General features: G+C 46.0%; 1 protein-coding gene and 1 long non-coding RNA gene across 2 annotated transcripts; one reads left to right on the forward strand and one right to left on the reverse strand.

Annotated features, from left to right (window-relative positions):
- Positions 1-14,440: 14,440 nt before the first annotated feature.
- On the forward strand, positions 14,441-17,544 carry LOC119384830 (uncharacterized). Its single transcript, XR_005181929.2, has 3 exons — positions 14,441-14,723; positions 14,803-14,950; positions 16,630-17,544. It is a non-coding gene; the product is annotated as an uncharacterized LOC119384830 (long non-coding RNA).
- A 61,796-nt stretch (positions 17,545-79,340) lies between these two features.
- LOC119384781 (uncharacterized) lies at positions 79,341-112,703 on the reverse strand. Its single transcript, XM_049413123.1, has 5 exons — positions 112,615-112,703; positions 109,464-109,551; positions 84,660-84,722; positions 82,799-83,792; positions 79,341-79,462 (listed from the first exon to the last, which is right to left on the reverse strand). Exons 1-5 carry the CDS (start codon positions 112,701-112,703, stop codon positions 79,341-79,343), a joined length of 1,356 nt encoding a protein of 451 aa, XP_049269080.1.
- Positions 112,704-144,179: the final 31,476 nt, after the last annotated feature.

A 144,179-nucleotide genomic window follows, 5' to 3' on the forward strand; every position in this document is an offset into this window, starting at 1 on the left:
CGTTCCGTTGACGATCGCACGCACTAACGGGGCCAGGAAGTGCACACGGGCTGGCTACCTTCGATGAACATCTCCGCGGGAGTCATATAGCGCTTATCATGATCACAACAATAAAATCAGCAGTTTTTTCCATCGCTGCAGCGATAAGCCTCGCGCCCGCTTCGAGCAAGCGCCATGTTTGCTGTGAAGGCGACCACCAGGCCGCCTTCGAGCAGCCAATGAGAGGCGAGCCTGGCAAGCCGGCAGGGCGGCTGCAAAAGTTGAGAACCACTATTCGTGACGTCATAGGAGCGGCCGCTCGCGGCCGTTCGTGCGGGGCGGGTGTGCGGTGCGGGTGTGCGGATAGCGCGTGTATAGTCCCTTAAGGAATCAGTGTAAATTACTACGTGGTGTAAGCTTATTTTTTAATGTGTTTAACAGCCGCCAGTATCGCATAAGCCTCTGCTGTGAAAATGCTTGTGTTGGGGTGAAGGACACCGGCATTCAAAAAGTATGGACCGACCGCTGCGTAGGACACACCCGCGTGAGACTTTGAAGCGTCGGTATAAAATTCAGGAAAAGTGTACTTGTACTGCAGTTCGAGGAAATACGTACGGATATGTGCAATAGGCGCGTGCTTCGTAACTTCCTCGAATGACACATCACAGTGTATCAGCTGCCATTGCCACGGCGGCAGTTGCAGTGCGGGTGCCATCACACTGTGTTCAGAGAGTGGCACTCCGATTTCTTCGGCAAGACCTCGTACACGTAATGAATGAGGCGCTCTCAATGCAGGGCGATTATGAAAGAGACGGGAATTAAATAAATCATTTGCAACACTGTATGTGGGATGTTCACTGTTTGCATTGACCTTTAGAAAATATACGAAGGAAATGTAGCATCTCTGCAAATGAAGAGACCACTCATTTGACTCCACGTAAAGACTTTCTACGGGGCTCGTCCGAAAAGCAACCGTAGAAAGGCGAATGCCCAGATGGTGGACGGGATCCAGCGTCTTCAATGCGCTCGGTGTGGCAGAGTGGTAGACTGTATCCCCGTAGTCTAGACGTGTGAGTATGAGACTTTTGTACTGGTTCATGAGGCATTTTCTGTCACTGCCCCACGATGTACGCGACAAAACCTTCATAATATTCATAGTTTTCATACACTTGTCTTTCAGGTCTTTTATGTGTGGTACAAAGGATAGTATTGTGTATAGTATAACACCTAGCAACATATGCTCTGCTCTTACAGGCAGCGAATGGCCCTGCAGATATATATCTGGATCGAGGTGCAGGCCTCTCTTCCTAGAAAAAAGAACGCAGGTGCTCTTTTGTGGGTTAAGGGTGAAACCATTTTCCTCGGCCCATTTCGACACTTTATTAGGAGCAAGCTGAACCTGTCGCTCGTATATTGCTAAACCGCAGGATTTAAATTCGATCAGTACATCATCAACATAGGTTGAATAGAAGATATTGCGTGGGATACATGGACGTAAGGAATTCATTTTTATAATAAAAAGTGTACATCTGTGCACACTATCCTGTGGTACCATGTCTCCTGGACAAATGGACGCGACAAAACGTCCCCGACACGAACACGGAATGGTCGGTTGGACAGGTAGCTCTCTATTATGTTTAACATTTTCCCTCGTATGCCCATTTCTGAGAGGTCCTTCAGTATACCAAACCGCCATGTTGTATCATACGCTTTTTCCATGTCAAGAAAGACAGAAAGGAAAAACTGCTTGAGCATGAACGCGTCGCGAATGTTAGTTTCAATGCGGATGAGATGGTCATTTGTGGATCGACCCTCTCGAAAACCGCACTGATGTGGGTCAAGCAATCTTTTCGATTCCAGAAGATGTGTTAGCCGACGGTTGACCATCTTTTCAAAAAGCTTGCACATGCAGCTGGTTACGGCTATGGGCCTGTAACTCGAAACCGAAGATGGATCCTTTCCCTGTTTCAGGATAGGAATCACGATCGCCTCTTTCCAAGAAGTAGGAAGGTGACCTGAAAACCATATGGTGCTGTGCAGGGAAAGAAGGGTTTTTTGTGTTTCGGGAGATAGGATCTTCAACATTTCATGTACCACACCGTCGGAGCCTGGGGCAGATTTATTGCAGCAGTTTAGAGCTGCATGCAATTCAGCTATTTGGAAAGGTTTATTGTAGGCCTCGTATACTGCACATTTCCGTTCTAGTTTCTCTGTCTCTATTCTTGCTTTATAACGTTGGAAACGTTCGGAGTAATGTAACGAGCTGGACACACGTTGAAAGTGTGCTCCCAGGAAGTTCGCCTGGTCTTCCAGGGTATCGCCCTCTCTGTTTACTAAAGAGAGTGAATACGCTTCTCGCCCTCTTACTTTATTAAACCGTTTCCAGACTTTTCGTTCGTCCGTGTACGAGTTTGTACTAGACAAAAGCCTCTGCGAACTCTCTTTTCGAGCCTGTCGGCGTGTCCTCCTGCCTTGGGACACGGGCCTCACACATTTTCGCCTTCATCGAAAGTGCAGCCGCCGCGGCCGGGATTCGATCCCACGACCTTCGGGTCAGTAGTTGAGTGCCATAACCACTAGACCACCGTGGCGGGGCAACTATCCTTACAAGCAAGTCACGCCTGCTGGATGTACGCGCCGCGTGCACGTAAGGGTCTTTTGCCTTACGAGCCTGCGCACTCAAAGACTGTCAAACGCGCCATTCCTTTCATGTGTCGGGAATCTTCTTTGATGAAATCGTGCCATCACGCTGTGAACGAGAGCTTCAGCGCGCAGTTAAAGAGGTTGCAGGCTGCGCGACCCAAGTGCGATAGTGATGTCAATCGCTGAGGTTTTCCTCCAGAAGCTGGGAGACAAGCGTGAGAGAAGTAACAGTCACATACGCAAGAAGAGGCCTGTGTGTGGGCCTCACTGCCGCAGAGTGGCTCACATTCTTGAAACTCTGGCCACTACATACCACATCGCAATAGTGTTTTCTGCAACCCAAAAATTGCCAATATTGTAATGTTGTAAACTGTCAAAGTGAAGTAATACATCATGACCGCGGCTTCCGCGATTAACATCTGGAACGCGTCGTTGCTACGCGTCCATCCCATTCGGCGCGTTTCAAATAGGAGAAGTGCAATTAGTGCAATTATGTCAATGCCTCAACACACCGCGGGGTGGCCACTTCAGCCCAAGCCTCGGCCTCGCTCATAGCTTTCACCCATCTTAAAAATAGCCTTGCGACCGATAGATAGATAAAAATCTTTATTTCGGCCCTGAAGGAATCCACCCCAGTTTTATAGGGGGATTATCACGTAGGGACGGGGAGGTCGAGCCTAAAGAAAATGCTGGGGTGGAAACTCTCGCGTGTCGCAACGCATAGTCGGCAAAGGAGAAGCCACGGTTTGCCCCTGGTGTACGTCGCAACACGCTCTTTTTAGATGGTGCCCGTCTAGAGGTAAAGTGGCTTTGCCTGTTAGTATAAACACCAAGCGAATGACAAAGTCAGAGATCGTTTTTCACGACGAAAGTAAACTATCGAGAGGAGTATTGATGAGCTGATCACTATTTAAAATTTGCCTAGATGCATATTGAGGAAACACGAAGGCACACATCGAGCACTATCTGTCCCAAAAGATTACGTGTCAAATAATGGTAGCGCGTGTGGTGAAAGCGCCGTTTTTTCCTCGCTACCCGCTAACCTTGTAGCTTCCCACTGGTAAGAGGGCGGGGCTTCACTTTCGAGGCATAACTTCTACTGCAGCATTTGTTTTAATCCTCCTTGCCTGCAACGCGCGCCTGCCTCGCCTAGCTGTAACACTGCGTTCCCCGCTTGCGCTCGCCCCGAGAAAAATTCCGGCCGGGCTTCAAAGGAGACACGGCGCGCGTTGCGTTTTTCACTAGTCAAGCCGTTACCACAAAGCTACCACAAAGGTTTCTTTTACTTTCATGTTTTACTTTCGTGTTATACCGATCATAGCATTTCCTACATTGTTTACTTGAGGGAACTCTGGCGCTAGTGTCTATGGGAGCTGCAATGCATGACGCTTCAGCCAGCATGGGGATGATGGGATTTGTCTAAACTTCATTCTTTCGGCTCCGTTTAGCTCCCTGTCGCCTGCTGCCGCTTTGTCCCAAGACGAAGATCAGCGAATGTTGAGCAGTTCCACTTTAACCTTGTAGGCTCACCGATTCACATCGGGTCACGAAGTTCACAATGATTCATTCTTTTGTCAGTAACAAAACCAAAACACAACAATGAACAAAGCCACAAGTGCGGTCGAAGCCCGCAAGTGCGAAGACTAGGCAAATCCGTGTACTGCCCATCATTCCCATTGTGGCTGAACGATCGCAGCGCCAGAGTTCCCTCTAGTAAATATTGGAAAACTCTGTGATACCGATTCCTATGACGGATGGATCAAGCATGTTTTTTTTTCATACAGTCATTGGGATTTCATTGCATTAGTGTTCCTTCTTTAATCATGTGCAACACTAAATTTTCTTTCTTGGATTTGGCGTCATGGGTGTGCTCCGTCGATCAAGTTTGGTCGTGGTCGCTACGCGTGATTTTCCGCTACAATTTCTGTATAGAGTGGAGTGGCGCAATCAATGACGTGAGTGGAGAGCAGCGCTTTGCCCTGCCTTCCATCTTGTCGCTTTGCACTAAAGAGCACTACGATCCCTGATGTCGGCGAGACCGTCATTGACAAAATTTTGTCAGACCATTTAGGGTCTCTCAAGGTTTGTGCAAGGTGCGTCCCCAGAATGTTTACGCAAGACCACGAAACGCAACGCGTGCGAGCGGCCCATGAATTTCTTCAGGCCTACAAAACCGATGACGAGGAATTTTTTGGACTCTGTTGTCACTGGCGATGAGACACCGCAAATGAAATAACAGTACCGTAAGTTCAAACATGCAGAGTTGCCGAAGGTGCGAATGTTCAAACGAACAGTGCCTGCCGACAAGGTGATGGCGAGTGTCTCTTGAGGCTGGAAGGGGTGGTTGTTGTGCGAGTTCATGCCTGCCGGTACAACAATCAGTGCGGACCGCTACTGCAAGACGTGAAGAACGTTGTTTGCCGCGCGAGTAAAAAATAGAGGAAATGCATACTCACGAAGAGAGCTCGTTTTCGTCAAGACGGCGCTCGTCAAGCATCGCTTATATAACGAACGAACTCGTCACCACATATGGATGGAATGCTGTCCCACACCCACACTACAGCCCAGACATAGCCCCAAGTGACAACCGTCTCTTCGCTGAATTGAAGACAGACCTAGGTGGGACACATTTCAAAGCAGGAGGGGAGCTGAAAGGAAAGAACGCGGCAGACATTTACGATCCGGGCATAAACACCAAATATGTCGAAATTAAGGGAACGTCTAAGCTTTCTAAAAATCTTTTCATCATCAACCTGACTGCGCCCACTGCAGGGCCAAAGTCACTCACGTATTTCGGCAGTCAACCCTCTCCAGCGCTTCCCATAGGCGTGTTCTTCATTGTCAAAAATTATTAGGAAGCTTGTTTTACGGACAAACGTCGTGTAAGCATCACATAACAATGTATAACAATGTACAAAACAGCAAGATAGAGGGATTACACATATTAATAGTGTAAAACTAGCGCAGTGTCGGTTGACTTGGCATATCTCTCTGCATTTGGCGACAGCCTAACGAGCCTGCCGCTGACAATGGCCTACATGGAGAGTACCGAGCTGCTGGACGTACGGTTGGTGCGCCTCCTGGTGCCAGTCTTTTGCTGTGTGCGCAAGGATGCCAGCGGAGCAGTGCGGATGTCGCTCGCGCTCAGCGTCGCGCAGGCGCAGCACGCCCGACTCACCGTCCCCCAGTGCATTTTCCTTGTGTGAGTAACACCTCTCAAGTGTCGTGGTGTACGTAGCCATCACAGGTAGTCAGGGTTGCCGTAGGGCAGATTTGAAAAGGAACACACTACTCTTTAACAATGCCACTTAACCTGAGCTTCGAATTTATATCCAAATAGAACATGTGCATAAGAATTGTGTTTGTTATTGAGTGGGAAATTATGTCATTTTAAATAAGCAGGATTATAATAAAAAAGCACAGTTTTATTCTTTTTTGCGTAGTCTTCAAGCCACGAGTAAGTTCCAGCTGCAAATAAATAAATCTAAAGCGCCTGTACACAACTTATCTGGACAAGTTGTTACAAGGGTAATTTCGGAGCGTCAGCAACTCAATATAAACATTAAGCATTGACGTTTTCTGTGAAGTAATAGGCCGCTGATTAGTAGTGTTACTGTGGCATACCGGTGGCAGCCCAGCTGCGGTCATGAAAGAAAGGAAACGTCGACGATAGCCGAGGACACCCAAAACACGTTTCTTGCACACATATATGTAAGTAGCGTGGTAAGAGGAAGGAACGTGATAGTAAAAAAAAGATATGGCGCGCATGCGCATTGACAGCGCGCACCAGTCGCAGCGGTTCCATATCATGTTTACATTTGTTCCCACTTAAAAACTCTGCACTGGCTTGCGTGATCTTTTTCAGCATGAAAAAGCTGGTGTGGCTAATTGTTCTGGTCCAGATGCCAACGGTTGGTGGAACAGCAGCGGGCGCATGGCGGTCCGTGTATGGAATTGCTTATTCGGGAGAAGCTTCTGCGTTTTCGTCGGGGCTCACGGATGTCAGCGGGCAAGGTGCACTCTGTGTAGTGCCTTCGCTGACCGTGTCGGAAGTCGAGTACTCTGATTGGCCATTGCTTGAGGAGTCTCCGCTGTGACTATGTCACTGTTATCCATCCTGGTGTCAGTTTACCATTGACCCGTAGTTTCGGTCATGCACACCACAGTCCACTGGAGGCTGGCAACCACTCGTAGTTTTCCTTTTTGCCTTTAGCCATAGTCGCCGAAGGGAGGTAGGTGTGCAGGCGTGATCGTATCTGGTACTTCAGCGGTATTCCTGATGCAGTCGTTCCGGTTTTCTGGGGAGTCCTCCTGTAGTATAGCAGCAAACGCTTAAGGTTAAGGTCTGCCTTTCCACCTCTCAGCTTCCTAAGACCGTGTCTTGATTCTCCTGACTGCCCAGAGAAAAACCACAGAGCGAGACAGAAAAAAAGTCAAAAAAGAAAACAGAGAGAAAGAACCAGAGAGAGAGAGACAGAAAGAGATAGAAAGAAAGATAGACAGAGAAAATGTATAGAGAAGCAGACACGAAAAAAGAGATCGAAAAAAAGAGAGAGCAAGACAGAAGAGAGACAAATAAAAAGAAAAGCAGAGAGAGAGACAGAGGGAGATAAAGAAAGAAACAAAAACACAGATTGAGACAGGAAGACTAAGAAAGAGATATACAAAAAGAACGAAAGAGAGAGAAAGGAAGACAAGAGAGAGGGAGAAATAGAGAGAGCAACAAAGAAGTTGAAAGAAACACATAGCAAAAAGTGATGCAAGAAATCGAGAGAAAAAGAAAGAAAGAAACCAATAGAGAGAAACAAAGAAGGCCACCTAGCTACGCTCTTCTTTCAGGCTTGGCACCGCTAGTGCGAAGCTACCGTAATTTTTTTTCAACTCGCTTTGAAGATAGCAATCTTTCAATACCTTGGTACCACCTGTAAGGTATTCATTCCCAAAACCTCTCCAGAATCGAAGCACGTTTCCAGCGCTGTTACGCTTGAAGACAACACAAGCTTTTGCACAAACATACCCGACATCACTGCTCCAGGCTTCACCTAACTTTTAACACATCTGTTTTCGTGCCATAAAACAAGAAACAGCAACATAATTCATATAGTAACCATTGCTAATCTCCGTACCACACTAAGACACCACAAAAGCATTCTCACGCTCGCATACCAAACAGCTATTCACCACTCTGGCCACGGCGTCCGCTGCCCCAGTCCCAGCTCAAGGTGGATGCCCTCCACACAAAGGCATTGTGCGCAGACCTCGGGTACAAGGACCATGATGCGCAGAGTTGGTCCTACCCCTGCAGAGTGTTGTGTACATTGGAAGGAAATCAGCAACAGCAATACAACCAGCTACGCGCAGTACTTGATGATGCAGCGCACAAAAAGACAAAATCACGCACACATAAAATGACACAAACGCAAGCGCTTGCGTCATTTTATGTGTGAGTGAATTTTTCCTTTAGTGCGCTGCTTCATCAAATATCATGGCTCACCAACTAGCCCGTCAGTACATATTAAGCACGCAATACAACCGGAACTCTGTGGTGCAACGCCCTTATTTCTCTCCAGGTGATTTCAAAGCGCTTCATCTTTCATTTCATACGTGGCAGTAACTGCATGTCTGCATATCACTGCTCGTGAATTTGGGGTGAAATCACTACGCGTGGTTTTTCTCCACGCATTACTTTACGGCCAGTCGTTGCTTCCGAAAAAATGAACTGTGTTTCATCAGGTTACTTCATCGCATCTCTGTTGTAGCACCACCGTAGTGTCGCGCCACGAATGACCTCAAACGACCAATCAAATCAGGCAACATGATGACCTTTGACAATAAGGCGCAATTTCACAGTGCCCAGGATGGCACACTGGGCCCATGGTTCTAGATTTCTAGATGTTTCCAGATCTTGCGCTGGAGTCTCTGCGGGCGCCTTCTTCAGAGGGAGGTGAGGGGGCACGTTCTGCAAATGCGAACGTCGCGGCGTGGGCTCTGTTGACGCTGGGATTTGACGCGGCTTTCGAAGGCGGCTCGAGCGCTCCTTTGTATCCCCGGCCAAGTTGGCTGTTGTATTCATTTCGTCGTATTTTTGAGGCCACGTATACGGCCAATACAGCCACTTCTGCAAGGCGTACCGATGATATTGTCACGTGGTCGTGACGTCGACGAAGACAGCAGTCGGAGTTTTCAAGATGAAACTGTTTACTTGGCCGAACTTGTGGCTGGCAAACGGAAAGCTAATTTACAGCAATACACACGGTATGCACTGATAGCGGCGAACAGAGCGTCTACCGTCGATCAACTGACAAGCGGTGAAGCGCATTGGTCATTTATACATGTGCCGTCGAATATTCTAGCATTATCGCTGCTTGTCGTGCAATCTCTAGAATAAACTCGAGTGTTCGCGTCTCGCGCGCAATCTTAACAAAACGATCTACAATATTCGTGAAGCTTCTCGAACAATGAGGCGCGGTTTGCGCTTAGCGTTGCTGACAGTCTTTGTGGGCGAAAACCGGATACAGCAAAGGTGCAAAGGTGATAATAAGCAACGCACGTTGCAATGTCCCCATCTGAAAAAACATCGTCCCGATGCTTAAAACAGAACATGGGTGGCCAATGCATGCAACAATCAATAACAACAATAAAGAAAGAAAGTACAATAAACAATAAGCACAAGCAGGATAATGCAATAAACAATAAGCGCAAGCAAGAAAGTGCAATAATAAAGCAAAAGTAGAGTCCTCAGATTCACTAACGCGCGTAATATGGCTTGAGGCGCACGACATGGACGACTTCAGGTCGCGCACGGCGCCGTTGAGAGCTTGTAATGCCGTCAGTGACAACCTCGTAGTCGAGTGCGCCGAGGCATCGAAGTACTCTGTACGGTCCGAAGTATCGTTGAAGAAGCTTCTCGCTCAGTCCGCGTCGTCGTATTGGCGTCCAGACCCAGACACGGTCGCCCGGCTGGTACTCCACGAAGCGTCGTCGAAGATTGTAGCGACGGCTGTCGGTGTGCAGCTGGGTCTTGATCCGTAGGCGGGCGAGCTGTCGAGCTTCTTCGGCACGTTGTAACTAAGCGGCGGCGTCGAGATTTTCTTCGTCGGTGACGCTGGGTAGCATGGCGTCGAGCGTCGTCGCCGGGCTTCTTCCGTAGACCAAATTCTACGGCGTCATCTGCGTCGTTTCTTGGACGGCCGTGTTGTAAGCGAAGGTCACATACGGAAGGATAGCATCCCACGTCTTGTGCTCAACGTCGACGTACATGGCCAGCATGTCGGCGATTGTCTTATTTAGACGCTCGGTGAGGCCATTGGTCTGCGGGTGGTAGGCGGTGGTGCGGCGGTGGCTCGTCTCGCTGTATTTGAAGATCGCCTCAGTAAGGTCCGCAGTAAAGGCGGTACCTCTGTCTGTGATGAGGACCTCTGGGGCGCCATGACGCAAGACGATGTTCTCCACGGAGAACTTGGCTACCTCGGCCGCACTGCCTTTGGGCAAGGCCTTTGTCTCGGCGTAGTGGGTGATATTGTCAGTTGCTACGACGATCCACTTGTTGCCGGAAGTCGACGTCGGGAACGGCCCTAGTAGGTCCTTGCCGACTTGCTGGAACAGCGGTGGTTCGATTGGCTGCAGAAGTCCCACTGGCCTAGTTGGCGGTGGCTTCCGTCGCTGGCAATCTCGGCAAGTCTTACCGTAGTGGGCGACGTCGGCAGCAAGGCGTGGCCAGTAGTATCTTTCCTGTATTCTGGTGAGCGTGCGCGAAACACCGAGGTATCCAGCCGTCGAGTCGTCGTGTAGGGCCTGAAAGACTTCTGGTCGCAAGGATGAGGGCACGACAAGAAAGTAGTCGGTTCGCAGGGGCGAGAAGTTCTTCTTCAGGAGAACGCCGTTCCGTAAGAAAAACGACGGCAGCTCTTGAATATCTTCGGAAAAACGGTGGCCTTGCACTCCAGGTACTCCATAAGGCCCCCCAGTTTCGTGTCAGCTCGTTGCCGTCGTTGCCAGCGACGGAAGTCGTCGGCACTTATAGTTCCGTGGAAGCAGTCATCGTCGTGGTCTTGCAGCGGCGCGTCGACGGGGGCACGAGACAGGCAGTCGGCTCAGAGTGTTTTCGTCCGGACTTGTACACGACGGTAATGTCGAATTCTTGAAGCCTCAGACTCCATCGTGCGAGACGACCTGAAGGGTCCTTCAAGTTGGCTAGCCAACATAAGGCGTGATGGTCACTGACAACTCTGAAGGGCCTGCCATAGAGGTACGGGCGAAACTTTGACGTAGCCCAGAGGATGGCAAGGCATTCCTTTTCTGTTGTGGAATAGTTTGCTTCTGCCTTGGATAGTGACCGGCTAGCATAACTGATAACCCTTTCAAGCCCGTCAGTCTTTTGCACAAGGACGGCACCGAGTGCTACGCTGCTTGCGTCAGTGTGTATTTCCGTATCGGCGCAATCATCGAAATGCGAAAGTATGGGTGGCCTCTGCAGGCGTCGTTTAAGTTCTTGAAATGCTTGCACTTCCGCCGTTTCCCACCTGAATTCCACGTGTCTTCGTGAGAAGCGTCAGTGGTTCGGCGATGCGTGAAAAGTTTGCGACGAAGCGTCTGTAATAGGCGCATAAGCCGAGAAATCGGCGCACGGCCTTCTTGTCGGTGGGTGGCGCGAAGTCGGCGATAGCAGCTGTTTTCCGCGGGTCTGGGCACACTCCAGACTTGCTGATCACATGACCCAGAAACAAGAGCTCGTCGGACGCGAATCGGCACTTTTCTGGCTTCAGGGTCACTCCAGAGGTCTTGATTGCTTGAAGTACTGCCTCAAGCCGCCGGATATGCTCGTCGAAGGTCGAGGAAAACACGACGACGTCGTCCTAATACACGAGGCACGTCCGCCACTTCAATCCGGCCAGTACGGTGTCCATGACGCGCTGGAACGTCGCAGGTGCCGAGCCTTGAACCTGGTGCCGAACCTTGAACTCAAAGATGCCGTCGGGTGTTATAAAAGCGATCTTTTCTCGGTCTCTTTCGTCTACTTCGATCTGCCAATAGCCGGTCTTGAGGTCCATCGACGAAAAGTACGTCGCGTTGTGAAGTCGATCCAGGGTGTCGTCTATCCGTGTGATGGGGTACACGTCCTCCTTCGTGATTTGGTTCAGGCGCCGATAATGAACGCAGAAGCGCAGTGTCCCGTCCTTCTTTTTCACTAACACCACGGGTGACGCCCACGGGCTCTTGGACGGCTGGATGATGTTGTCGCGTAGCATCTCGTCGACTAGTTTCTTTATCGCGTCGCGCTCTCTAGTCGAAACTCAGTAGGGGCTCTGACGGAGTGTTCGAGAATTTTCTTCTGTGATAATGCGGGGCTTAGCAAGGGGCGTTTGTCGGACCCGCGATGACGACGAGAAACAGTCCTTGTATTGCAGGAGCAGGGTTTTCAGCTGGTCGGGGTTGACCTTCGGAAGGCTCGGGTTGACGTCAATATGCGGTTCGGGACCTGTATTCGTCGACGCAGGTTCGGCAGCATCGAAGAGAGCGAAAGCATCGCTGGCGCCTACACATTCTTCGATGTAGGTATCCGTCGTACCAATGTTGAGGTGCCTATATTCGTGGTTCAAGTTTGTCAGCACTACCTTTGCTTTACAGTCACGCAGATCTGCTATACCTCGTGCGACGAAAATGTGACGGTTCAGGAGTAGATGCTGATCGCCCTCGATGACGCCTTCAAGGTTCGCAGGTTTTTCGGTGCCGACGGAAATAATGACGCTGGAGCGCGGCGGAATGGTAACCTGCCCTCTATCACATTCAATGCATGGTTCCCTGGCGCCGCGTGGGGCGGGAGCACTTTGTCTGAAGTTAGTGTTATCGACTCAGACCTCAGGTCGATGACGGCGCCGTGGTCACTTAGGAAGCCCATTCCAAGTATCACATCCCTGGAGCAGTTTTGTAGGATTACAAAGCTCGCATGATCAGTCCGGTTATTGATGCTGACTCTCGCCGTGCAGACACCAATCGGCGTTATCAGATGGGCTCCAGTGGTCCGGATATTCGGGCCTTCCCAAGCAGTCTTAACTTTCTTCAACTTTGTTGCAAACGGCTCACTGATGACGGAATAGTCGGCTCCAGTATCGACGAGAGCGGTGACGTTGTGGCCGTCGATCAGAACGTCGAGGTCGCTGGTCCGCCGTCTTGCGTTGCGGTTACGTCGCGGCGTCGGGTCACGGCTACGTCGGTTTGCACCGCTGCTTTTGCGTTGCGTCGCCAGGTCTGCTTCCCGTCCCAAAGTTTCGTCTTCAGGACGTCGTTCGGCGAGCGGCGGGGGCTCGGAACTTCGTCGCGGCGTCGTCGTCGACGGCGGAGGACGGCGGCCGGGCGACGGTGAGCGGGAAGGCTGTTCTTGCCACTGCGTTGCGGTGAAGTAGTCCTCAATGTCGCGTGGCCGTTCGCCTGGCTGCGGGCGTGGCGCATTGACGGCGAAACCGCGTAGCCCCATCTGTCGGTACTGGCAACGGCGGTACGTGTGGCCGGCCTCCCCACAGTGGTAGCAGAGCGGGTGGTTGTGTGAGGGGCACGCCAAATGTCGGTCTTCCTTGGCGCGTAGCGCGGGGCATAGCGCTGGGCGACAGGAGGACGGTAGGGCGTCGGTGGTGGTGGCGGCCGAACTGCTGCGGCGGCGCGGCGTCTTGACGTGGGCAATGAGGGGGAGCCCCAGTAAACCACGAATGTCCATGGTACGTAGCGGTATAATCCAAACATCTAGGACGAAAGAAGACGTAAGGTGGCAAATTGGGCTAGTTGGAACATACTCGCCATGTTCAGCGCAAAAAAAGGAACACGAAAACACAACACAACTGTGTCGTGTACTTCCTTGTGTTTTCGTGTTCCTTTTTTTTGCGCTGAACATGGCGAGAAAGAAGACGTCTTATTTGCGTCTGAAAGATGTCCAATTTTCGCTTTGCGCAATGTGGACGTCTAAAAGATATACAAAGGCTTATTGTAACGGACGTACAATGCACATGTACGCTGTGTGAACGATGGACGCATTTTGGACGTCAGTGACAGACGGTGCACATTTGTGCTTATTTTTCACAAAACACCGACCTTCAAGGGATTAGAAATAATCGACGAATGTTTCAACGACACTAGATCGGCGCATCCACTGAAGTCTGGCATTAATTCCTCGCGTTAGCTCGCAGAAAAGGATGCAACAAAAGAGAAAGAAAAAGAACGGAATAAATTGGGCGTTTGCTGATGAAAACACCGCTGTCGTCTGCTCCTCAACGCTGCCAAAGGCGCGCGCTGCGTGTTCCCCCACCTCTGGGCGGCTCGCGGTTTTTTTTTTTTCCGTCCCTTTTTGGTTTTCCTTTCTGCGTGGCCTCCGACATTAACCGGCGGTGCACGCGCCTGCCAATCTCGGAGGCCATGCTCCCTGCACCATGGTTGCGGCTCTGCGCCGCAAGGTGCCTTGTCTGTCGGTGCGGTATGAGTTGTGCACACTGTACCATCGGTGCATTTCATTTGTGTTATTTTTGTGATGTTATCTGGCCATCCACGGACGCCCGTTCCAACGGGAGAGTGATATTTGTTGATCCCGGCCCACATCTTGAAGCCTACATTTTAAGTCTCAGAGGCTATGCTTACTTCCGTTTGCAACGCAAAATACGTCATGGCCGCCATGGTTTGTACAAAAAGCATTACTTTTGTAAAAACTTAGTACAGTTACTTTGAAATTAAAATTAGCGGCAATACAAAGCATGAATTTGTACGTAATCTTTCCCTAAGTTGTGACCATTGTTGTGACCACTGAGGTTGTGACACGCGTCGACATCGTCCCCATCACCGCCATCGCCATCACGTTTTCTTTCGCACATGTACGCACATTGCGCATTGCGCACATGTTTGGACCAGTCGTGGTTTGATATTGAGGTTTGGTCCTGCCAGGGCCAACGCTGCCAGCAGCGACGTTTGTCCGCCGCTTTTTATCTGACGTATGTGTACTTACGTTGACCGCTGTTGGGTGTTGTGTGGTGGATGTTCTCTGGCTGTGTCGCGTACAATAAGAACGGTAGAAGAGTTTCTGAACTCCGGTCGCCTCGGCAGTGCGCCATTGGCCAGCAAAGGTACGTTCTCTTATGGTTTCCTTTAGTGAATAAGGCCGTTGTGTAATGCGTGAATGAAGGTTTTTGTTTCTTTTCGCAGTCGCGCTTTCCTAAACCCATAGTTCATACCGTGTCGTCTGGCATGGACGTAGACCACTGTTGGGTGCTGTGTCGCGTACATACAACAAGAACCGTGGAAGAATTTCTGAACCCTGTCCGCCCCGCCAGTAGGCCATTGGCCAGCAAAGGTACGTTCTCTTATGGTTTCCTTTAGTGAATAAGGCCGTTGTGTATTGCGTGAATAAATGTTTTTGTTTATTTTCGCAGTCGCGTTTTCCTAAACGCACAGTTCTGTATCGCCGTGCATGTCTCGGTGATATCGACATCATTACTTCTGCTTCGTTTCCTTGATGTAATGGTTTGTAGCTGCCAGAGTAGCCATGATAAGCCTAGTTTAGCGTGTCCTTTTGTAGTACTGTGCATTTGTTAGCGTTGTTTTTCGTGGTATGTCGCAACTGTAGTTCTGTTTTCATTTGTTTAGCTGTGTGCGCTTGCTTGTTGTCTCTTTCCCTAGCATGCCAAAGCTTAGTTGGAATAAGCGCCGTGCTCAAATCAGCCAATGGTGGAACTGTGCACAAACACGCTATGATTTGTGGACTAACACATCATTTGTCGAGAGAAGAGGGAGCAATGTTTAGGTGACTTTGAGAATTTATTGTACAATCCAGGGCTCGTGCTGCGCTATAATATTTGGCTTGTGTGTTCTCGGGAGCCTCGACTACCTATTTGCAGTGCTTTCTGATCATGCTCAAAAAGTGTTGCAGGGCCCCCGTAAGGTAGTGATACCGGCTAGGTGAACTGATTAGCTCCTATATTGAGAATTAGAAAAGGGAAAAGTACAGTTTGCCTTCATGGAATGGGGAAATTCTCTTGCAGTTCATTGCAGTCAGCGATCCAGTTCCTTAATTCGCTCCTGAATACTGCTTGATCGCATGCTTATTCAAAGGCTGTTACCCAAACAATCTACACGGACCTCATCGAGGTTGTGTGCAAGCTAGTATTTGGAAATCTGATATATATATATATATATATATATATATATATATATATATATATATATATATATATGTGTATATTGTCTCGCAGGGAAAACGAGCCCTAAAAGTAATCGTCTGTCCTATATATATATATATATATATATATATATATATATATATATATATATATATATATATATATATATATATATATATATATATATATATATAATCCAGCGTTTGCAGCCGTATTTACTGCATAACACACCTTTCCTTTCATGTTAGCAGTTTTAATAAAAGCAGCGCTTCATTGTTTGCACCTGATTGGGAACTAATGCATCACACACAAGGCTTAGTCGTGTCCAGTATGAATGTTCTCAAGCTTGCAAGAAATGTTCTCAGTCACCATTTAATGATGATGACACCATACTTGACACCCTTGATGGAAGGCCGTTTGTAGCAGGTTTCAGCTTTGTACATGACTCTTCAGTGCAGTTAATGCCCTGACTCATTTTATCCTGGAGAAAAGACATATTACATTGGATAATATTTAACTTTCACCTCCTCCAGTTAATTACTTAGCTGTCATGTTTTTCAAATAATTTAACCTACTTTTCTTGAAGCAGTGCGCCTTCATGTCAGATTTTTTGGGGGAAAGACCGACAGTCTCTGCGTATCTTAATACTTTTTCAATTTACGATAGTTTTGGGTGCCCCCTCAAAGTCATAGAATTGGGGCTCCATTGATGTGTTTTGCAAGAGAGCCACTTTATGCATAAAATGGAAAGAGCAATGCGACAAGTTTCTCTGGTTCAAGCAGTTTCATGAACTCTCGAGTCCTTTACTGTACCGGCTTTATTTTTTTTAACCTTCCTTTCTACTTGAATCCAGGCACACAGCGATCGGACTGAGCATATCAAGTAGCCCCTCCTGTGACCCACAAGACCACACTAATTTGGCCAAGGAGCCTGTCTGGACTTATGTTGGGACTGCTGGCAGACAGTGTGTTTTTTCTGGACTTATGTTGGGACTGCTGGTGGACAGTTTCTGTTTTTTATGGATTTATGCTGGGACTGCTGGCAGACAGTTTCGGTTTCAGTCTTCAGCTGGTGCACAGTTCACTTTTATCATACTGCCTCATTTGTTTTTAGTGTATCTGCGTTCTCTAGACATTTAGCCTGTGTTCTTACACGTTGAGAGTACTCTTATGGTTTACAGCATTGCTTTGCTTATAAACTTATGTGATACTGCCTTGTTGCTTTTGACTCACTTCATTCTCTTGTCATTTCGCCAGTATTGAAACACTCTTATGATTGTATGTGCAGTAATCTTTCAGGGCATTGCATTGTACTCATTGTGTGTAACAAAACATTGCAATAGCCTGGCAAGAGTATTGCACATTTGATGTGTTATCAGATGTGTTATGTGCTATATACCTAAAAGGAACAATGTGAGGTATGCAGCGTGCTCTCCATAGAAGGCAGTACAATACAACTGCTCTTTTATGCCGAGACACCTGCACCTACTTCCAAAATCATAAATACTAAAATTTACATAATAGTGATTCGCAACAGTTACTTTCAGGTTACAACAGTACATATAACTAGCACTCAAGTGAGCGAAAAGTATTGTGGCCTACAGTCTGTCGAGCGTTCGTTTTTGAGAGCCATAATTAGTGCACCTCACAAGCCGCTAGACGTCATGCGGATGCGTGTTTAAGGAATGAACATCTTTTAATATGTACTGATGGGCTAGTTGGTGAGCCATGATTTTCGAATAGGCAGCGCACAAAAGGGCAACAAATACGCACACACAAGACGCAAACACAAGCGCTCACAGCGCTTGTGTTTGAGTCTTATGTGTGCGTATTTGTTGCCCTTTTGTGCGCTGCCTATTCGAAAAACATCTTTTAAATGTACGGAACATCCAGCCTTAATATCCATACAACGTACTGAGAGCGTGATCCGGGTGCATTTTAGATGATCTATAGTACATCCGTGAAATGTCATGTGGAGAAATGTAGATATCCAGAAGATGTACTGAATATCCCGAGACTAGCATTCTATGGATATCTAATGGACATTCATGGTTTACTGGGGCGTTGCGTCGGGCTGCAGTAGCGTAGCTCATGGCTTGCGGCTGAGGCAGTGGCAGTTCAAGGTTGCCCAGCGACTGCTGGATTTCTTATCGAACGAGCTCTGCGATCGAGTCCGCCTGAGGCTGTGGTGAGGGTAACAGCTTGCGCAGTTCCTCCCGAACGATCGCTCGGATCGTTTCGCGCAGGTCGTCGGAGGCGAGGGCATGAACATCTGGGCTGTCTTCAATCGAACGGCAATTATACTGGCGGGTTCGCATTTACAGCGTCTTCTCAATCACCGTCGCTTCTGAGACGAACTCTTGGACTGTCGAAGGGGGGTTCCGCGTCAGACCAGCGAAGAGCTCTTGCTTTAGCCATCGCATTAGGAAGCGGACTTTCTTCTCTTCATGCATGGTAGGGTCAGCGTGGCGAAAAAGCCGGGTCATTTCCTCTGCAAAAATGGCCACGCTTTTCATTTGGAAGTCGCGCCCGTGTCTCCAGCAAGGCTGCGGCCCTTTCCTCTCGGACGACGCTTGTGAACGTCTCCAGGAAAGTGGTGCGAAAGACGTCCCAGGTTCGGAGAGTGGGCTCCCGATTCTCGAACAAGGTCCTTGTTGCGCCTTCAAGGTAAAAGTAGACGTGGCGCAGCTTGTCCTCGGAGTCCCAGTTGTTGAAGTTTGAGAACCTTTCGAACGTCTGGAGCCAGGTTTCGGGGTTGTCACTTGGTGATCCATGGAAGGTCGGCGGCTCTCTGGGCGGCTGCATCACGACAGCTGCAGCAGACGCTACGGCTGTCATCGTGCCCGTTGTGTTCGTCGCCGTGGCTCTAGGCTTGTCCGGTAGGGGTCCGTATTGGGGGGGGGGGGGGGGGGGGGGCTTTAGCTTCTACGAAAAAAGCTAAAATGCAATTTCAATTTACCTTATTATTACTATTCTGCCGTTAAATACAACTATTAATGACCCCAATGTTTTCCGTGGCCGCGTTTTTCGTTGGATTCACTTGGTTGTGTCAAACAGAAGAAAGGAGCCTCTCAGAAAAATTGCCCTTCTTTCGTTTGGCCTCAAAGACGTGCGACAGCGAATGCTACTGCAAGAGGTCATAAAATACGAGTTCGTGGTTCGTAATTCCAATAGCTCTCGCTCTAAGTAAAGTCTTGTCACGTGGTCATGACTTCGACGAAGGCAGCAGTCAGCACGTCAGAGATGAAACTCTTTATTTGGCCGAACTTGCGGCCGGGAAACTAAAAGTCATAGTACAGCAATACACTGATAGCGGCGAACAGCGTCGGCCGCCGATCAACTTAGAAGCGGTCAAGCGCGTCGGCTTTTATACAGCCGCTATCGAACTTTCCAGCGATATTGCTGTGGCGGCGTTATCTCTCGACAAAGCTGGAACATTCGCGTGCGGCGCGCGATCTTAACCGGACGTTCTAAAACAATCGCGAAGCTTCTTACACATCGCGGCCCAGCCTGCGCAGCGCGTTGCCCACAGGCTATGTTGGTGAAGCTTCAACTCATGAAAAATAAGACACGCGGCAGTATAAGAACAGGCCTTTCTGTGGCACTGTGTTTCATTTTTTTATAATACAAAAACTGCAAATGAGATGAGAATTCGTGAACACGGCGGTCGCTGGAGCCGGCCTTTCGACAAGCGCACTTCGCTTCGCCAAGACTGCAACCAGGGTTGCATTGTCAAGTTGCAGCCTTGAGAAAGAGAAGTCCGCTTGTGGAAACGTCAACAGCGACAACCTGCGCTCGTGAATTCTCATCTCCTCGAGCTTGCATCTTCCCTTGAACATATGCGTTTTTTAAGACTACAATGAGACATCAAAGCAATAATCGGGAATCTTTCTTGTTCGTTCATTGCCGGAAATCGCACACTACTTCATGACCTATCTGGTTCATTTGCATTAGTCACATTATGTGACGTTGAGCTGGTGCTGGCCTCAACGCTTCTAATAGAGTTGACCACCCTATGTGGCGGCGTTCATCTGATGACGCCGCGAAACGTAAAGCGAGAAAACTCCGACAAAAGCGTTGCGTGTGGTTCGGCATTAGCGCAACACCACAATGCAGATGCACCGTCGGCGAGCGCCTCTACCACCAGGTAGTACGAGAGGGAAACCCTGTTTCTATACTCCATCTCACCACTACCGGTCAGCGCTACCAAGGCTACGGGGTGTAAGCAAGCCACCCACTTGCGCAGCAAAACATAACTGTCTTATAATTGGCAGGGCTGAGACATTTGCGCTTGTTTGGCACGTGTTACGTCACCACGATGCGTGATATGTTTACTCGTCTTCGCATTGATTTCCCATTGAGTGGAGGGGCTAATCGCCCTTCCTGTTGGCTAAGGGGCCTTGTAGCATTCACAGTGCTGAAGGAAACTTCTGAGATGGAGTATACGCACCCGTTCGCTTGCGCGGCGCCCAAACTTAGAGTGAAACGTCGTAGCGATTTCGCACTAATGTATATGTTCCTTTGCGTCAACAGATTGACCGCAAGCCTGGCGGGAATTATGGCTTACGGCACGAATATACAAGAAGCGCAGTTGATTTCCCACGTGGTCCTCAACAGCCTTCCCATCATGGAGCCCAATGGTGTTCCGTTCGAGATCGCTGCCATTGTCCTGTGAGTGTAGAGCTAACAGCAGCGCCTAGACTTTGCAAACCTTCGGACATTGCAAAAACAGCATTTAGTACGCAATAAGAGAAGACGCGTCACGTCAGATTTGTGTTTATCTTGCATTTAGCAGCGTCTAATTTACGGCACTGTTGAAGCTCGGCATTAATTCTGGTACTCAGTACACGCAATAGCAGTTCATCTTATTTATTTATTTATTTATTTATTTATTTATTTATTTATTTATTTATTTATTTATTTATTTCATATACACTGCCGGCCTCTCATATGAGGCCTTAGGCAGGGGTGGGTGATGCATAAAGGCCCGATTTTTAGGCATTCAAAAAGCTCGTTTTATGCGCCAAAAATAAGCAGGCAAAACAACTTTTTACGCTTCCAAAATCGTAAATATAGGCATAATAAACTTTCACATAAATGCAAATAATTTCAATCGAACACGTTCACGACCTCTATCTACGACAGGAAAAAATGTTATTGCTTAAGATGTCACAAAAGCGCCAACAGTTGAACATAGCCGTGCAATAGAGCTTCGTCCCGCATGGTTTCTACTTCCATGTTCTGCAGGGTGAGTCAAGTGTCCACTGACGAATCAACACACCCCTTGGTATCTTTTCGGCATGACTGAGAAGGGCAGAACAGGAGTAGATAGCGAGATGGCTAAAAGACCAGAAGAGAGGGATTCCCCCTACTGGCCGGGTCGAATCGCGTAGAGCCAATTGCTCCCCTTGCAGTGAACCACTGGCGTAACCAGAGGGGGGAGGGGTGTTCAGGGAGTTCAACCACCCCAACAACTTTTCAGTTTTGCATGTGTATATATACAGGCACACATACAAACGCACGCACGAACATACATAAGTATGGTTGAACCCCTCTCCTCCCTGAAAAAATTTGTGGCTACGCTACTGCAGTGAACACCTTACAAAGTATATTACAAACAAAAGAAAACCCACGTGCACATCACATTTTTCTTTCTTTTTTTTGCTCTTCACTTTCCTTTCCTCTGACAGCCCTCCGCGATCTCGCATTCGCCAACCACTCACGCCATGTCAGTGCGGCGGCGAATGATTGCCGGCGTGTCCCACTTCACTGCTGCTGGCGGTTGTCTCCGCGTGTTGGTTGAAGTAGAAGACTAGGTTGAACGCCATAGTTCCGAACATTTAATGTTGCGCGGTAACATGAATAACGGTCTCAAACTGCACCCGGGAGCGAAACTTGAGGCTTAGTAGTGTTCATATGAGTGCCAATTTCAAAAATAGGCATTTTTAGGCATTTGTAAGCATTTAGGCAAAAACACCAAAAATAGGCATTTATAGGCACTATAAAAACACTATAAAAGCCCTCCTAAACCTCTAATTTATGTTCATATATCCAAGTGGCGCGCTAGGAACGCAAGGAACGAAACAGGCATTTGCCAAAAATCCGGACTCTAGTGATGAAGAATGGAAACAGATATAGAAATACAACAACAAAAAAACAGATGTCACGCAAAACTTCGATCACCATGGAGAACTAGTGTATGATACTAAAATGCTAGCACCCGTAGAGTTTATAAGTTTTTCGCGCACACGCACAGAAATAAAAGAAGAAAACAGCATAAAAACATGGTTGATCCCTGCGTCATAGGAATCGGTATAACACAAAAGTAAAACGTCTCCTTGCAGAAGTAATTCAATGTGCACTGCACATTGATATGATGACTTGCACAATATATGTTCGTGTTTGGTAGCTACAGCACGGTTTGACGTGGATGCACCCACGTTGACGCTTGGTGGCACATCTCCAACCCGACGACTAACGTCCATGATGAATGATTAAACAAATCATTGTGGTAGCTGTAGTAGTTAACGGTGAAAGCGTAATCAGAGAAAAAGGTGTGGCAGCCAGAATAGCGTTGCTGATTGGACGCAGAAGAGCGAACTTGGACATGTTGGTGTAGCAACGTGAAACACACAGCGGAAAATTACGACGGGGACACAGGAAGGAATCGCACACAGCGTGATGTCTTTCCTTCCTGTGTCCCCGTCGTAATTTTGCGCTGTGTGTTTCATGATGGACGCAGAACTTGGGCTAAGGTCGCCATCGCTATTGAACACCACGACCGGACTAGAGGGAAACGTAACGCGCGTCGTGTCCCCGCTGTAGCACGGCCTCGATTTTTCTCGGGGCGAGCGTAACGCGGTGTTACAGCCAGGCGACGCAGGCCAAGGTAGGCGCGTGTCGCAGACTTAATATGGATGGATGCTATGAGCGATGAATGGATGGTTGGATGGATGGATGCTATGAGCGTCCCCTTTATAACGGGGCGGTGACAAGCGTGCTATACTCGGTGACAACTTATCTTGGCATTGGAGCGAAGGCTACGGAGGCGGGGCATCCGCACATTTGTGTTACTACGCAAGTAGTTCGGCATCTTCAGCCGATTTCAGTTCCAGTTTCGGTTTCGCTTGCCCGCATCGCTACAGCGTTTAGCAGCACGTTTGGCAACAGAAAGCACAGGACCGGGTTGATTGGCGGAACATGGGAGAGGCCTTTGCCCTGCAGTGGGCGTAGACAGGCTGATGATGATACATGCAGAATGGGAATAGTGAAATTGTGATCAGTGCGCGTACATGCATTTACCTACTGTACTGTGTATTGTCACGGGGTTACGTTGACGAAGGCAGCAGTAAGCGTGTCGAAGGTGAAACTCTTTATTTGGCCGAACTTTTGGGCGGGAAACGAGTCAGTCAGAGCATCGTCCGTCAATAATTCTGACAAGTGGTAAAGCGTGTCGGCTTTTATACATGTTCTGTCGAATGTTCCGGCGTTATCGCTGGTAGCCACGTAATCTCTAGACTATTCGCGTGCCGCGCGCAATCTTAACGGGAAGATCTAAAACAACCATGACGCTTCTGGAACATCGCATCGCGGTCTGCGCGGAGCAGTCCGAACACTCTTTGCGGGTGAAGCCCGAAGGCAACAAAATAAGACACATGGCAATATGATGAACGCTGCCAAGTGCACACCGCAGCCTGAATACGGTATTTGCTCGATTGTAACGCGATCACGATTGTAAAGCGAGGGGCTACTTTAGTAGCAAAAATATGGTTGATTCCTCTGTCATAGGAATCGGTATAACACGAAAGTAAAACGCGTCGTCACAGAAGTAGTTGAGTGCTTTAGTGCATTGGTATATCAGAAGCTTGTACAATGTCTATTGTTGTTTGGCAGATGTAGCACTGCCTCATGTGGACGCACTCACGTTGACGCCTAGTGGTACATCTCCGTACCGACGACTAACGCCCATGATCATGATTTAACCATTGTGACAGGGGCGTAGCCAGAAATATTCTTCAGGGGGGGGGGGAGGAGCAACCATACTTTATGTATGTTAATGCGTGCGTTTGTATGTGTGCGTGTATATATACGCAAGCAAAATTGGAAATTCTCGGGGGGGGGGGGGGGGGCTACGCCCCTGCCTTGTGGTAGCTGAAGTTCTTAACATATACGTGGACACCGCATATGGTGAATCCCGCGCAAACATGGCATCAACAAGCACTATAATAAACACTTGAAATGCACTCCTCAAAGCGTCCTGAGACGAGAAGAGAAACGCTACGCGCGCCCTGTCTTCCCTCTAGCCTGGCCGTTCCTTTTCGATATTGATGGATGCTATGAGCGATCGAGGCTTGATCTAAAGGCACCACCTCGCGTTGTTTAAAGTATTGATGAAATAACACTTTTATTACAAACGCTCCGAATGGGACGGTCGTAGCAACGGCGTGTTCTTTTTTTTTCGAGCCTAGTGGCACACATGTCACCATCCCGTTATAAAGGGGACGCTTATAGCATCCATCCATCCATCCATCCATCCATCCATGCAAGAGCACTGTGAGAGGAAAGTGTGAAAGATAAAAGGCGCGTTCATGTAGCTTCCGTAAATGTGTTTGGCGGTAGCTCCGTGGGCTAAACGCCCGCCAGCAATCGTCGTGGACCGATAGTTCATGGGTTCCACTCGTGTCAACCGTACTTTTTCTTATAGTTTTTTCTTTGCTACTTGATGGCATTCATTTTGCTGATGTATTTCCGTGACGGGAATACGTCATGAAAATCTTGGTGGACCCCGGCATAAAACACGTTCGTGTTAAATTTTGGAGAAAAAGCTCGCATTGCATTCGAATAAATACGGAATGCAAGTACCATGATGCCGCTGAATTGGGTTTAGATTTAAACAGAGCACAAGCTTAATAAAAAAGAGACTGACGCACATTATTTTATCAAGCTTCGCTGGTCCCACACCTTCACAGAGCGTAACGGCCACCGAAGTTTTTCTATCTCTACATGCAGTATGTAACAGGTATTGTCCATAATACCGATTGTCATTGGTAGAAAAAAATAAACCATAAAATACCGTTCATATCATTTATTGCATTGCATCCAGGCGTGATTTGAAAGAGCACGAAAGCAAAAGGCATGTAATTACATTTTACAGCAAAAGAACGCACAATGCAAACAAAAAGACCAAAAGTTGTTGTTCCTCTAAATCAGGATTTTCCAGACACTTCGGTAACAAATCAGTCTTGTCCAATTCACAAATCACTTTACATTTTTTCAAGTTAATCATTATGTCCGACAACAAAAGCATGTCCACGTAGGCTTTCAAGCGCAAATAAGAAAGCTTTTCTGCAGTGGGGAATACAATATTTTTGGGCACTCCGTGTCAACATATTGTTTTGCGCTTATGGCACAAAGCGTGATAACCATAACTTTTTGCTGACACTCATAACATTAATGCACTTGTGACATACAACATGATAACCATTACAACCTTTTGCTAGCACCCGATGTCAACATGACATTTTACACGTGCGAGTCATGACACAGAAATAACCATAAAAGCGTTGAGCTGGAAATCTATGGCAACTCAGATTTCGCACTTGTGACCATAGGTCGGAAAACAAAAGAAGTGGAGCTCACTTACTCAAGAAAAATATTTTGCTCGAGTGCTCACTGTGACTCAGACTCACGAAACTTCCCTCATCCGGACTACCTAAACAGTTTCTCGACCAGACTCACTCGAGCTCAAGCTTTTTTTTTATTAAATAGAAAAAAAAATAACATGAGAAGGTATGCAACATTAGAGCTGGCTATCTCACCAACTAGAAGAAAGAGGCCATAACAAGAAAAATGGAAACCAACAAAAAAAATTCACAGCATATCCACGGGTGAATGATGAGCTTGGGCGAAGCTCCTGAAGCAATGATGATTACACCGTGAAATCTTCAGTGGTTTCGCCCAGCAGTAATCAAAGCGATAGCCCAGTACATCATCAAAGATGTGACAAACACTGTATATATTTATACAAGAAATTTTATTATACGTAAGTAGTAGCTAGACGTGGCTTCCGTTCCCCCTTCATTATAACGGCTTCATGGTCGGTGAAGTGATGGATCGGTGATGGGTCTTAGTTGGATGTTTGTTGGATGTTTGAGTTGGATGAAAGACGAAGTAGTGGGCATTTTGCAAAGGTGGCTTCCATTCCCCCTTCATTATAACGGCTTTATGGTCGGTGAACTAATGGATCGGTGATGGATCATAGTGGCATCTTTGCAAAGACGAAGTAGTGAGCAGTTTGCAAAGGATCGGTGATGGGCCGGTTACGCCTTACTCCGGACGCCGGACTCGTGACATGGTTAGACTAAGAGGAGCTTCGCCCCTAAAATGGAAAAAGAAAAACATTCAGCTGAACTATGCACATACGCAACATGCGTCGTACAACTTAGCACTTGCAGAGTAAAAGGGCAGAGTCTAGCACATAGAGGGTTGTATCGCATAACACCTCGGATGCAGTCCACACATGGAGTCTCCCATACAAGGACATATGACATGACTAGAAAGTATTCTCAATAATACAATGCTATGAAAATAAAGAACCATGACAATCGTAAGCACTCCATTAAGCCTGTATCAATTAAAAAAACCAAAGAGCACTCATCGCCCGTCTTTGATTGTCAGGATTTGGCTATGGTCCAAACCTTGCAAATTGAGAGTGGTCGCTTGTTAAGTCTCTTGACTCGATCACTAAGTCGAACACGCTGTTCTTCATATTTCGGGCATTCTATAAGGAGATGCTCCTAATGCATCATAATTATCACAACGGTCGCTGGTATTGCTCGGCAGAATAACCATTCAAATAAACAAATCTAAGCGCACAAGAGTAGGAACATATTGATAACAAGGAAAGCCATGGTAGAAAAACTCAATAAATGAGTTAAACACAGAAATGACAAGTGGTATCACAATTTCAGGTCACATTGCGACAGAAATGAAACAAGGCAGCAAGCACCATTGGCATGAGATCAAATAGAAAGGGAACCTTATTTTGAACATTTAATGTCTCAACTAAGCAATGTGGTTCTCGCTGATGCAGCATATGATGCTGACATTCACGACCAAGATAATAACGTCCCAGCCACCGTGACGATACAGTGCTTACAGTACCTGGCTGCTGATACAAAAAGCTCATGTTTGAGCGTGTCGCATTTCACTGAACGGGAAATGCTAGATGCCCGTGTACATATATTTGGGTGCACAATAAACAACCCCCAGAGGTCAAAATCTGTAGAACCTCAAGCACAGCATGCCTCATAATCGCAACGTTGATTTGGCACACAAAATCCCAGCAGTCATTATCACATCACGATAACGTAACCAGAACATGCACGAAATGCAACAAAAGAGATCAGCAGAAAAAACCGCAGTGAAGTGAATAAGCGATAAAAAAAAATCACAGCATATCCACGGAGTGAATGATGATGAGTGGGCGAAGCTGCGGAGGTTCATCGGTAAACCGTGAATCTTCCATGAATTCTGCCCAGTACATCATCACCGACGTGAGATCGGGCGCGTTTATACTAAAGGTTCGATGAGTTATGACGACTTGCAGCGCACTTTAATTTTACATGTACGCTGTGAATTTTCATTGTTTAGAAAACCATTGCTTAGAAAACATCTGGCGTCTTTCGTTAAGCAGCTGGCGTCTTTTAGTTTTGCTTTAGAAACATCTGGTGTTCTTTCGTTTTGCTTTTACAAAACATCCGGCGTCTTTTGTTGGTTTATTTCATCAATCAACGGCGTTTTGAACAAAATTTTTATTGTTTAATCACGCACAGGAGAAATCTCACCATGCACTACCTTGGAGGTAAAGAATGGCTGCTAATGGGAATGAGAGACAGAAGAAGTCGGCTTTTAGCTAACGCTGCGAATTTTTTATTGTTCAACAACGCACAGGAAAAATCTCCCACCGGCACCACCTTGCAGGTCAAAGCGTAAGACTGGTTACATACTACGCTACGAGGGACGAACGGGTGCCGCTATAAGGAGCTTCGCCCCTAAAATGTAAAGAAACAGCAGTGACCTATAGTCCTCAAAAGCAATATCACAGTTTCTGGTTAGGTACATGTGCAATCATTTGCTCAACGCATTCACAAGGCCCACATGGAGATGTCACGCAGTTCATCAATTCCACTAATGTCGGAGCTGCTCGACTCATCTGAAGAACTTAAGTCGGTGCACAAAGAAATTATTAGACTTTCTGTTTGGCTCTCTATAATGCCATCACGCTCCCATGCCTCATCCTCAAGCCTCATCACGTGAGTGCAGTCATGGAGCCAGTTCTGTTGGGTCACACTTGTGATTCCTTCCTGCAGCAGCTTCTCGACAGATTCAACCTTGAAGTCTGTTCCTTGAAGCAACATAGCTTTTGACTTTTCTTTATACAAGTTCTATAGGATTTAGCTCGCAGTGGTAAGGAGGCAAGCGCACAACCTCATGCCCGGCAGCACTGGCAAGTTTGTTAACCTGGTAAGCAAGGAAAAGATGCTTATTCTGCATAACGAGCTGTAGCAGTTCACTTTTCAGTTGGTCATCCGAAAAAGGAATATTTTTATATCAACTAGGACTGTATTTCCGCTTTTCTGGTTCATGAGCTTTGTAGCATCTCAACCTGAGCACTGTGATACGACGCATTATCCATCACCATCACACTGCGTCGATTGATGTTCGGTAGCAGCTCTTCAACGAACCATTTCTGGAAACGCGAAGCATCCATTTTTTGTGGTAATCACCAGCGCCCTTCTTGGCACGGAAAACTAGGTCGGCTCCATCAGCAAAATCTTCTGCACTTCCAGCATGCAAAACTATTACGCGTCCTCCTTTACCGCTTGGTGCACGGAGGCCAGTTGAGAGCCCTTGACGAAATGCGCCTTGCCGAGTCATCGCGCTGGTGTCTGTCCAAAGTTTCCCCTTTGTATGGTCGGCGTTCACCCAGGTTTCATCAAGGTAGTAGATGGTCCTGTAAAAGAGAAAGCAGTCTTATTGTTAACAGCCCACTTTCACTTGCAAGAGCTCATTAACAAAGCCGACAGCCTTCATCCGTGGTTATGCCTCTGTTTAAGGGCATGTAAAGTGAACTGACAAAGCCTATGTGAATACATATAACATAGATAAGCTGGCAAAACACTCTCTGTGAAAGACTGAAACCAATGTGTAGGAAACTTGTTTCAGGCTGCCAAAGCGTAGCCGGAGGGCGGCACTCCGGGCCTGTGCCTTAGCCCCACCCCCCCCCCCCCCCCCCGATTTTTTTTCTTCCATGGAATACAGAGCACAAAATGACACTCGACCACAGAGTCCGACCCGGCCCCCGCTCAGACAAAAGTGGTGCCCCCCTCCCCCCCCCCCCCCCCCCCCGTGAAACATTTCTGCCTACGCCTCTGCAGGCTGTGTATCAAAGCTCATGCGACCACGTCCCCAATCCCCATTTTCGTGTTCAGCGTGTTCGCTTAATAAAATCTACAATTCAGAGGACCATCACTAGCTATTCCTTTCTCCAAGCCATTGAGATTCCTTGCTCCTACGCGGGAAAACGGCAGTAAGTCTTCCTAAACGATGCTACGGGAAGTGCTGTAATACGCAACGCTGACTTATAGCTGCACCACTTGCAACGGAATCCTCGGCGAGTACTATTATTTACCGTACAAGCGCAAGCATGAACAGCCACCATATCTTAATGGGGAATATCGCTGCGACTTAAGTCAGGATTATGTAAGGCTTTTGATCACTCACGTCATTAGCACATCGTAAAATAATTGACAGCGCAACGGGTTACAAATGGACAGAAAGAAGAGAAGGACACAGCATGTACTCACAACTAAATATATTTTTGAAAAAGAAAGAACATATAAACGGAACAATGAGTCATCAAGACCGAGCACATGCGTAACAATAGAACAGTTAATCATCTTTTGTCTAACAGATACTTGTATTCTTCATCTAGAAGAATGGCTGACGGATGATTTATGCACTTGTTGTTGCATCCATTAAGAAAGGTTTCAGCTACTTCATGCGTGCGTTGATCGACACGTCTATATTTGATAGTATGTATGTATGTGGGGCATACATCCACATGATCTACAATGGCATGCCAAATGCGACATGACAGCGGCACCTGAAAGCGTCAACTCATGCTCACGTACGCGTACGTTCAGGCAACGCCCCGTTTCTCCCACGTATTCACAGCCACAAGAGAGAGGAACGGCGTAAATTACGCCAGTAGTACGAGGCACATATTTGTGCACATGATTAGTGACATATTTGTTCCCTTTTCCTGGCCTCTGACACCAACGCTCTATCTACCCAAGCGCACACATCACCTACTTTATTACGCGCTGAAAACAACACGTTTACGCCATACCGCGCACCAACGTTTTTCAGACCATGCGCGGTTCCGTGTAGGTAAGGAACGGCAGCATGCCTCTTGCTAACTTCCGGGGCACTGGAATCACGATGATGAGGCTTGTTCAACTTAGTTATCAGTTTTTCCGAGGCGGAACAAATCACGTCACTCGGAAAGCCAGAGTTTGTAAGAAGAGCGACCTGGATATCAAACGCGCGCGCCATAGGAAACCAGCGCTGGAGTTCCCGCGATGTGGGCAGTGCCGCCCTGGCGGTCAACGCGCGCATACTCCAGCCGCTCCCGTGGACGAGTGTGGCGACTGGTTGAGGCGATGCGGGCGCGTATCGCCGAAAGAAAACTTGAGGATGCTGGCGGTACTTTTGCGCATTCAAGTGCCACAATACGTAGAAATGAGGGAGGACGTGTTTTTCTGTGATTTTCCTTCGAAAACATATGAATAGGAACGGATGCGGCGTTGCATCCCGGCAGTCAGGCGAGCACAGTATTTTCTGCTCTTGCTCTCCTGTCTAGTGGCGTCGGGCTGGTTTTTAAATCGAATCACTTGTGTCTGCTAGATTTATTCGATAGTGAGGGCCACCACTGGAAACCGGGGCCAATGAGCAGAATTTAATCGGTGTTTTGTCGTAAATAAAAGGTACATAATATGCAGCATGCCGCATATGTAACAATTTTTAGGGGCAAACCTCCTTATGCCGTGGGTCTGTCCATCTTCCGCTTGTTTGTAGCGTTATAGTAGCCACCTCTAGCTCGTGAGAAGCGAGTGTTCTGGTATGCAGTAGAAGAAGACGACGTTGACGAGTGAGACTCTCGTGCGTGTTCGCCTTTGTGGCATTTTTTCTTCTTTACTGCGCGCGTTCTGGTATGCAGTAGAAGAAGAAGACGACATTGACGAGTGACACTCTCGTGCGTGTTCGCCTGTGTGGCGTTCTTTCTTCTTTACTACGTCTCGTGTTTTCAACGACACCCGAAGACAACATTTCAGAAGTAACGCACCATGAGGCTCCATCTTGGCACGCTTTCTCTTTAGCTCGGAGTCGCCAGATGGAAAAAAGGCTGCGGAACGGAGGGCACGGAAGGCGGCGCCAGCGCGCGCTCGCAGACAGAATCCTGAGGCGAGAGCCCGCGAGGCCGAAGCTACACGTCGACGCCGCGAAGCAGATTCCGCCGTTCGAGCCCGCGAAGCCGAAGCTGCTCGACAAGCTGCACGGCTGCGGCGAGAAGACCCCGCCGTTCGAACCCGCGAGGCCGAAGCTGCTCAACCAGCTGCAGGGCTGCGGCGAGAAGACCCCGCCGTTCGAGCCCGCGAGGCCGAAGCTGCTCGACAAGGTGCACGGCTGCGGCGCGAGGACTCCGCCGTTCGAGCCCGCGAGGCCGAAGCTGCTCGACAAGCTGCACGGCTGCGGCGCGAAGACCCCGCCGTTCGAGCCCGCGAGGCCGAAGATTCACGGCTGCGGCGCGGACCGGATCTTCAAAATGTGAAGGACCGTGAAGCGGCGAGAAAGCGCACGTACCGGCAGGCAGAGCCCAAGGCTGTGCAAGGAAGTGAAGTGGCTGCAAAACGCATCAGGCGGACTCTGCCCGAAGGCGCCGACGCGCGCTTCCAGCGGGACTTCCTTGATCACAGTTGTGCAACAGATTGTGGTTCTCAAACAATCTAGTCACAATATCTTCCATCAAGAAGGACCACGCTCGCGCCAATGCCATCGCCGTGCTGCAGCGCGAGTTCGCTTCGCCCCACTCATCATCATTCACCACGTGGATATGCTGTGATTTTTTTTCATCTGACCACCACCAAGCTGCTTTTGATGCCACCGCGTGCAGCGATATAATAGGCAGGTACCCTACATTATTTGCAAACAGTTACGCAGAAGGAAAGCTGTCTGTCTACGAGATGCGTACGGGGGCATGTTCGCCGTAGCCGCTGAGCTGTTATGAGAAATACGCACGCGACGGATGCCTCCATTGAACTTCACTTATGCTGCAGACAGAGTTCTTGTCACGAACAAAGGAGCGGACTACTCGAAGCTTACCTTTCTGGAGTCGGCCGATGCGGTAAAGCTTCTTTGTGCATTGGCTTCCGCGGCGAAGTGACATCAGAATTTATGCCTCGCTTGAAAAGGCTCAAATATCTTGGATTTTTATTTGCCGTTTCATTCGCCTAATGTACTGTGTTAGTTTTGTACTGTGTTAGTTGTGTCTGCTTGAATAAATGTGTTTGATCGAAAAGTGCTGGCGTTTTACGTGCCAAACAAGGTACGAATATGAGGCACGCCATAGTGTGGGAATCAGGATTAATTTTGACCGCTTGGGTTTCTTTAATGCGCACATAAATACCAGTACGCGGGTGTTCTTTGTATTTCAACCCCATCAAAATGCGGCCACCGTGGCCGGGAATCTATCCCGCACCCTCGAACATAACAGGGCGACACCATACATGCTATGCTAGCACGGTGGTTTGCTTGATCAACGTCCGCGTGCATGCATACCACGGGCTGGCATACATACCACGGCAGAAAAACATTGACGCAGCTACACGTTGCCTCTTACATTTTTTTTTACTGCAGTAGTGGGCAGCTGGCATCGACGCAGCACGTACTTGTCAATGAAGGCTTGTGAGCCTGCACTAACTTGACACAAGTCCCAGCACGCAAGCAGAAAATGGTGACGACGGAGTCGCCACCACGGCACAGCACTGTCTCTTCGACGCCGTATGCACAGACGTAGTCTGCTCTGCAGGGCTTCTCTCTGTTTTCCAGTGGTTTTCTGAGAAAGTAGCCTTCAGACAAAGTTATTTTTTTCTAAACCATAGAGCAGCATTACTGGCGCAATGGCTGCTCGAGCTGTTCGCTCCAAAATCAAGCACGGGATCGGCGCACGCACGTGCGCTCACCGCGGTACAGTGCGGCCGGTCGTCTGGGCGCGAGCAGCTGAGTAATGTCGCGACTCCCCGCCAGGCGCCCTTTTTCGGCATGCCACCTATCCAGCGCTGGTCTCCCATTAGGTGCTTGCATGACTTCTGAAGAGCGGCACCCAGCACAGTTTGTAGATCACGGGGATCATGTGGATGTGTGCACAACATGCAAAAAACCACTATCAAATATAGACATGTCGATGAACGTACGCGTGAAATAGCCGAAGCCTTTTTTATTAGATGCAACAACAAGTGCATAAGTCATCCCTCAGTCATTCTTCTAGATGAAGAATACAAGCATCTGTTAGACAAGGCATGATTAACAGTTGTGTTACGCATGTGCTCGGTCTTGATGACTCATTGTTCTGTTTATATGTGCCTTCTTTTTGAAAAATAAATTTAGTTGTGAGTTCAGCGCTGTGTCATTTTCTTCTTTCTGTCCGTGTTTAACCTGTTGCGCTGTCAATTATTTTACGATGAACATCCGCCAACTAGCCCAATTCGCGATTGTGCTTCAGCATGTCAATAGCACACGTTTGGCGATCTCAAATGCACAGCACACCAATCGTTTTCGCTAACCAGTAGGTACACACACACACGCTCACCATTCGCGTCAACTTTTTTATCAACAATCACGCGTAGTGAGCGAAAAATTTGCAGAAATAAAAAGAACGTAAGAACTTACCGCCGCTGCTTTCGCATTTCTCGGGTGGTCCGGAGGTAGTTTCGACGCCAAGCAACGATGTTGTCTCTCTCGTGCAACGCGGAGTTCCTTGTTCTTTTTCGGTAGGCGGACCCCATGTCGTTCAGCATTCTTTGGATCGTACGAGTGGTCGACATGTCCATGTCAGGGTCACTGATCACGTCGTTGCGTAGCTTCTCGGCCGTAGGTATTTCATTGCGCATGAAGTAGCTGTGCACTTTGCGACTCATTATTGCCAACGCAAACATGTCATAGCGCAGCAGCCGCGTCTTGCCGGTGATGCGCTTCTGAGCTTGGCTCTAGAAATTAAGTTTCTTGCGCTTTGGGGATGCAAGTGGGGCCCGCAGAGCTTCAACCTTGATTCGCTTATCTGTTAACTCGCTCAATGTGGTGAGCTCAGCGACAGTCCGGCACACTGCATTTGTAGACAAGTCAGGCTGAGGGCACCTCACTCCAGGGTACGCATTGCAGATAACTTGCTTGGCCTGTTTTGATAGCCACTTTCTCTCACATTTAGTGTACAGCTTCTTCGGAGAACGAAATGGTGCGTTTGCGGCAGCACACGGTTCGGGCGGCATCGCGGACGCCATGTTTACAGAGAGAGCAGGCGTGAGGAAAACATGGTGCTGTCCAGAAATAAAAAAGACAGAAACAAAATTGAAGTTTACAATAACTTTTTTCACGAACGGCTTCCCATACTCGTTCTCTTTTTATAATGAACAAATCTTTATTTATTCGTGCTAGGTAACTTTTCTAATTGTAAAATAAATATAGGTACTATTTCCTGGCGCGCGCGCATGCAGGCATTTTAGGCTATAGCTGCAGAGCCTAAAGGCTCTGTAGCTTTCGCAGTGGTGTCAAGGAAAGTTGTCGCCGAGTGTACCAGGCTCGACAAATAAACAAACGATTTCCTATTTTTTTCATGATAGCCTAATGCCTCTACTTCCATCAAATCTATCTTACTACAGAAAGAACAAACGTAAATTCTAAGCCCAGTTCTCTGCCCTTTGCGGCAGAATGTCCTTATCTCCCCCACTACTTATTTTCCTCCTTTCTCTCTAATTTTCTGCCAGCAATACTCTAACCGTCTCTTACTTATCTCTATGGCGGACGTGTTCACCTATCCATTGTCCCCCCTAAAACCTGAGGCTTCATGTAGGCTCGTGTCCAAACGTACACCTAGGTGGACATCTCCACATTCAATCCCAACATGCTCCGCCATTTCCTTATCTTCGCCCCAACATGTGCATTTTTCTTCTTTACTGAATCTGGCTTTATAACTACGCGTTCTAAGGCAACCCGATCTCGGTTCAAGCAGTAAGGCGCTTCCCCTTCAATTATCGTAAAATGCCCTCCTCCTTATTTCATTTTTGCCCTTTCGGTAGTTACTCAGAGCCAGTTATTTCTCCATAGCTGCCGTCCAATAAATCCTCTCCGCCTCTCTGACTTTTCGCTTAACGCTCTTTGTTGACATATTCCTTACACTACCAGCCGTATATTTACTAGTGAACCTCCTAGTTCTTTTTCTCTACAGTGTGTCCACGCTTTTTTATACAAATAACGGAACACCTTCTCTGCCCATCTACTCTTTTTCATATTCCTTAACCTCTCTTCGCACCCTATTTTGCCCTGAGCTTCCCTCGCCTCAAAAGCTGCCCATTCCGTATCGCCCTCTACAGCCTCATTTGTCATCTTCCCGTGAGCACCCAACGCGAGGCGTCCCACAGTCCTTTGATTTATACCCATGCCTGATTGCACCTCTACGCTCATGCACACCACTCAGTTCCCAAAATCAAGCCCCGGAACCATTACACCTTTCCACAGACCTCGACGCACCTGGTACCTATTGTATCCCCACAATGCTCTTTGCTTCATTATTGCAGCATTCCTCTTTCCTTTTGCCGCCGAGGCTTTTTCCTGTACCTCCTTGTATCTATCACTCTCATTTACCCATACTCCGAGGTACTTGTATTCGCTTACCCTAGGTATTTTTGGCCTTGTATCGACACCACCTGATCGCAGGGATCATTGAATACCATCAATCCACACTTAGTTACACTAAATCCTTGTCCAAGCGCTTCACGTTGCCTTCCGCATATATCTGCTAGCCACCGTATATCATCTCGACTCTCCGCAAATAAGACAATATCGTCCCCATAAAATAAACCTGGACGTTTCCGCTCAATATTCACGCCGCCCTGCTTGTGTGACAGATTAAAACAAATGTTGCTAAGTCAGTCATAACGTAGTTCAGCGCAAAAAACAGGCAACAGACGAGCGAGAGGACAAGGACACAGCGCATTCTTCCAACTAAAGTTTATTGGATTGCGACGCATGTATATATACACACAGGGAAAGCAAGAAAAGATAAAAGAAAAAAAACAGGAAGTAAAAACCGAAAGGTGAAAAGAAGAAAAGTGCCGATAAGTCACACACGTGTGCCAACACCGCCCCCCTTCCCATTACTCGCCAAAAACAAAAGCTCTTTGTCAGAAAGATGCAAGGAAGGCATGCTTACGCATGCGTCCCCAGACCGTTTAATTTCCTCAGCCTCGCTGTGTCCTTGTCCTCTCGCTCGTCTGTTGCCTGTTTTTTGCGCTGAACTACGTTATGACTGACTCGTTCCAACTCGCCCAACAAGCAACGTTGCTCAAATGTTGCTAACTTCTAGCGCTTTTTCCATACTCACCATGTACAGCATGAATAACAGCAGGGACAAAGAACATCCCTGTCTCAGCCCCTTGCTAATATCAACGTTCTCTTTGCTACATATTCCTTCACATTCTATTCAAGCTGTATTTTCTCTGTATATCTCCCTCAAAAGCTGCATAGAGTTGTCGCCTATGTCAATTCCTTTGAATATATCGCACAAAATTTCCTGATTAACGTTGTCGTACACCCCAATGATGTCTAGAAAAGCCACGTACAAGGGCCTATTTTTCTTTTAGATATTTCTGTACACTGAGTAAGAACAAAGGTACTGTTCCCGTGAGTGGGCACGGGAACAGTACCTTTGGCATGGCTCTCAACCGCTATGTTTTCACTTCACAGGCGCTACTTATTTCCTGGCTTGCCTGGCTATCTACCGAACCTTTTGGCGTCATCAACTCCGACTACCAGCGTTTCGAACTCGTGCTGCCCGATGACACCTTGCTCGCCGCGCCCTTCTTCATGTCTGCTCCTGCGCAAGCCGCCCCCTGCTCCCCCTTACGGTCACCAGTGACATCGCCTATCATCGACTGTATAAGACGCCCGCCGCTCCAGTTCGTCTTCAGTGGGCACGGGAACAGTACCTTTGGCATGGCTCTCAACCGCTATGTTTTCGCTTCACAGGCGCTACTTATTTCCTGGCTTGCCTGGCTATCTACCGAACCTTATGGCGTCATCAACTCCGACTACCAGCGTTTCGAACTCGTGCTGCCCGATGACACCTTGCTCGCCGCGCCCTTCTTCATGTCTGCTCCTGCGCAAGCCGCCCCCTGCTCCCCCTTATGGTCACCAGTGACATCGCCTATCATCGACTGTATAAGACGCCCGCCGGTCCAGTTCGTCTTCAGTGGGCACGGGAACAGTACCTTTGGCATGGCTCTCAACCGCTATGTTTTCACTTCACAGGTTGGTGCTACTTTTCCCCTGTACGCTAGGAGAAGCGACAATCCGTGTTTGCTTTTGTTCCCGTGCCCAAGAGTGTTATGTGAAACCGCTTGCGAGTGTTTTTCGGTGGCATTTCTTTTGCTGTGCTCGGGGGACGTTGAATCAAACCCTGGCCCTAACACCCGCTCTGAATCTCTGTTGGACATTGAATCCTTGCCAGCTGATCCCGCTGAGCAGACGAGCCTTATTCTCAGGCTGCTAAAAGACATGCACACGCGTTCTCTGCAAACGTCAAAATTCCAAACTGAGATCACTGCTGATGTTAAGGCCATAAGATCCGGACAAAAGTCGCTTGAATCGAAAATCTCTGGTATTATGAAAAGACTGGACGTATTAGAGGAAAAGTCGCTAAATGTGGATGAGGTCACCCTGAAAGTCTCTAGCATGGCAAAAACTATTGAAGAAGTAAACGGTCGGAACAGCCTTCTGGAAGCTCGTCTAAATGAGCTGGAAGACCGGTCGCGCCGTGACAACCTAATTTTCCACGGCCTCCCTGATAGCAGTGAGACGTGGCAAGAAACTGAAGCGCACATAGCAAGAATAATCAAGAGCATTACCGACGCAGTTCCGTCAGACGCCATACAACGTGCGCACCGCCTTGGCTCATTCACACCTAATAAATGCCGTCCTGTTATCGCAAAGTTCACCAGCTTTAAAACAAGAGAAAAACTTCTGTCTCTGCGCAGTCAATTTAAGCAAAGAAACATTAGTATAAGCAAGGACTTCTCGCTCGCTACCCGAACCGCACGAAGAAAACTGACAGCTTTCGGTAAGAGCCAGGCAACTTCCCAGCCCTTCAAGCTGCGTTACGACAAATTAATCCTTAACGGAAAATGGTACGTGTACAGCGCCAGTACTGATCAAATTCGAGAAATTCAGAAGCCTAGTGATAATCTAGAGCATTCATTCCCTGTTCCATCTCGTCCTTCTAACTAGCGACGCGAGAGGGGCAGTGGCTCATTTTCTTTTCCCCAAGTTTCAGTTTTTTATACTAACGTGAGAAGTGCCTCTAACAAACATGATGCTTTATCGGCCGCAATTGACACATGTTCTGCGAAAATCATTGCACTTACTGAAACATGGTTACCTGCGCATGTCACAGACCCTGAAGTGTTCAACAGTGCCGTGCAATTTAGTGTTTATCGCTGTGACCGTACTTTACGTAGAGGAGGTGGCGTCCTTTTGGCTATTTCAAAAGACATTCCATCTTCTATTATCTGTACCAACGACGAAATCGAGATAGTATGGGCTTCAATAACACTTGACCACAAAAAATTTGTCCTAGGCGTATGCTATCGCTCACCTTCTGCATCATCTACATTTTTTACGGAGCTGCATGATAGTATTAACCTTGTGCGTACGCGTTTTCCTTCATCACCAATTCTACTTATGGGCGATTTTAATCTTCCAAACATAACATGGGACAATCATACTCCTTTGCACGCTCCTTTTTCATCAACAGCTGGTGACTTTTTAGATTTGTGCTCCGTTTTTTCCTTGTCGCAGCTCGTATCTAAACCGACACGTGAATCATCTAACACTGCAAACACCCTTTACCTGATCTTGACATCCCACCCTGACATTATCTCTGAGATCACGTATCTACCTGGCGTAAGCGATCATTGCATCCTAGCATTTTCCATTAACGTTTCCACACCAAGACCGAAGAAACTCAAGAAAATTATACATGTTTACAAAAAAGCAAACTTCACTGCAATAAACGACGAATTAACTGCATTTCTTGACACTTTCCTACTAAATTTTGAAAATCGATCGGTTCAGCACAACTGGGACATGTTTGCCGCTAAAGTTCAGGAATTGACTGAAAAATACATTCCAACTCGCACCATCACCTCCCATTTTAATGCTCCATGGTACAATGCTCATTTAAAGCGCTTATCTAACCGCAAAAAACGCCTATATCGCTCCGCAAAACTCATGCCTACTAATGCACGCTGGTCTGCGTATAAAGCTGCGTTCGATACCTACATAACAGCTCTAAAATATGCTAAATCTAACTTTCTATCCAATGTACTTCCTTCTATGCTAAAGAACAACGTCAAAAAGTTTTGGAGTGTAATAAATCCCTCACGCTATGAACTTATAACTCTGGAAGACTCATCAGGCACTCGTGTACCAATTGATCAATGCGCTGCAGCTCTTAACAACTCATTTGCAAAAAACTTTTCTGCCTCTAGCAATGATCGCCTACCGCCTACCCACCAATGCGATTATGTTGTTATGCCCCCAGTGACTGTTGACATGGACGGTGTTGGGAAGCTAATTGATTCTTTGCACCATCACTCATCGCCTGTGTACGATTCTGTTAACTCAAAATTTCTAAAAAATACCAAAGATGTTAGTTCTATTATCCTAACTAAACTCTTTCAGCAATCACTGGATACATCTACTCTGCCCACACAATGGAAAATCGGGAAGGTTGTTCCACTTCATAAGCCAGGCAATAAAAATTTAGCTGCTAATTATCGTCCCATCTCACTCTTAAGCACTAGCTGCAAACTTCTCGAACATATCATTTTCAAACAACTTGTTAACTTTCTCGACTCCAATGCATTTTTCACACCAGCCCAGCATGGATTTAGGAAAACTTTCTCATGTGAATCTCAGCTCGCTCTCTTCACTCATAAACTGCATCGCATTCTTGATCGTTCATCATTTGCCGATTGCATTTTTTTAGACTTCGCCAAAGCATTTGATAAGGTCGCTCATAAACATTTAATCTACAAATTAAGTCTGCTAAACCTGGATACTAACATTCTTAGATGGATTGAATGCTTCCTATCTAACCGTACCCAATTTGTAACCGCTAACGGCCACAATTCAACACTTCAAAATGTAACTTCCGGTGTGCCCCAAGGTTCAGTACTCGGACCTCTTTTGTTCCTTATTTATATTAACGACCTATCTGCCTCGCTATCATCTAACATTCATTTATTTGCTGACGACTGTGTTATATTTCGTGAAATAACCAGTATTGACGATCATACCTATCTTCAGTCTGATCTAACTGCCGTAACTAACTGGTGTGAAAATTGGTTAATGGAACTAAACATCACTAAATGTAAAGTCATGCGTGTGTCCCGTTCAACTAACAGCATGCACACTTATTACCTTCATAACGTTCCCCTTGAATTTGTTGACTCTTATAAATATCTAGGTGTACATATAACTACTAACTTATCTTGAAACACTCATATCGACTACGTAATTCTGAATGCTAACCGAACCCTAGGCTATTTACGCCGTAACTTTTCAACTGCACCTTCATCTCTAAAAAAGCTTCTTTATACTACCCTTGTACGACCTAAATTAGAATATGCATGCGCTATTTGGGATACTACTACTGACAAATTGATATCTTCATTAGAACTCGTGCAAAATAATTCAGCTCGCTTCATCTTATGTAACTACAATCGAACTGCAAGTGTATCTGCTATGAAAAACAATCTTTCACTCACATCACTATCTTCCCGTCGTAAAGTCACGCGTCTGGTTCTTTTTCACAAACTATTCCACCATCCAACTCTCCGTAACGAACTCATTTCACAGCCGCAATACCTATCGCCTCGAATCGACCATCGTCACAAGGTTGGCCTTGAAACGTGTCACACAAAAAGCTTCTTTCAGTCATTTATTATTCGATCATCCATTGAATGGAACCACCTTCCCGATGCCATCATATCAATTCATGATAATCACTTGTTTAAAGCCGCTTTAACTAATATTGTATAAACTAATTCTCCTCATTTTTATCTTGTGTGCTTTTGCAACATGAGTGCTTGTTAGCCACCCAGGACTTGATTTCTTTTTTTTCTAGATGTTTTGCAACCTTAGTGCACTATTTATTATTGTTTATCATTTGTCTGTGAAAACGTTAGCTGTCTTTGTTAATTTAGCTAAAACTGTATAGCTAAAACTGTATAACTACATGCCTTTTACTGTAATGTTCTAGCTGCTTTTTGTTCTTCTGTCGTTTGTTTTCTTATTTGTAACCACTCCCCTCTTGAATGCCTTTGGCCCTGAGGATTTCAATAAATAAAATAAATAAATAAATAGATTATCGTCTAACCGCCTGTCGACTCGAAATCCATTCTGAAGTTCTTCCAAAATATCGTTATCTTCTGCCCATGTTTATATGTTCATTTTCACTGCTTGCATCGCCAAACTGTATATTTCCAATGTAATGGTCAGTGGTCTATTCGAGCGAACCTTATCCATGCCTCCGTTGCCTTTATAGATTAAGTTCATTCTAGTTTTTCGCCAATCGTCCGGTATTTGCCTGTCCTTTAAGCATTTTTCTACGGCTTTCAGCAGTGCTTCTTTAGTGTTATCTCATAGTTCGTTAATGAGGCTAATGGGAACCCCAGCTAAACCCGTGGTAGTGCGCTTTGGAAATTCTCCTTCGGCTTTTTTCCAGTTGAGATTCTAAAGTACAAGCTCTTCCTCGGTGGCTCTCTCCGCCACACTTTTGCTCTTCGGGGAAATCCCCTGGACACATTTTTTAATCAAATCGGCTATTACCTTTCGGATGTAACCTACCGCTTCCTACCCTTCCAATCAATTTCCTGCGTCATATACAATATGTTGTGGCACTGTGACAGACTTCCTGCCTAGGGCCTTTATGTGGCTCCAAAATATCCTAGTTGCGGCCTCCTTTTTTTTTAGTGAAACTCTGTCACCCGGCGTTCACTTAGACCGCTAATTTTTGCCTCGACCAATTTCTGTACATGGATCTTTAGGGGCGAAGCTCCTCTCAGTCTAACTATGTCACGTCTCCGTTGTCCGGCGTAACCACCTTTGCAAACTGCCCACTACTTCATCTTTGCAAACATCCCACTACGATCCATCACCGATCTATTACTTCACCGACCATAAAGCCGTTATAATGAAGGGGGAACGGAAGCCACGTCTAGCTACCACTTACGATTAATAAAATTTCTTGTATAAATATATACACTGTTTGTCACGTCTTTGATGATGTACTGGGCTATCGCTTTGATTACTGCTGGGCGAAACCACGGAAGATTTCACGGTGTAACCATGATTGCTTCAGGAGCTCCGCCCAAGCTCTTCTTCATTCACCCGTGGTTATGCTGTGAATTTTTTTTCTCTAAATATATTTCCCATATTTTGTTGACTTCATTCTGCGGCCGCTTCTACTTTTTTCCCTTCTATGCTCCCGTGATGCTTCACTTCGCTTCTATAAGTACAAGCCACAAAGTATGGCTGTTTCTTGCGCGAGGAAATAACGAGGGAAGGGGTCCAGGGGAGCGCAAACTTTCGACTGTTTATTCAAGAGACAGTGCAACAAAATATATGGGCACAGACATGCGCAGCAAACTACGCACACAGCCAGCGCATACCACCCTAATCACAACCTGTGATCTATGAACTTGCGCTCTGCCTGCAAAAGAGACAATGAAGTGTCACTGATACACATGGAACCTCGTGCTTTGATATGATATGCCTCCAACAACTCTCGAGCCGTGGTGTCCCCGCTTCTATCCAGAATCTGAATCTTATTCAAGCACGGCTCACACTTATGTGAACTGCAGTGGGTCGGCAAATGTGCCCCATCTTTACCTTTTAGTGAAAGCTCGTGTTCCCGTGCACGCTCATTCACGCACCTTGCCGTCTGGCCGACGGTATTCCAGAATTTCCTTGTTCCACCAACTTTCTGGCTTCCTCTTCCCTTTCCAGCAAAGTTTTCTCGACGGTGGCTAAGCGGGCTTGTTGGTACGTACACTTATTTATTCCAAAAGAGCGCACAAACGGGACAAGAAAGATACCACACTTCTCTTTTCCTATCTCTTTCGTCATTAGATAGAAGAGCTCACTATACTCCCAGTCCTTGCCTGGTATTTTGCCTAATTCTACCTCAACTCTTGCGGCTATATTTTTTATTCGTTTGTCATTTAAATACGAACTGCTAGACGTTTATTCCATGGTATTTCCAGTTTCATATCCCATTTGTAATACGACTTAGAAGAGTTCGGATGCGAGCTCGTTCGTTCGGATCCATCATAAAAACACAGCACTAATTTAAGCATGGACAGAGAAACGGCAAATGAGCATTGTAAAGTTATTCGTTTATGATCTTTACCCAAGCTGTTAATTGCTTCCTCGTCTATTCTCATTTCTCTGTGTTTGTGATAAATTCCTGCAGTTATGAGTAGAGACCGGAACTTCAGGCAAAATGCCTATTTTTTCCCGGAGTCCGTTTCGAGCCTATTTAACATATAAGCACGAACTAAGGGAAGGGAAACGTTTTAATCAAACATTTATTGTGCCTATAAGTGCCTATTTCGAGCTTCGTGCCTATATCAGCTTTTCAGCGCCTAAAAATGCCTTTTCGCGTTCGTCGAGTACACGTTTTGCTTAAATGAGCTCTTCATACGGAGGAAAACAAGAAGCATTTAGTGTGCTAGTTATGTTTGTTTTTTTTTTTTCGTTTACGTTTTTAGCTCCTGTTAAGGCGCGATTACAGTGCGGCTTAGCGTAGACGTGCGCATGCGCTTCGTCACGCCGGTGAAAACAGACCTAGTTCGACGCATTGCCACAGCCAACGTATAACTGGACTGGGCCGATGTGCTCCGACGCATGTGACGCTCGCCAACGCACCGATAACGTCGGTCTATCAACGCGCCTTTACGTGAGCGGGGCTAGAGTGTATCCCAGCGAGGTAAACCGAGGCTAGCCTAGCGCTAGTGGGCCCCCTTAAAAGATCTCCGTCGCTTGGTTCGAGAAGCACGGCGGTTGCGTGAGCGAGGCTAGAGTGTACTCTAGCGAGGGGAAGCGAGGCTATGCTAGCGCTAGCGTTCCCTCCCTCTCCCCCTTGAAGATCTCCGTCGCTTGGTTCGAGAGTAGTGCACCTCGGCGGTTGCGTGAGGGAGGCTAGAGTCTACTCTAGCAAGCCAAAGCTAAGCTACGCTTGCGCTGCAGCCTACAGCCTACGCGTCAGTTTCGTTGGCATTTGTGTTCATAACTGCAGCTGTCGGTAGTCTGCCGAGCAATGCCCAAGAAAAAGACGCCGAAAAGTGTCCTTGTCAGGCAATGGACCAGTGGATCGCAGTGCTACTCCGTCGATGGAGAAACGGTATTTTGCCATCCATGTGGAAAGCAGGTGAGAAGACATTGCAAAGATCAATATGTTGCGTTTGATGTCCACTCTGAAACACGCATTGGCATAAAGCTCCCAACATTGCTTACGCAACTGCCAATTCGAATAACCCCTGAACCTGCGCAAATAAGATGCATTTTTTGGTGACTTCACGTGCACTCAGATTCATTGTTTTGTTATTTTTATATCCGCATCTGTCAACTCGCATGCAACAGGAAATGTGCGGAGCATTCTCGGTCGGATACAGGTATAAGCATTTCGATTTTAAAATGCACGCTCGGGCTCGTGTTATCTAACTTCGCCATTTCCACAGAGTTTTTCGACAGCCGCAAGGAAAAGTACAAGCGCAAGTGCACTAAAGAAGTTCCACGTATCCAACGCACCTTCCTAGTGCAATTCGCTCTTTTATTCTCGCAGGTACGATGTGAAAAAAAGTGTCATCAGAGTCCACTCTTCGCAAGCAGTACCTGAGGCCAATGTACGAGGACACGTTAGCAAAAATCAGACGAGAACTCGGTGAATCATACATATGGATTTCAGTGGACGAGACAACAGATGCGACCGGACGATTACTTGGACATTTTGTAGTTGGAAAGCTGGATGCAAAAGAGAAAACAACACCTTTCTTGGTATGCTCGAAACAACTGGAAAAAACGAGCGGTGATACCATCGCCTACTTTGTGAACTCGTCCTTGAGGGTACTGTACTCCTCCGGATCCCACGACGACAGAGTACTGCTGCTCTACACAGATGCAGCAGCTTATATGCACAAGGCTGCTGCACTTCTCAAGGTCTTTTATCTAGAATTATTGCATGTCACTTGTCTTGCCCATGGGCTTCATCGGGTCTGTGAAGAGCTGAGAAAGTCGTTCAGTTCTGTTAACGAACTAATAGCCGCAGGCAAGGCAGTGTTCCTTAAGGCGCCTTCGCGCGTTCGTGCCTTTAAAGAGCAGTTGTCGGATGTGCCTCTTCCACCGGAGCCCGTTGTTACTCGCTGGGGAACTTGGCTGAAGGCAGTGGACTACTACAACAAACACTTCGCTGGTGTTAAGGCTGTTATTAACAGCTTTGCAGCGGACGAGAGCATCGCCGTGAGAAGAGCCCAGACTGTTCTACACCATGATACACTTGAATCTGACTTGGCTTATCTGTGTGCTCATTTTACTTTCCTTGCAGAAAGCATACAGAAACTTGAAAGTTCGGGCGCCGCTCTGACTCAGAGTGTTGAGCTAATTTTGGACGCGCAGGAAAAGTTTGCCACCGTCCCCAATGGACCTGTCGCTGACAGGGCCACCTCGAAGCTTAAATCTGTCTTGGACAAGAATCCCGGATTTTATGTGCTAAAACAAGTCTCTAATGTTCTGAGCGGTGCTGATTCGAAGATTCCAGATGAAATCAGAGCATCGAAAGTGCCGGACTACAAGTACGCTCCACTAACTTCAGTGGACGTGGAGCGTTCTTTTTCCACATAAAAACAAATACTGACTGAAAGAAGGCACAACTTCAAGCCCGAAAACCTTGAGATGGTGCTGGTTTGCCACTGCTTTCGTAGCCTTTCTCACAGTGTCCTGTCACCGTAGCTTTTACCTTAATCTGTTCAAATGGTTATTCTTCTCCTAATTCTTTTCATGAAAAAAATAAAATTAACTTTCCCAAAGCACAGGATTTGCCTGCTCTGTTTGTTAGAAGGAAGATTTGTCCTGAAACACGCTGCTGAAGTAATTATGAATTCTGCCTATATATGCCTAAACGATAGCTTTTAACGCCTATATATGCCTAAATGACAGTATTTAGGGCCTATTATAGGCGCCTAAAACCTTGTTTTTTCGTGCCTGAACTTCCGGTCTCTAGTTATGAGACAATAATCAATACTTGATTGCTTGTTTCCGACTTCACACGTGATCTGGCCGTCACAGGTAGGCCCTGTGTTAACTAACTCCGGGCTACGTTGCACGCAGAGATCTAGTAATAACTTCCTATTGGTGTCTGAATATCCGTCAAGGTCATGTATGTGGGCATTCATGTCTCTATGAGGATGATTTTGTCCCCATTACCAAATTCCTTAATATCCGCACTCTTGCAATCTACTATCTTCTGATTCTTTTCTCTGCAGTTATTCCCCGTCCACAAGTAGGCTACCCCTAGCTAAGTTTGCTTTCCAACTACTGTGCCCAAAACCCAGAGGTGCTGTGATCACGTCTGTTTCATTCTAACCAGTTTGGCTCCGTGGTGGATTAGCATTCCTATACCCCCACATTTTCTTTCTGATATGATCCTGTTGCACTCTTCCCAAGCATAATTGTCAACGTGGCGGCTCTTCCAAGTATCTAAGTTGTCTTTCTGTTACCGCATAAACGCCTGTCTGTTCTTCGTTTAACTACTCCTCAATCTCTCATGATTTTGCCTTTTTTCTGCCACTCTGCATGTTTATGTAACTAATTGTAACACGCGTCTTCTCCCTTTTTCTTTTTTTTTCTAATTTTTCGCAGTACGACCTGTCAAAGATTCCTCCTGGTTGTTTTCCCTGCTACTAGCTACCCCGGACCCTGAAGGGCCCGCGTGCCCCCCCCCCCTCCCCCCCAGAAAAGCTGCTGCGCGTCCTGCCAGTACCCAGCCCACCTCATGACCAAGCGTCTTATCGAAGTCAATTCTGTCTCTTTGAAAACCACCCCACCTCTGCACCTCCCTGTTTTTATCCACTACCTCGAAACCCTTCTCTCGACTAAATTTGCCTTACCTCTTTGTTTGCGTCGACAACCGTTCTTTGCAAGTTGCCGTTGCGCACTGGTACTTCCGGTACTGTGCATACTACAATTTGCACCTGGGAGACACGGCGCGCATGTCTTCGACCCCTTTCACCAAGGTCGTCGCTAGTCTTGACGGTTCATTGTTCCAGATGTCACTTAGCCCTCCTGCAATTACCACAAGGTTACGTCTGTGAACTTTAGCTGCGAGTTTTTCACTCCCTTGCCTCATGACTGACCCCAGCGTATGTCCTGGGAACGTACCTATCGAAACTCTCTTATCACCTTTCACCCTCTCCTTCATTGCCTCTGCGTATCGGACTAACTTTGAGTCACCGGCGATAATGACCTGCTCAGAACCGGCGATAATACCTGCTCAGACATTCCTTGTGAAACCTGCACCTGGCTGCTGACTAGGTGACTAGAGTGAGTCTCGGCTGCCGCTTTGTGCCCTCTCTCCCTCAAAACTACTTCCCGGAAGCTGGTCCCTGTTACCAGTGCATCTGCCTTTGTCATGCCTGATGTTCCCTTCGCCTCTCCGCCACAGGGAGTCGTCGCGCTAGTGTCTTCTACGGTCACCTGCGTCATTGTTCACTTTGACGACCTTCGATAGGTCCTCCTGGGCTGACCTGAGCCTTTCTTCCATGGCCTTCGTTTTCTCTCGCTCCGTCGCCAACGCATTCTCCAGCTCTGCGATTCTCGTCATGAGCCCAATTTGGACAGCCATTGTGTTTCCCATTTTCTCCTCGAACTTGCATTGTCTACACTTGGCGTCAGCTTCGTCTGCCTTCTCATCCGCACAAACTTCCATCTTCCAACCTAACCCACACCCTGAACATTTCATGGTCTTTTTGACCATGGCTAGATCCGTTCACCGATGCCCACATGTTAGAAAACTCTCACAACAAATAATCACGGCGTACTAAATACACTTCCCTAAGCCAAAAGGAACCATAAAAATCAATGAATACGCTACACTTCAAAGCACCTGGCATGTTCATATTGAAACTGCGCAAAAGATGTAGAACACAGAAAGACTTAAAACACAAGCGCTGAACGCAACCAATATGAACGCAAACCAACTAGCCCAACTGTCCCTTTTGCTGCAGTTAATTACTTGTTCATCGGGCTCTTTAATGTGTGTTAACCTTGACTTCACTAATATATCAGCGCTTGTGTTCTCAAGTCTTTCTGTGGCCTACGTCTTTTGCGCTGTTTCAATATGAACGCAAACCAACTAGCCCAACTCTGCCTTTTGCGGCACCTGTGCATGCACGTGGTCCCTACGCGCAGACATCAGCCACGAGGTGGCATAAAAAAACACAGTACAATGTAATACACGCATAAAAGTACACAGTAATGAACCCAATCAAGCTTTACGGTAGCAGCCATATATACTGATAAACCTGCAGACAGAGGCAAGCTCAAATCATGCAAATGCACTTATCTGTGGCTGTTGTTCCGGAGCTCTCGAAAAACGCGTCCTTCCTGCCTTGCTCCATCCCTCCATCCCGAGGCGGAGGGTAAGGTCGCCACCTCGCGGTGTGTTAAGACGTTCAGAATAGTGCGCTTCTCATATTGAAAACGCGCCGAAGCGGATGGATGCCTAGCAACGATGCCTAGCCTAGCCTAGTTAATCGCGGAGGCCACGGTCATGATGCATGTTTCACTCAAGGAAGTTTTTAAAAAATTGCTGGAGTGGCGATTATTGCGCCATAGTGAAGCCGTGCCCACCAAAAGATGGCGGCTTCGCCCGCCATCTTAGTAGGGGCATGATAAATCATCGGCGTTTGGCGAAGGAAAGCGATCGTTTTCCACGCACGCCAGATCAGTTCAACATGGCAACTTTTACGCGTCAGATACTGCTCCAAGTGTGTCTTTGTGTCACCAGTTTTCATTGGTAAGCCTCAAGGTCATGGCAATTTTTTTGGAGATCAATCGCCAATACTCCTTTCGATGTGTTAATTTTGTCGGTAACAGCGATCTTTACTTTTATAATTAACGTATTATTTACACAAACACATTAAAGCGACTTGATCTCTAACCCTTTCAGTCACGGTGTGTACAATTGTACACATCAACTTCGAAGTCGCATCACGCACCGCGTGTTTCTTCAAATGACCTGAAACTTAGGCTGAACACTCGTGCAGCCTTCCTTGGTGGACAACTAGTGCTTATTTAACTCCATTATGCTGTATATTGCTGCAGATGATCACTTTGCTAGAGACACTACCATGTTCGACGATCGTTCGACGTGCGACAATCCAGGAGCAACGTCAACAGTATTTTTTAGGGGCGAAGCTCCTTAAGGCGGCACCCGTTCGTCCCTCGTAATCATCGTCGTCGTAGTAGTAGTAGTAGTAGTAGTAGTCGTAGTCCGTAACAAGTCTTACGCTTTGACCTCCAAGGTGGTGCCGGTGGGAGATTTTTCCTGTGCGTTGTTGAACAATAAAAAATTCGCAGCGTGCGCGTTAACTAAAAGCCGAATTCTTCTGTCTCTCATTCCCCATTAGCAGCCATTGGCATGTTCCAGTAGGAAACGTTAGTAGAAGTAGAAGTGTAAGTGTTAGCTAAAAGCCGACTTCTGTCTCTCATTCCCATTAGCAGCCATTGTTTACCTCCAAGGTAGTGCCTGGTGAGATTTCTCCTGTGCGTGATTAAGCAATAAAAATTTTGTTCAAAACGCCGTTGATTCATGAAATAAACCAACGAAAGACGCCAGATGTTTTGTAAAAGCAAAACGAAAGAACGCCAGATGTTTCTAAAGCAAAACGAAAAGACGCCAGCTGCTCAACGAAAGACGCCAGATTTTTCTAAAGCAATGGTTTTCTAAACAATGAAAATTCACAGCGTACATGTAAAATTAAAGTGAGCTGCAAGTCGTCATAACTCATCGAACCTTTAGTATAAACGCGCCCGATCTCACGTCGGTGATGATGTACTGGGCAGAATTCACGGAAGATTCAAGGTTTACCCATGAACCTCCGCAGCTTCGCCCACTCATCATCATTCACTCCGTGGATATGCTGTGATTTTTTTTCTTCGCTCGAGCAGCATGCAACCAAAAAACAAACTGTGCATGCATTTTGGGCCTAATAGCTGATTCTTTTTATGCAACGATTGAAGCTGACTGATTGCAGAATAATGAAATATTTAATTACACGCTAATTAGCATTAATTACTGGAACTCACACAAAACAACACATTCCATCATTTTAGTTCTTGGAATGTAATAGTGAGTTAGTGAGTGCCTTGAAATCATGCCATAGACATTTGATGCATTTCCAGACAGTGCATCATAATTCGTGACTGAAAGGGCTAAGTAGGCACAACCAGAAAATAGCACGTTTTCGAGCTCTTTGGTGGGCAAAAGCTGGCTTCACTTTTGCTTGCAAGGAATTGCGAGAGCTTCCACTCCAGAATTTTTTTTAACCTCCTTGGTTTCACTTTACCGCTCCCAGGCACCGCCACCACCCCGCCAGTAGGCATTACTAGAACCGTTTTGAGCGGGCCGAACAACCGGTTCCGCGCCTGCTTGGGGGTGAGGCGCGGAATGTGGAAAATACTGTGGTGGCGCTATGGTGGAAGGGTTGCGTTGTGCGGGCTGTGAGGCACGTGCTTCTCGCCGAGCGTTCTTGTGGGATGCGGACCACGCATGGCAGGGACACCGATGAGCATCACTTGCGGCGCGCTCGCGGGTACCGTGGAGCTCCGCGTTCCTCGATATGTGAGGTCCGGTGCATGTGGAGCCGGCATATCCCCTTAAAGTCCGTGAAAAAAAATTACACCATCTTAATTCCACCAAATGCAACCATGTGGGAATGCAAAGCAGCGCATGGGTCAACCTAAAGTTCCGGAATAACACGTTTCGAGCTAGTTGGTTGTTCATACCGAGGCGAAAACAGCGCGTACAGACGAGTACGAACAGACACAAGAAAAGGCACAGACACAGCGCCTGTGTCTGTGCCTTTTCTTGTGTCTGTTCGTACTCGTCTGTACGCGCTGTTTTCGCCTAAAGTTCCGTTCATCACAGGCACCTTGAGCACACCATGCATCACTGTAGTTCCTGTTGCTGTTACTCGTCCCGAAACTCTTGTTAGAGCACGCCACGCCGGTTCATCGCGCGTCTGCAGAATCTCGTTCCCCGACGCCATCACGCGATTGCTGAGAGTGTAAGGGGGAGAGGCCACAGCATCCTACCCAGCCCTTTAGACAGGCCCGAACGCACTAGCACGTGCCAGCACACATGGTTCCCTTTAGTGGGAGATGAGCGGACGGTCGTCAATAGAAGGACGGACACAGCCCTGAGCAAAAGCTGCTACGCATATAAAAAATTTGCAGTGGCTTAGCTCGGCTATGCCAGGATATACGTAGCGTTAGAAAAGGTTCAGCTGATTGTTCTTAGCTTTCCAGATTGCCTAGGATTATTATCCTTACTCTGTTCATTCTTCGTACGCTGAACCGCTAATTGCCAGGCAACTACTTCGGGATCCGATGAGATAAGCTTATCGGCTCTTCTGCGCCGTTCAGCAGCATTTGCGCTCTCTTTCTCCATGGCGTTACCCACCTGCAAACGCCAGTCAGCGGCGCTATCATACGGCTACTGCACAGCGAAGGTGAAGAGCTGCACGCGCCAGCGCCAGTGTGTCTGCCATGGCTACGACGTCTCCTCTCGAATGCGCAGACCAGCAGCGGCGAGTCGCGCGCGGCGGTGGCGGAGTCTGCACGCGCGCCGGCGCCAGTTTGTCTGTCGCGGCTACCACGCCACTCCCCCCGAACGCGCAGACCAGCAGCGGCAAGTGGCGCGCGGCGGTGGCGGAAAGCGCGTGAGATGCCGGCTCCGGTGAGCCAGCTGTGTGACGTCACTGATCCTCGCGCATGCGCATCACGGCTCATGAGAATCCACGCGAAATGGTCTCCGGCTAGGCAAGTGTAGCTAACGCTACAAAACTAAAGTAGCGCCAACCCCACACTTTCGCACAACAGCGGCTCTAGAGTGTCCACGAGGAAACTACGAATGCGAAAGCACGCGGGCGCACTGGATGTGCCAGACGCTTGGGCAGCTCGGGCATTGCTGCGCCGTGTTTTATTGCGATAGCAATAATATGGACGATCTCGGATGATTTTTGCCGCCGCCGTCATGCACCGTATGTATATATATATATATATATATATATATATATATATATATATATATATATATATATATATATATATATATATATATATATATATATATATATATATATGAGGAAGGAAGCGTCCTTGGATCCAGTCGAATCAATGCTTTGCGAAGTAGAGGACGTGCAACACGAAAACTTTTTATTAATCCGACGTTTCAGCCGGGGACCGGCCTTCATCAGGGAACACACAATACAGAAATGCGCTCTTTTTAAATAGACACGAGGTATAAGGGGCCCCTAACATGTGATCTATCACTATCACCCAGTAATCGCTGCAGTAAGGCGAGTTATGCACGGTTACAACAACAGGTCATTGCAAAGGCGTGTAAACGTATCTGAAGAATAGGTGCTTCCATGAAACAGATGCGTGACTAATAATTTGAAAGCCGTAACAAGATCTACAAACAAAAATGCAATTCTGTCAACGCATATAGGAAAAAAAGAAAGTGAGAAAAGCGCTTGAACATGACAAGATGCGTCACTAAACAAGTGAAGGGGTGCGAACATCGGCAACAAAAAGCAAAGAAAAGGGATGCTACGAAAGCGTGCAGCAAAAATCTGCGTGTACAGTGATTATTATTAGATTGTGATGATACTAGAACCTAGTTCCGCGCCGAAAGAAACGTCAGCTTGCCTGGATTTTCATTTATGCCAGATGAGACAGCGTTGAACTTGTGGATGAGGAATGACTCAAGCCCCGTTGCAAGGTATGCAGCCACATGAGTAACACAAGTTACGTTAAGAGCACAGCTTCAAACTTTCATCTGAAGATAAAAGGGGATTTTGACTGTGGCACAAGCAACGTTGTGTACATGCTTGAATGCTCTGTGTGCAAACTTCAGTATATCGGGCAAACTGAAACCGCTTTTAGACTGCGTTTCAATAACCATAAGTCACATGCGATAAGCCTACCTAATCTACCTCTGTCCAAGCACGTTAATATTCCTGGCCATTCTTTCGATAAACTCACAGCAACTATACTGGAATCCGGTTTCCCTTCGCACCATGATAGAGAAATTCGCGAGTCATTCCTCATCCACAAGTTCAACGCTGTCTCATCTGGCATAAATGAAAATCCAGGCAAGCTGACGTTTCTTTCGGCGCGGAACTAGGTTCTAGTATCATCACAATCTAATAATAATCACTGTACACGCAGATTTTTGCTGCACGCTTTCGTAGCATCCCTTTTCTTTGCTTTTTGTTGCCGATGTTCGCACCCCTTCACTTGTTTAGTGACGCATCTTGTCATGTTCAAGCGCTTTTCTCACTTTCTTTTTTTCCTATATGCGTTGACAGAATTGCATTTTTGTTTGTAGATCTTGTTACGGCTTTCAAATTATTAGTCACGCATCTGTTTCATGGAAGCACCTATTCTTCAGATACGTTTACACGCCTTTGCAATGACCTGTTGTTGTAACCGTGCATAACTCGCCTTACTGCAGCGATTACTGGGTGATAGTGATAGATCACATGTTAGGGGCCCCTTATACCTCGTGTCTATTTAAAAAGAGCGCATTTCTGTATTGTGTGTTCCCTGATGGAGGCCGGTCCCCGGCTGAAACGTCGGATTAATAAAAAGTTTTCGTGTTGCACGTCCTCTACTTCGCAAAGTATATATATATATATATATATATATATATATATATATATATATATATATATATATATATATATATATATATATATATATATATATATTCATATATATGGTCTCCGGCTAGGAGAGCATAAATGCTTCCGCTTCGGAAGCATTTTTCTGAATTATTTTTCTTTGGGACTTCTATATATATATATATATATAAATATATATATATATATATATATATATATATAGAAGTCCCAAAGAAAAGTAATTCAGAAAAATTCTTTCGAAGCGCGGAATCGAACCAGCGACCTCTCGCCCCGCAGCGCGTCGCGCTAACCACTATGCCACAAAGCGCAGAGCCTTCATGTAGCTAGCGACACACCCTTTACCGCTGGCAGGACTCGGAGACTACAGACGCTTAGAAGCGTTTCTTCATTACCGGCGAGATGGTGCGAGGAGCGCAACGGGCGCACTTAAAATTCGTCGGCCAGCTCGCTCGCTTCTAATATTTGCGCAGGGACAACCTTGCCCTTCCGCTGTCTGTTCGCGCGGTAGTTGCTGCCTGGGGCCAGATATTTCTGCAGCGTAGCAGCGCGTCCATCACGGGCCGCTTTTGTCGCTACCGCATTCATTGCTTCGCCATTGCGGTGAAACTGACTTTTAGGGGCGAAGCTCCTTAAGGCGGCACCCGTTCGTCCCTCGTAGTCGTAGTCGTAGTAGTAGTGCGTAACAAGTCTTACGCTTTGACCTCCAAGGTGGTGCCGGTGGTAGATTTTTCCTGTGCGTTGTTGAACAATAAAAAATTTGCAGCGTGCGCGTTAACTAAAAGCCGAATTCTTCTGTCTCTCATTCCCCATTAGCAGCCATTGGCATGTTCCAGTAGGAAACGTTAGTAGAAGTAGAAGTGTAAGTGTTAGCTAAAAGCCGACTTCTTCTGTCTCTCATTCCCATTAGCAGCCATTGTTTACCTCCAAGGTAGTGCCTGGTGAGATTTCTCCTGTGCGTGATTAAACAATAAAAATTTTGTTCAAAACGCCGTTGATTGATGAAATAAACCCACGAAAGACGCCAGATGTTTTGTAAAAGCAAAACGAAAGAACGCCAGATGTTTCTAAAGCAAAGCGAAAAGACGCCAGATGCTTAACGAAAGACGCCACATGTTTTCTAAAGCAATGGTTTTCTAAACAATGAAAATTCACAGCGTACATGTAAAATTAAAGTGAGCTGCAAGTCGTCATAACTCATCGAACCTTTAGTATAAACGCGCCCGATCTCACGTCGGTGATGATGTACTGGGCAGAATTCACGGAAGATTCACGGTTTACCGATGAACCTCCGCAGCTTCGCCCACTCATCATCATTCACTCCGTGGATATGCTGTGATTTTTCAACGAGCGGCCTTGCCTCGCGTATGCTGAAAGGGTACGCCGGTGGCGTCTGTTCGTGAAGCGCGCGCTCGCTTCACGTAAGCAAAGTCTACAACGGTCATCGTTCACGGATTCGTCATCGCTGCCCCAGCGTGTGTGCGGCGTTGCCAGTATTTCGTATTCGGTACACTTGCTTTGCATTTCATTCGTCGCTAAACAGTTCTTTGTATCGTTAGAGTGCGGTGGCATTACTCCTTCGTTCGTTGATCGATTCGAAGGAATAGAAAACTCGCTACCCGTAGCAAAACAGGCAATGGGTGGTTTTAGGTTTTCAAAACAAGCGTTTTGTGCAAGGAAGCCAACCTCTCTACTGTAGAAAAAACTATGAAAGAAACTGTGACTTTGGCACGCTCTCCTTGGACCGTCGGAGCCGAAAGCTTTAAGAGGTCGCCGCAGCGATATTTAATACAGCGCCGTGCGCAGCCGAAACAAAGAGGCAGATATACGTTGTCGGCGCGGGCCACATCAGTTCGAGTTCACCGTCAATTGCATGAAGCGATTGCGTGGGCGAGTTAGTCCATGTGATACTACTGGCAAGTGCAAACAAAATCAGGTCACATGGTCATGCCGATTCTTTCTTCGGTCTGTAATTCATTCTACAGTAACTTAAAGAACTACTTCACACCATGCGCGTACACCGATGGACGTGGCTTGTGTTACAATTCGCATAGATGGTGTAAAACAGGGGAGTTCGCTCATATTGAAAAAAAAAAGAAACCGCAACTGAGGAGGCGATAGAGCGCACAGAAGTATTACGTAGGACAGGCGGTAAACAAATGAACTACTATCTGGAGAATACAAAAAAAGTTAGCGTTCGCGCATGTATACTGCTTTTCAGCGTATCTCTCTAGCAGCTGAATGCGCAACCCAACAAATAAAACAGATATGTGAAGATTTAACTTGGTCATTTTTCCCTGCATTTCTGTTCTATCTGCCAACGTGTTTGAGAGTTTAACCTCCTTGACAGGACCTAAAAATCGGCACACAAGGGGTGCATGCAGCCCGATCATACTAACCTTGGCGATTGCTGTAAAACATCATAGACTTTCAGTTGTTAGGCCAGCATGTGTCCAGTGAAATTTTCTACCCATGTTCTCGTCCATGCCTTTATTATTTCAATTGGTATGTTGAAACACAATCAATGGAAATGAGTAAGCATAGCCGGCTCCATAAAGAATAACGCATCTCAATCTATTTGGTTATTATCATAACGTAAGAACAGCTCGCATTCCACAAGGACAGAGGTTGGGGGAGTGCGATAATGTGCACAATGTTTCTCCTCGGTGTACTGGTGAGGTCCGTATCGTTTGTATCCCGTGATCCATGAAGTCCCTTCTTTATAGATATGATTGCCCACATTGTTTAAGCCCGATACATCTCTCTTAGAATAATGTTTTACACTTGCATACCGGCTCTAGGGCACTCAATATCTATCACACCTCGGTCTTCGCTGGCATGAGTACGTATGAATGACTGCGTCTGGGAAGGCAGCATTGAATAGACACGTATACTTGGGATGTTCATGCCATATGTGTATGCATATGCCATCATAATAGCATGTATGTCGAGCGAACCAGAGGGTCTGGTATTCATTAGGAAGCGCCATTCCATAATCTCGCTTTATTGCTAAATACCAAAACTGCACATACAGTTGATTCTATACAAAAATGCATGAACGGTACAAAACATGACATTTATTCAACATTTCATGAAAATGCAGGACTGTCTCAATCATACATGAACATTATGCAGTGTACACAATGAATAAAATGAAATATGTGCTAACAACAGTGACTTGTTGCTATATGTGCACATCACAATGAAAAGAGTAAAGAAAAGCGATGGCATTCGTGGTGCACTCACAACTAGCGACAAGTGGACGCAATTTGTGCCAAACACCTTTATCAGGATTAACACAACACATGTGGAATTTGGCGAATAAAATGAACTACACATAACGTACAACTTTTGAAAGCATATGAATAGGAAGTAGACATGAAAAACCCCTACTGGGGATATGAAAAACATATTATGCAGATATGTAGGCATAAAACAGGACATACGCGTAAAATACATAATAAAACAGATGTAATAGGCACTGCAAAATCATGGACCTAATGATAGACTAGTGAGGATACACCAACCTGAACAGAAGAGCAATATAGGTTGCTAAAATAAAGGTAGTTGGACTAAAAACACCCGAACTTAGAACTGCCTTCAACAACAAGTGCAAAGCTCTAAAATTATAGGACGACAACAGCTTCAACCTCAAGACAGGAGAAAAATTAGTCATAGGCCAACCTAGCAGAAGTCAAAACAAAAATACACGAGCTTAGAATTGCCCTTGACAAGAAATGCAAAGCAAAGAGAAGAAAAAGAAAACACACACAGAGGCAATGAACAAAACCATTGCTACATTGATATCAGAAGCAGAAATTGAAGGAGGTAAACTACCAAGGCAGAAAGTAAGCAAAATTTCCCGAGTGGCGAGAGACATAATGAAAAGCAGGAACAGTTGACACACAATATTAAAAATAGGTTTAGCTAAGTTAAAGCTTTTCATCAAGAACTCAGTCACACATAACTAAAACGGACATGAGATCGAGACACCACCCAAACTACTCAAAAGAAACTGCTTATAAAGGACCTAAATTTACACACTGAAACAAACAGGGCAAGCGTGTTAGCAATTTAAATGACATAATGACGGCAACTCAAAACATCTGCTCTGAACTGTACGGATCAAAGATAAGTAATTACTGTTGAAATGAAATCACAGTAGGACTAAACACTGCAGTTCCTCATTCAAACGCAACATCAAATTTTTGCGGGATAATTAGTATGCACAGTTGCTTGAAATGACGACGTCATGCCGTGATAAATATATACTCTAAGAATACTTTTGGCTTTGATATACACGTTCTAGTCGAAATTACGCCAATATGACCCGAAGTTAAGACAGTGTAAAAAAAGTATTTGCGCTACTGAGACCTTATTTCCTGCGTTTCTGTCCGTGAGTACTGTAGCTACAGACTAGGGTGAGAGACCATACCACATATGCATCACAGCAAAACAGAAGGAAAACACGAAAGAAAGGAGACATACACACCATTTTACATTGGTTGCAGCAGCCTGCTTTCCAATGCTACGACTACCAGTTTTTGCATCTTTAGCTTCATCACTGCCAAACTCATATTCTCTTTGCGCCGAAGAATGTGAATTCTGGTTTTAAAAAATGCTCTCAGCAACCTCTCCTGAATGTTGTGGCAAGGTGAAACAATTGACAGCTTACACACTGTTATTAGTGGTGGCCACAACTTGACCAATCGTAACTTGATTGCACAGAAGCGTGTTGCTATTCACTCTAAACATATGCTCAGCTGTTTCGAGCAAATGAAGTACGGCTGGTGCTGGTGATACTAGCTTGCTGTCATCAGTGTAGGATTTTATCTTTGTGAGCACACTAGCTTGGTTCGACACTGTGGCAGTTTTGCACTACTCACAAATCCGTGTGTGCTTTGCAACACTCTTTACCACAAACCCATCAAGGTAAATAAAAGACTCATACTCCATCATGCTTATGTCCAGGAGATCAATGGGATATTCAACAGGTTCTGTATCATTGCTGATAGGAGCATCTGCGTGGCAATTTTCGATGCCAACTTAGGAAGAAGTATTGTCGATTGCATAGCTTCCACTTCTATCGAAATAACTGTGCCAAAGTAGCAGCTCGAATAGCACTACGAAATTACAGATCCTTTCGCATTGCATTCTTCATCCTCAGCGTGAAGAACAAATTCTTAAGAGCATCTTGGCCAAATCGCCTGAGTAAAACAAAAAGGAAGCGCTTCTCCGTAAGGTAGTAATGTTGCAGTTCCAATGCAGCCTTACACACCAAAATGATGCCCGTCCGCACAGGCACGTGTTTGGATGTGCACGTGTGTTTGTGCACGTGTGTTTGTTCACGTGCTTGGATGAAGAGCCTACCTTTAGGTCTATAAAGAGAGTCACCATATCCTTTAAAAGAACCAGTGAGTCCTCATACTTTTGGTCACTCAACTTGCTGATGGAAAGCTTCGTTGTACCTTATGTCAATACTTTGAACCACCCATAAATGGTTTCTATGAGCCATGCTGTTGCCAACGCTTCTTGGGGCAAATTTCCCCTAGGACCAGGACACGTAGTGCTGCTGCAGTATTGTGATTTAGCAACAAAAATGCAGGCCCCACTTTCATTTTCTCATAGTTTTCTGGGTCCAAGAAGGATGGTTTCAAGAGCAGTGCTATGTTTAATGGCAGTTCAGAGTCGATTTCTACCAGCTTCTGAATCGGCTCAAGGTTAATCTCATTCGAAGACAGCTTGTGCTTTTCGACCACATTATCGGGAAGGAAAATCGATTGGCCACGTGTGAGGTGGTTTCTGAAGTTTTTTAGCAAATGTGCAGTGTCTGCCATAAAATAAAGCTTGCGATTTTGGTCCACAGGATCACAAAATGAAACTTTTGGCACAGAATGCTTTCCCACAACTATGCCAAAATCTCTTCAGAGCGCCATATTCCCACCACCCATGTCTCTAACTACTGCATCTATACGAACTCCGATTATTTCACATTCCTGAATAAATTGAATAAAGTGTTCTCGGACTGCAGCCCTGGTGAACGAGTTTCCAGTAAGATTATAAGGAACTGTCTGCTTCCATCTTTGTGTAACCCAACCCAGCATGAAAACAAGTTCATGCGTTGCCACTGCAGCATGTGGTAGAGAACCATCGGCCAAAGGTAAAGTTGGCCTCCAATAACAGTGCCAGTCGTTTGGTCAAACGCAAGCTCTGAGATCAACTAAATTTCATGGAGCATCGAAACTGCATGCCTCCAAGCTCCTTCATGGTGGTTATCTGAAATATTTTTATTTTATTTTTATTTTATTTACAGAATACTGTCAACCCTCCTTGAGGGTTATTACAGGAGTAGAAAAGATACAAACATTTCAAGGAAGGTAATGCCATGGCAATACAAATATGCAACATGCATTAGGCAATAAAGGGATTATTAAAGACATTTAAAATATAATGCTTTTCAAGAATAAATAGGCAGTGCACAGTGCAAGCTGTATTTCGATTTTTGCATGCAAGAAGATTATCAGCTTTTGAAATTTATGTGGAATTGTGCCTAGGTAGTGGACCTGAAGTGATAAGGGAGGGAAAGATCAGAATATGGTGTGGAAACTTTATGAATGACCACTCAAACCTGCACGACAAAGAGCGCAGTGGCAGGCCCAATTTCTTTTGTCAGCCGCATTACAATATGCACAACTGTAACTGTAAACCTCAGATATCGCAAAGTCTGTGCATGGATGGTAAAAAAAATATGCTTACCGACCAACTGAATTTCCGAAGAATTCCCAAGCTGCGACTTCCATGCAGAGGGACAAAAGAAACCTGTGCATTGGTAGGTAAACTCCTTAGAAGTTAACGGTGAATATCTAGAAGAGTGAGGTAGGTTTTTAGAAAAGTAAACCTACGAAGGAAAAGTTTACTAACAAATGTTTATTTTTTGGTACCGAACAGCCCTTACTCTTTGAATAACTCGTAACATCTAAATGAAAAACTAAGTGAAGCAGCGTTTCAGAACATGCAGAAGAATGAGCCGTAAAAAAGGCATGTGAACACTGGCACTGACAACACATGAAATCTTTAATAATTATTAGGGTTTACGTGCGAAAATCATGATACGATCATGAGACAAGCCATCGTGCAAGGCTCTGGAAAAGGTTTCATCTTTTGCCCAAGGTGTACTGCTGAAAGTGATGCTCACGAGAAAAAATGTAACAAATATATTTAGCTACACCATCCTTTCACCTCGAAAGCAAGGGACTGCAGAACCTCGTGTGGAATTCCAGGTGGGACCTTGTAATTTTGAACACGACATTCTAAAGTTCTTTCACTCGGAAGGGGTACAGCAAGCCCCCTGACCACATGTAGCCTCTGGATCCACAGTCCAAACGAAGCTTGAGGCTTTTCTGTATACTCCTTGTAGACCATTGGTTCTCTCGCATACTGGAAATCCGCATGCCTTGCAGTAGATCTGGTGACAGGTACTTTTTGATGTTTCGCGTGAGTTCATGATTTCTACTGTTTGCTATGCTTTTCTGTTGTTGCAGAGTAGCAACTTTTTGCTTCACGTTGCTCAAGCCCTCTTCCAATGTAGCTATTCTTTTGTGAAGGGCAGCTACTACTGCTTGATCAGCATCCCATCTACTTGAACTGGTGCTTGCAATACACGGATTGAACAGGAAGTGACAAGAGTATGAAAATTTCACTATTTAACCCAGACTAGCATGCGAGGGAGAACCATAAGAATTTAAAGAAACGAAAAAAAAATGTCTGTGCCTCTCCATAATATTCAGCAAAAAATGTAGGCGTAACTTTTCGAGAACACAACAGTGGTTTTAAGAAAGAGCAAATGCTGACACTGTTGCTCAATGAAGAGGGACAAATGGAGCTGCGCAGAACCTGCAATGCGTGCAGCAGAAATATTTTTTTGGTGGGGGTGTGTCCTGGATCCGAAATAGGGGCAGGACAGTCAAGTGTGGTCACGTCTCACTTTGCACTCTGTGTGTGAAGGCAGAAAGACATTTTGGGAGCAGCAAGTGTCCGGCGTACCACCTCCTAGCTGTGCCAATAGGTCGTAATGAGTAAAGAGATGAATAAATGGCACGGACTCTCGGTTATGACGTAGGGTTATCAATGGCGGTGTCTACTGCAAAGTGGGCAGAGTGCCATGGTTCCACTGTTGCAGCTTTTTCTTACAGTTGCTACAAGACAGTAGCTGATTGCGTGTCACAAGTGATAGAGTGATTATGTTACGCAGTGTGTGGCAATGCGCTATGCATTCCTGCACACAAAACACAGCTTACATGTTCCGCCAATAACTTATGTTGTGTGCGACTACTCTTTCTCTACAAGAATGACCATACAGCAAATGAGAAACAAAACAGGGCGCCATTACTTAGAGCGCATCCCCACTATTAAATGCATCAATATATCAACCTGTTAAGAGTGTCCACGTTATTTCCTGTAAGCGGCAATGCGTCACACTGAGGTGTGTATTGCATAGTGTGTGAAGACAGTAGCGCTCAACACTTACCGGTGACATCACCTGTGCCCTCAGCAGACAGAAATCCTCCACAGGCCGCCGAAAAGTTCTGCTGAGCTGTATATGACGGATAATTTTATTAGTACTACTGAAGATCGGTACAGTCCCCAGAACTTCAAATACGCACAGTTGCAGCACAGGCGACGAGGGATGGTCAGTGACCAAAATTTAAAATTGGATATGATATTGGACAGAAATTTCACTCACACTCAACAGGCCCCGTCAAAGCTTGAAATGGCTGGCAGCTCGATACATGGGTGGTTTACACACCTGCGCACATATGACAGTTAGAACCAACAAAAAAATCTGGTAGATACATGCAAAGTAGCATTCACCTGGTGAACAAGCTGTTGAACAAGTTGTCAGTGCGTCACATTCAGAACTTGAAGGTGCATCTGGAACATGAGATCAACGATAACTTATGTGAAATTTCAAAGCAACATGTCACTGCCATTACCTTCTGGACAATACGATGGTGCTGAATCAGTGCCAGTGTGCCCTAAAAAAGATCAAGACAAATTGAACAAGACCATCATCCCTGTTAGATCGCAATTCGGCAAACAAGCATCAACACTACTTGAAGCATTTACAATATGCACAGAAGCATTGCAATTTTTCAGTAATAAGAATGCATGCCAAAACACAAGCGACAATGCTTTCAATCCTTGCAATGTGCTGAACACCATACTGCGGAGCAAGATGTTGTGGATCTGCAGCACACCCCTACAGACATGACTGTAAATTTTATAAGCCAATGGATATAAGTTACAAGCCGTTACAATGCTTTCATTACACGCAGCATGTGTGTTAGCTATGTTACCTTGTGAAGAACCTAACCTTGCTTGAGTGTCATCAGTGTTGGCTCCATAACCTGCAAATTCTAAAACATCAATGAAGGCATAAAGCACGTTTGTAACTACGGTAAGTAATAAATGCAGTAAGAAGTCACCATCAACAGCAGCTGGTGTCAGAAGCATATTAGGAGCAGATGGGTAATGTGTATCTTTGGCTTCTGCATAACCCAAACATGCAGTAATGATAAAAAAGCGGGAAAAGGCGTGAGATGTGCTTAACCGTCAACTCACCATCAACAACAGCAGCTGCATTTAGTAGCAGATTAAGATGAGCGCGCTAAATCATTGCATTCTTGAGAATGAAAAAAATGCATTAATTATAAAAAACAAGGTATACACAAACAGTGCTCGACACCTATGTGCAAGACGACATGTTTCAGCTTACTGGAAGGCTGAGAAGTAATTATGGGTGATTGTCAAAACAATGAAGACAGAGTAAACATTTTTTAACGCGATTGGCTTACCTGACGTTTGCAAATGCTGTTGACTGAATATCGTACGCGTCGCGACCTTCTTCAACTTTTTAGTACCAAACTTGCGCAGCAGTATCGACTTGAATTGGTCCGCAGAGAAGGGGTCCTTCGTAAGAAAATATTCGCGGCTACTGTTACACATGAATGTAACAGCACGATCTCAAAGAAAAAAATTAAAAACCTTTAGTGTCAACTCGTACATCCGCCCACAAAATTTACGGAACGTGGGCTCCACTAAAAATGCGAATTTTCGCTCTGTTAATGCATGGTGCTTCTAACCTAGCGGCTAGCTGCAAAGGTCACAAGGGGCAGTACAGGCTGGAACACGTACTTGGAGGCTATGTCCTCCGACAAAGCGGTAACATAGCTTTCTTGGAAATTTCGCGTTGCCCCAACTTCTGAGGGCGGGAGTACGGCTACGCACGGTTTGCCACATTCTCTTCCCACCCCAGTCGAAAAAAACACCAGGCCGTGTCTGGCGTATTTTTCCCGTTTCCACCAGAGCGGGAATTCAGACATGGTTTCTGGCGGGTCTGGCGTATACGACCAGTTTTCCGATGTGAACCGGGCTGGTGTGTTTTCGGAAGAACCGCGCTGGCGTGTTTTGGTGAGACCCGCAATGGCGTGTTTTGGCAAGAACCGGCTGGTGTGTTTTGGCACGACGGGTCCAGGTGCAATCACCTTTTTAAGTCCTTAAGTGCATTGTGAATGAAAACATGCACGTTTACATGGCCACGGGCAAAAACACAAGCCTTACACAGTAGTTTGGAAATGAAAATGACTTCTCTGTTTGTTTTTCCTGCCCTCGCCTCAACTTCGATGTCTTCTGGGACAGCCAAAAGCCTGGTGTTCTGGGCGGCCTGTTTCGCTTCCTCTTCCGAAAGGCTTTGGGCAGCACTGTAGTGCCTGGAAGGGACTGCAAGAACAATTCATTACAGGATTTCCCTAAATTGATGATTTAAGTTCACTATCGTTGTTACAGATTTGTGCTTTGCCTTTTTAGTCAAAGAAAAATGACGGAACACAGATACATTTTCGTTCATTTAGAAATGCCTTTCAATGAACTACGGTTGCTGATTAAGACCCACTAAGGTAACACAAGCAGAAAATATACGTTTGCTACCTGCTCTTCATTCGTCTGCTACGCGCTCTTCAGTAAATAACCTGCTACGTGCTCGTCATACAGCCTAACATACGAACTGAGGTGCTAATTTTTAAATGTAGGACTACCACTGCAACAAATTTTTACCGTGACTCGTTACAAAGCTGGAATGCTCAGGTTTAATTCTTTTATTCAACTTCGGGAAGGCTCGCACGTCACAAATGTCGGTACCATTACGCATAATACCACAGTTCAGGTTTTCCTTCCTCAAAAAACTCCGGACGAAGAAGAACATGCAACAGATGCCACCAAGATTTGAGCTATATCAAGTTATTTTAATATGCAGATACTTGCAAAAGCAAGTAGACAACCCTCAAGGATTCGCACAAGCACACGGAGACAAGGAAGAGATACAGAACGACGAGCGCAGTCTAACAACTGGTTTATTTTTTCGAATACCTTCACTTGACACCCCTCCGATCTGCGCGATCTGGCCTAAAAAACTCGTCAGAAGCGCACATGGCACAGATCGTGATCACATGCCTTCACATACAGATGACAACAGCAAGATTTCTTTCTCAAACAAAGCAACAAAAAGGTGGCTACCACGTTTTCCTTTTTGCTTGTCAATCTAAAAGGCCTCCATTATCTTCCTCGAAGTTTGATTGCGATGCTTGTATTCAATAGTGGTACTACTGAAACGAGGCGTGCATGCGCACTCATTGCAATGCAACGCTAAATGTATGTTAGGGCAACCTTTCAGACTCGACATATGTTTCATTAGCCTCGTGTTTATACATCTGCCAGTCTGCCTTACGTACACATGAACACACGTCAAAGGAATATTGTACACTACATTGTTTGCACATTTAACAAACTGATGCTTGTGTTTAACACCACAGTAGTCTTCCTGTACACTTTTCAGTATCTCACATTTCTGCTCAACCAAAGCACACACCTCCGATTTTGTTCTTGGCCAAAAAAATCACAGCATATCCACGGAGTGAATGATGATGAGTGGGCGAAGCTGCGGAGGTTCATCGGTAAACCGTGAATCTTTCGTGAATTCTGCCCAGTACATCATCACCGACGTGTGATCGGGCGCATTTATACTAAAGGTTCGATGAGAGTTATACGACTTGCAGCTCACTTTAATTTTACATTTACGCAGTGAATTTTCATTGTTTAATCACGCACAGGAGAAATCGCACACACGCACTACCTTGGAGGTCAAAATCCAGTGCCTATATATACGGGGTGGTCAGTGAACGGTTGTGCAGCGCGAGCGGTCGGTGAAACATCTGGCGTCTTTCGTTAAGCAGCTGGCGTCTTTTCGTTTTGCTTTAGAAACATCTGGCGTATTTTCGTTTTGCTTTTAGAAAACATCTGGCGTCTTTCGTTGGTTTATTTCATCAATCAACGGCGTTTTGAACAAAATTTTTATTGTTTTTTCACACACAGGAGAAATCTCACCAGGCACTACCTTGGAGGTAAACAATGGCTGCTAATGGGAGTGAGAGACAGAAGAAGTCGGCTTTTAGCTAACACTTACACTTCTACTTCTACTAAAGTTTCCTACTGGAACATGCCAATCGCTGCTAATGGGGAATGAGAGACAGAAGAATTCGGCTTTTAGTTAACGCGCACGTTGCGAATTTTTTATTGTTCAACAACGCACAGGAGAAATCTCCCACCGACACCACCTTGGAGGTCAAGATCTGGTACTAGCATTAAGACTGGTTACGCACTACGACGGGGACGAACGGGTGCCGCTTTCAGGAGCTTCGTCCCTAAAACACCACCTTAACTTTGTAATTTCCAGCTACCTTTTTTATTCTGGGACATAGTCCATGTACGTAAGAAATCACTACTAGTTTGTTAAATGTGTACCAAGAAGCACCAGTTTGTTAAATGTGTAAACAATGTAGTGTACAATATTCCGTTGATTTGTGGTCATGTGTACGTAGGGCAGACTGGCAGATGTATAAACACGAGGCTAAGGGAACAAATGTCGAGTCTGAAAGGCCGCCGTACCACATATTTAGCGCTCCATTGCAATGAGTGCGCATGCACGCTTTGTTTTAGGAGCATCATCATTGAATACAGGCATCGCAATCAAACTTCGAGGGAGACATTGGAGGCCTTTTACATTGACAAGCAAAAATAAAACTCTGTATTAGCCACCCCTCTGTTGCCTTGCTTGAGAAAGACATTTTGCTGTCGTCATATGTTTATTGTTTTTTGATTGTTTATTTATTTCACAAAATAAAAAATACAAGAACGTACACATTCGGAGGTCCCGAAGTAAAAACTGTCGGGGGGACCACCTAACAAAAACTAAATGGGGGTTACAAGAATATCGGCAAACAGTGAGTCACATATTTTATATAATTTCTAGTGCGTCCGTAATTGATGGGAGCACTATTCATAAATAAAAGAAATATTATTATAATCACAAATGATAAAATGAAATATTTAAAAAGTCAAATAGAAAAATTACAAATTCACATAAATTTAAACAAGCATAAATGTCACGTGCAACCGGCAGTGCAAACAAGCATCAAATAAAGGCAAAATTCAAACACTTAACAAATAGGCAATATTACATTTTCAAAGTGTGCTGTAGAAAAAAAAAACGAAATGAATTTCATGTGTGTGACAAAATGCTAATGAAATGCTCCTTAGTTCTATGTTTGAATGATAATAATGAAGATGACTTGATATCTGATGGTAATGAATTCCAAAGTGAAATGCCTGAAAATGCAATGGTAAATTTCCCATGATTTGTTCTAACTTTAGGAAGAAGTAGATTAAGTTGTTTTGAAAATCTTGTAGTGTTGTTATTAATGAGGCTGGAGTAAGAAAAACCCGGAATATTAAGTTCGGTATTTATGAGACGAAGCATTAGTTGTAACACCTTATGACTGAACAACATGCGCAAAAGTAAAACATGTAGGGAACTGAATATGGGAGCAGAGGGAGATGTATGCGGCTGAAATGTAATTAATCGTAATGCCTGCTTTTGCAAAATTTCAAGCTGATGATGTGTGTCATATGTATTACCCCAAGCTGAAAGGCAATATGAAATGTGACTATGTATGTACGCGTAATATAAAGACATAAGGATGTTTCGTTGAAAGTAAGAGTGAGTTTTTATGATGATGTGAATAGCAAATGAGATTTTTTTAATAAGCGATGGAGTATGGCAGTGGAACTTTAATTTCTCATCTAGAACAACACCAAGAAAGTTAGTACACGGGGATCTGGCAATTACATCATTATTTAGGAAACTGCAATAGAATGAATGAGCAATTTTTTGAGGAATGGAATATCGTAAACGTTGTCTTAGATGGATTGATTGTTAGCCTATTCTTTACGCACTAGGAATGAACATTTGCTAAGTCTGCGTTAACTTTATCCTGCAATTCACCAGAACTTTTATCGGATGTGAAAATGGTGGTGCCTCAGCATAAAGAAGACAATGCGCATGTGTTAATATTTGCGGCAAATCATTGATGAATATGAGAAATAAAAGCGGCCCAAGTATTGATCCTTGAGGAACACCTATATTTATAATTGTTGATGATGAAAGAACACCATCAACTTGGACTCTATATGATCTGTCTGGTAAATAGTTACGAATTAATTCTAAAGGTGGCCCAGAAATACCGTAAGATTCAAGTTTGCTTAAAAGAATGCGATAGTCCATGGAGTCATATGCCTTGGTGAAATCAATAAAAAGAGCACCGACTAAAAGGCCTCAGTCGATGGCTAATTTAACCCTTTCAGCAAAAGTAATAAGCGTTAGTTCAGTAGACAGATTCACGCGAAAACCAAATTGATCAGGAGTTAAAAGATTAAATTTGGACAGGTATTTACTTGGAAGCAGATTAGGTTCTCGACCACTTTACTAGAGAAAGACAAAATGCAGATAGGACGATAATTACTCATGCACTTATGGTCACCTTTTCTTATTTTGAGGCTATTAGGAAAGATCCCACCTTTAAATAATTTGTTTATTACATGTGCTAATGTGGGTGAGATTTCTTTACAAACAATCTTAATGCTTGCTGGGTGTATAAGGTCAAGACCTGGACCAGTTGTTTTAAGATATTTTATGATATTGGATACTTCTTGCGGCGTTGTTGGGAATAAGTAAAAGGAATGAAAACATCGCGGTAGACTAACTAACGTCGAATTAGGCTGATCGGTGGCTGCAATACTGAAATGATCACTGAAAGCATTAGCAATATGTTGAGAGTCAGTAGTATTACCAGTATTGTGGTTTACACACAATATGCTATTTTTAGTTGTACTGATGCTCAGGAATTCCTTAATTACCTGCCAGTTCCGTCTAGTGTCACTTCCGTTTTTCGTTATTTTATTTTATTTATTTATTTATTTTATTTTATTGATACTGTAAGCCTTAACAGGCTCTTACAGGAGTGGGAAAAATGATACAGATTGACTTCTTCACATTAGACCACAGAACAAATAATAGTAAGCAAAATAAAAAAGGAAAAAAATAAAAAATAGAACAGTACAGACTACTCTAAACAATTACAGATTTCAACTATACATCTGGTCGAAGAACCAAGAAATAAAAGAGAATAAAAACACCATAGGCTAACAGGGAAGAGTACATATTAGACACAGGTCTGAGAATTGAAACATCGAGTGGCATACGAATCAAAAACGTACATTCCATGAAAACTTGCCCCATTATTATACAACGCTGCAACTTACTGATCCAAAAACTTTTCGAGATTGGTAGTGAATGATTCGAGAGATTCTGAGGACACTATATCACGTGGCAGGTTATTCCATATTTCTATGACTGACGGAAAGTAGGAATACGTAAATGAATTGCAACGGGAGATGAAAGGCCTGATACTCTTGTCGTGGTTTGTTCTGGCGGAGCGCTGATATGGTTGTTTCAAGTAGTCGTGTTTGTTGATGTTAAAGTTGTCATGGTAAAGCGGATAAAGAAATTTTAATGCAGCTACGCGTCGCCGGATCGCCAGTGTTTGAATGGTTGCCCTATTGCGTAGCGCGGTTATGCTGACATCTCGAGAATACTGAGAATACACAAATCGGAGCGCTTTATTTTGAATTCCCTCCAGTTGGTTAAGAAGGTAAGTTTGGTGCGGATTCCAGATTACACTGCCGTATTCGAGGATTGGTCGTACAAGGCATTTATAACTTGTTAGTCTAACTTTGGAAGGGGCTAGAGCGAGTTTCCTGCGAAGATATCCCAGCTGTCTGTACGCTTTTGTGCACGTCTGGTTAATGTGAACATCCCATTTTAATGTGTTTGTGATGGTAACGCCCAAATATTTCACCAAAGCGGCCTCTGCTACGTGTAGTCCCATTAAATGATACGCAAATTTTAAGGGTGCTCTCTTTCGGGTTATATGCATATAAGAGGTTTTTCCTACGTTTATTTCCATTCCCCATTCTTCACACCACCTTGAAATGTTAGTTAGGGAGGTATTAAGCCGTAACTGATCGTCGATCGTTCGCACTGTGGTATAAATGACACAGTCGTCAGCAAACAGTCTAACTGTTACGTCAGGTTCGACATGACAATGAATGTCATTAACAAAAATTAGAAAAAGAATCGGTCCTAGCACAGACCCTTGTGGGACACCTGAGTAAACGTCTAACTCTTCAGATTCGGCGTCGTTTACTTTAACGTGCTGACTGCGGTTTGAGAGGTAGGCGGCTATCCAGTGTACTATATTGGCTTCAATCCCGATAATCTTCAGCTTGTCAATCAGTTTTTGATGGGGCACCTTATCAAATGCTTTGGAGAAATCTATGAATATTGCGTCACATTGAAGTCTTGAGTTAATTACGGTAGCAAAGTCATGTGTTATTTCGAGAAGTTGAGTTATGGTAGAGAGCCCTTTCCGAAAACCGTGTTGTTTGGAGTAAAGTAGGTTGTTATCTTCTAAGTAGGTGGTGATTGCCTTGTTGATTATATGCTCCATTAGTTTGCAGCAAGAACTAGTCAGTGAAATCGGCCTGTAATTGGTCACAAGTAACTTGTCACCCCCTTTATGAATAGGAAGGACCCTGGCACGAAGCCAGTCCGTCGGCAGAGTGGCTGTTTGGAGCGATGATACGAAAATTGCATGTAGAAAGGGAGTTACTTGCTCTGCGTAGCGCCGTAGAAAGGCATTTGAAAGGTTGTCAGGGCCTGAAGATTTTTTAACGTCAATCCGTAGCAACAAGTTAAGTATTCCATCATGAGTTATGACTAGTTCCGACATTGATGACGCAGAATCTAGCACAGTTTTGCTTTGTTCAGACGCAGAAGGGCGTGTAAAGACCGACTGAAAGTACCTGGTAAATGTGTTGACAATAGTGAGAGCTTCATCCGTAATAGTCCCGTTAGCATCGATTTGAGTAACGTGGTCCGCGGGCTTGGATAGATAGCGCCAGAACTTTTGTGGATGCTGTGTCATGAAATTTGTTAATGTCGTTGAAAAGAAAACGTCCCTTGCGTTCCTAATAGATGCCTTTAGCTCATCAGAAAGTCGGCGGATATCGTCAGGATTACGTTTCTTCTTTCGCATTCTTTGCAGCCTTCTTTTCAGGTGGATGACACCACGCGTAATCCACGGGTTTCTGCGTTTTGTACGTTTGAGTCGCGTGGGAACAAATGTTTCCTCACAATATTTTATTATATCTTTTAGTTTAAGCCACAGATTATTCACTGTATGGTGATTTTCAATGGAAAAGGTTTCTAACGCTACTTCGAGGTAGTCAATAATGCTGACATCATCAGCTCTATTGTAGTTTTTAACAGCTACACGCGATTTAGGAACTGGTACGCTGTGGCCGATAGTGATTGTTAGAAGAACAAGTTTATGATCAGATATGCCCTCTTCTAGTGTGACGTCAGCTGTTAGATGGTTAGAGATAAATGCAAGGTCTAGTATTGAAAGCGTACGCCCCTGAATGCGCGTTGGTTCTGTGACAAGCTGGGATAATGAAAAACTGAACGCTACATTTAAAAGCAGCTCAGAACTAGAAACATCTCTACTACCAGTTGTGAGCGTATTCCAGTCAATAGTAGGAAAATTAAAATCCCCGGCAAGAATTAACTTAGTACGGTCTTTCAACTTGCCGTAAAGGTAGTCGTGAATTTTTATGATGCATTCGTCAGACGCGTTCGGCTTCCTATAAATACCACCAATCAGCACGGGGGATTCATGGGCATATACAGTGCACCACAAACTTTCATGATCTGGAATGCCTTGCTCTTTACGAAACGATAAACCCTTACGAACTGCGATAGCGACTCCGCCGCCGCGACTATCGCGGTCGGTGCGTATAAGAGAATAGGAGGGAGGAACTATTTCGGAATCATGAATATCGCCGTGTAGCCATGTTTCGGTTATGCACACAATGTCAGGAGAGTGAATGAGCAATATATCTTCTAGTTTTGCAACTTTATTCACAATACTCCTTGCATTAAAGCTTATTAAGGAAAGCGAATTCACAACCCGTACTCGTCATGCGTTGTGGTCCTTGGACTTCCCGGCGCCGTCGTGACGCACGCCGTTCAAGGGCAGTCTGCATTTTTGTTCATCATTCCATAGGTACAGTCGGTCGTTCACTTAGAGCTTATCGTAAAGTAGTGTTACCTTATCGCCCGCATCGCGCTCTGCTTTAGAAGACTGCCAAAGTTTACTGCGCACGTCCCGTACTAAGGCCGAGAAGTCTTCCGATATAGACATCGAGCTATTTTTAAGCTTCTTGCAGTTACGAAGTATGGTCATCTTTTCTGTGAAGTTGTAAAACCTTATAATCACTGGCCTTGTGCTGTTTGGCCTTTTCTTTCCAATGCGATGTACACGCTCGACTGATCTTGTTTCTACCCCGAGTTTGTCTTTGAACACTCCTTTGACTACCGCTTGTTCTAAATTGCTACTATTTTCATCCAGTCTTTCTTCCAACCCGTAAATAATAACGTTATTCCTGCGGCTCCTGTTTTCCATGTCGTCTATTTTCGAAGTATTTACGCTTGGCATCTTTTAAAGTGGCTGTTAGAACATTCGAATACATGTTGAAGCGCGACCGCAAGGTATTATTAAACGGCTGGACTTTATGTTTCTTACGAAGATTATCTCCTCTTTTGATAGACCGCAATAAAGAATCGCTAATCCAAGGCTTTCTTGGTGAACTAAACCATCGCGTCATAGTTGTGATACTTGTGCATGAATTAGAACATTCTGATATTCTTGCACAGAAACATTCAAAAGCCTTATTACCGCATTCTTCTTCAAGCACGTCAGCCCAGTCAATTGCACGAACGATATCAATGAATTTCTTAGAATTGAAGAAAGTCCTGACATATTTTCCTGGTTGAGGACGTGTTAAAGGACCTATACAAAAAAGAGTAGGGTAATGATCTGTTGCGGTGTATTCCACAATTCCAGCAGTGCTAGGATCTGTGGGTAGGCTAGAAAGTAGATGGTCAATCAAAGTATTGGGCCCACCAAGTTTACACCTTGTAGGGACAGAAATTAGCGATGAGAGACCGCAGCTGAGATAAGTGCGTAAACACTCGGAGCAAGACTGGCTATTAGGGTCGATAATGTTGGTGTTAATATCACCACATATAACAATATCCTTGTTTTCATCAATCAGTATGTTTAGCAACTGCTCAAGTTCTCTACAAAACGCGATGTAAGAGGATGAGGGTGAACGATAAATGCACGCAATTATGATGTTACGTTTGGAGGGCAGCTGCATATTAGTACTCTCGATTTCTCACCATACTGATTCACACAGACAATGACGAAAAAAAGGTCATGACGACGTTATATCACAATGCTGATTTCACTAAATGGCCGAACCGCCACTACGATAACCTTCGCGATGGCAATATTCAGACGTGTAACCTGAAAGACCGTACAAATTCCCGTCATGGGATGATAACCACGCTTCAGAAAGGCATATAAAAGAAAAAGCATGATCCAAAATACAAAGGAGAGCGATGAGATTATCATGATGCTTACGAATACTGCGTATGTTTAAATGCATTAAGGATAATGTGGGTTGTTTTTTCTTCAGCATAGTTTTGGCTTCATCGAGGGAAAAAACCAATTCATCCATGATGATTGAGACAATAATACAAGCACGAAAACGTTATGTACGTAAGACATGTGATCAGGAGCGGTGCCATGTGCGCTTCTGACGAGTTTTTTTTTTTCGCAGATCGCACCGATCGGAGGGTTGATAAGTGAAGGTTTGCGCAAAAATAAACCAGATGTTAGATTGCGCTCGTGGCTGTGTATCTCTTCTTTGTCTACGTGTGCTTGTGCGAATCCGTGAAGATGAATACGTTCCAACTGGGCCGACTTGCAGTATAGCTTGAAGTAAACAAGCATTTCAGCATTTCAACCATTAGGCATGTACATTCTGTGACTGGAAATAGAACTTGCAGCTGTGCTCAGAAATAGGGCACTGAAGTCGCCGAAATGGTACCAGGTTATATAACGACATGCATGCATGACAAAACATGCACGCTACTGTAATGCGCAAGCTTTCTCGCTGACCTCTCTATGCTTCCACATTGTTTGGGGACAATGGCTGATATGCAGGCTTCTGGCCGCCTGCTGCTGCAAAACGGTTCGTTCCCGTGAAGCTCGTATGCGCGTGGGCATCTGTCCACCATATTGCGATGGTGGACCGCTGAACCAAATCGAAGTCCTTTTTCGAGGTGGCCCTTGAGAGCATCCCACCGTTACGCAGGTCAACCTGCACAGATACAAACAAAAAATTATTTCTTTAGCAAACAGCACTGTTCAATTCATCCCAACGACAACAACAACGAGCTCAATTTCAAGTCTGAACTACACATTGAACTGAAACACATACAGACAACCCTGCTGATACAATTTTGAAAGGGCTGTACTAAGGAACAAACTTAACAGCTGGGAAATGAGAGCTGAAAATAGGAAAATTTTTAAAAAATAATTAGTTGTGAACTGCACAGAATTTAACTTGAATTCTTATGCTTGAAAAAAAACTGCGTTTCTGGAGGATTTACTCATTGCAGGTAAGCATGAAAAGCTTTTCGAGCACCTTCAGTATCATATCTAAAAAAATTAAGTGCCACCATGGCCTAAGCCTCACAAGCGATCATTTTTTCCAATCCCTTCATGAGATTGTCCCCAGATCTGTCACTGTCTCTGCGCGATAACATAGCATTATTGGCACAGTGTTGGACTGCCATGGCTCGTAGTGAATGACTGAAGAGCTCGCTAAAGTGAATGTATACCCGAAAGCGGTCATCCAAGAAAAGGATCCCTGCTAGACCAACTTCTAAACGTCGCCACTGGCGCTTGCATTGGCATACTCAGCCTTGATCTAGTCGATGGATAGAACCGTAGACGTGAGAATGGCATCATCCACAGAAATGTCATCAGTATATGCATTCTGCTGGCACCAACAGTTGCAGGCGTGAAAAAACTAAGCAAATGCAGCACACTCGCACCATGCTTGCACGACCACTACGATGAGTCAGCTACCCCAAAGAAAAACAAAGCCAGAGCAAAAAGACAGCGGACTCCTTCGACAAATAACGATGAGTCCACATGCGACAGTGGCGACAAATGCCAACCTCTAAGGCAGGGGTCTCAAACACGTGGCCCGCGAACCTTTTGCTAGCGGCCCGTGAATTCACAAAGAATTACATGCTATTCGAATTATTTTCTCGCCTATAGCGATTAACAATTCTTTGTTCGGTGGGGCTAAAGAGACGCGATTTATCTCAAAGATCTTTTTGCTGGCCACCCCATATTTGGACATGAACCGACTAGCCCAGCAACGTGTACTTCTAGACACCATACGGTCACTATGTTGAAACAACACCATTGAGCAAAATCTCTTTCAGAATTTTAGTCATTCTGCAGATCGGTATCGCTATCTTTCTTGCAACCAACGTCAAATCCCCTGTCGATATGACGCGTACATGAGCTATGGGAAAGCCATTCTTCCAAATGGCAACGTTGTGTGACATTTCATTCAAATCTCTGCCCGCTCCGACTTTCTTCACTATCCCGGCCCTTGTTGCACTAAATTTCGGGGCTGCGACACGCTAGCTGAGATGAGGTTGAGACCCCTGCTCTGAAGCCTCACTTTAGCGAGCACCAAAAACAAGCTTACAACCAATTATATCATAGACGTCATCTTTGCAGTACGAATCTCAGACTGTTTTGGTCGAGAGAACCAGAAGTGCTTTATGGGTGTCCCTTCAACAAATCATGCTGCTAGCTAATCTTACGGTCAAGCCAAGCCAAGCCGGCCGGAAATTTAACATGGCCGCTCTCTTCCAGCCAGCTCTGAGCGTACTTCGCAATGTAATGGGATTCCCAATATATTGGACCCTATGGAGGCTATGCTGGGACCAGCGGAAAACGATGTACCAGGCAGGAAAACGCAGCGAGGAACATAACAGCAGGGCTCCACTGTGCCAAGTGCAAGCTTGAAAATATTATTGAAACTGCCTCTATGTCAACATGGAAGTAGTAAATGATAACAGTGCAGCATTAGCCACATTATTATTATTATTTAGAATAACAGAGAGCTAAGTTAGTCGCTACGTTTTCATTCTAAACAGACAGAACAGTTCCAATGCCTTAACAGTTACTTCCACGTAGACCCCCACGCGTGCCGGATTGATAGGTTCGCCTATTGCATGAGCATGCGCAGATAAGTTTTCGTGCCTTCTTCCTTTTCCGCCGTTGTGCGTCCCTTCAGTTGTTAGTCGGCGTTTGTGGTGTCCTGACTTCTTTCTTGTGTCCGTGTTTGCACGCCCTGTCTTTTTAGAATGAAGTATTATTTGTTCTCCTATATCGTATAATTTTCTTAGTTTCACTTCCATTAGCCACATAGTTATTTGCTCCCCTAAATCGTATAATTTCTTGAGTTTCACTTGCATATTTGCGCAGATTTCAGCTCTTTCTTATAATTCACCAGTTAACAATGCCTTGCGAGGTACACCTTATAGTTTATCACACTGCACGTTTCAGTGTTTGGTTAATACTGAATGCAAGATACATATTAGTCAACAGTCAAAATAAGCAGTCCCATTACGTATATATATTCTCTGATTTTTGTGGTTCAAGTGCTGTGAGAAAATTATTATCAAAATGGCTTGTGCAATTAAAAGGTGTCAAATAGTACATAAATTATAAAAACTGCAAAGTGATGCACTCAGTATCGCTAAAGGCCTCTCTATTTCTTAGCCACCTTTTAAACAGGAAAAAATGCTTTTCTTTTGCTAAGAAGTGAGAATGGGCTCTCAGAATTGCTATCTATAAAAGCAATTGGGAAAGAGTCAAAGTTTGACAAACACAAGTACAGCTTTCATAATTGGCAAAATACACGAAAGAACACATGATGGGATCTGTTCAATGGTCCAGCAAGGAATATACAGGGGTTCCTTGGAGGTTCGAAGGCCACCACCAGAAAATTTTTGATGCCTCTTGTATGTACTGACTACGCGTCTTCAAAATTGAGCGATGACCGTCTACAGTTGCGTAAATAGTATCATCTCTTGTGGCAAACAGTAGCTTTATTCTTATTCGGTACCCATTGTCGGCATGCATTCACAAAGAGTAGTCACCATAATGAGTGCATCAATAGAAACAACGCGGGTTGACTGCATCGGTTGCGGTGAGCAGTAATTTCACTTCGACTCCTTGTAACGTTCACGCTTGTCACAAGCGTGGCAGAAGCTGCTGTGGATTAAGAAGTGTTTCTGGGTGCCGTGCTGCAGCTGCACTTTGAATGTGCCCTCACACACACAATGCCCTTATTCCAGCAAGTGCTGATCAGTTACCGAATGAGTATCGAACCTCTGTACAGATTTTAAGCTGCAATTCAGCATTGTATCGCTTTACGACTACCGTGAATGATGACCACAGTGGCAGCACAATCTAGCTTGTGTTGACCCAGATCGCCGCACGCACTGTGAATGCAGTAGCTCACATGATGTTCCTTTTGAATAATAAGATAAGCCATTCTCGAAAAGTAAGTTCAGCTTCTGAAAGCTTAAGTATACCTTTGGGTAAAGGCTGGGCACAGATTATCAGCATAACTAACGCAACTCTAGCGAGCGATGGTAACTACCAGCACCTCGTACAATTTTTTGCGTTGTTGTCGCTCTTCTACAACAGCAATAATTTTTAGGGTTTTGTCGGGACAACGTGATTATCAGGCCACATGCAGACTGACTGTGCAAGAACTGGCAATTAACATACTCTGCACCCACACATTCATCGCTGCTTGGTTAGGTAAGCCGAAACTCGGCACAAGACTAGTTATTGCAAAAGAAACAAGACGCAAACACCTCCTATGTCTTCGCGCGCAGCTATTTACCGACTAGCTCAAGTCCCCACCTTGTACTACCTCACAGAAAACAAGCAACAGCGCGAACCACATGAGAAAAACGTAGATATGGACTTAGCACTCTCATACTTGCACCGTAAAGGTAGGCCCAATAGAACAGCGCTTAGTCCATCTCTGTCCTGTCATCCTGTAGTTCATGCTGTTTCTCTTTTCTTATGGACATGTACTGTGGGTACTGGGCTTGCTGCGTCCCCTCCGTAGTTAAAGCAAGGGAGACGGAGGCTTCAACTCGTAACAACCAACAACAACAATTTATTTAAGTCTACGCTGCATACGGCGGGGTCGGTCCAGGCCCACGAGACGACGAGGCGACGATCATGATCGGCGGCAGCAGCAATCGGCCAGCGCGGGTGGCAGCATCCGTCCTTCCTGGCGTCCCAGGCACGTCTCTCCTGGGCGGCGCGCAGGCTGCCCCTTTTAAGCCGCGCAGATGGGCCACGCGCACCGCGTCTGCGCAGCACGTGGCGCTATCTCGCGATAGCCGGTGGGCGTGGTTCCCACACATCCCCCCCCCCTCAAAATGACGTGGTGGGGACCGGAGGATGGTCCGGAAAGGCCGGCTGCAGGGACCCTAAAGTATAGCGAGGACAATGAAAACCAGTAAACATTTCCTTCTCGCCACGAAGGAAGTTATGTGCATTCAACGCATAACAAGGCGAACGGGACATTAGAGTACTTTGGGAAGGCCTATGAATGCTTCCTCCTCCCTCCAAAATTCATGGAAAAACGGAACTGGAAAAAAGTACAAGTAAAGGGAATGAGTCATTTTCGCAAACCCCTCTTGCCTGTCACCGGGGACGCAGGTTGTACCACTTGCTTGGTGGTGTGGGTGACTGGGTGGCCAAGCCCTGGTGAGGCATATCTGGATCATCAGCTGCTGAGTCTTGCCGTGCATAAAATGGTTTCAGATCTGAGACATGAATAGGGCCACACGCTTGATTAGTTAAGCAATCTTTCAGCATGTACGAGAGCCTGGATTTCTGGGTGATTCTATACGGTCCGTCCCACCTCTTAGCTAAGGAAGCGGCAAAACCTTTCGAGGCGTCGCTGAGCGGGTGTGTCCGCTTCAACACCAAGTCCCCAACCTCAAAGCTAACGTTTTGTCGACGCTTGTCATACTGTCCTGCCTGTTCCATTCGGGACACATCGAGGTGCTGTCTGGCTTGTTGTACCGCGTCGGTCAGCCTCTGTCTCAGGTCCCCTGCAAACTTTGAATAAGGCCTTGAAGAAGCGGTTGCACATGTCAAAGCACTGTCCTGCGGAAAGCTCAATTCTTTGCCCAGGTTAAGTTGAGCAGGAGTGAAACCTGTTGAGCGATTAACTGTCGTCCTAGTTGCGAACGCTATTTCTGCCAGTTTCAGATCCGAATCTTTATGACGCTCAGTATGCGCGACAAGCATAGATTTCAGATTTCGGTTTACCCGTTCCGTGATGTTGGCTTGCGGGTGATACACAGACGTGCGCTTGTGACGAATTCCCAAGGCGTCACAGGAATCCGTGAACACCTTGCTGGTGAAGTATGTCGCGTTGTCCGTGATCAGCTGGGCAGGGAATCCGAACCTCGTGAAGGTTTCGAGAAGGCAGTCCCATACTTTCTGCGAAGTGAGCTTGCGCAAAGGAAGCAATTCAACCCATTTCGTGAAATGGTCAGTCACAACAAGCAGATACTGGTTTCGCCGCGGACTCATGGGAAACGGGCCCATCACGTCACATGCAACAATCTGCCATGGCGATGTACTCTCAACTGACTGCATTGTTCCTAACGGTAAACCCCCACGTGGTTTCGCCTTTTGACAAACTGAACAGGAACGCGCGTAGCGTAATACATCCTGTTTCAACCCTGGTCACGTTACAGTACGACACAGCTTCTCGTAAGTCTTCTGCCCTGAAGAGTGACCAGCTAAAGCACTGTCATGGTAGTACTTTATGAACAATTTGCGAAGTTTGCGAGGAATGACAACTCGAAACGGTGACTCCACACTACCATCGTCAACCTGAGGAAAGTACCGGAACAAGAGGCCTCCTTCTCCGAGCATGTAGCAGTCTGTCTCCTCGTCGCATCCGGTGTCAGTTGGATCACGAGCCGCTAACTTTTCTGACACCTTACGACAAAGGCCATCACCTTGCTGTGCTGCAAGAAGCTCCTGTTTAGTGACCAAAGTACCCCAACGTGACTGTATTGTCACAGCTGGTTTCGCAACCGCACACACTGTTTCCGGCTCGACCTGGGGTTCAATAGACAAAGGTGCACGTGAAAGTGCGTCAGCAACTGTGTTAGTGCTACCCTTCTTGTACTCAATGACATAGTCGTAGCGCTGCAAGGTAAGCGCCCATCGGGCCAATCGTCCCGAGGGATTAGGCAATCGTTTCAGCCAAGAGAGCGCTTGGTGATCAGTCTGAATGACAAACTGAGCCCCGTCCAAAAACATATCAAACTTCTTTAATGCGAAAATGATAGCCAGGCACTCTTTTTCTGTTACCGAGTAGTTGCGTTCCGCACCGGTCAGAGTGTGGCTTGCGAAAGCAACAGGCCTCAAAGCACCTGCGCATTCCTGTAAAAGTACTGCGCCAAGTCCGTAATCGCTGGCGTCTGTCTAACACAAAAGGTTTGTTAAGATCTGGCAGCTGAAGGGAGGCGTTACTGGTGATTGCTTTCAGAAGCGTGTCGAAAGCTGCTTGTTGCTCACCGCTCCAGAGCCATTTCGCGCCTTTCTTCAGCAACTGAGTTAGTGGTCGGGAGATGTCTGCGCACTGCGAAATGAAGTCACGATAAAAAGCAATCATTCCGAGAAACCTTTGCAAGCACTTAGTATTTCGGGGTGGGGGGTAATCCGCAATTGCGTTCAGTTTATCTGGGTTTGGCTTTAGTACGCCGTTGTCGACAACAAACCCCAGAAGGTTGATTTTGTTAGTAGCGAGCTGCAGTTTTCCGGGATGAACAGTTAGACCGGCTGCTGACATGCGCTGTAGCACCGTATGCAAATGTTCAAGATGCTCTTCAAACGTGCGCGAAAACACCGTCACATCATCAAGATACCAAAGTGCATAATTAAACTTTGCATCACCCAAAACCATATCCATCATGCGCTGATAGGAACTCGGACTATTGGACAGGCCAAAAGGCATGCGCCCAAACTCAAACAAGCCTCTGTGACATGCGAATGCAGTTTTCGGGATATCGTCTGGGTGAACCTCGATTTGCAGATACCCACGAGAACAGTCGATAGTGGTGAAGAACTTTGCGTTTCTCAGCGCGTAAGTTATGCTGGATATTGCTGGCAAAGGGTAGGAATCTCTCACCGTGACTGCGTTGAGCCTACGGTAGTCCACACAAAGACGTGCCGTACCATCTTTCTTTGGGGCCAATACCACAGGGAAGGCCCACGGACTGTCCGAGGGTCGTACGGCTCCTGTGTCGATCATTTCGTCCAGGGCTTTATCGAGAACGGCTCGCTTGTGCTGGCTCAACGGTCTCGGGTTGCAACGCCATGGCCGGGCATCGCCGGTATTGATGCGATGCACTAGGACGTCAGTCTTCCCAGGACGTTCCGTAAACATTCCCGAGAACGGTGTTAACACGGCCTCTAGCTGCTTCCGTTGGTGGTTCGTTCCCGTGAAGTTGCTGAGGGACTGCATGACTGCTGACGGCAGGGTGGTGTGCATGGCTGCCACGCCTTCCGCGTGTCTTGGTACAGGCACGAAGTCTATCTTCTCCGTAAAGGGTGTTGTCTCGGACTGTCCGTGAAGGCGGTAGCCTCTTGCAGGAAAGTCGAGTGTGAGCCCCTCGTCTGCATGAAAATCTCGACCGAGAAGCATTGACACTGATAGACCAGGCAAACAAACAAATCGCTGGCGCTTCGTTTTTCCATTAAAGCTTATCCGTAAGCGAACACAACCTTCAGCGTTTGATACGTGGCTTGATGTCATCCGCAACTGAACATTTGAGTTACGAAACTTGATCTTTTTAGCTTTACACTTCTCAAGCAACACGTCACCGATTAACGAGATTCCTGAACCGGTATCGAGAAGAGCAGGTACGGTAATGCCCAGCGCTTTAACTTTCATCGTTGGTTCTGGAGACTGCGCCTGCGTTACGCGGCAAACAGAGGGGACGATGACTGACTCACCAGCTTGATGTTCGTCCGTTACACGCTCCGGACAGCTTTGCACGCTCCTGGCATTTACGGCCGTGGGCTGCGACACACCGCCAGTGGTTAGTGTCGCCGGCCGAAGCAGTTTCCCGAACCTGCATTCGCGCTACGGCGCGCAAAGCATTGCCGCCTCACATGACCAGTTTGACCGCACTGGTAGCATACGACATGCGTATGTCTGCGTTGGCCAGTTAACCTATCCCTCAAATCACGCCTTTCGGCGGAGTGGCTCCCGGAGTACCCATAACAGGAGCGCCTGTCGCAGTCGGCTCGCGCAGGACTTGTGAACCCGGCGTATCGGGACTGGGGGTCCGACCGACTACGCTCTTGTATGGCTCGAGTAAGGAGCGAGCGCTCTGCACTATGACGCTGCTCCGCGGACACTTGCTCCCAGGGACAGCTTACCCCTGATACGGTATTCAAAGGGGCCCCGCGCAGCCCTTGCTCATGTGCGAAGGGGTCCAGGGCGCGGGAGGAGATAGCCGTGAATGCGCCTGGGCTCGTCAGGTCGCATGAGGGACTGGCTACGGGGGCGCGCCAAGCCAGTGACGGCTCAAGAGCAGATTGCGGCGCTGGCGGTGGCACGTAAGTGCTCTCAGCTAAAAGGGCGTCTTGTACACCGCGGGCCTCCCGTGCGAGGTGCTCAAGGGTTTCGAATGTGCGCCCATAAAGAAATGGCCTGAATCTGGGATGACTCTGTCGCATGACCCGAGCTACTTGGTCCCTTTCCGAGGCAGTCGGTGCTGCTCGGCGATGCAATTCCTGCATCGTCCGGACGTACTCGAGCAAACTTTCGTCCGGATGCTGGGTTCTTAGTTCGAGCTCACGCTGGACTCGCAGCTCGTACCCAGGGGGCAGAAATTCCTCTCGGAAGCGCTGTTCAAATTCTGCCCAAGTGGTGAAAGGCGTTTGTAGCCTCCACCACCGTCCTGCGGGATCCCGTAAAGCCAACGGCAGGATTCGAGCCATCACGTGCGCTTCCGAGGCACCGGTCGCTCTGACATACCTGTCCATTTCCTCTAGGAAGTCAGCCACCGATTTCGGGTCGTCGTAACCCGTGTACGTGGGTAGCGTGGCCGGAGGTAGGAGCTATGGTTCGCCGGCCCGAGTGCCGATGCGGTCCATGACCGTGTTGCACATCTCAGCGACACGCTGAAATGTGTTCAGCTGCTGTGCCAGCAGCTGGTCAGTCTGCTCGTGCGAAGAATCCTGCTTGCCGCCGGTCGGCATGATCGTCCCGGACCGGAGATGCTTTCCGTCTACCTGCGCCCTGAAGAGAAAAAAAAACCGCGCCACAAAACAACACGCACGAGAGTGCGCTACCCGGAGACTCAACGAACAAGACGAGGGGCTGGACCTACGTCCACCGTGCTATTCCTACGGGCGGGAGCAAAAACCACGTTGGGCGCCAACTGTGGGTACTGGGCTTGCTGCGTCCCGTCCGTAGTTAAAGCAAGGGAGACGGAGGCTTCAACTCGTAACAACCAACAACAACAATTTAAGTCTACGCTGCATACGGCGGGGTCGGTCCAGGCCCACGAGACGACGAGGCGACGACCATGATCGGCGGCAGCGGCAATCGGCCAGCGCGGGTGGCAGCATCCGTCCTTCCTGGCGTCCCAGGCACGTCTCTCCTGGGCGGCGCGCAGGCTGCCCTTTTAAGCCGCGCAGATGGGCCACGCGCACCGCGTCTGCGCAGCACGTGGCGCTATCTCGCGATAGCCGGTGGGCGTTGTTCCCACAGTACACACTGGCCCAAATAAGCACTGTTACTAGTTATTGTCATGATAGGCTATGCACTTTTAATACTCCTTGTGGATTCTTGATTATCTTAGCTGTTCATCCTTGCTGAACGAGCACTGAGACATGTCAGCATCAGAGGCAGAAAGCAGTGTGACTGATAAGGCTGCAGGACCAGAAGAGGCAGCAGATTTAGTTGGTGTGGCTGCAGGATACGAGGTGGCAGCGGACCCAGAGCAGGCGCAGTTGTTGCTGCTGTAGCAACACTTTGTGCTGAACCTGTTCATGGACAAAATCAACAAATGATAAACTGTTAGAATTCAGGCTCCACCGTTTAGTAAGCTAGAAAAGTTATTATTGTACCTGTAAATGTAAGAGCGCAAAGAAAACATTTTGCAACGTCAGCAACTGTTTAGAAAAGAATGATGCCAATGTTTGCTCAATGTTGTCCCTATGTTCCAAACATTTGTTTAGATTCTTTAGGTGCCATGGATACACGTGCTTTTGCGAAACTGAGGCAAGTGAGATCAAAGAAAAAGCACGACAGCGAGCTTTGAATGATTTCAACCACTTCTACATCAAATTTATATTCAATAACTTTGCACTGTGCCGCATACTGTTAAAGATGATCACTTTGGCAGAGACATTACAGCATAGACCGCTTGTGACATAAAAGGTCGGAGCAGCGAATATGCACACCATTTGTGGTACAGAACTGTAACCAAAACTAAATTTTGCTACAGCTGCACACACGCACTACTTCAAGACCAAGCTGCTGCATTACTATGAAATCATGCAACAGGATAGGATTTCTGCACCCACTTATATGTTACTGTTCGAGGACCCGTGGAATCTACAAATGAACACAGAAAAAGTGCTGTTATAATACAGGAAGGCCACAGAATGAATTTTCGACAGCTGCTCAGTAGACCTTTTCAAGCAATCCCAGAATGCCTATCAGGCACTATGGGAAAAGTGGGTAAGCGTCGGGCAAGTCGGCTGCTTGATCGCCCGCTGCTCATTGGCGCCGTGGGAGCATGACTCGAAAAGAACGTACAACCACTTTCTTAAATCATAAATACTGCATATATCCAAACAACCCTGCATGTATCTCTACGCATGAAATGTGGAAGGAGTAATACACTAGCGTAGGTATTACCATGTGGATGCATATCAGATGTAGCAGTTTAGCGGCATAGTACGAGCGTACGGCACGACGCTATCGGCATGCATTATTGTGTTGTATACGACATACTATCATGAGCAGCATGTGCCGGAACGCTGAATTCACAGTTATTCAACGATTACTTTATATGCTGATATGAACGTTATGTATTGAATTGCAAGAAATATACTGAAGTAAGACCGAAAGTCGAGCTAGTTGGTATATTCATCTTGAGAACCTTTTAGCGCAAACTAAGACACGGACACAGAGGGAGGGAACAACATCAGCGCTACTATCAACTGAAGGCTTTATTAGGCCACAAGAAAACATATATACCCGGACTACGTCACTCGCCGCACATGCGCACGATCAACGGTCCAAAACAAGGCACTATCTCTCCATATCTATTGTTGACCCCTTTCCTTTATGAGCGAAACTTCTTTGTTGGAAATCGTTAATGACGGGTGACTGACGCAAGATGATCCCCTAATGTGTATGTGAAAAGCCTCTGCCAGTTCACGCGTAGTGCGATCACGGTGCGTAAATAAGGTGACCGTGTCAGGGAAGCGTGATTCGCATCCACACTGCGCAGAATGCATTGCTAAGTGCGTGGGGGGCTTTCCTTTTAACAACGAGAGGTGCTCCCTTAAACGTATGTTAAGGCAGCGACCCGTCTGCCCCACATGCGTCCGTCCACAACTTAATGGAAGGCAGTATACAAGGTTTTAGGCGCATGTAACAAAACTAACTTTGTGCTTGACGTTGCAAGTACGAGAGGCCCCTCTGTATCCAGCGTGCAGCTTATTTCCAATCATAGAGCACATCTTGCCGAGTTTATTCTTGGCTGAGATGACCACATTCAGCCCATACCTATGGGCGGTCTTTTTTATACGGTGCGAAAGAGCATGCACGTAAAGAATTACCGCCCATCTGGATCGTTCCCATTCTTGCTCACGTGGAAGGCCCCTTTTATATGCTGATCAGGCGCCTACAAACAGCCTGTAGCACAGACTCGTGGAAGCCGGCTTGTTTCAGCCGCAGTACCTGCTCTTTGAAGCTCTCTCGTACCAAAGGATGGCACGATCTGGTAACAGCAGATTTCATGCATGAGAGGGCTATCCCGTTCTTTATAACCTTCGAATGAAAGGGTTGAAAGCCTAACAGGGGCTTGCTAGACCGAGGGGCGTACTTATAACGTGTATGGTCAGCTGAAAAAAAGCAGTCTAAGATCCAGAAACTGCAGAGTGTTTTAACTGGATTTTCGCAGGTGATGCTCAACCCCCCGCCTTTTGCTTTGAATGCTCCTAAAGTAACCCGTGTGAAGGTTTCCATATGCACATTGTTCCCCAGTACCAAAAAATCGTCTACATAGCGGAAAACCCTAGTGGCAACTCCCTGCAAAACTGGCAACAAGTCACGGTCCATTCTGCTCAAAAATATATCGCTGAGGACGGGTGACACCTTGGACACGATACAAACCCCCGATTTTTGAACATACAGCTTGTCTTGAAATGCCACGAAAATATGGTTCAGGTAAAACCCGAGTAATTCCAGGAACGCCTCTACAGTAATCCCACAGTCATTTTTAAAAACAACCTCATCGTTATGACTTGCGACGCAGTCTTTTACCCTCTTAATCAAACGATCACGCGGAAGAGAGTAAAACAAGTCTTCTATGTTAATGCTTATACCGGAGCAGTTACTGCAGTCAACGGCAGATAGGAAGTCAGTGATTTCAGCAGGTTTCAGCAGATTTCATACTGCAGCGGTGGCTCCATGGTTGAGCGTCTGCTTCCAATTCGGGAGGTACCGGGTTCGATTCCCAGTGCTGACCGGGAACCCACCGGTTTTTCCAAGGGGTAGAGGAGTACACCTACCTGGCGCTCGGTTGTTAATGGGTACTCATCTCGAAAGGTCGCCCCAAAAGGTTCTGTAAAGGCCCCTGGGCGCACCTTAACCCACCAAAGCCTTGGTGAAATAGTTGAGCATCCGCCACTGCTGTGGGAGGCAGGGAATTGCTGCCGCCGGGTACCTACCGGTAAAATAGGTACAAGCGCACTTCCGGCCTGGTGCTCGGCAGAACGAAGTTCATAGGCGCTTGGGAGGGCACCCACCTTCGCAGCATGGGACCGCCAGACCTGAAAAATAAGGTCATCTTTTTTTACATCCGGTGCGTACAGACATGTGTAGTATTTACGATTTATATTTAGTAAACCAGCGGCGCCGCGTTTTTTTTTCGTTTGGTGCTCCCACGGCGCCAACGAGCAGCGAGCGATGGAACAGCCGGTGCGCTCGCGGTACACACTTTGCCCATAGTGCTTCGCGCGCCCGCGGAGGGTTACGGGATTGCTTGAAAAAGGTCTATTGCAGAGTTCCGTCTCATATTGCTCATGACTATATATATCATATATACAAGACTATACAACGAGCGCTTGTGCACGCGTTGGTGGTGCACGCGTTGGTGGTGCCCGTGTGTTTGAAAAAGGTCTATTACACATACTTACCCATGGCACTACTCCACAGACCCTACTGAATAAAAAGACGAGGACGTCCACCACGACATGGCAAACTATGTATTGACATTTCAGCACCCACAACGGAAGGCCTATTCACAATGAGATGATAAAATATGCGCTGATGTTTCAGCACTCAGAACGGGAGCCTTGTTCACAATGGAGATTGTGAACAAGGCTCCCATTTTGGGAGCCAATACATAGCTTATCATCTTGTGGTTGGCGTCCTCGTCTTTTTATTCGATGATTTTTTCCGACCAGACAGGTGTCTCTTGAAGCCTTTGTCATCCAGAGACCCTATATGCAGCCTGCCCTTTGTAACTTTAGCCAAGACTTTAAAAATGAGAGGCACGTCGCAAATAAATTGAACGCAGTATTCACACTAGCCTTATTTAGTAACTCAGACGATTTTTATTGTGATACCAGTTATATGGACAGTCTCGGCTGATTTTTGCCGTCACCATCGCTGTCGCCGCCGTCATGCAGCGTACATGTATATATATATATATATATGTATATATATATATATATATATATATATATATATATATATATATATATATATATATATATATACGGTAGAAAAACAGGTCGACAAACGTGCGAAACACAGATTTTACTAACGTTTCGGCAGGAGGGCCTGCCTTCGTCAGAGTGAATGGTTACAGATGCCACGCAGGGCACATTTATAAGCCGCTTCTTTGCGTATCACACGGCTAAGTCGTTATCAGTCGTTTTAGTTTAAGAAACAAGATTATACATCACCAAAGGCACGTGGCTGTAGAGTACATACAACTGAACACGCGTATCATTATACAGTAGTGAATTGGCACGTATTAGATACCTTAGAACTTGTGTGCAATGAACTAGGTCTACAAGATAAACTGCGCACGCAGTCGCTCACTTGGCCATAAATGCAACGGGATAATCGCAGTCGAAAGACCTTTAGAAGCAGGCCTTTAAAAAAAAGTTAGAGAGATAAAAAGAAAATAAAAAAGCACGCAAAGCGAAATGGATGCGAGTAAAATCATGAAGCGATAAAGGCCACGGACATTATGTACGTAATAACTGACAATAGGTCAAGATCATGCAAAAAATAGACACCAGCCAGTAACACAAAACGGCGATTTGCTAAGGCAACATGGAAGTAAGCGTACCCGGGCTCTCGTTCATGCCGTCAGAAAGTGTTTTGAATTTATGAATTAGGAATGACTCTTTCACTTCACGTTCATGGTGGGATTTAAAACTCGATTCCAGTATTGTAGCCATAATGTTACTGAAAGAATGACCTGCCTCAGTGACATGCCTTGAAATTGGTAAGTTAGGAAGGGCATGCACATGAGCTTTATGATTATTGAAACGATATCGAAAAGCAGTTTCGGTTTGACCTATGTATTGTACATGACAGATTGAGCATTCTAGTAAATATACGACATTTGCAGTATCACAAGTAAAATTGCCCTTAATCTTGAATTTGAAGTTAGTCGCAGTACTTACTGCCAGTGTTGTCGTGGTCATGTGCGCACACACTTTACAGCGGGGTTTTTTACAAGGATGGCAACCAACCGTCTGGATGTTATTGTTCTGTTTGGTTTTGGAGGAAGTTAACAGATCCCGCAAATTTTTGCCTCGTCTGTAGACAACACGCGGTGGTTCTGGAAACGCTTTTGTAAGGCGTTCGCTCTGCATAAGTATGTTGTGGTGTTTACGTAGAATAAATGCCACGTTAGGCGCCGATGCGTTGTGGGTTAAAACCAAGTTAACCTGTGAATGACTTTTTGGATTTTCTTTGGTGACGCAGAGTGCAGCACGGTCTTGTGCGTCGGCGCGCCTCACTGCGTCATCGACTAACTTGGCCGGATATTTCTGTTTAAGAAGTGCAGTGCGTAGTTGGTTACAGTTGCTATCGAAGTCGGATTGCTCAGAGCAAATTCGCTTAAAGCGTAAGGCCTGGCTGTAAGGTATGCTGGATTTGCAATGTTTTTTGTGGCTACTTTGAAAATGTAAATAGCTCTGTCTGTCAGTCGGCTTGCGGTACAGCTTAGTGGTTAATTTCGCATCCTTCAGACATACTGTGACATCGAGAAAGTTAATGGTCTCTGGTGAATATGTGTGCGAAAAGGAAATGGAAGGGTGAGCATTATTAAAGTCCGAAATAAAAGACAACAGTTCCGCCTCTCCATGTGACCATATCATGAATATGTCATCAATAAATCTTTTATAGTAAAAAGGTTTTAGCGAACGACCCGACAAGAACTTGTTCTCAAGAGATCCCATAAATATATTCGCGTAGCTTGGCCCGATCATGGTACCCATAGACGTACCGCTTACTTGAACATAATGCACTCCATTGAATTCAAAGTTGTTGTACTGAAGAATCATTTCAAGTAATATAGCTATAGTCGAGCTATCAATGGACTTGTTGAGAGCGAAGTGATCGTAAGCCTCAACCACGGACTTTATACCATCCAAGTGTGGTATGTTTGTGTAGAGAGACGTAACATCGAGAGTGACAAGGAGAGAGTTGTTAGGTACACTAAGGTTGGTAATATCGGAAAAGAAGTCGTTAGTATCTCGCAGAAATTACTGGAACGTAGGGGGTATCTGGTTTATTAGGCTATCTACGTAACGCGACAAGTTTTCTGTCACGGTACCTATGCCGGAAACAATTGGGCGACCAGGGTTATTGCGTTTATGAATTTTCGGCAACAAATAGAACCTACCAGCTGCCGAACTAAGAGGGATCAGAGAAGCTGCCTTGTCATTTAATTTTTTCTCCTTTATCAGTTTTCTTATTGTGCTGTCTAACGTTGCTTTATAATTCTCTGTCGGGTCGGCATCGAGTCGTTTGTAAAACGACCTATCATCAAGCTGACTGTTCGCTTCAGCGATATATTTGGTCGTGTCCATGACAACAATGGCACCCCCTTTGTCGGCAGGTTTGATTGTGATGTCAGTGCGTTCGCCAAGATTTGCTATGGCTTTTATTTCTAGGGTCGATAGATTTCGACGAAAAGACTGGGGTTCGTTATAAGCTTGAATGATATCTCGCTGTACTGCTTTAATAAACATGTCCAAGAGTTTGTCACGTTGTGAAGCCGGTGTCTAACGTTTAGCCGATGGTAAAGCGGTCGGATCATCGGCCGAAGCCGGCTGATCGAAGAAATATTCGCGCAGTCTCATATTTCGTGCGAAGTTGTCTAAATCCTTGTATAGCTGAAATTCATTATAGCTGCCGCTTGCTGGACAGAAGCTTAAACCACGGGATAAAAGGCTGAGCTCTTCTTTAGATAAGATAGCGCTTGAAATATTAATAATGTTGTCGGGTGCAGGTTTAGATGCTCTTTCCATGGCCGAAGACGGAGGCAACTGGCTTGTTGCGCCCTTTCTTCTTTGGTCTCTACCCTTATAAGGACAGAGGCCATAAGAACAATATTTCTTAATTTTTAGTGGGTTTACTTAAGCTGGTTTTTGGCTTTCCATTTCAAATTTACTTTTCATTTCCAATGTTCCTATGCGAGTACAGCATAATTTCAAAATTTTGTAGCAGTTATAATCAAGTTCTTTTATGGCAAAACGTTCTAGGATTGCTGAAATTTTTAAACGTATAGCCCTGTTACTTTGATTATTTTGCATTCTTTTTTATTGGACATTGACGTACAGCCTCCAGCATTTTTAATAATATCGCGCGAGCGTCGACCGCACGCAGTATCAGCGCCTTACAACGGCGATAATCTGCGAGACCGGCAACAGTACGCGCAGGCGCACAAAGTAGCGCTAGCGCAAGCGTCTTCTGCCACGCTGTTCCTTTCAGGACGATGCACGCCCTACCACAAGGACTGTATTAGTCTCCTTAGATAAAAAAAGAAAAACAAAAGCGGTTGAACGTAAACGTGGCAATAAAAATAAAAAGCAAAACGTTCGTGACGTTTCTATCTGCGATTGTGCGCACTCCGGGCGCCTTTAACAAAGAAAGGGAGTGTTTCATCCTGAAAGGAACAGCCTGGCAGACGACGCTTGCGCTAGCGCTGCTTCGTGCGTCTGCGCGTACTGCTGCCAGTCTTGCAGATTATCGCCGTTGTAAGGCGCTGATACTGCGTGCGGTCGACGCTCGCGCGATATTATTAAAAATGCTGGAGGCTGTACATGCATGTATGCCTACCGCAGTTCACCATGTGTGTATAGTGTAATTAAAAATACAAAAATTTGTTCTGTGCGGATGCGTTGAATAAATGCAAATGTGGCATTGCTTTCTTTGTCTTTTTATGGGTTCCCCATCAACTACTGTCAGATTTGCAATTCATTGAGTGTGCATGAAGTGTCTCCAGTTCTCTTACTTGGTGTCTTGTACCGTGGAGGGTTTCTAGGTTTGTGTGTGCGTACATATATATATATATATATATATATATATATATATATATATATATTCTCACGCCCGCTTCATGTTTTATTTTGATGTATTCGGGTTTGACCAGCAAGGACGGTTAGCAACGCTCGGCGCTGACCGTGCCGCAGTGTTCGAGAAGCTTCGCGATTGTAGTAGATCACTTTGTTAAGATTGCGCACAGGACGCGAATAGTCTAGATTATTCCGGAGCTTGCACAACCACCAGTGATAAGACTGCATGCATAGTTCGATGCGTGATGTATAAAAGACGGCGCATCCCAGCCAAGAGCAGTTGATCGACGGTCGACGCTCTGTTCGCCGCTATTAGTGTGTTGCTGTAGTTTGATTTTCGGTTTCCCGGCCACAAGTTCGGCCAAATAAAGAGTTTCATCTCTGACGTGCTGACTACTGCCTTCGTCGACGTCACGACAACGTGACAATATATATATATATATATATATATATATATATATATATATATATATATATATATATATATATATATATATATATATATATATATATTGAATAGCTAGACAAATTAGTGAAAGGCATACTAGAGATCTACAAGGTACTCAGAAAGCGTCTAACACAAATATTTCCTGTACTGCACATATGCAGGCCTAAGACTTGCCTAATTTAACCTTACACCGGTTGCGACACCGAATTGTGTACAGTCGATCAGTGGCACTATCCTCTTGTGTATGAAATGGAACATATGTTTTGTTCTTGGCGTAGATGGCAACGTCTCCTCTCTTTTTTAATCTTACGATTTCAGTTCGGTGCTAGTGTGATAGCCGGGCCAGGTGAAGAGAATAGCGTTGTCATACTGTCGATCATTCATTGAGGTCAGTGAAATTTTATTTTAATAAAGTAACGTTTACATGCCCAAGTTTGTGACTGCATACTTGATAAAACTAAGTGCAAAAGGATAGGCGAATGACTGCATTTCCCACCAGAACACACCCCACTAGGTTCGCACCCCACCAGAACACACCACACCAGTGCCGTCCCCACCAGAACACAACACACCAGTGCCGTCCCCACCAGAGCACGCCACACCAGAATGTCATCCCCACTTGAATAGACCACACCAGTGTGGTGTCCCCACCAGAACACAACACACCAGACTTATGTCCTACAAAACACACCACACCAGTGTGATGTTCCAACCAGAACACAGCACACCAGGCTGGTGTGTCCACCGGAACACACCAGTGTGTATTGGTGTGAACACGAAAACACACCAGAACACGCCAAACACACTCTGGTGGGTTTTTCAACTGGGACCAGACTAGCACACGATGCGTACAGTATGTATAAATGAGCACCATTTAGCCTAATAATAGTTTAGCCTAATAATAGTTTTCAAGAACAAATTACGGCTCATGTCGATTGCAGTACCAAGTGCCTTGGGTATTAAATGTGTTGTATTCCTCAAAAACCGAGTTGAGCACTCTTACAAAAAAGGCGTTAAAATCAAATCTATTAAATAAGGGTACAATTATATGAATATTTGCCAGTTTCACATTCATCATTTTTCGTTTTTGTTTCTTTAGTTTTTCTCTTTCGTACTCCTTACTTTATCTGTGTATTTATGTATATATATATTTTGTCTGTCTTGTTCAGCCCAACAGTGTCAATTTCGATATTAAACCCTTACTAAGTATTTTATGTATGTGCGCGTTAATCACTCCTGCATCGACTAAGCTTATATGTGTGCACATTACTGTATACATTTTTTTTTCTTTTTTTCTATGCTGAATCGCACGTACGTATGAAAACTGTTGTATGTGAATAGATGTAGATATTTTGTGTTAATGTATAAATGAAAAAGTGTTCAGATGTTGTATAAACATGGATATGTGGACATAGAAGCATGTGAATATGTTTTTTTTTCCTCTATTTGTATACATGCTGTATGTTTTGTAGCCAAACCAAGAGGGCAGGAACCTCGTCAAGCTGCTGTTTTGCAGCTTTTTGTTCCTTGCCCTTGCGTTTTCTTTTTTCCTGTAAAAAGGAAATGCGAAATAAAGTTGAAACTTGAAACTTGAAACCAGCGTGTCGCTAATGCAACCACAGAGCTTCTGAATACTCAGGGCGCTGGAGCACATGCATAAACGAAATGATGCGACATTCAGGTCGCTGCCCACGCGCGTAAAATTCCTACACCCATACACACATACACACGGGAGTCATTTAACTATACCTCTGCGAATAAACAAAGTTTAATTAGCACGTGAATGTATGCATACATTTACTCTATAACATACTCGACGATTATTTCTGGATGAAGCGATGAATAATAATATTAATAATAATAATCATAATAATAATAATAATAATAATAATAATAATAATAATAATAATAATAATAATAATAATCAATCACACGTTTATTTAACGTGCCCAGGAACAACCATAAGGTCTTTGTACTGGCGCACGAAAAACAAAACAAAAACAAAACAAACAAACAAAGGCCAACATTCATAATAAAATATCAGGGATAAAAAACGTTATAAAATTGCACATATACAGCCATGCGCAGAAAAAAAAAGGTCGACAGTGTACGAGGCTATGTAAGTACAGTGCAAAGCTCGGAGCAGAACAACGACTGGGAGCTGTGAAAAACATCTAGCTCCAAAAAGTAAGCATTGTAAAGACGTTGTATCCTGCCAATGGTCGAATGTTCACAGAGGCAGGCGGTTACATGAAAAGGTCTATTCTCTCTGGTCAGCTTACGTGGAATTCGGAAATTAAGACAGTTGAGCAGTACAGGGCAGGATATGATACCATGCACAAGCTTGTAAAGAAATAACAGATCAGCGCGATTTCGTCGGCAGCAAAGTGATGGCAATGATAAGAATCCAGCAGCGTTAGAACGAGATCCAGAGTCATTTCTAGCGAAACGATGGTTGTAAATGCTTAGGAATTTTTTCTGGACTCGCTCAATGGCGTTGCTGCTGGAATTAGGAATGCCATTCCAGATCACAGATGCATACTCTAGTTGAGGAAGACATAGCGCGGTGTACAATTTTCGGAAGGGCACAGGAGAACGGAATTCTCTAGACATTCTGCAAACACAGCCTAGGGTGCGAAGACCCCGCAAAGCAACACGCTTAGCGTGAGCAGAAAAGTGTAAGGTGCTATCAAAAAGAACACCTAGATCATTGATCTCACATACCTTACACAACGACACAGAATTGACAGAATATAAAAATGGCACACTAGATGTTTTTCGAGTGAAACTCATTACCTTGGTTTTTGAAATATTTAGGGAGAGGTTATTGCTCCTGCACCATTCAGAAAAAGAACACAAATCAGATTGCAGCAGGCGACAATCGATAACTGAATGAATTTCCTTAAATATCTTTATGTCATCGGCATACAAAAGGAAAGAAGAATTCCGAATGACAGAAGAAACATCATTAACATAAATTAAAAAGAGGAGTGGGCCCAGTACCGACCCTTGAGGAACCCACTAGTAGCTTTATACAAAGAGGACGTTTGGCCATTAACGGCAACGTATCATAATCTATCAAGAAGATAGCTATGGAGGAGATTCACAATTGAAGAATCAACATCAAAGTGTGCAAGTTTATCCACAAGCAGCGAATGGCTGACAACATCAAAAGCTTTGCTAAGGTCACAGTAAATAGCGTCAACCTGTCCTCTCTGCGAAATAGGCGTGCAGACTTGCATCATGAAACTGGCAAGATTAGTGACAGTTGAGCGGCCAGCGAGAAACCCATGCTGATTCACAATCAATGAATTTTTTACATCAAAAGACAATATTTTGTGAAGAGCAAGCTCAAATATTTTGGATGCGGCACAAAGAAGGGAAATAGGGCGGTAGTTCGAGACGTCACTTTTACAGCCAGACTTAAACACTGGGAAAACACGAGCAGTTTTCCACATGCTAGGAAACGTTGAAGCATGCAGACACTTATTAAATATGGTAGTCAATACTGGTACAAGTATACTGCCATAGGCTTTTCATATGGCAGAGGGGATGCCATCTGGGCCAGCTGAAAAGGATGGTTTCAAGCGCTTAATGCATTCTGAAATGGAATCTTCATCTAGCGACACAGCATCAGCTGTGCCAACTGTCTTAACCTGTCGACCGTTACTAGCTACAGAGGCTGGAGACTTATAGACAGATGAAAAATGCATGGCGAAACAGTCAGCAACGGCTTGAACTTCTATTCCATTTGGGTCCAGTATCCTGAAGGACTCGCCACTTTTGCTCGACCGTTTGCGCACATACTTCCAAAACTCAGCCGGCCTGTCAGACGCGCTTTTTTCTAAAAATGAAATATATAGACTGTGATCCCGTTTATAAAGGCGTTTACAAAGAGTACGAAAACGACAGAATTCTTCCTTCAAATGAGTTGATGCAGAACGCTTATACTTCCTGTGTGCACGATCTTTATGTTTCAGTGCACTTATAAGTTCTGATGAGAACCAGGAGGGATATTTACAATGATGTGGTGTATACTGGGGAATGAACTTGCGCATGCTGGTCAAGATAAGCTCCGTAAACTGATCGACTTGATCATCAACATTGGGTTTGTCAGTTACCAGTGACCAATCCGTGGTGGACAAGTCATGGTACAAGAAAACGTAGTCACCTCGCTTGAAAGCAAATCTGGGCGTTTTGTCGATTTTTCTGGGAAAGCTTGGTTTTTCTGGTGAAATACAGAGTGTTAGTTTGAGTGGTGGGTGAAATTTGTCAGGACGAACAAGAGAGATGTGAGAGAGTGATACTTCGATAGGTTGATTATTAGAAATACACAGACCTAAGACGTTACCACAGGAATTGGCAATACTATTGTGCTGCTGTAGGGAATTAAAAGTGAGAAAATCTAACAATACGCTGCGTTTGTTCTTTAAGAAATGATGATAATGAGAAAAATTAAGTGTGGTCCAGTCAATTCCAGGTGTGTTAAAATCGCCAAGTACAAGAATTTTGTGCTTCTTATGTTAAATTACCACATTTTCAATAGAAGAGACGATCTGATTAAAAGCAATTGGTGAAACGCTAGGCGATACATAGAAACATCCAATCAACAATTTTTCACAGTGCTCAAGACTAATTTCGATCCAAATTGATTCAGAAATTGTTTCTATGTCCTTGCGTCTAACAGATCTTAGAGAACTGTCTATAGCCATCAATACACCACCACCTTTTTGTTTAGTTGCACAGAAGTCCCGATCACTGCGGAAGGTGGTGTAGTTAGGCGGAAGATAGTCACAGGAAGGAATTTCACTGCACAGCCACGTTTTAAAAATCACAATAAGGTCAAAAGAAGACGAAACAACATGAGACATTGGCTCAAGTGATTTCGGCGCAGTTATCTGGCATTTCGGAGCAGTTAGCCAAGAGCGTTCAGAATCCTTTGGTACTAAATAAGTCTTCACTTGGGTCTCTATCAGGTATTTCTAGTATTAATGTCAAGCAAGCTTCTAACTCACGAATGTCTGATCAAGAATGTCTGTCCGATTCCGGCTCTCAGAGTATTCAGGATGTAGACATGGATGCCCGGATGCTTAAACGCACCATATCTCCAACTCACAAGAAGCACAGTTCTTCTCCTAAATCCAAGAAAAGTGTGAAGGAGTCTTTGACCAGAAATGATTTTTTAAAAGATAGTATTTTGGATCAAGCAGTTGCGACTGCTTGTCTGTCATCACAATAGGGTCTCTTAGAGTCCTTCAGTGGAATTGCCGTTCTATACTTTCTGCTGTCACCGATTTATTATACCTTATTTCTCAGAATTCTCCGGACGTTATTTTATTACAAGAAACTTGGTTGTCTTCAGGTCAAACGTTTCATCTACCAAATTATAAATGTTTCCGGCTAGACAGGAATTCACGAGGTGGAGGAATGGCGTTTTTCATCGCATCAAAATTTTGTCATAGAGCGAAAGTTGTTTTCCAGACAATGTCAAGTGATCACGAAGTTTTAGTATTAGAAATTGAAACTCCAGGATCGGGTCCAATCACTCTTGTGAACAGCTACTTTCCGATTGGCGTAAAAGATGAACGTATTCTTGACTCCGCTCAGAGTCTCTGTAGACCGAGTACGTTATTAGCGGGTGACTTTAATTCGCACCACGTATCTTGGGGGTATCGCACAGACGCATCAGGAAAAATTTTGTGGAACTGGATCTGTAAAAACAACTATACATGTCTCAATTCCAAAGTTCCTACTTTTGTAAGAGGTACTTCAAGATCTGTTTTAGACTTATCATTCGCTAGCTCAACCCTTCTTATCTCTTCTTGGTCTGTAGCGAATACTGCAACTAATAGTGATCACTGCCCAATAGTGATTGATATTAATTACTCCTTGGTCCCATTGGATATCCCAACTCACAGTTTTGTTAACTATTCCAAATTTAAAACTTGCCTACAGTCAGCTTTGTCCTCTCTGACCAATTCCGATAGTGGTATTAAAGCTATGAGTCTGTGTTCGGTTTTAAAATGCTCTATGAAGAAATCGCAGTTTACGGTAACCTCAGCAAAAGAAAGACCTGTGAGTGGTTGGTGGGATTCAGAGTGTGAACGAGAGTACAGGCGTAGAAAGGCCGCATGGAAAAAACTTCTCCACAACCAGTGCCCTACTAATTGGAGTAACTATAAATTCGCCAAGCGATGTTTAAGAGAACTGTTTCCATGGTGAAAGCTAAGTATGATGAAAACCGTTATGCTTTTCTCTCAAAGAGTAGGAACAAGAAAGCCTTTTTTCGATTTCTTAGGTCGCGCAAAATTATCCCTTCGCCCATAAACATTGAATCCGTTGTTCTCTCTCCATCAGAATTGGCTGACTTATTAGATGGCATCGCACTAGGCTTACAAAAGCGCTTCACCTCTCAACTGCAATCCGTTTTCCCCAAGCCTTCTTGTGTGAATGATTTCGAGCGAGTAACTATAGAAGAACTTGGAAGTGTTGTTCACACTCTTCCCAATTCAGCTCCAGGGCCAGATGGCATTTCAACAGGTATGTTAAAATTGCTATTTGAGGTGTCTTCTCAGGACCTTCTCAATCTTGTCAATTACTCACTCAAGAATGGCTGGGTTCCTCCAGATTGGAGAACTGCAAAAATAATTCCACTGCTCAAAAAACAAGGAGGAGGTGTACATATTGATAATATCAGACCTATCGCACTAACTTCACATGTTATTAAATTAATTGAAAGAGTTTTGTACAATAGGATAAACAAATTTATAGCAGCTAACTCAATTCTGAGCCCATGTCAGATAGGCTTTAGACCAGGATATTCTATATGGTTTGCACATGTAGATTTAGAGGGACGGATTAAGCTTGCTCGGCACAGGCGGCAATATTCAGCATTGGTAACATTAGATTTGGCTAAGGCATACGACAGTGTAGAACATGCTACCTTGCTCAACTGTCTAACAAACTTGAACTTCCCGCAATATATTATTAATTGGCTGTATGAGTTTTTAAAGGATAGAAAATTTTACTGTTCCCAGCGTGGCTTATCTTCCCCAAAATATAGTCAGTCCAGAGGAGTCCCTCAAGGTTCCGTTCTTTCTCCTGTTTTATTTAATGTTCTATTAAGTTCAGTTCCTATGAAGACTAACGTTCATCTGTATGTATATGCAGATGACATCGCGTTTTTCTCTTCTGCGTGTGATATTCAGTCATTGCATGCTACACTACAATGATATTTAGGAACTTTAGAGTTATGGTTTGAACAGATACGAATGACACTAAACGTCAGTAAATGTTCCGTTATTGTTTTTCCTTTGAATGCTCCAATTAGCATTTCACTACAGTACCGTCAAGAAATAATTCCCCAAAAAGACTGCGTTAAGTATTTGGGGGTGTTTTATGACGAAAAACTAACTTGGCTACATCACATTGAGCATATTAAATCGAAGGCAACTCGCAATATTGGAATGCTTCGTAAACTTGGTCGTCACCCCACTGGGTTACGCAGGGACAATCTCCTTATGATTTACCGTATGTATGTTCGCCCGATTCTAGAATTTGGTTGCGTGTTATTCTCTGGGGGGCCAGCATACAAATTTAATCCCCTGGTTCTTTTAGAGCGCGAGGCTCTTCGTAGTTGTCTAGGGGTTCCGAAATTTACAGCGAACAGTGTTCTATATCAAGAAGCCCGAGTACCTACTCTGACTTGCAGATTCCGCATTCTTACGGTCAACACGTATTTAAAAATTTACGCATCTTCTCTAAGACGTTTACAGTTTGTATTCATTTCTGAATCGAGATCATTTTTTAATGAGCCATGGTCTCGGATACATAAGCCGCAAGTTTTGTTTGTGCAGGAGCAGCTAGATCCTTTACAGGTGAATATACGCAACATTGTTTCAAACGATTACTCATTGGCTAAGACAAAAATTGAATTCGATGATATATTCCCATCCAATTCTAAATTTCTTCCCTCTAGATATCTGAAAGGCTTGCTAGAAGACCATTTAGGTCAGTTGGGAATTTTTAACGTAATTGCTACTGATGCATCCATGCGTGAAGAGAAAGCGGGAGTAGGTATTTTCTCAGAGGCTTTATCTTGGTCATTCTCACTGCGACTCCCGGATTATACTCCAATATTTGAAGCAGAGCTCTTAGCAATTCTTTTAGCCCTTCGCAAGCTTTCAGCAAATGAGTCGTCAGCTGTAATAGTCACTGATTCGAAATCTGTCTGTAGTGCTCTCACTTCAGCTTCTCCACCCGAGTCCTCCTCCTCAAATGTGTTCATGTCATTAATTCCTAAAAACTTGAGCACTGTGCGGTTGGTATGGGTGCCAGGCCACCGTGGCATATTTTTAAACGAGATGGCGGATGTTCTCGCGCGGTGGTCCCTAGATGGTCCTGCAATGTACATTGTACCAGATACAGACTTTATTACTGCATCTAGATTCCGAAAATACGCATTACATCAGGATTCCATGAAAGCAAGATTACCACAGCAAGAATATGGTCACCTTTCTTTTCCTTGGAACAATAAATGGTGTCCCTCTCGTAAATTGGAGGTGTCCCTTACTAAACTTCGATGCCGTATTCCTCCTCTAAATTTTTATTTACACAGGGCTGGTCTGCTTCCGTCCCCTCTTTGCTTTTTATGTCAAGAGCCTGAAAACATTGATCACTTTTTAATACATTGCCGTCGTTTCTATAGTCACAGGAAAAAACATTTCGAATATTTATTCAGAAATTTGAACATTCCTCTAGATTCTGCCAATATTCTTTCCCTTGGGGCGTCTTCTCTGGGCCACAGCAACAGGAACGTTTGCATAGCTGTCTGCGAATTTCTTCGAGACACAAGAAGAGTTCCTTATTAAGTTATTTCCTATTGCAATTTGGTATTTTATAATTCTTTTCTCTAATTGATTATTTTCGATATTACGGTTCTTTTCTCATTCTATTGGCACATAACCCAAAGATTCTTATTTTATTTTCAATACTCGCTTGTAGTCCGATTAATTCAATTACTTTTGCCTAAATTTTAAATTTCCATGTAATGTTTACCGCCGGTTTCATGGCCAATCCCCCTTTGTGGGTAAGAGCCACTAGAAGAGGATCAAGCAAGCAAGCAAGAATTCGCGCGTCTTAGTGCGAAGACCACGAGCGTTCTGATAAAATATATCCAAATTACACGGCACCGTTGCTTACGGGTGCGCACTCTGAGGGATGGAGCATGTCGTCGTGGAGAATCCCACGGAATGGTTTGAAAATGCAACCGCACGGCCACATCGACGGGTCATTCAGACGTTTCGATGTATCTTCGTCAACTGTAACGCAGAACGAGGAGTAAGAAGGATATTTTGTTTTGAGCCGCCGGCAGGAAATGGCAGAAAGGTCAACAGACTCAATGTGTTTCTTGAGGTCAGCAGATGTAGTGTCAGGGCTCAACTTGGACACAAATATAGCCCACTGCCGCTGGGGTCGTTGGGGGATTTGAGCCACTAACGAAGTGGACGAGTCCATGGCTCCAGTAGATACATGTGTCTTTCTTTTCGTTTCCTTTCTTGCACTCACTGTGACATTGGCCGAAGAGGTTTCCGTACGATCCACAACGCGGAGCTTCAAATCACGCTGAAAACCTGGTGGTGGGGTAAAAGGTGGGAGCGTTTCGGTGTTGTGAGTCGTATCAGAGGTCGCAGGGGTGTCGGAGTTCACGGAAGACTTTGCCGTTGGAGACGTTGGAGACTTTGCAGCCGTTGGAGACATTGCAGGACGTTCCCCTAGCTTGGGGGTGACGCAGCGTGTCAGCTCATCGCGCAGAAAACGAACCTCACCACGAAGGGAGGCGACGATACGGACCTGCTGCTCAGCCACTCGGGAATGTTCCTTTCGCAGGCGTTCATTTTCCTCCCGCAGCTGTGAGACCTCGTCACTCAGGAACGAAATCTCTTCCAGCGCGTCGAGGAGCAGGCGGCGAAGGCCGGCTACCTCCTCGCCCAGGTCACCCGAAGGGGCGAGAGGTGGACCGGTTGGGGAGCCACGTGGCGGCAGGGAACACGCCGCCGTCGCGCATACCTCCGTCTCGTCGTTAGGCCTGTCACCATGCTGGGCGGAATCGCACAAATTGCACGAAAATGTACGCGATCCGGACTTCAAGAGCTGCAGTTGGTCATCCGGCCAAGTCACACACTTCGCGTGCACACGTTTTTCGCAGATTTCGCAGCGGAAAAACTGCTGCTTACCGAAAAAAGGGCACGAGCAGATCACACACGCATCCCGGCTGGGCGCCATGCTAATAATAATAATAATAATAATAATAATAATAATAATAATAATAATAATAATAATAATAATAATGATAATAATAATAATATTAATAGGAATAATAATACCATCTGGTGTTGCACATCCCGAAACCACAATTTGATTATGAGGGACGCCCTTGTGGAGGGCTACGGAAATTTCGACCACCTGAGGTTCTTTAACGTGCACCTAATTCCAAGTACATGGGCCACAACATTTTCGCCTCAATCGAAAATGCAGCCGCCGCGGTCGGGATGGATCAAGCCACAGACGCAACGTTTACGCGGCACTAAACGCGGCACGCGTTTCAACTGGCATACACGTTTACCATCGACGCGGTTACTCTCTTCGTGTGAGGCCAAAGCTTGACAGTACCACAACACTGTAAACACGAATACATGCGAAACGATACAGCTCAGCTCGCCGGTACTGACCTCGCAAAGGCGCGACGATACAGTTACCAAGTCAGACCGTCCAATAAGCTGGAACCACACTTCTCGCCTAGCGGCATTGTCTTTACCTTGCGGAGACGAAAACAGCTTCTTTCCTCTGTTGTAGCTGCTTCTGCAACCGCTGGCACAGCAGGTCGGCATCTCGAAACGTGCAGGGTCGTCGCGCACACAGACTCATGCGTGGTCGAACTCCCACTACACAGCAGTCCCACACACGTACAAGGCACGTATGCCAATCCACAATCAAACACTGCGAAAGTGGAAAAGCAAAATAGCGTTTGCGATACAACATCTAGCGCATCATCGTGCAGATTCTTAGCAACACCGAGTTTACACGGAGAGCAGTGGCGCTGCCATCCAGAGTGTCACCGCTGAGCGCGTCTGCATGCAAACAGTGGGCTCTCGCCTTGCGTATTGCGTGCTTGCGGTGATGTTTTTTTTTTTTTTTGCCACTGCATGCCACTTCCTCATATACACGTCAGATCATCGTATTTAACGTTACTTTTCATATTTTTTCTTTCTCAAACACTCTTTCCGTGCATAGCCTAGAACCGCAGCGCCCAGATGCGCTTTAACGGAGAGATGAGCACACGCCCGTCTTTGCGGCCTGGAGCCATACCGCCCCTCAGCTAGGGTCGTTTACTATCTGCAATGCACGCGAGTGGAGAGGAGCCTCCACATTGACACGAATAGCGCTACTTTAGTTACTTTTGAGGGACTTGTATCCCCCTCGATTACAGCGCCCTCGGTTCTCTGCACCGCCGGTGCCTCATTTTCAAACCCCTCGTTCATCCCACTCAAAACGCTTCTAGCACACTCTACCGCCAACCAAGAGCACTGCGAGGTGGAAATGTGTGATATAAAAGGCGCGTTATTAAAGCGCTGAGACCGTGTGACCGTGGCGCATTGGATAGCGTGCCCGGCACCTGTCGTCGCGGACCGAAACGTGGTGGGCTCGACTTCCGGTGACGGAACTTTCTTTCCTTGCCATCTGATCGTGTGCATTTTTTCCCGTCATTTCCGTGACAGAAATACATCATTGAAATATCGGTGGATCCCGGCGTAAAACACTTCCGTGTTAAAAAACAATCGTAACGAATATCTCTTCTTAAACATCTGTTATTTCAATAACATCTAGAAAGCAAACATCTTACAAAGGCGGCAATGTCAACAATGTTTCGAAATACAACGCCTTGATGACACGCAGAAATGCAATGGGTGCCATTAAAATATTTTAAGAATACAAATATGAACTGTAAAGTGCAACAATGCCCACCGCAGTGGTCTAGCAGTTGTGGCGCTCGACTGCTGACGCGCAGGTCGCGGGATCAAATCCCGCCCTCGGCGGCCGCATTTTCGATGGAGGCGAAAATGCTTGAGGCCCATGTGTTTGGATTCAGGCCTGTGTGCTTAGTTAAATAACCCCAGGTGGTCTCACATAAGCTACGTCTCACATAATCGTACCGCGATTTTGGGACGTTATACCCTTACAAATATTATTATTATTATTATTAGTGCGACATAAATTGAGACCTGTTATGCATGCGTTACGCGAGGTGGAATAATAGGGCAAGAAGCATATAGAAAGATCCAGTAGTTTACTGTTACATTTTGCCATAACCGATTGAACAGTTGCACAGGCTATCACATCCGCATATATAGAATTCCAATTTGTGACGGTGCACGGAAAAAATGAGTTTAAAAGATTTTTATTGCGATAGCAATTATATGGACAGTCTCGGCTGGATTTTCCCGCCGCCGTCATGCACCGTATATGTATAAGTATGTATATATATATTTATAAAAGCCACAAAGAAAAATAATTCAGAAAAATGCTTCCGAAGCGCGGAATCGAACCAGGGACCTCTTGCTCCGCAGAGAGTGGCGCTACACACTGCGCCACGAAACGCAGATCCTCCACGTAGCTAACGGCGAGCGTTATATACACACCCTTCACGGCTGGACGGACTCAGAGACGGCAGGCGCTTGTAAGCGTTTCTTCATTACCAGCGTGATGGCGCTAGGAGCGCGACGGGCGCTTTTAAAAGTCGTCGGCGAGCTCGCTCGCTTCTTCTATTTGCGCAGGGAGAACCTTGCCCTTCCGCTGTCTGCTCGCGCGGTTTTCTCGTGGCGAGGGGAAGAGGGGTGTTTCAAGCTTTCATCATGATGTCCGCGCTCATGTTACGGAGCGTGCGAAAGTCACTCGAGCTCAAGGGACTCCGCTAAACGAACAAGCAGAAGATGAGCGCAAACTATCAAGTGTCACAGCTCAACATTTGAAGCACGCTAGTTTCCTTCGCTGCTTCGGCCGCCTTTGCAACAGGAGCGCTGTTCATATTGAGAGTATCCATTGGCGAGGCTCACTTCGTATAGCATTAGTTTCTTGCTATCGCATTCATTGCTTCGCCCTTGCAGCGAAACTGGGACTTTTTTCTTACAAGAACATTTCATCACTTTTTTGGATGCTCGGAACGAGTTACTCGGCGATGAACTGATTATATTTACGCATTCTTGTTTTTGGGCAGCTTTTCGTGGTAAAGCAAAACTATATACTTCAATCGATCCTAGTGTCTTCTTGCCTGCAATGTATCTAAGTCAACTTTTTTTAGCAGTTCGCTGGGTCACATGAACGAACTGTAGTCATTATACACCATCCGGGTTGGGTTGCTTTTTTTTATAATCATTGCAAGTTCTTAACACGAAAGTGTTCTAGAAGAGTTTGGATGCCAGCTCGTTGGTACGGACTCATCTTAAAAACACAGCGCTAATTTAAACATGGACAGAAGAAACAGCAAACGAGGACGGGCGCTGACTGCCAACAAAGCTTTCTTTGGCACAATAAAACCTTTGTTGGCAGTCAGCACCCGTCCTCGTTTGCTGTTTCTTCTGTCCATGTTTGAATTAGCGCTGTGTTTTTAAGACGAAAGTGTTTTATGCCGGGGTCCACCAAAACATTACTGTCGTATTCCCGTCACGGATTACGCCAATAAAATATAGATTACAAAGAAAAAACAGAAGAAAACATTTCCGTGATGTGGATGACCTGGGAGTCCAGCCCACGGTCCGCAACGATTGAACTCGACGCTCATGCATGCGGCTCCACAAATGCGCCTTATATATCTCTCACACCTCCCTTTCACAGTGACGTTGGTTCGCGGGGGGGGGGGGCGGGGTCGCCTTCTGGGATCGGTGATGTGAACTACTGCCTCATGACCGTGGCCTCCGAGATTAGCCCCGGAAGCGCGTTGGTGCTTCCCCGCTCGCCCTGTGAGAAATCACGGCCAGGATAGAGGGAAGACACAACGCGTGTCTCGTTTAACTTCGCGTTTCAACCCCGGTCGTCGTGTGATCTTTTTGCTAACTTTTCAACATTCCGCGGGATGGCGACCTTAGCCCAAGCTCAGCGTCCAATCAGTGTCACACTTTTCTGGCTGTCACACCGCTTGCTCTTATGACGGTCTCGTGCGAATGGAATGACCTGAGCAATTACACGTTACCGGAACCCATCTAGGAGGCCACGTCATGACACTAATGAGCGCCGACAGGAAGCGCTGCGGTAGTTTCCGCTTTGGGCATAACGTTTCCTACTATTTCTATACGGAAAACTGGCGCGGTGACACTGTTGTATGCATGGGAATGCTAGTATTGCGGGATTCCTATTGGCTTCGTTCACCAAGAGACCGGACACCTCGGAGACGCGTCTAGTTAGAAGCATTCCTTGCGTTATTTTTGCGTTGAAGGATTCCGAAATGAGCTATTTTTTCTTAGTATTGCAGAGAAACAAGTTTTACATAACTTTGAGAACTTCTGCTTTGATGCGCAGTTTTATGAAACGCAAAATGTAGCGAACGGCCGCTTAATTTGGAAGACACACGAAACGGTCAGCGTTCAGTCTCCGACTGTTTGGCACCTGTTTCTTCCTTTGGCCATTCGCTCTTACCCTGCACGTCAGTGAAATTTTGTTTTGAAATGTAAAATGGATTAATGGGATCCGTCTATGAAGCTTTTGCTTGAGCAAATCTTTATTAGCACAGCCGTATCCGCTTTTTAGCCGAAGCCTCGCTCAATGCCAGGCAACAAAAGCGTCGCAGACACATATACCGTCATTCTCATCGCAGCCCACCGCCCCTTAGGAAATTCACGTAGACGTTGGCGGCAGATTTTTCTCTAGGGTTTATTGTGAGAAACTCTAAATGTCTTTCGGTGCAGCGCCGCGTTCACGTCTCGAGCTACGAACTCTGCCTCTCGCGTTCCTGAAACGTTGTGTGGCATAAGCACGAGCACAGGCGTATGTTACCCTTTTACATGGGGGCACGCACCTCGGCGTTTCTCTCCTCAGATGACGATGTTTTGAATGCGTGCATATTGAGCACCAGTGTTATGTGCTTGCTCATTCCATCTTTGCGCGGGATTCAGTATATGCTGTGTCCGGGTGTATGTTAACTATTTCAGCCACCATAAGGGTTAAATCGTGATCTTTGGCGTTGATCGTTGGCATGAAGATGTGCCACTCGGAGTCAACGTGGGTACATCCACGTCAAACGGTGCTATAGCTGTCAAACACCAATAGGCATTGCACAAGCTGTCATACATCAGTGAACAATAAAAATTCACGCATATCCACGAAGACAATGATGATGAGTGGCCGAAGCACCGGGGATCATTCGGGTAACCATGAATCGCCCGTACATTGCCCACTCGAGCATGCACATGCGTGACAAACATGTGTGTACCGTATATACAACGTTCTTTTATTGATGTCATAAGGCGTATATGGTGTTGAGGTGAGCACTTCGTTTCGCCTTCATTAGGACCGCCTGGTGATAGGGGAAACGAAGAGCCAGGAGTTCTGTGAGGGTTAAGGTTCGGGTAATCACGGCAACTTAAAGAATTGTTGCCGAGACGGGCGAAGACATTTGCAGCTTGAGTTATAAGGCTTTAATGCCACAAAAAAATTACACCATTTCCCGCTAAAGGGGACCATGAGGCGATGCGAAGCCGGAGCACTTGCACGATCGCGTTCCGTTGGCATTCGTTGGGCATGCTACCAACCTCGCGTCGTGGCACGTGAAGAGGAACGCTACGCGCGTCTTGTCTTCCCTCTAGCCTGGCCGTTAATTCTCACAGGGCGAGCGAGGAACGCGGTTAGCAGGCGTGCGAGAGGGGGGGCAGCGTAGGAGAGGAGAGAGAGAGGGAGCGGACGCGCATGCGCTGGTGCTCATCGCGGCGTTGCGCAGGAGAGAATTTCGGCATGTCTAGCCCGCGTTTCAGAGGAAGAGTGGAAATGGGGAGGGGAGAGGGGATGGGAGAGGGAAATTGGAAAGGGGAAAGAGAGAGGGAAAGTGGAGAGAGGGATGGGAGAGGGGGAGGGATGAGGGGAAGTGGGGAGGGTAAGTGGAGAGGGTATGCGCATGCGCAGTAAGGGTGGTCACGCCGCACACCACCACCACCGGATTGAACTCCGCCATAAGATACTTCGCATCTAAAAATGATGATGAAGCTTAGCGCGTCACAATGCAACAGCGAAGAACTGCCCTATCTACGAGCACGACACACGTTCTTGGAGGACTCAAGGACTGACCCTCAGCGTAGTCCGCCACTGCACTACACAAGATTTGTGTGAACACTTCACCGTGTGACGGTCGAAAGCAGATCAGTCTAGCTGAGGTCGAAGGTAGCCGTGAGCCAGCAGCGCGGGACCGGGAACCTGAGAGAAGTCAAAGCCGCCCGTGCTTGATCAATCCTCACAACCTGATTCCAGTGTTTGACGAGAGGCGTGACGATCTCGATGCGTGTCTCAAGAGGTTCCAACGCGTAGCTGTTGGTCAAGAGTGGCCTGAGGAGAAGTGGGCTACAGCGCTTAGTTTATGCCTCAGTGGGGAAGCGCTGAAAGTCTTCGGTCGTCTGTCACCAGAAGACTCAATGGATTACCAGAGTACGAAAATGGCTTTGCTCCAGAGGTTTCGTTTCACAGCCGAAGGCTATCGTGAAAAGTTTCGGCAAAGCAAGCCAGAAGATGGCGAAACTGGTAAACAGTATGCCACGAGATTGCAGAGCTTCTTCGATAGATGGCTGGAAATATCGAAAACGGACAAGGACTTTGTATCCGTGGCAACCTTATTGTAGCTGAGCAGTTTCTGAACAACTGTCACGATCGCCTGGCACTTTTCCTAAGGGAGAAGAAATGCGGGACATTAGAAGAAATGGCAAAAGCGGCTGATACTTTCTTGGAGGCGCAGCGGCAAACAAACTTGTTGGTCTTTCGTAACAAGTCCGGAAACATTCCCAAGGAGCAAGATGAATGTATATATACCCAGCCTCCTCTTAGATGTTTCGTCTGTGATCGACCTGGGCACAGAGCATCTGATTGCCGCACGAAATCCCAACGAGTCTTCTGTGGGCACTATCGAAAGCCAGGCCATGGTGCAAGAGCATGCCCAAACAACGGTGGGTCAAAGAAGACGACATCTTGCATCGTATCTACCGACCAGAAGTCGGAGCCACCGGGATGCGCCGACGATTCGTCACAAGATGAATACGTTGCCAGTGCGCTCACAACACTCACCGCAACAGCTACACGAAACTTGCCAGTGTTAGAGGGAGAGGTGCTTGGACACACTGTATCAGTCTTGAGGGATACTGGAGGCAACACCCTGGTCGTGCGCCGTTCCATTGTTCCCGATGATGCGCTGACGGGTACTACCGCCACGATTTTATTGGCTGATGGTAGTTGGATCGAGGTACCGGAAGCAGAAGTACGGATTCTATCGCCCTATTTCACCGGAAATGCGATAGTCAAATGCATGACGTCACCACTTTACGATGTCATCGTAGGAAATGTTCCCGGCTCCCGTGACGCTAATGACCCCGACTCAACGTGTAAGGAGTCAGCGAGCCAGAAGTCGGCGGCTAATCAGGCATTCAAGTCTGAAGAGAAACCCAAGGATGGATGTGCGACGGATAGCACAATCATGGTTGGTGTTTCAAGCATAGGACATCGCCGGAAGCTCACGACTGCTAAATTTGGAAACTTAGAGGTGACACAGGAGCCCTTTCGCCAAAAACAAGAGGAAGACCGGTCGCTGGATGTTTGTAGGGCGAAAGTCGACACCATCATCCGCGGCAAAGGAGCCATATACCACTCATTTATGTTTCAGAAAGGAATCTTGTACCGCGTTTACCATTGGCTCCAGGTAAATCATTTCAACAAGCGGTGGTTCCAAAGGCGTTGCGTGTCCAAGTGTTGAACTTGGCACATGAATCCCCGATATCTGGTCACTAGGGTATCAAGAAAACGAAGGACCGAGTTTTGGAGTCGTTTTATTGGCCCGGTGCACAGGAGGAGGTCCGGAGGTTTGTTAAATCATGCGACGCATGCCAAAGGACGTATCCCAAAGGCAAAGTAGGCAAAGCGCCTCTTGGACGAATGCCTTTGACACGCCATTCGAACGTGTGGCCGTTGATATCATTGGACCTCTGACGCCGATTTCAAAGAAGGGCAATCGACACATTCTTACCCTGGTGGATTTCGCCACTCGGTACCCGGACGCGGTGGCTTTGCCCGCAATTGATTCGGCAACAGTAGCAGATGGGCTACTGGAAATGTTTTCCCGAATAGGCTTTCCACGGGAGATCCTCTGTGACTAAGCATCCTGCTTCACGTCAGGCCTGATGGAGGAAGTGAATGCTCTGCTTGCTATTCGACATTTGAGCTCGACCCCTTACCACCCTATATGCAGTGGCTTGGTCGAAAGGTTCAACGGCACCTTGAAACAGATGTTGCGCAAGTTGTTCCAAGAGAAGCCGAAGTCATGGGACCGATTCCTTACGCCTCTGTTATTCGCCTATCGAGAAGTACCTCAGACCAGTATGGGCTTCTCACTTTTTGAACTGATATACGGCCGACACGTCCGAGGACCACTGGATATTCTTAAGGAATTCTGGACAGAAGACCTAGAGGAAGATATCAAGACTACCTACGGATATGTGCTTGACCTGAGAGAACGTCTTGAACACACCTTGAAGCTGGCTCAAGAGAATCATCTCTCCCGAACTCAAAACAGGCAGAAGTATTATGACCGTACCTCCAAAACACGACAACTCGAAGTTGGTGACCGGGCTCTTATATTACTCCCAACCAGTGAAAACAAGCTTCTCATGCACTGGAAAGGGCTATTTCTGGTTACAGGAAAGAGAAGCGACCACGACTATTGGTTGGACCTCGTACACGCCACGAAACTGTTTCACATAAACATGCTCAAGCGTTACGAAGAACGTCAAGCAGAAGTCGTTACTCAGGCGTCTTCAGTCGTCGTGGTCCAAGAAGGAAAATCCGAATCACTCCTGCGTACATGTTATGTCAATGAGGGCAAAGGCAGTAAGACACTCGGTATCAAACAAGTCCAACGTGCACCACGTTCAAGACACCTTCCGCCTGGAAGATATCATAGGTTCAGGGAATGATAATGTGATGGATATGTGTAGGTTGCAGATGCAGGCGCTAGCCATATACAGACCTCGTATTGTTTGCAGACCTTAGTGGATAGATCTAGTGTCACAGTTCAACCGTCTGCCTATATTTGTTTGTCATAGGTCTTGTCTCCCGCGCACTTTGAAGTTTTTTTTTTTTTTTTTTTGAAAAAAAAAACTTTCGTAAGGGGGGCTTTTGTCATGATGTGCGCGGTAGGCTCATCTGGTGCGCTGTGTTTGTGGGTTTGTGCTGTGCCGTACGCCGACGAAGACAACGATGAGATAAGAAAAAGGCGTCATCGTGTCGTCTAAGTCAAGTCAAGCCACGGGGAGAAGATAGAAGAAGACGACGAGGGGGCGTTCGACAACGGAAACCGAACGAAGCAGACGCAGGGTGAAGCGCTCGTCGGGTCCTGGTCCCGAAGCCTACCCCTGTGCCTGGTGACCACTCGAGCCTGGCTCCCGTCCACCGGGCGCTCCAGCAGCCGGTGCCGGTGCGTTGTGCTCGGACCCGGCCATATTCCAGGCCTGGGCCTACTACTGGCTGACCGGGACGTCTTTGCCACATCGGCTCTGCCACACGCTCCGCTCCGACCATGCCTATGTCATCGCTGCTGTCGGCGTAAGACGCAACGCAACTCATCGACTGATCGGCCCTCGACCGTCACACGGTGAAGTATTCACACAAATCTTGTGTATAGTGCAGTGGGGGACTACGCTGAGGGTCAGACCTTGAGTCCTTCAAGAACGTGTTTCGTGCTCGTAGCTATAGGGCAGTTTTTCGCTGTTGCATTGTAACGCGCCAAGCTTCATCATTTTTTGTGGCATAAAAGCCTTACAACTCAAGCTTCAAATGCCTTCGTCCATCTCGGCAACAATTATTTAAGTTCCCGTGATTATCCGAACCTTATCCCTCACAGGTTCTTAAATGGGAGGTTTCGCTGCAGCTTCGCGAGCCCTCAGTTCCGGATCCGCTTCGCAAGCCTGTTGTCTGCGTTGCCGTATTGCTGCAGATTCCCGCGCCTTCACCTTGTGGTCCGCTTGTTGTCTGCATCGCCGTGCTGCAGCAGCTTTGCGAGCCCTCGATTCCGCTTGCAGTTGAGACGCCACTCACGCCTTTTCATTCATGTCAGAAGCGGCCGTTTTTCAACCATGGCTGAAGAAAGAAAGCGAGCGCGCGCCGGAAACGCGTGCTTATATAGGATGGATGGATGGATGGATGGATGGATGGATGGATGGATGCTATGAGCATCCCCTTTATAACGGGGCGGTGACATGTCTGCCACCAGGCTCGAAGAAAAAAAAAGGAAAACATTCCTTGTTTCATGTTGGCCTAATACCTTATCTACATTGATTAAATCTATGTTATTATACCAAAAAAATATAAATTCACGGTCCATCTCTCTGCCTCTTAAGGCAGAATGACCTTATTTTTCCCCATTATTTATTTTTGTACTTTATCTCTACATTTCTGCCACCAATACTCTAACCGTCGCTTACTTATTTCTATCGCGGACGTCTTCAGCTTTCCATTGTTGTCCCTAAAACCCAAGGCTTCCTGTAGAGTCGTGCCCACACGTATACCTGGGTGAATATCGCCACATTCAATCAGTACATGTTGCATCGTTTCCTTAGTTCCCCCGTAGCATGTACATTGTTCTTCTTCGTTACTGAATCTCGCTTTATAACTACGCGTTCTAAGGCAGCCCGACCTTGCTTCAAACAGTAAAGCGCTTCCCCTCGAATTATCATAAAACCTTTCCCACCTTATTTCGTTTTTTCCCTTTCGGTAGTTACTCAGTGCCGGCTTCTTTTCCATCGCTGCCATCCAATAAGTCCTCTCCGCCTCTGTGACCTTCCGCTTAATGCTCCTTGTTGCCACATCGCCCGCACTGCTAGCCGTATATTTACTGGTGTATTTACTGGTGAGCCTCCTAGTTCTTTTTCTCCACTCCTTGTCAACGCTTTTTCTATACAAATACCTGAAAACCTTCTCTGCCCATCTATCTTCATTTTCCCCAGCCTCTCTTCGAATCACATTTTGCTCTGAGCTTCCCTCACTTCAAAGCCTGTCCATCCCATATCACCCTTTACAGCCCCATTTGTCGTCTTCCCGTGAGCGCCCAACGCGAGGCGGCCCACCGTCCTTTGATTTACATCCATTCCTGATTGTGCCTCTGACTTCATGCACACCACTGAGTTCCCAAAGGTAAGCCCCGGGACCATCACCCCCTTCCACAGCCCTCGAAGCACCTCGTACCTATTGTATCCCCATAAAGCTCTGTGCTTCATAATCGCAGCATTCCTCTTTCCCTTTGCTACCGATGCTTTCTCTTGTACCTCCATCAATCTATCCCCCTCATTTTACCCATACTCCGAGGTACTTGTACTCGCTTACCCTTGATATTTTTTTGGCCCTGTATTAAGACCGCATGGTCTTCGTGATCATTGAATACCATCAATCCACATTTTGTTGCACTAAATCCTAGTCCTAGAGCCTCACATTCCCTTCCGCATATATCTGCCAGTCGCTGTATATCATCTTGACTGTCCGCAAATAAGACAATATCATCAGCATAAAATAGACCTGGAAGCTTCTGCTCAACCATCGTGCCGACCTGTTTGTGTGACAAATTAAATCCAATGTTGCTACCTTCTAGCGTTTTTTCCATCCTCACCATGAACAGCGGGGAAAAAGGACATCCCTGTCTCAGCACCTTGCGAATTTCAACGCTGTCCTTGCTACTTATTCCTTCCCATTCTATACAAACTGTATCTTCTCGGTATATTTCCCTCAAAAGCTGTATACAGTCGTCACCTATGCCCACTTCTTTCAATATATCCCATAAAATTTCCTGATTAACGTTGTCATACGCCCCTGTGATATCTAGATAAGCTAGGTATAAGAGCCTGTTTTCTATTTTCGATATTTCTATATACTGGGTAAGAACAAACAGATTATCGTCTAACCGCCTGTCGATTCGAAATCCTTTCTGAAGTTCTCCCAAAATATCTTTTTGTTCTACCCACGGTTCTATTTTTAATTTTACTGCCTGCATCGCCAACCTCAATAGCACCGATGTAATGGTTAGCGGTTTATACGAGCGAATGTTATCCTTTTCTCCCTTGCCTTTATAGATTAAGTTCATTCTACTTTTTCGCCAACTGTCTGGTATTTCCCTCTTCTGTGAGCACTTTTCTACGGCTTTCAGCAGTGCTTCTTTAGTGTTACATCCGAGTTCGTTAATCAGGCTCACGGGAACCCCATCTAAGCCCGGAGTAGTGCGCTTAGGAATTTTTCCTTCGGCCTTCTTCTAATTGAAATTCTCTAGTACTAAATCTTCGTCGCTTGCACTCCTTCGCGCACTTTTACTCACCGGGGGAATCCCGTGGGCGACCTTTTTAAACGATTCAGATGTTATCTTTGGGATGTAACCTAGCGCTTCAAACCCTTCCAATTTATTTCCTCCTTCATCTAACATATGTTGTTGCATTGTGTCAGACATCCCACCCACCGCTTTTAGTTGGCTCCAAAATATCCTAGGCGCGGCCTTCTTCTTTTCGCGAATCTCTGTCATCCAGCGTTCACTTTCACCTTTAAGTTTTACCTCGACTAATTTCTGCACAATAGATTTTTGCTCTAAATATATTTCCCATATTTGGTTCACTTCGTCCTGTGGCCGCTTCTCCTTTTTTGCCTGCCTGTGCTCCCGTGATGCCTCACGTCGCTTCTCGATCGCCTCCCGGATTTCTTTGTTCCACCAAATTTTTGGCTTTCTCTTTCCTTTCCAACAAATAGTTTTCTTCTCTTTTTCCATTTCTTTTGTGATTACATGTAGCAGCTCACTATACTTCCAGTCTTTGCCTGGTAGTTCGTCTACTTTTTCCTCGACTCTTGCAGCTATATTTGTTATTTGTTTGTCATTTAGATAGAAGCTGCCAAACTTTGATTCTATGTTCTTATTTTCAGTTTTATATCCCATTTGTAATATTATGCGTTTATGATCACTACCCAAACTGTTAATGCCTTCCTCGTCTATTCTCATCTCTCTAAGTTTGTCATATATTCCTTCTGTCATGAGACAATAATCAATGCTCGATTGCCTGTTTTCGACTTCCCACGTGATCTGCCCCTCACACTTAGGCCCCACGTTAACTATCTGAAGACCAGGGCTGGGCAGTATCGCGATAGTATTTCAGAAATACTTTTGAGTATCTGTATTTCTGTATCGAGATATATTGTAAAATGTATTTGTATCTCAGTAGTGAAATACATTTGCGATGTATCGTTTGTATCGTGATACTATACAGGACACGAGCATTTCGTTACATTTTTTTGTTGGAAATGAGTTGAGGCGTGTTTCTAGGGGGGTGGTATTGAGGGTTTCTTTTTGTTTGTTTCTGTGCCAAGACAAGCAAAGGCGCGCCGCCCGTCGCCGACAGAAAGGGCGGCGATGGTTTCCGCTCATGCACAGAAAGGCCCATGTGGTAAAGCACGTGACGCCACAGACAGCGGAATCGCGGAGGCAGTGTTTCGGCCTCTGCCGACGAAAGTCGCTGTCTCTCAAGGCCAGTGCAGCACGCCCAATTTTTTTTCGGGTGGCAAGCGATTACTTCGTGACCCCCCGCGCGGATGCCGCCTTGGAACAGAGGCTTTGCAATGCTTCGCTTGCGTTCAGTTCTCAAAGCGGCGGCACTTCGAAAAGCAGTTCCCGTTGTCGCGGCGGAAGTGACTAGAATATGGCTATCTTTGTCGCGCTTTCAGCCACCTCTCCAGCTTGTCAGGCTGCGCTCCTAATTGATCACAAGCGTGAAAAGGTCTTTTGTGGTAGCAGGCTCTCCCACCGACGGAGCCGACTTCGCCTGTTGCGGCTTGCTCAAATGGGTGCTGGTAGCGTTGGTGGTGGTAGCGTCGCCTGTTGCGGCTTGCTCAAATGGGTGCTGGTAGCGTCGGTGCTGGTAGCGTCGGTGGTGGCTTTATCGAAGAGTGACCCTTTCGGCCCAGGCGACGAGTGCTCGCTGTAGTTTCTGAAGGGGCGCTCTGAGCAGTTGTCCCTGTTTCCATGCCTGTTTAGAGAGATGGCAGGAGCGACTTGGGAGGACTTAAACCCTCTCACCGCCAAAGAACGTGATTTTAGGAAGCCAATGTTTGAATTGTGCAGTTTTGACGTATTGAGTTCCATTGCGCGTAGGTAATTATGGTCGGCCTATATGGGCAGCAGAATCCTCAGCCGTCTGGCCCGGCGCCGATCGGGCCAGACCGCCTAGGATTCCGAAGATGGGGACCGACTTCGGCTTCTGAACGGTCGGAACAACCGACTTGAGGGCGGAAGTGTGTCGGTATCTACATGATCCGAGAAGAGATATCGCCACGCTGCAGGGCTACCCGGCTTTGAAGGCGGTATTTATTCACTATAATACGAATTTGGGCTCGTCGGCAGCGGTATAGAGAGACTTTTCTTCTTTCCTAAGTCTTGTGCTGAGGCCGAACCGACACTGTCTAGAAGACAGCGTATTTGAGATGCTCACACAGCAACCTTCTCAGCAACGCAGATCTTACGTGCGAAATAAATGTATACTGTTTTTCAATTCACTGGTGTCCATTAGTGATTCGAGTGATTTGCTTAAGCTGTGCTGTTTCTAGCATAGCTTATTATTTTGTCACCAAGTATGTCGACTTCGGTGTCTCGTTATTCTTGCTGTGAAATAGTGTACTTTTTATTGCAGTTGATACGTGTAATTATGTCATTATTACTAATTATGTACTTTCTAACCCCCCCCCCCCTTCCTGTTTAATGTCTTAATGGAACTGAGGGTACTGGAATAAATAAATAAATGAACTGAAAGTATCGATGCGCTGCAACTTTACTTACAACATTATGCTGCACTTATATATGTCTTTTTGCAGAGTATGAGCATCCTTGAAATGAAAAAAAAAGGTACTCCACTATCTGTACTGCTGTATCTGTATTTCGGAATACTTTTTTCGTCTTATTGCGAAATTATCTCCGAAATATCCCGTTACATTAAAGGCAAATGTATCTCAGTATCTGCATTTTAGGCTTCCAGTCCATTTATTTCGATATCTGTATTCCGGAATACTTTTCCGGGTATCTCTGCCCAGCCGTGCTGAAGACTATGTTGCTCGCAGAGATCTAGCAATAACTTGCCATTGGTGTCCAAATATCCGTCAAGGTCAAGAATGTGAGCGTTCATGTCCCCTAGAAGAATTATTTCGGCATTATGACCAAATTGTTTATTATCGGTGCTTATGCATTTCACTATCTCCAGATTCTTTTCTCTGCAGTTATTCCCCGTCCACAAGTAAGCTACACCTAGCCACGTTTTCTTTCCACCTACTGTGCCCGAAACCCATATGTGCTCTAAACACTTTTGTTTCACTCTATCCCATTTTGTTCTGCAATGAATTAGCATTCCAACACCCCCATCTCTCCTTTCTGATGTGATCCTGTTACATCCTTCCCTAATATAATTGCCAATATGTGGTGGCTCTTCCAAGTCCCTAAGGTGTGTTTCTGTAACCGCATAAACTGTTCCTTGTAACCGCATAATCTGTTCCTTGTTTAACTGCCCCTCAATCTCTAACCATTTTGCCTTTTCTCTGCCACCCTGCATGTTTATGTAACTAACTGCAACACGCGCTTTCTCCCTTCTTTTACCTTTTCTCTGGTCTTTCGCTATACTGTCTGTCAAAAAGTCCCCCTGGTTGTTTTCCTCATTACAAGCTACCCTGGGCACCGAAGGGCCCGCGTGCCCCCCACAAAAGCTACTGCGCGTCCTGCAAGTCGCCAACCCACCTCATGACCAAGCCTCTTATCGAAGTGTATTCCGTCTCTTCGAAAACCACCCCACCTGTGCACCTCTCTGTTTATTTCCACTACCTCGATGCCTTTCTCTCGACTCATCTGCCATATCTCTTTGCGTCGACAACCGCTCTTTGCAGGTTGACGTCACGCACCGGTACCTCCGGATTCTTCATTCAAGACGTCGTTTAGACCTCCCGCGATTATCACGAGGTTACGTCCATTAGCCTTAGTTGCGAGTTTTGCGCTAGATTGTCTCATCGCTGATCCCAGCCTACGTCCCGGGAACTTCCCTATTAAAACTCGTTTGTCCCCTCTCACCCTTTCCTTTACTGCTTCTGCGCATGTAACTAAATTTGAGTCCCCGGCGATTATCACGTGTTCAGACTTTTGTGCTGGACTGTCCCGCACCTGGCCACTGCCTCGGTTACTAGCGCGTGCCACTGCTGCTGTTTTGTCCCCTCCCCTTCCCAAAACTACTTCGCGGAAGCTGAGTCCTGTGACCCTTGCACCTGTCTTTTCTAAACATGTTTCCCCCTTCGCGTCTACCACTGTGGGAATCGATGCCCCGCTGTTCCCGCTGTCGATTGCTTCCTTGCTCACCATGATCAATTTTGCTAACCCCTCCTCGGCTGACTTAAGCCTTTCCCCCATAGCCATCGTTCTTTCCCGCTCTGTCGCCAACGCATTCTCCAGCTCGGCGATTCTTACCATGAGCTCATTCTGGGCAGCCATGATTATTTTCATTTTCGCCTCTAATAGACCTTGGGCACCCCAGCCCCCCTAGCGGTCTCCATGCAAACCAGAGCACACACCGGGTGCAAGCGCTCCGTGTATACCAGAGCTACGCCAGACGCTGGGGGTACAAGCATCGGCCCTAAGGTGCTTCGCCCCCTAAAAACCAACTTGCCGTCACCGTTGGTGGCGTAACGAATAGAGATGAAAAAATAAAATAATAGCCATGACTTAAGGGGATTTCAACGCGGGCCTCTACGTGGCATCCGAGTATTCTACCAAAAAGCCACGCTGGTACTCGAAACTCATTTGCGAACAGACCATATAAAAGCGTCATGTCGGGCAACAAATCGCGTTAACCTATTGATATAGCGTGGCAGAAGAGTAAAATAACAAGCAGTCATCACACAATGCTAATTGCGCAACGAGTGTGTGGTTTAATGCTTCCCACCCACTGCAAATTGCTCAGCCATAATTGTTCATTGACATGCTCTGGGGGTGCATTAAATCAAGCCCCGATTCCTCCATGGCCAGGTGGGAGGCGGCCATCCGCAGCCCGCTCCTGGCCGACCAGCTTTGGGCTGTCCGGCAGGCCCGCGAAGCGGCCGACAGGCTTGACCTGACAGTCCCAACGTGGCAGTCGCCCACTGCGCGCTAGGGCACGTCCCGCAGGGCCTCATTAAAGTTATTTCAATCAATCAACCAACGATAATTCCTGGCCATTGGCAGAGGACGGGTATTGTAAAAGAAGCAGTTTACGTGTTGCAGTCATAGCCCCCGTTTTACAGCGAAAGCTGTTATGAGATCATTTCACCGGCCGCTTTTGGCGCCGTAGTTGTCCGCCGCCGCCGCCGCCGCTGCCGCCGCCGGTGTCCGTAACCAGTATCGCTCGAAATAAGAAAAAAACGAAATAAAAAAATTTCAGGATGGAACGAGGTTCGAACCTGGGTCCTCTGCGTGGAAGCCCAGTATTCAACCTCTGAGCCATGCCGGTGCTTGAAACTGCTTTGCAAAAAGGTCCTATACAGGCTTCATGTCGGGAAGGAACCACATTAGCATATGCAATATAGCGTGGTAGAAGTGTAAAATAAGCACCAAGCGTCGCACAACGTGAATTCTGTAACCAGGCGTCACACAATGCGAATTTCGCAACGAGTATACGTTGTTGAATGCTTCCAACCCATTACAAAGGGCTCTGCCATAATTCTTCGTTGTCATCAGGCACAGCATCAACAAAGTGCGCATAATGCCTTACATGCGCTTAGCAGGTACCACGGCTCTCCGTAGAATGACGAAAAATGGCACAGTGCCTGCTGCCCTACTAAAAAATTACAATGATTTCGAGCGTAGTGGGTTCCTTGCAAGTGCACTTATATTGGTCGCCAAGGAAGCCCATAAGCGCATGATCCATTTCCTCGGGGTCTCAGTAAAATTACAATGGTTTATAGCGTAGTGGGTTCCTCGCAAGTGCACTTGTATTGGTTGCCAAGGAAGCCTATAAGCGCATGATCCATTTCCTCGGGGTCTGAGTAAAGTTCTTCGCCCCCGCCCCCCCCCCCCCCGTCTATCTCCCACGTCAACGTAGGTTATACAGCATGACGGGAGAGGGAAATAGCGACCGGGCGTCACCCAATGCAAATTACATAACTGGTGGGCCGCATAAAGCTTCCAACCCATTACAAAGGGCTGAGCCATAATTCTTCATCGTCATCAGTCGTCGCGTCAACAAAGTCACGGCCGCTACATAAAAAAAAAACAGGTGCGGCCTGCTGCGTGGCGCCGAAACGGCGTCCGGGGCCTAGTTCTCCTTGCGCCCGCTCTGGCGCCACCACACCGGTCCAGCTGTTCACGGAGAAGCGCTTCGACAGATTACGCGTTTTATAGCTGCACATTACAGGTTGACTATTGAAGTCGTTATTAGAAATGCCGATTACCCCACATGTGTGAACAGTTTGCCCTAGGACTACCAATATTTGTTGAGTGGGCCTCAGTACTCTTCATGAAGGTTGCCCGCTTTACTCACCTGAAATTAAAAGTTCTCGTTATTACGAATTATGCTGACTATATTTACGTGTTTCTTCAAGACGAAGTAGTGAGTGATGCAGGCACTCAGGAGGGTGGCCGCCTTTTCTCCCGAAATTTGACTTTTCCGCTGTCTCTCTATAACAAGCGCGGCAGGTTAGTAAAGGTGCATGACATGAAATCAGCAGCACATAAAGAAACGGCGGCGAAATAAGATACACAGAATTGACAAGCGCTTGTTCTGTGTACGTTTCTTCCTTTTGTCTCCCGTTTGTTTTTCTTGTGCAATATCTAATGTGGTTTGGCAGGCCTGATCTACAGGAAAGCTACGTTCTGTGCTCGGTTCTGAGGACGACTGTGGAACGCACGCTTCGATATCGTCTTTCACAGGGTGCGAGGAACTTTTGATCTTAGGGCTTTCTCCTGAGCTTTCACAATCACTTGCCCCAACTATTGCGTCATCAGCTGCATTCATTCGCCACCGTTTTCTGGGCTGCGCGTTCTTTTTTGCATGTAGTGCGGATAACCGGGAAACACAGTCGGGACCACAGTCGGAAGCAAAATCCTAATCTTCGTGTTCTTTTTATAGTTATCCTCAGTGAAATTTACCGAACATACCAGCGACCTGTCGCTTAGCTCCCACTTGCTTTTTCTGAGGGCCCTTGGCGAGAAATATTCTTCGGCCACGCTTCGCGACGCTGCAGATCGCTAGGGAATTCGTGGTACTTCATAGTAGCGTCTCTTCTCGCGTTTGAATTACACAGCGGCCCACAACAGCTTCGCGGCATCTCACCGCTGGAAAAAACCGTCCGCCACAGACGCGCACACCAAATAAACGCACTCAGGAGCAAGAAACATGAGGAAAGCTACTCACACAGACGATCACACAAAAAAGCACACGAACAACGCATAAATTCCGAGCCGACCACATTGTAGCACCACGGCCGCTGCATAATGGTAGCACGAACTGGCCTCTGCTTTGCGGACCGCGCTAGTGGCGTCTTCACCAAAAACTGCGGCCGCAACTGTCAACTCGACCGGGACGCGCTTGCCCATTGACGGCGACGCGACGCAGCAGGCCGCACCTGCTTTTTTTTATGTAGCGGCCGTGACAAAGTGCACATAATTCCTACAGACGTGTAGCTGGTGCCTCGCTTCTCCGCAGAATGACGAATAAAGGCTTATTAGGTGCTTCCGAATTTCACAAAAATTGTTTTATGGCGTAGCGGGTACCTTTCTAGTGTACTTGTATTGTAGCCCCAAGAGAGCTTACAACGGGCTCTAGAAACGCCGCTCTTCCAGCTTTCGCTGTGACTGTGCTGCGGTTTCAGCGCAGGCCTGCCGTTTTTTTAGGGGCGAAGCTCCTTAAGGCGGCACCCGTTCGTCCCTCGTAGCCGTAGTAGTCGTAGTGCGTAACCAGTCGTAATGCTAGTACCAGATCTTGACCTCCAAGGTGGTGCCGGTGGGAGATTTTTCCTGTGCGTTGTTGAACAATAAAAAATTTGCAGCGTGCGCGTTAACTAAAAGCCGAATTCTTCTGTCTCTCATTCCCCATTAGCAGCCATTGGCATGTTCCAGTAGGAAACGTTAGTAGAAGTAGAAGTGTAAGTGTTAGCTAAAAGCCGACTTCTTCTGTCTCTCATTCCCATTAGCAGCCATTGTTTACCTCGAAGGTAGTGCCTGGTGAGATTTCTCCTGGGCGTGATTAAACAATAAAAATTTTGTTCAAAACGCCGTTGATTGATGAAATAAACCAACGAAAGACGCCAGATGTTTTCTAAAAGCAAAACGAAAGAACACCAGATGTTTCTAAAGCAAAACAAAAAGACGCCAGCTGCCTAACGAAAGACGCCAGAAGTTTTCTAAAGCAATGGTTTTCTAAACAATGAAAATTCGCAGCTACATGTAAAAAAAGTGAGCTGCAAGTCGTCATAACTCTCATCGAACCTTTAGTATAAACGCGCCCGATCTCATGCCGGTGATGATGTACTGGGCAGAATTCACGGAAGATTCACGGTTTACTGATGAACCTCCGCAGCTTCGCCCACTCATCATCATTCACTCCGTGGATATGCTGTGATTTTTTTTCTTTTCATTAGCCTTCATTCGCCACACCGCAAACCAACAAGACATTTTTGTTATTTCTGCGTTTATAAGAGCCTGGTCACCTAGCTGTACTACGTAATTCCTGGTAAAGAATGCAGTCATCTGCAGATAACGTAATAGTAACCGGGACATCCTGGGCAATGTTAGGACGAGGAATAAACGTTTATTGTACGAAACCATATCGCGGTGCTAGTCCCGCTTCTACCGTAGGTGGGAGGTCTCATTCCAGGAACCCTGTGGCCTTCACTGCCTCCTTGGCCCTGGCGACGAGACGTCGTTGTTGGTCCAGGTTCTCTGAGGCGAGCTTGGCCTGCCACGTTTTTAGAAGGTCTTCGTTTTCTTGACCGGCGTTGCAGGCATACGGCGAAGGTGTTGTGTCTGTCTATATTTCAAGGGGCACGGGAGGATCATGTAGGCCAATATGTCAGGTACGCCGCAAATTTGGCAGAGATAGTCGTGTAATGTTGGGTACAGTCTGTGCATTAGTATACCGTGGGTGTAAGTGTTGCTCTGAAGTCTTCTCAGTACGGTGCTACCGTCTTTGTTGAGCTTTGAATGTGGTGGTGGGTACTCTCTGCGTTCTAGCCTTTGACGCTGCAGTATTGCAGAGTATCTGATGTATACGGACTCAGCCTCCGCAGACGCCGTCCCGGCGTGTGGAAAGTGGGAGGGGATAGCTCGGAACGCGTGATCGCGGGCCACGGCGCGTGTGCCACCTCGTTCCCCCCCAGCCCCTCCGGCCCAGCAATCCATGCCACACAGGTGCACGACATCGGAGTGCTTCGGTGCTTCAATATCCTGAGTATTTCGGCAGACACGACCTTTTGTGGAGTTTCGCATAGCTGCTTGCTATTCTGTGAAGACGACAGCTGCGTCCAAGCACGTGGTGGTTGCTAGTGCGATTGCTGCCTCTTCTGCAGTTTCTGGGTTTCGGGCGCGAACTGTGGCAGATGCAAGCTCTATGCCCCGAGAATCTACGACGCTCAAAGCGTGGGCGTTTCTATCGCGATATTTGGCTGCGTCTCTGTATCTGGCGTCCAGATCATGACTGTGATTTCGCCGTAGAACGTTCACTCGGGCTTGTCTTTTTTGCTTGTAATGCGGGGGTGCATGTTGTGTGGGATTCGTGCAATGCAGAAAGATTCGCGGATGTTTGCCGGAATTCATTCTTTTCGGTCCGCGTCTGTGTCGGCTACAAAAGTTTCGTCGTAGTTCAGCCGTTGAAGCACTGATCTTCCAGTGGGCGAGAGCTTTATCACTGGGCAATGTCATCTATAAAAATTAAAAAGAAAGGGTGGTCCAAGCACTCAACTCTGAGGGATTCCGGACTTCACTGGTCGAGAGTCGGAGTACACGACAGTAACTATTTGATTTCGATAAGAAAAGTAGGCCTCGATCTAGGGGCGTAGCCACGCTAGGGCACACCGGGCCCGTGCCCCCCCCCCCCCGAATTTTTTTTGCCATAGCATACAGAGCAGAAAATGACACTCGACCACATCTGCCTGCTCGTCCCCACTACAGATCAAGGAGGTGCCCCCCCCCCCCCGAAAAAAATTTCTGCCTACGCCCCTGCCTCGATCCATGAAATTATGGTAAAAAACGGTGAAATTACGGTGTCGTTTTTCAGTATAAGTTTAAGTTTTGCCGGAAGTTTTGGATGTGACACGCGATCAAAAGCTTTTGGAAGCCCAGGAAAATCATGTTTATTTGGCCTTCCTGATCTAGAATAGCAGCAATATCATGAACAGTTTCCAACGGTAGTGTGACAGTTGAGAATCCTTCGCGAAAGCCGTGTTGCCGGTCATTGATTAGACTGTGTCCCTCGAGAAAAATTGAGAGGTGCTAGAGTATAATGTGTTCTAACACCTTCGCCCAAGAGCACAGCAGAGAAATCGACCTATAGGCAGAGACGAGAGAAGTGTTAGATGATTTGGGTATCGGAATAATCTTTGCAAATTGCCAGTTGTTTGTAAGCACGCGCAGCATACCTCATAACAAACGAATTAGATATGCCATTAATACCAGGCGTCATTTTGGGATCAATGTAAAGGATCAGTGACAAGATTCTATCTTCGGATATTGAAATGTCATTTATTCGTGGGATATCATGCACCGTTTCTGAACATGGCCTTCTACCATCTTCATTAGTAAACACTCAGCAAAATAACGTATTAAAATATTCTGCAATTGTTTTGTTGTTAGTAACAATAGCCCCATTTACACATATTTTATGAAAACACTTCTTTCTAGAGAAGACATACTGCCAGAATTTTAGTGGGGACGAAAGTAAGAAGTTTTCCAAATTGACTTTAAAATTATGATCTTTTGCTTTTTTCAATGCTGTCTTTTAACTCTTTGCGCACGATGCGGAGTTTATGCATGTTTATGCATGTCCCAAGTGAACAACTTGCAAGAAACCCACGGGCTAATATTTCTTATTATTTTCGCTTTTGTTGATACAAAATCATGAACGCATTGCAATACAGGATTCTTGAACAACCACCAAAGGCCATCAACAGTACAAGTGCTACATTCAGAGAGTACGATAAATCGAGAGAAATGTAAGCGTAACGTGTCTAGTATTTCTACGTCATTGACCCGCAAAAAGACACGAGACCACGCGTTCTTCCCTCTTCCCTTTTGGCGCTTCGTTGAGGTTACCGGTTATGAAGAACAGTTTGTGATCTGATATTCCGTAAAACACATCGGTGTCCGCCACACTACGCAGCATGCTGTTGCTAACGAAAAAAGGATGCAGAGTTGTAGCAGTGGTGTTCTGAATGCGGGTTGGTTGCTTAACTAGCTGGATTAAATCATGAAAAAGGAATATATCTACTAAGCCTTTAGCTGTATTTGACGACGGTGGAGTAAAATATGTATCCCACATAACTGAAGGGCTTTAATATACCACCTAGTATTATATTCCTAGAGTAACCGAGGACCATTCAAACAAATTCATTAGGCTTATCCAAGAATGCTCCGTAGGTGCATTGGGGGGGGGGGGGGGGGGGGGGTAAAATCCGCCAACTATGAACTTAAGATCAGCTGAGTCTACCTTCATGATAACGCATTCCAGATCTGGTATAACGACTACTCTTTCAACATGTAAGGTTCCACTTCATGGATCCTGGTATGGGGATCGTCTTTTATCCACTTTAGGTGACGTTGATGCAGCTGGAAGCAGCGTTGCCTGACATTCGTTGATAATACTAGACGCATGCGCGAAAGTAAAATTATGCACTTCGATGACGAAGATGGTCACATGTCGGTGTCCGCTTGAACGGCTTGAACATGGTGCTACAAGGTGACCAGCCAACGTGCCCACTGGAGGGATCCGGGTAGAGGAGGCGTCTTTTATTCACTTGTGGTGGCGTTGATTGCGCTGGAGGCAGCGTTGCCCAAACTTTGTCGACGATCGGTGACGCATGCGCTAAAGTAGAATTATGCGCTTTGATCACAAAGTTGGTCGCATCTTTGTGTGCGCTGGCTCTTGCTGCTGCACCACCCAGGAGTATCTGCACTTAGAAAAGAAGCGGCTTGAACATGGTGTCACAAGGTGACCAGCCAACGTGCCCACTGAAGGGATCCGGGTATGGGAGGCATATTTTATCCAGTTGAGGTGTGACGGTGGTGGCGCTGGAAGCAGCGTAGCCTAAATTTCGTCAGTGATAGGTGACGCATGCGCTAGAGTAGAATTATGCGCTTTGATGACACAGTTGGTCGTATCTATGTGTGCGCTGGCCTTTGCTCTTGCACCGCACGGGAGTATCTGCGCGTAGAAATGAAGTGGCTTTAACATGGTGCAACAAGATGACCAGCCAACGTGCCCACTCAAGTAGGTGCAAATTTGTGCAATGCAGTTGCAAAGAAGTGCAAAGTAGTTGCAGCAAGGTTCCCTTGAATCAGAGCTCAAGCCATTCTTCGCTTCCTATATTTCTGTCCCTTTTCTCGGATAGAAAACAAATTAGAGTAAAAAATCGAAGAATGCGCAAAATGAGAAATGGATGCCAATGGTGAGGTGTCTGTATATAAGATGCGTTAGGAATTTAGAATCCAAGAAATTGTTACATCTACATACTAGCGGTGCGTAGACTGTGGCAACAGCTAATACTCCCCTCCTCCATTCCCTCACATTACTCCTCTTCACCCTCGCTTACCTTTCCCACACCCTTTCTATATTAAACTATGCATGGCTATCTCATGCTTCACCTCCTGCTCACCCTCACATCCTTTCCCCGCCTGCTTGCTTTACTGTTATTAAGGTGGCTTGCAGGGCAAATCGGTACATAAATCTAGGTAAAGGCAATGACAGCAGCACGAAAAATAAAAGAAGAAAAAGCGAGACAAGACAATATAGACAGGGACTGGAGGGATGCTGGACTACCAACTGACTTAAATTCGTAGAAAACACGAACATGCCGGTATGAGCATGCGCGGCAATAGCAGCAATCACATTGAAAGGATCCCTATCACTTGATGCTAGAATCATTATCAAGAAGCCGAAGCTCTTTCGTATTAAAAAAATTCGGCAGCTCCTACGCATTGTGGGAATTGGTTTCATGCGAAGCAGTCAGCGAGTATTTCTATGCTGTATTTTATGGCTTTGAGCCAAGCTTTGCCAGGTGGATCGACGTGTTTTTGTAAGTGTACTAGCTTACCAGGCACATCGACAACACTGACCACTAAACAGTAAGTTATGGTGCGACGTAACGCCAGCCCTCGCGTTAGAGTACATCAGTATTATCGAAACTAAGTGCACTTTATGGTGGAATCATGTGTAGATCATACGTAACTTTCGTTAATCTATTCCTCCGAGATCGAGCCATGCTTCAATATACCTTGCTGAATCATAGCGATAAAAATGTAATGTTTATTAGGCTGCTATAAAAGCGGAGCCAACACTCGAACCACATACGTTAATCTGATATGACGCCTGTATCGTAGGAGTACATATATAGTAGGAGTGCTGTTTCTTGGGCGAGTTGGAAATTCATACTTGGAAGGGTAGCGCTAGTAGACACGGACTAGAGGAAGACACACAGACGGAAGCGCTCTAGCAACTGTTTTTTTTTTTTGTCTCTGTGTCCGTGTGTCTTCCTCTAGTCCGTGTCTACTAGCGCTACCCTTCCAAGTATACATATATAGTGTTTACTGCTTCCTTGTAAAATAAGATGGCAAGCACCACACCCATAATTGACGTTGCACCGCCAATATGTCTGCATAGGCTGTTTTAGGGGCGAAGCTCCTTAAGGCGGCACCCGTTCGTCCCTCGTCGTGGTCGTAGTAGTGAGTAACAAGTCTTACGCTTTGACCTCCAAGGTGGTGCCGGTGGGAGATTTCTCCTGTGCGTTGTTGAACAATAAAAAATTCGCAGCGTGCGCGTTAACTAAAAGCCGAATTCTTCTGTCTCTCATTCCCCATTAGCAGCCATTGGCATGTTCCAGTAGGAAACGTTAGTAGAAGTAGAAGTGTAAGTGTTAGCTAAAAGCCGACTTCTTCTGTCTCTCATTGCCATTAGCAGCCATTGTTTACCTCCAAGGTAGTGCCTGGTGAGATTTCTCCTGTGCGTGATTAAACAATAAAAATTTTGTTCAAAACGCCGTTGATTGATGAAATAAACCAACGAAAGACGCCAGATGTTTTGTAAAAGCAGAACGAAAGAACGCCAGATGTTTTTCTTAAAGTGTAGTAGTAGTATATGCATGTAGCCACCTCGCCCGATCGTCAACGGGCGAGGTGGACCGGCAACGGCGCGAGGACCCTGCCGTACGAGAGTTAAATCACACTAAAAGACATACTTTGCGGGCGATACACTCTAGTGAGCTTTCAACTTTTCGTCTTAATGTACATGATAAAGAAATTATTTCTTCGAAAAACGCAAGGCACACCTTGAGCAATATGTTTGGTTTTGGGATGCTAAATGGAACCATGAGGCGATGCGAAGCCGGAGCACTTGCACGATCGCGTTCCGTTGGCTTTCGTTGGGCATGCTACCGACCTCGCGTCGTGGAACGCGCGTCCTGTCTTCCCTCTAGCCTTGCCTTTAATTCGCACAGGGCGAGCGGGGAATGCGGTCGCTCTTGGCGCTCTTTCGCTCGGGAGCGGACTTCTTCCTTGCATTTCACCGATCACAAGTGATAATGAAGGGACCACGTAAACCAACAGTACAATAAAAGTTTGATGTTTAATATATACACGATGTTTCACACTCTTTATATTATGTACTGGGCGCATTTCACGGAAGAGTTTCACGGTTTACAGATGATTCCCTCCGTAGCTTCGCCCCACTCATCATCATCCACCCCGTGGATATGCTGTGATTTTTACGAACCAGTTTACAGACCGACCGTGGATCTGTGGTAGAATACCTGATTGCCTCGCAATATGCTTGAGTTCGCTTCCTGCTGGGATCCTAATTTTCATTCTTTCCAGTCGTCGGCTCAACGCGGTCCATGTCGGTTTTTCTTAACGCTGCCGCACTTAAATTACTAATGTCTGTTCTCGCCGTTCCTGGGTACATAAAACAGTTAATCACCTGTGGCGCATACCATGTACACCGCGGCGCGTGGTAAACGGGTATGTGCCACACGTGTCTGGAGGAAAGGTTTTGACGACGCACGTGACAGGATTTTCACGTTATTCATGTCTTGACCCGACAGTCATATTCGTCAACTTCTCTTACCCTCCCATGCCAATTTTGGTCTACACCAAGTTAAGCAGGCGATCATGAGAGCACTCAGACGTAGATAGATAGATAGATAGATAGATAGATAGATAGATAGATAGATAGATAGATAGATAGATAGATAGATAGATAGATAGATAGATAGATAGATAGATAGATAGATAGATAGATAGATAGATAGATAGATAGATAGATAGATAGATAGATAGATAGATAGATAGATAGATAGATAGATAGATAGATAGATAGATAGATAGATAGATAGATAGATAGATAGATAGATAGATAGATAGATAGATAGATAGATAGATAGATAGATAGATAGATAGATAGATAGATAGATAGATAGATAGATAGATAGATAGATAGATAGATAGAAACGCTCAAAGTGCCACAGGTTCGCTAAGAAATGCTTCGCACTTAAAATACAGATGGCACACTAATCAGCACTATGTTTGTGCATCTGCAACGCTTCAATGATTTCCCGTTCTTTCCGTGTTTTAGCCCTTCCAGTTACCGTAACGTAGCTGAACAGAGGGGCGCACTCACACACCTTGCAGTGAATTGGTAGATTGCCACCCGTGCCCATAGGCAGTAAATTGGCATGCTCCCGCTTCCTATGACTGACACACCTGTCCGATCACCCAAAATATTCTTTGCCACAGGCCAAGGGAGTACTGTAGACAACGCAACTGTCGCATCTGCTGAGTCTCTTGACATGCGCGGTCTCACACTTCGACCTACTTTTGTCCCATGCCGCGCTACGTGCTTTCATATGTTTACCGAAATACGCGGCGCAGGAAAAACAACCTTGATAGCGTTTGTCGCCGCCACCTATTAACGTTGTGTGAAACACCATACATAGCACAAGCACTTGGTTCCACTCTTGACACTCCTTACGTTGTCTGCTAACTAGTTTCCGTTTGCTGAGCAGGGATTCCGCCACCACCTAAATCGTAACTTTAGAGTAGCCTCCATTCGACAGTCACTGAACCTCCTGGTGAAAACTGGTTAAAACTTGATGCGTGCAACTTTATTCCAATGCAATGGAAATGCAAAAGTTAGCAACAGCTTGCTTTTCAAGCTTCAACTGGGATGACTGGTACGGGAGGAGCGTCTTGTTAGTCCTAGGACTCTACATCCAGCGGATATTATCATGGGACAAAAAGGTAGTGAAAAAAAAAAAACATGGCTGATCCCTCCGTCATAGGAATCCGTATAACACGAAAGTGAAACGTGTCTTCACAGAAGTAGTGCTTATTGTGTAGTGATATATGAGAGCTTGTACAAGGTCTATTCGTGTTTGGCAGCTATAACACCGTTTGAAGTGGATGCACCCATGTTTACGCCTAGAGACATCTTTCCATCGCGACGACTAATGCCCATGATCATGGTGAAATCATTGTGGTAGCTGAAGTGAACATATATTTGGACACAGCGAATCGTGAATCGTGCGTAAAGATGACATCAACACGCTTATAATCAACATTGGTACCTGATATGCACTTCTTCAAAACGTCGTCAATTAAGGAAAAAAACGGCATGGTGTGCGCTTTCTAGTAATGGGTCACCGACGCCGGTACTCATGCATACACTACCACACTGCGCTTCAGCAACACGGGAGGCAGAAGTTCGTAGCTTCAGCCGCAAACGCGCGCGTCCCGCTGACCTCTGTCTCGCTCCACCAAGGCACGAGATTCACCCGTCGAAATCGTGTTCTTTCTGCAACGCGTATTGCAGCAGTTTTGTTAGTCGGTGCTCTCGCAATCGAATCAGTCGGCGGCGGAGAAATCCCATTGGTGCATGTGTAAGCTGCACTCATTTGCACTCGTCATTTTGGCAGCAGTGGTTGCGGCTGTGTACAAGCATTGACCCTCGTGTTCGCTCCGTCCAGGTGGTGAATCTTATCTGCACGGCTCAGTGGACAGCACTGCTTAGCTGCTGCTGCTGTATCCTCGGCACGTGCAACTACGTCACTGAACTTCAGCCGCTACGTTCTCCATCTACCGGACAAGGAGCCCTACAAATAGACCATCGTTTGCCATTGCTCGTCATTTTGGCAGCAGTGGTTGCGGCTGTGTACAAGCATTGACCCTTGTGTTCGCTCCGTTCAGGTGGTGAATCTTATCTGCACGGCTCAGTGGACAGCACTGCTTAGCTGCTGCTGCTGTATCCTCGGCACGTGCAACTACGTCACTGAACTTCAGCCGCTACGTTCTCCATCTACCGGACAAGGAGCCCTACAAATAGACCATCGTTTGCCATTGCTCGTCATTTTGGCAGCAGTGGTTGCGGCTGTGTACAAGCATTGACCCTTGTGTTCGCTCCGTTCAGGTGGTGAATCTTATCTGCACGGCTCACTGGACAGCACTGCTTAGCTGCTGCTGCTGTATCCTCGGCACGTGCAACTACGTCACTGAACTTCAGCCGCTACGTTCTCCATCTACCGGACAAGGAGCCCTACAAATAGACCATCGTTTGCCATTGCTCGTCATTTTGGCAGCAGTGGTTGCGGCTGTGTACAAGCATTGACCCTTGTGTTCGCTCCGTTCAGGTGGTGAATCTTATCTGCACGGCTCACTGGACAGCACTGCTTAGCTGCTGCTGCTGTATCCTCGGCACGTGCATCTACGTCACTGAACTTCAGCCGCTACTTTCTCCATCTACCGGACAAGGAGCCCTACAAATAGACCATCGTTTGCCATTGCTCGTCATTTTGGCAGCAGTGGTTCCGGCTGTGTACAAGCATTGACCCTTGTGTTCGCTCCGTTCAGGTGGTGAATCTTATCTGCACGGCTCACTGGACAGCACTGCTTAGCTGCTGCTGCTGTATCCTCGGCACGTGCAACTACGTCACTGAACTTCAGCCGCTACTTTCTCCATCTACCGGACAAGGAGCCCTACAAATAGACCATCGTTTGCCATTGCTCGTCATTTTGGCAGCAGTGGTTGCGGCTGTGTACAAGCATTGACCCTTGTGTTCGCTCCGTTCAGGTGGTGAATCTTATCTGCACGGCTCACTGGACAGCACTGCTTAGCTGCTGCTGCTGTATCCTCGGCACGTGCAACTACGTCACTGAACTTCAGCCGCTACGTTCTCCATCTACCGGACAAGGAGCCCTACAAATAGACCATCGTTTGCCATTGCTCGTCATTTTGGCAGCAGTGGTTGCGGCTGTGTACAAGCATTGACCCTTGTGTTCGCTCCGTTCAGGTGGTGAATCTTATCTGCACGGCTCACTGGACAGCACTGCTTAGCTGCTGCTGCTGTATCCTCGGCACGTGCAACTACGTCACTGAACTTCAGCCGCTACGTTCTCCATCTACCGGACAAGGAGCCCTACAAATAGACCATCGTTTGCCATTGCTCGTCATTTTGGCAGCAGTGGTTGCGGCTGTGTACAAGCATTGACCCTTGTGTTCGCTCCGTTCAGGTGGTGAATCTTATCTGCACGGCTCACTGGACAGCACTGCTTAGCTGCTGCTGCTGTATCCTCGGCACGTGCAACTACGTCACTGAACTTCAGCCGCTACTTTCTCCATCTACCGGACAAGGAGCCCTACAAATAGACCATCGTTTGCCATTGCTCGTCATTTTGGCAGCAGTGGTTCCGGCTGTGTACAAGCATTGACCCTTGTGTTCGCTCCGTTCAGGTGGTGAATCTTATCTGCACGGCTCACTGGACAGCACCGCTTAGCTGCTGCTGCTGTATCCTCGGCACGTGCAACTACATCACTGAACTTAATCCGCTACCTTCTCCATCTACCGGACAAGGAGCCCTACAAATAGACCATCGTTTGCCATTGCTCGTCATTTTGGCAGCAGTGGTTGCGGCTGTGTACAAGCATTGACCCTTGTGTTCGCTCCGTTCAGGTTCGTTGCTTCTCGGTGCATTCCTTTCTGTTTTGCGTTTTTTCTCGCTTCCACTGCTGCCTTTAATATAGTTTAATATAGTTTATTTTCTTTTTTTATTTTGTGTCTTGTATTCCGTATTTTGAGTTTACTTATCTTCATTACTTATCTTGAGAATGCCGACTTGCGCGGAACTAGCAAAGGAATTACAGGCTCTTCGGCAGGAGGTGGCAGAGATGAAAACAAGCCTTGTTATGTTCAGTGACCTCTATGAACGTGTAAAGAATGACAATGAGGCACTAACTAAAGAAAACAAGGTCCTGAGGGATGAGAATAAGAAGCTCAGTAAACAAATGTGTGATCTCGAACAATACTCGCGACTTAATAATGTTGAACTGAAAGGAATCCCTGAGACAAAGGGCGAAGACTGCCTGGCCGTCGTCCAGGTTATCGGTGAGAAGATTGGTTGTCCAATTGCCGATACAGACATAGACACCGCGCATCGGGTGCCCGCAAAGAATGGAAGCAACATTATTGCGCGATTTTGTTCGAGAAACAAGAAGGCTGAATTCGCTAAGAAGGCAAGAAAGGCACGGCTGTCTGCCACAGATATAGGGTTTTCTCAGAGCACAGGCCCTAAACCTGTGTATGTGAATGACCGCCTCACACCAGAGCGAAAGCGCCTTTTTGCACAGGCACTTGCGCTTAAGAAGGCCAACCAGTGGAAGCATCTCTGGACTGACAATTGTACAATCAAAGCCAGAAAGGCGGATGACAGTCGCGTGTTTCGAATTGCATGCGCAGAAGATCTCCGAGTATTCTCTTAGATATCCTATCAGTCCCCATTTTAAACCGACCTTAGATCAACATGGCTGCGTTCTCGTGCCAGCAAACATCAGAATTGCTACGCGAGAAGTCACCAGCCCTATCACTACTTCACTTAAACATTCGCAGTCTTAGAAAGCACCAGGATGATCTTGTTGCGTTGATTTCCTTGCTTAAACATTCATTCTCTGTCATATGTTTATCTGAAACTTGGTTGTCTGGTAATGAGGCTAACTTGTACGGATTGCCAGGTTATTATTCTGAATACTGTAATCGGGAGCTCTGTCGTTGTGGCGGTAGTGCCATACTTGTCAACTCATCCTTAACCTACACACGCCGTAGTGACATAACGTTCAACAATATTTTATGTGAATCCGTTTGGCTTGAATTCAACCATAGTGTTATACCATTGAATAGCCGTAGTACTATTATAGCTTCCATTTATCGGTCACCTCCATCATCGTATTCCGATTTTTGTAATCAGTTAAGCATCATTCTTAATAACCTAGTGAGGGAAAATAAAAACGTTGTCTTATGTGGTGATTTTAATATAAACATTATTGATCCTGATAGTGCATCGTGCTTAGAATATATGAACTGTTTATACTGCTTTGGCTTTACGTCGCATATTTCAGCACCAACTAGAAACGATTTACTAGGTTCGAATACGCTAATAGATCATATCATCTCCAACATTTCCCCTGAACACGTTGCAGGTGTGATAGATCATAGCATTACAGATCATAATCCCGTATTTTTCATTCTGGGCTCTGAAAATACCAAGGCCAGTAACATCTTTACGAAATACCGATTCGATGCGGACAAGTTTGTGCAAATAATTAGCGCAGTAGACTGGACATCGGTGACTAATCTAGACTGCGCAGGAAAGGCTTTTGAATCTTTCTCAGAAGTAATAGCTTCAGGAATAGAAGCATGCACCACTTCCACTACTGTCACGAAGTGGTATCGTTCCCCTAGAAATCCATGGATAAGCAACTCGTTGTTGAAGTCCATTAATAAAAAGAATAACCTTCATAAGAAACTAAAGTCGCAGCCTTATAACCTCGCATTAAAATCCCGCTTTCACAAATACTGAGCAACATTATCTTCCTTACTTAGGCCTGCTAAGCGCAATTACTACCGGGATCTCATTGTAAAAAACACAGGTAACACAAGACGCTGCTGGCAAATCACTAAAGAATTTTTGAACATGAAGAACTGCTCACAGCCCACAATAAAAATAAAGCAAGGCGACGAAATGTATACCGATCCTGTAAGAGTGGCCGCCACGTTCAGTGAGCATTTCTGCGCATCTGCGGATACGCAGCAATCACCAGGTCATTTACGCGATATACCACGGTGTACTCATTCTTTTTATCTTCATTCGACGTCTGCAGATGAAGTCCTTCAGGTCATCACATCACTGAAGACCACAAGTGCTGGTTTAGATCATATTGATCCTTTTAAAGTAAAACTAGTTTCAAACATAGTATCACCACCCTTGGCAGTAATTATTAACAAGCTGTTTTCAGCGGGTGTGTTTCCGAGCTGCCTTAAGGCTGGTAAGATAGTTCCAGTTTTTAAGAAGGGCGATAAGACTTTTGTACAGAATTATAGGCCAATCTGTATCCTGCCTTTCTTCGGTAAGGTAATTGAAAAGTTATTCCACATTAGATTAATGCGTTATCTGAAAAAATTTAATGTTTTATCTCCACAACAATTCGGATTTCGTCAAGGATATTCAACTGAGCTGGCACTAATTACCTTAACGGAGGAAATTAAACAAGCTATTGATAGAGGGTTACTTGTGGGATCTGTGTTTATCGATTTGACGAAGGCTTTTGACACTATAAATCATCACGTACTACTTGCTAAACTCGAATCATTTGGTATGTCTGGTCCGCCACTAAATTTTATTACGAGCTACCTCAGTAACCGGTCTCAAATGGTACATGTTAATGGCCATCTTTCATCGCTCAAGTTAATTAACGTTGGTGTTCCACAGGGATCAATTTTAGGCCCACTTTTATTTTTTATGTTTATTAATGACCTACCTACCATTCTTACAAGGACCAAGTGCATACTTTACGCTGACGACACAACCATCTTTCAATCATCTAAATCAGTTTCTTCACTCCAGTCTGAACTCAACACAGATTTACATAACATAACTTTATGGCGCCAGGCCAATTATCTTCAGATCAATGCTACAAAACCGTGTTTATGTTGTTCCATTCCCCGCGCATTTCACTTGACATACAACCTTCCCTTCACATTGGTAATACCGTCATAAACATTTCCAGTGAAGCGCGGTTTCTTGGCGTCATCTTAGATAGCGAACTAAAATTTCATGAACATGCCGCATCACTCGTTAAAAAGATTGCATTTGGTATCCACGTTACCATCAAGACACGAACTTACTTTCCGCCTCACATCATACGTACTTTGTATTTTGCTTATATTCATAGCCATATTTCGTATTGCGTATCATCTTGGGCCAACACATATTTCACGCACATCGAACGTTTGCAGCGACTTCAGAATCAAGCAGTTAATGACTTTAAGCCCGTTTTACTTCTCCTGTAGCTCGTTGTTTCCTCAGCTTAACATACTCCCATTGAGACAATTATTTTGTCATAGAATGTCCATAGTCGCCTTTAGACTCATCACGCATGGCATTTTTATCGCATGTATTGATCATCGTCACTTAACTAATAGCAACATCACCCGGTTTTCCCAGTGCAATAATCTTCTTTTGCCGGCCGTAAGGACAAACTACGGCAAGTTCTCAACCTTATTTACTAGCATACCCATTTGGAATTCATTGCCTTTCGAATTGAAATCATCGCATAACATTCATATTTTCACCTCGCGCAGCAAGAAATATTTCGTTCAGGAATTAATCAACTCATCCGAATTGTGTAATTAACTGTTAATAGCTCTCAACATTTCTGTGCTATTTTACTACTTCAATTTGTCTTTGTATAACTGATAACACTGATAATGAAACGTGTTGCATTTGTCACGTAGAGTTGTTCATTAATATTGTTTTAAATGCGAAGCATTTCTTAGCGAACTTCTGCGACTTTGAGCGTATCTATCTATCTATCTATCTATCTATCTATCTATCTATCTATCTATCTATCTATCTATCTATCTATCTATCTATCTATCTATCTATCTATCTATCTATCTATCTATCTATCTAGCTAGCCGCCTACGACTTTGTGCTCTCCTGGTCGCTTGGTTATTCGAATGTGCACCAAAATTGGTATGACGTAACATGACTGTATGACGAACATAAATGACAAGTCATAAGAAGAAAATCATGACACGCATGTCATGTACAGCATGATTTACATGCCACGCTCATGGTGCGCTGCCGGCCGTTTCGCTAGCTTGATATACACCAAAGTTGGCATCTTGCGACGTGACTGTGTGACGAACATAAATAACACGAGTTAACATGAAAATCATGACACGCATGTCATGTACAGCATGACTTACGTGCCACGCTCATGGGGCGCTGGCGGCCGTTTCGCTAGATTTCTATACACCAAAATTGGTATCTTGTGACGTGACTGTGTAAGGAACATAAATAACACGAGGTAACATGAAAATCATGACACGCATGTCATGTACAGCATGACTTACGTGCCACGCTCATGGAGCGCTGGCGGCCGTTTCGCTAGCCTATATACCCCGAAATTGGTATTGCGCGACGTGACTATGTGACGTACATAAAAACACGAGTTAACATGAAAATCATAACACGCATGTCATGTACAGCATGACTTACGTGCCACGCTCATGGTGCGCTGGCGGCCATTTCGCAAGCTAGATATACACTAAAATTGGTATCTTGTGACGTGACTGTGTAACGAACATTAATTACACGAGTTAACATGAAAATCATGACACGCATGTCATGTACAGCATGACTTACGTGCCACGCTCATGGGGCGCTGGCGGCCGTTTCGCTAGATTTCTATACACCAAAATTGGTATCTTGTGACGTGACTGTGTAAGGAACATAAATAACACGAGTTAACATGAAAATCATGACACGCATGTCATGTACAGCATGACTTACGTGCCACGCTCATGGAGCGCTGGTGGCCGTTTCGCTAGCTTGATCTACCCCGAAACTGGTATTGCGCGACGTGACTGTGCGACGTACATAAAAACACGAGTTAACATGAAAATCATAACACGCATGTCATGTACAGCATGACTTACGTGCCACGCTCATGGGGCGCTGGCGGCCGTTTCGCTAGCTTGATCTACCCCGAAATTGGTATTGCGCGACGTGACTGCATGATGAACATAATAACACGAGTTAACATGAAAATCATGACACGCATGTCATGCACAGCATGACTTACGTGCCACGCTCATGGTGCTCTGGCGGCCGTTTCGCTAGCTTGATATACACCAAAATTGGTATCTTGGGACGTGACTGTGTGACGAACATAAATAACAGGAGTTAACATGAAAATCATGACACGCATATCATGTACTGCATGACTTACGTGCCACGCTCATGGGGCGCTGGCGGCCGTTTCGCTAGCTTGATATACACCAAAATTGGTATCTTGCGACGTGACCGTGTGACGAACATAAATAACAGGAGTTAACATGAAAATCATGACACGCATATCATGTACAGCATGACTTACGTGCCACGCTCATGGGGCGCTGGCGGCCGTTTCGCTAGCTTGATATACACCAAAATTGGTATCTTGCGACGTGACCGTGTGACGAACATAAATAACACGAGTTAACATGAAAATCATGACACGCATGTCATGTACAGCATGACTTACGTGCCACGCTCATGGTGCGCTGGCGGCCGTTTCGCTAGCTTGATATACACCGAAATTGGTATCTTGCGACGTGACTGTGTGACCAACATAAATAACACGAGTTAACATGAAAGTCATGACACACATGTCATGTACAGTATGACTTACGTGACACGCTCAAGGTGCGCTGGCGGCCGTTTCTCTAGCTTGATCTACCCCGAAGTTGGTATTGCGCGACGTTACTGTGTGACGAACATAAATAATAGGAGTTAACATGAAAACCATGACACGCATTTTCCTCAATGACATACAAGACGATGCATGCAGCTCTTTGCTGGCTGCTTCGCATTACATCGATTCCCACAATGCGTGGGATCTGCCGGCTTTTTTTGTCTTTCCTGTTTCCCCACTTGTTTTTGATTATTTTTGATTATTCTCATGTTATTTTTCAATAGTGAGTATTACCATTATGTTATGTATTGATCGTATTTTTATTGTTAATCAAGCTTATTCATTATTACTCACATGTCCGTATACTATTGCTGTATTTTTTGTAATTACCCCATCCATGTAGCCATAGGAGGTCCCCCTGTCAGTTTCTCTGAAACTTTGGGACCTCCTGCTGTAAAACGCTAACCATGTGACTCAACTGAACAATTTAATAAACTTGACTTGACTTGAATGACTTGACTTGACCACTCGGATGAGCCGGCGTACGCTAACAGAAGCGGAAGGCAAAGAACGTAACCGTGTCTAGGGTGCTTCGGCGACGCCAGCGCGGCCAGTGTCCCTCGCTGGTGTTGAGACGCTTTAACTATGGCCTCCGAGATGTCTGGTGCGCGGCGCGTTCCGGCCGTCCTAGTCACCGCGCTCCCCAGCAAAACCAACGTGTTCGCGTAGCGCGCCCGGCTACCGCGAGAGGGCTCTGCATTCCGGCGGCGGCGGAGACCGCGCCAGAAAGCGAGGCTATATAAAAAGCGAGGTTATATAAAAGCGCAAAACCATTTTTTTTCCTTGCCACAGCAAGCTGCGCAAGAGCGTGGCAGTTTTTTCGATCCTCTGTGGGAGCGCCTCGGTGCGGAGATAAGAGCGGGCCACGCCCACCTCATGAAACACGCTCTCTCCGTGCGATTGGGACGGCCGGACAGAAACACGCCGCGCGCCCGCCATCTCGGAGGCCATGCTTGAACCATGACCTCCGATTACGCGCGCAAACTCAGAGTAAGCACTCGTAAGTGTCGATCGTGACGCATTACTTCTTTTCAGCTGCCACAGACGGCGGCACGACCCCGCTCCGCCTACCTAAACCGGAAAGAGAGAGCACCGGGCGAGAGAGAATGTGAAAGATATAAGGCGCGTTCGTGCATTGTCTGGCATCTGCGAAAGTAGCTCCGGGCTTAGGGCCTGGCCCGGGTTTGAGGTGGCGGACTCGGGTTGGGCTTGGCTTGGTCTTTGCTCAGTTCTTAAAATTGTTCCAATACGTTGTGCATACAGATATCTTCCACATATTGAATCTCAAAAAAACACTGTCTTTTATGTGGGGAAAACTATTTGGAGAAGTTTTCAGAGACAAGTGCTGAACTTCTTTTGCTTCTTGTATATGGGGCTACTTGATAGGCTAGGCGCCTATATAGTTAGCATCTCACTATCCTGTGTAATAAGGATTTTCCAGACTAAACTATTATGTGCTTTATTAATTGCATTCGTGTTTATTATTGTGATATCAATTATATGGACACTCTCGGCGAAATTTAGCCGTCGCCGTTGCCATCATGTCCCGTATATATATATATATATATATATATATATATATATATATATATATATATATATATATATATATATATATATATATATATATATATATAGATTGACACCGCACCCACTCTCCTCCATACTGACGCCAGCGGTCATGGACTCGGCGCTGTTCTATTGCAACGACATGAGCGTTATGGCGAACGCGTGATCGCATACGTAAGTCGTACCCTCACATCAGCCGAGAAAAACTACACCATCACTGCGCAGGAGTGTCTCGTCGTTGTCTGGGCCATTCAGAAATTTCGACCTTACCTCCACGGCCGCCACTTTACCGTCGTGACTGACCACCATGCTTTGTGCTGGTTGTCGACGTTAAAGAATTTGTCTGGACGTCTCGGTCGCTGGATACTTTGTCTTCAAGAATACGACTTCGACGTTACGTACAAATCTGGCAAGAAACACAATGATGCAGATGTCCTTAGCTGTTGCCCATTACCTCCGTCGTCAAACATACCCGGCCTGTCGTCAACCGTGAGCGACCCAGTCAACGCGTCTTCGTCAGTCCATTCGCTCGCCGCTCTGAACGTGCTTCCTTCTTTCCGCAACGAGACGTTCGCGTCTCGTCAACACAGCGACGCTTACTGCCACTCTATTATGCAACGCCTTCACGGCTCGTCTCGTCCTCCCAACGCCCGCGCCCGTCGCCAGTTGCAGAACTTCAAGATGGAAAACTCAATCCTCTACCGCCTTGTATTCCACCCTGAAGGACAGCGTTGGGTTTCCGTCGCTCCTCGTTCACTCAGAGCACAGGTATTAGAAGCATTTCACGACGACCCCAAGGCTGGCCATCTCGGCTTTCACAAAACATATGAATGAATCCGCAGTCGTTTCGCCTGGCCTGGACGCTCTACCTGCGTAGCACGATATGTTGCTTCATGCTCGCTCTGCCAGCGCCGCAAACGACCTACTTCATCTCCGGCCGGACTCCTACAACCTCTTCCATGTCCTCACGCTCCATTTGAAGTCATTGGCATCGACCTCTACGGACCACTGCCAATATCAGCCACCGGCAAGCGATGGATTGTCACTGCAGTCGGCCACTTGACAAGGTACGCCGAAACAGCTGCCCTCCCTTCAGGATCAGCGGAGGACATCGCCACTTTCTTCCTCGAAGCTATCTTTTTGCGACATGGCGCGCCGCGCGTACTTTTGAGTGACCGCGGCAAGGCGTTTCTCTCGAAACTACTCGAAGACGTTCTCGACGCATGTAACACCATCCATAAGACGACTTATAGCTACCATCCCAAGAGTAATGGCCTCACAGAGCGCTTTCATCGAACTCTGTCGGATATGATCTCAATGTATATTAATGCCGACCACACCAACTGGGATACCATCCTGCCATTCGTGACCTTTCCGTACAATACCGCTACGCAGCGCACCACGGGCTATTCACCCTTCTTTCTTGTCTATGGCCTCAACCGACATCTCCCCTCGACGTCTCCTTTTTTGATGTCCCCGTGGACTCGTCGGCGTCATCGAGTGCGCACTTAATCTCTCGCCTGGCCACTTGTCGCCACCACGCCCGCCTCAATACGGAGGCAAGTCAACAGGAGCGCAAGACTCGCTACGATGACGTTCACCGCGTCGCTCAGTTCAATCCCGGAGACGAAGTATTGCTGTGGACCCCAACGCGAGTTCCTGGCCTGTGTGATAAGTTTCAGTCACGTTTTATTGGCCCCTACGCTGTTGTGGAGCAAACCTCTCCCGTGAACTATCGGGTAACTCCCGTTATCATGCCTTCCGATGGTCGTTGCCGTGGCACGGAGGTTGTTCACGTGTCACGCTTAAAACCATGCCTACGACGTACGGCATCGCCATAAACAGCGGCCAGGTTGGCCATTATGCCTATATGGTTAGGTTCTAGCCCAGCTCTCAGCCAGGTTGGCCGCTTCCGCGCGAGGGAGAAATTAGTGTGAGCACAATATTCACAGCATTCGTCCTTCATCTTCTTCACCTGTATATAATCATCACTGTGAGCGTCTCCCTCGTTCGTAGAATTGGTCAGGCGGCCCTGCTGAATAAAAGGCGTCGAGTCCTCGACAATGGTGCCGTCTTTCAGATATTTTTAAAGACGATAGTCTTTCTTGGGGAACCTAAACGCCTAAATTTTGGTCTGTCTGTCTGTCTTTCTGTTTGTCGGCACGTCCCTCGATTCAGCCACCCGGCCAAAGTTGAACCACTTGCTTGCCGCCCACCCATCTTGAACTGGTATGGCTGTTCATACTAGTGAACGTTGTCGATCAAAAAGTAAATATTACGCATATCTGAGGCGTAACATCATTAGGTAAGTATTAGGTGGTGTGTTCCTTTAATAGAAAA

Source organism: Rhipicephalus sanguineus, chromosome 3 (genome assembly GCF_013339695.2).
Source record: "Rhipicephalus sanguineus isolate Rsan-2018 chromosome 3, BIME_Rsan_1.4, whole genome shotgun sequence".
Taxonomy (NCBI): domain Eukaryota; kingdom Metazoa; phylum Arthropoda; class Arachnida; order Ixodida; family Ixodidae; genus Rhipicephalus; species Rhipicephalus sanguineus.

Coding starts and splice junctions, on each gene's coding strand:
- LOC119384781 (XM_049413123.1), bottom strand. CDS start 112,703: ATGGCCGGGTCCGAGCACAACGCACCGGCACCGGCTGCTGGAGCGCCC. Junction 83,793..84,659: donor TCTGGGTCCGCTGCCACCTC/GTATCCTGCAGC, acceptor GGCGAACCATAG/CTCCTACCTCCGGCCACGCT. Junction 79,463..82,798: donor GCGCCGTAGCGCGAATGCAG/GTTCGGGAAACT, acceptor TTCATGTCTCAG/ATCTGAAACCATTTTATGCA.